Source organism: Brassica napus, chromosome A3 (assembly GCF_020379485.1).
Source record: "Brassica napus cultivar Da-Ae chromosome A3, Da-Ae, whole genome shotgun sequence".
NCBI classification, from domain to species: Eukaryota; Viridiplantae; Streptophyta; class Magnoliopsida; order Brassicales; family Brassicaceae; genus Brassica; species Brassica napus.
In genome coordinates, this window is record NC_063436.1 from 28,426,322 (window position 1) to 28,567,062 (window position 140,741).

Consider the following 140,741-nt stretch of genomic DNA (forward strand, 5'->3'; position numbering starts at 1 on the left):
TTTAAACATAATAACTTAATTAATATTAAACATTAAGGAAAATACCATATTATTTCATAAAGTGATTTTTGTAATGCATATATGATCTACTAGTGCATTACGAAGTAAAAATTGCTCTCTTCATTTTTAATTTGTAGATTAGAGATAAAAATTGTTGAAATCGGATGATATTAATACTTGTAAATACATTAGATCAGAACAAGAAAATAAAAAAAACATAAAATATTGCTAAAAGACTAATTTTTATCGATGATATTAATATTCGTGAATATATTCAATAATTACAAGAAATAATTGCACGAAAAGACATTATCATCAACAACAACAACAACCATCTTCAGTTACACAAAAGAAAACTAAACAATATTTGAAAATTTTGAAAGTTCCGGATCAAACTTACCTGACTATTAGAGTTGTTTTAATATTTAAATTTGTGTAGTAGTCATGTCTTTATGTAATTTTTTAAAAGTTTTTTGGGTTAAGTTTATTTTGTATATTTTTGTTATCTAAATCCAGTTTTAAATATTTTAAATCTTAATTTAATGTTTTATTTAATTTTATGTATAAACTTAAATTTTGTAAACAAAACTTAAAATATTTATGAGATATAATTTTTATAAGGATTAAAAAAATAAACAAGAAAATACTTATGAAATTATAAATGTGATGTGTAATTGTAGGGACCAAAATGCAAATAAAAAATGAAATTTCAAATTTGAAGTTTTGAATAGTGAAACTTCAAATATGAGTTTCACTCCTCAAAACTTCAAATTTGAAGTTTTGAAGTTCTTTTTTGGAGAGCAAAAAACTTCATATTTGAAGTTATAGAGTGTCTTTTGGAGATGGTCTCAGAGCTGTGTGAACTGAACGATCTGTTGGACGAGATTGGTCCAAGGTTTCTTGACTGGACAGGGTGTGCTCCTTTGCCTGTTGATGCAGACTTGCTTCCTCCGTTGGTTATGAGATACAAGTGTCCGTTTAGGATCCTTCTGCAAGGAGTGAAGCCTTATTTGTCTAATAAAGAAATGACGGATATGCGTCGGCTCGCCAGGACTACCCCTCCGCATTTCGCTCTAGGTATGTGCATACAGTTCATATCTTATATGTGTTCCTGAGTGAAGGGGGTGGGTGTTTCGATTTAAATTCGGGTTCAGTTTGGTTTGTTTGGGTATAAAATTTTTGTAACCAAAGTCAGTAAATAATAAAAAGCATTCGGAAAAATTAACAGACCGATCGTCGGATGGGATGGGACCCACGGACCGAGAGAGCGAACGTGGGTAGCCCATTAACCGTGGACGATCGGGACACTACAAAACCGTTTCTGTTTTACCTCCAACTTTGATGTTAAAAAAATTTCACAGATAGATTCATCAGCCTTTGTCGTCAATCAACAATATCTTCTTTCTTGCTTCAGGCTTCAGTTTAATTACTTAGTTCCTCCTGACACAATCATAAAAATTACATGAGAATAAAATAAGTTATATAGATATACTATAATAAAAATCATCGGGGAAAATTTTTTCTATCCATTTAAAAATATTTTAACTACATGAAATCAAAGCGCATCTATCTTATATATTAAAACAGAAGTCAGAACCTTGATTCATGTGTGATTTTTTAAAAAATGAACCTAATGGACCTATTCATAGAAATTCATACTATATTTTAATTCAGACTAATAATAAATATAATTTTTAAAATATTTTAATCATAGTATCTTTTGATATCTTTTCATTTTAAATATAAATATATTTATTTTAAAATTCTAACAAATCTGTTTAAAAAGATTTTTACAAGATCTTCATTTTCGAAATTATATTTAAATATTTTCACTAATTTCAAAATTAGTTTAAAATATTATTATAGATTAATATATTCAGTTATATAAAATGAAAAATAAAAAAATCTATAATATTTTAGTTATTATATAATCATAATCAATCATATTAAAATAAAATTATTATATTGAGTTAATATAATAAAATTGTATTAAATTTATATATTTATATATTTTATTTTCGTAATTATAAAATATTTATGTTCAAAAATAAAATCTAATATGTTGGTAAGATGGGTTAACATTATCAAACTATATAATACATGTATAAAAATTAACATGTATTTCTTTAAAGTTAATAATATAAAATCTTTGTAACTACTTTAATCATAATATATTTTCATTATAAATATAATATATATTTATATATTATATTTTAAAAATTCTAATAAATCTGTGTAATATTTAAAAAATAACTAAATGTATTTTAAGTTATCGTTTAGAAATAAAAATAAATAAATTATATCCTATTTTATCTACTTTTATAGTCATGATCATGTTAAAATATAATTATTATACTAAAATAAATATGATAAAATTATATTCAACTGATAAATTTATAAATTTTATTTTCATAAATATAAACTATTTATTTAAAATATAATATGATGACAGAACATCTTAAAATTAACAAACTATATAATACATGTCTAAAAATTAACATATCTTACACTTTTATATATACAATAATAAATTATCTAAAATGAATAAGCATAAAAATATTGGTGAAAAGAAATCCAGTTTTGAAATACGGGTCAGAATTTAGCATAAATTAAATACAAAATATTTTTTAAATATATTTTCTCATGAATATATTAATTTGCTTAATAACTAAATGCAAATATAATAAGATAAATATATAATAAGAAGTTGCAAATACATAATAAGGTTTAAACAATTAATTAATTATAACATGTAAATTATAAAATTATTGTATTTGAAATAGTCATATAAATATTTAAGTATATGATTAATATTAAAATATATACCACTTATGTTCTAAAACAATAATTTATGTATAGAAAAATGAAAACAAACACCCGTGCGGTTGCACGGATCAAAATCTAGTATACAATTAATATAAAAAATGATATTAAGTCTTTTAGGTTGAACCACTCTACTCGTTTTATATATAGTATGTCTTATCTGGCTGATTATTCCTTTTGCCAACTAGGAAGAAATATGCAATTACTAAGTTGTAATTAACGTGTAACAGGTGTACAATTCAAAATTAACCCGACGGGCAACGGGTGTCTGCACACAGTGTTAGGAAATTTGGTAATTGCATAAGTCTTTGTCTAGTTGTTTCTTAGTCAAATAAGTCCGAGTCTTTCGGAAGTCTCGTTGAGATAAGTTAGTCGAGTTAGTTCCTGCAATCATAAAAATTACATGAGAATAAAATAAGTTATATAGAGAGATATACTATAATAAAAAAATTTCTATCCATTTAAAAATATTTTAACTACATGAAATCAAAGCATTTATATACAATTAATATAAGAAATGATATTATGCCTTTTAGGTTGAACCACTCTACTTGTTTTATATATAGTATGTCTTATCTGGCTGATTATTCCTTTTGCCAACTAGGAAGAAATATGCAATTACTAAGTTGTAATTAACGTGTAACTGGTGTACAATTAAGCCATGAATTAAAACTAACCCGACGGGCAACGGGTGTCTGCACACAGTGTTAGGCAATTTGATAATTGAATGAGTCTTTGTCTAGTGTTTTCTTAGTCAAATAAGTCCGAGTCTTGGAAGTCTCGTTGAGATAAGTTAGTCGAGTTAGTTCCTACAATCATAAAAATTACATGAGAATAAAATAAGTTATATAGAGAGATATACTATAATAAAAAATTTCTATCCATTTAGAAATATTTTAACTACATGAAATCAAAGCATCTATATACAATTAATATAAGAAATGATATTATGCCTTTCAGGTTGAACCACTCTACTTGTTTTATATATAGTATGTCTTATCTGGCTGATTATTCCTTTTGCCAACTAAGAAGAAATATGCAATTACTAAGTCGTAATTAACGTGTAACAGGTTTATAATTAATCCATGATTTAAAACTAACCCAACCAGGTGTACAATTAACAGGTGGACAATTCTTTTAAATTAAATTGAACATTTGATTTTTTTTTTAAACAAATTCTTGCTAGTTAGAAAAAAAAAACTCTTGCTGGTTAGGTGATAAAATACAAGATTTAGCATCATATATTAATCATCTAATCTTATGCTTAGCCTACAATTCATAACTAACTAGACTAGTTGCATGAAGGCAAAGTAGAATAAGATAATATTAAATACAACAAATTTTTAAAACTTGATAAATAAAAGATAATGCAAGACACGATTAAATAAAATTAATGTAAGATTATTTAAAAGTCACTAAATAAAATAGACTGCAAAACGTGGTTAAATAAAATGAAAGTAAGATTATTTCAAATTCACTAAATAAAATATACTGCAAGACATGATTAAAGAAAATTAAAGTAAGATTATTTTAAAGTTCACTAGATAAACACTAAGCAACTCAAGATCCAGAAACAACTTAAAAATTGTGCTTGAGGTAAAAGAGGCAAAACAGTATTAAAACTTACGTTTAGAAGACATGTTGTAAACTATTTATAGTGAATTGGGTTAAGTCCAAACAAACTGGGGCGGACACTGACTTCGATCTTCTTGTCTTCTTTTTCTTCATGCTCCTCGTCATCAAGCCTCTCTATCTTCTCTGACCTCCAAGACCTACATGACTTAGTCATAATGTATATACAAAATGCATGATTTACATCCTAAGAGTCTGAACATGTATGAAAATTAATTAAAATTCAAATGTAATGTTTATGGCCCCAATGAGGCAGAATTTAAAGAAAAAAAGAGAAATTACATGCTAAAACTACACATCAGGTCAAAAAGTTACTGATCAATCATAAAACTTTGAAGTTAAATTAATTTTGATTGGGCTAGAGCATGCCTGTTGAAGCATTGATATCATATTAAGTTTCATCAACTATCAATTAAACATATTGTCGCAACTGGTATAGTAGTTTATGGCTCTTATAATCGTATCATCACTCACTTAATCTCCAATCTCATCTATGAGGCGCGACACTCCTAAACAAAACAAAACAAAAACGATCACGCAAATGTTACCGAGAAACAAATATACCATATTGTCATTACGTACTCACGGATAAAATTAATTACATACATAATCTGTGACCAGAAAAAATTCCTAGAAAAGCGGGTTGTGTTAGAGAATGTTAGTCTCTCTTTTAAATAAAACATGTTGTAATTATATTCTTTTTTTGTCGATACCCATCTTCTAAGATCAAATGGTAGTCGGGCTTGAGTCGTTCCGAAGAGACGCTCTGTCCGGCTGGGTCTGATCTATATGGGAAAAGATTGTTCCGAAGCGGAGTTCTCTTTTCCCATGTAATTATATTCAAAAATGAGATTTAAAACCAGAAACCAAACAAAGGTATCAGTGTCAATGTTGGTGGTAACTACCGCCGCTGCACCAGCAACGTGAAAACGAAGAGGACGTCCATTTAATATTATACATTCTGAGCGCGGTGAGTTTAAAATTCGCTATATAAACATGGTAGCTACCGCCGCTGCACCAGCAACGTGAAAACGAAGAGGACGTTCATTTAATATTATACATTCTGAACGTGGTGAGTTTAAAATTCGCTATATAAAAATGGTAACTACCGCCGCTGCACCAGCAACGTGGAAAGCACGTTCATTTAATATTATACATTCTGAACGGTGAGTTTAAAATTCGCTATATAAACATCGGATGTTTTGTAGTATACATTCTAAACTGGTAAGAGATGGCAAACCAAACAAAACCGATCTTACCTCTATTAGTCAATAAGAAACCACTTGAGCTTATTAAACCCTCAAAACACACCCCTTCTGAAACTCTCTCCCTTTCTACTTTGGATAACGATCTTTTCAATGAAGTTATGTACGCAACGATTTACGTTTTCAAAGCCAACGAAAAGAACCAAAATGATCCTGTCCCTTTGCTTAGGAAGGCTTTGTCCGAACTTCTTGTGTACTACTATCCCCTTTCAGGCAAGCTCATGAGACGAGAGAGTGATCGAAAACTTCAGCTAGTTTTTGGGGGTGAGGGAGTTCCATTTGAGGTCGCTACTGCAGCCCTCAACCTCTCCTCTCTAAACTATATATCACTAGTAGAAATCTTGCTCATAACCACGAAACAGCTACGAAATTTTCGTGGCAAATTTGAAAATGCTACGAAAATACTATGAAAATAAAACGTAGCAAACAAAAGCCACGAAAATACAATTCGTATATAAATCGTAGCAAAAAAGTCACGATACTGCCACAAGATAAAACGTAGCAAACTATAGCCACGAAAAAAGGTAGAATAAAGTAAACATAGTTAATAATTACTCCTAAATTTCTATTGGTTAAGATAAGAGGGTGAGGATCGCAATTTTTGCCCATTGATTAAATCAAATCAATGGTTCAGATTCATTTATCTGTGCTTCTTTCTCTCTCTCCAAACTCTCTTCTCTCGATATCTTTTCCTAATCTTATTCTCTCCAGAACTCTATCTCTTCAACAACACAACTCTGTCTTAATCTCTCACAATCACTCACAGCCCTCTTCTTCTCCATCTACAACAACGAAGTTTAACAACAACCGTCACGCTCTTCACCACCACCACCGTCACGCTCTTCACCACCATCACCGGTAGCGTCTCTCTCTCTCTCTCTCTCTCTCTCTCTCTCTCTCTCTCTCTCTCTCTCTCTCCTTCTCTCTTCTGTGCGTTGAATCTGAGTTTATTTATTTTGGTAAAGGAAGCTGGAGGAGGCAGAGCAGATTGATGGAGGAGGAGGTAGCAGAGGCGGTGACTCATGAGCTGAGCCGGCTTAAAGATTGAAGATAAGAAGAAGCGTGACGGCGGAGGAGGCGTGAATCGCTTCATCCATAACACCACCGGTGGCTCCAGAAACAAATCGAGTCGCCGCTTCAGGCGTAGTATCCGGAGGTGTCGGTGGTGAAGCTGGTGGCGGTACCGGTGGTTGAGCCGGCGTACATATTTGTGTATATATATATGATATATATTTATAATTTGTTTTCTATATATTTTGTAATTTCATTAATAAAAATTAATTTTTTCTAATTTAGTAATTTTTTTTTATAATTTTTTTTTTAATTTTTTTCTTTAAAAAGACACGTTTTAGCCACGATTTGTTTCGTAGCTAGAACAGACACGCAAATTTTCGTAGCAAACTGTAACAATATTGGCCACGAAAATGTCGCAGCAAATCGTGGCAATTTGCTACGTTTTTTGACACGGTCAATTTTTGCTACGATCGTATACGTACGATTTAATTTCCGTAGCATTTCGTGGCTTCCTCTCTCTATACCCACGAAATTTGGGTTATAGCCACGAAAAATAGTGTGGCTGTGGGGGTTTTTTTTACTAGTGATAGAAAACCTTGATGACCAAGTTGCTTTGCGCCTTGTGCCTGATATCGAAATAGACTACGATAGCAACATCTCTTATCATCCACTAGCTTTGCAGGTAGCTTTTCATTTTCTTGATTATATTAGAAGATTATATATATTATTATAAAAAATAAAATAGGTATATCATTTCTTGAAGATTATATAATCTCAATAAACTCTCAATATTTATTTAAGGAATTTTGTTTTCATCGTAGTGTACACATGATTAAGATAATCCATTGTTCCCTTTGATTTTACTTTTAAGGTGACCAAGTTCGCATGTGGAGGATTCACCATAGGCACAGCGTTGACGCACGCCGTATGTGACGGATTCGGTGTGGCTCAGATCATCCATGCTTTAACCGAGTTAGCTGCAGGAAAGAGTGAGCCAACGGTGAAGCCGGTGTGGCAGAGAGAGCGGTTGGTCGGACAATTTGATGATGAAGCGGCTAAAATGCCTGGCGGGCACATTACTAGCCTTTTAGCGACCTCACCATATATTCCAGCCAGTGAAATGGTATGTTGTTAATGGATTTTCATTTTTTATTTATTTTATGAGTAAGAAAATCAGTTCTAGAGCCAAATTTTATCAGTATTCAAACAACCTAAATATACTGCTTATAATTATTTATAGTAATTAAATATGTGATTTACATAAAATATTTATAATGCTTTATAAAACCATTTTTAACAATCAAATATTTTCAACTATATAAAATGTTTCAAAAACAATTTCTAGAATTGATATAGTAGTTTTATATTCATATGCAATTGGATATGAATATGTAGAGAATGTGTAACAATTATATTGTCTTAACATTTTTAAAACTTATTAAATATATAAAACTTTAGCCACAAATTACTTAAAAATCAAAAGTTTCAATATTATATACCTTCAAAACTTAATAATTTTATTAAAAACTGAATAATAAATGTTATATATAACTAATTTTAGTACAATTTTCAATACAAAATATCAAAAATATTTAAAATAGTCATATTTATCATTTTCAAAAACAATTATTCTTAGAAAAATATTTTATAAAAAAAACATATTCGATTTTTGATGATAAAAACATATTGTAATTTGACAATAAATATATTGTTACAAAACATTCAAAACCGTGAATTCGCGGACATCCACCTAATTTGTAATTGTACATAGAGTAAAAAAAATAAAAAAAAAATAAATATATATATATATATATATAGTTGATGTTCTCAAGGTTTACACGTTCTTGCAAATAGATTTGGTCATGGACACAGCATTGAACTCCCGAAAAATTAGAATAATATATAGACAAACATAAATCCCTAAATTGATTAATTTTTTTTAAATAAAATCCTTACTACATTATTTAAGGTATTCTCAAAGCATGCTTGTAATAAGAATAATAAATTTCTAGAGATTTTTAGACCAAAAAAAAATTCAAGAGATTGCATGTAAATCTGTAATTATATAGAAGGAAAATATAATTTTAGCTAAAGTGAGCTCTTATCATTCACTGTCCAACAGGTAACAGAGACAATAAACATTCGGGCTGGGAATATAAAGAGGCTTAAAGACTCTTTGATGAGAGAGTGTGAGTACCCTAAAGAGGGTTTCACTACTTATGAACTAATTAGTTCTTGCATATGGAAAGCAAGATCTCGAGCCCTAAAGCTAAACCTTGATGGGATCACTGTCCTTGGGGTAGCTGTTGGAATCCGTCACGTTTTAGATCCGCCACTTCCTCAAGGATTCTACGGTAATGCCTATATAGATGTCTATATCGAGTTAACCGTGCGAGAACTCCAAGAAGCATCAATCTCTGACATTGCTAAACACGTGAAGAAAGCCAAGAAAACAGCTTATGATAAGGGCTATCTCGAGGAAGAGCTAAGGAACACGGAGAGATTGATGAGGGATGATGCAAAGTTCGAAGGGGTGAGCGATGGACTATTGTTTCTTACGGATTGGAGGAACATTGGTTGGTTCGGATCAATGGATTTTGGTTGGAGTGAGCCGGTGAATCTGCGGCCGTTGACCGAGCAGAAGAGTGCAGTGCATATAGGGATGATATTGAAACCTTCACAACTTGATCCATCAATGGAAGGTGGAGTTAAAGTGATTATGACGTTGCCTAGAGTTGCAATGGTTGACTTCAAGCGAGAGATGGATGCTATGAACAAACTTTACTCTTAATATTATTAGTATCTGGATTAGTTTTCTATGTGTGTGAGTGAATGTGTGTTCGAAAAACAAAAACAAAAGATGCGTGTGAGTGAATGTTTCAAACATGAATAATGGGCGAATAAGATCAGTATGCTTATATGAATGATTGAATGCTTAAGTATATGTTCATCTTGTGTGTAGAAACCAAGAGATCCATATTGATTACATTGTAATAATTATCATCATTACTTCACTTCTTTGAATAATTGGAGGAAGAGGAGGAAAGAGTGTGGAGATTTACTGGGAAGTGATGCAGCGCCATGGACGATGATGGAGTTTTGGGTAAAGGAGAGAACTTTGTGCTACTATCCAGTTATCTCTCAAACGACATCGTTTAGATAAGTTCGGATGGTTTTGAAAAACACTCTGTTTTCTATGTGCGAACACAGCATGCATGTCATTCTCGTTCAATTATTATTTCTTGACAAAAAGAGAGTTATCAATTTTAGTGTTACAAAAAAAGATTTTTTTTTTGCTTAGAGTTACAAAAAAAGTTGTCAAAATTTTCTTAATAAATAGGTTTCTATTTTTTTTTAAATCTGATTTATTTGACATTACAATTAAAAAAAATTTTACTAGATAATTGTTAATTTTATAACAGATAAATGTAATTGAGTTATTAAAATTCACATCTGATTATATCACTTTCCGTCTTTTTATGAAATCCACACGATTTTATTTGCATCATGTTGGAAATTTTAGTTAAGCATTTTTTATTTAATATGTACATAATTTCTTTTTTTTGTTTTTGACGAAATTCTTCTATTTAAAGCATGAGAATACAAAAAATACAAGCTATAGGCCTTAGTGTTTTTGATAGTTAGCCCAATAGTTAGAACCCACATAAAAAAGAACCCAATAAGAGATCGATTCAGCTAGTGATCGGCGGAGTAGTCAAAGAGGCACAAGGAGAAGTGAGTTTATAGCCAAGCTTGGATCATCTGAGAGGAGAGTTGAGGATTTGATTCACGCAGGGCTTGAATACGGTTACGAACCGTTCTGTCAATCATGGAGAGGACGGAATCGGTTGAGCGAAAGGTGAGACGGTGAATGCGGGCGTTTCGCTCGTACCAAATAGAGTAGATAACGAGCTGCCAGACAAGGAGGAGGAGGCGAGTCTTCCAGGAGGGTAGATGTATAGCTTGAAGTGTCGATAGGGTAGAAGTCCAGTCTGAAGCTGTTGGGTGGAAGTCACAACGAGCAGCGGAAGCAGACCAGAGGTTCCAGCTATAAGTACATTCAAAAAGAAGGTGATTGCGAGATTCAGTACCTCCGGAGCATAGAACACAAGAGGGATCAACTGCAAGGCCCCAAGAGAGAAGGCGATCGCGAGTTGGTAGACGATTCAAAACCGCTAGCCAAGTTAAGAAGCTGTGCTTTGGAATGCCGCTACGATTCCAGACGATCCTTCCCCAAGGAACTTCAGGCTCGTGCCTTTGGAAGAGGTTGTAGATCCTTCCAGTTTTGAATTTTAGAAGCTCCTTGTCCTCTATCTGCCAGTAAAATTCATCATCTGTGTCAGTAAGATGGAAAGTAGTCATAAAGGTTTGCACCAGCATTTGTTTATCCGAGCGTGGTGATCTGATTCTCCATTCTCCATTGTTGCAGATGTCAGCCAAAGTTGCGTTCAAAGGGACTCCCATAGTATTCAGATTGCGAGGAGACAAGAAGTCAGAGAGCTTCCCGTAAGGCGACCAGTTATCTGTCCAAAAACGAACTGAGGTACCTCTTCCTATTCTAACTTTGATCCAGTTGTAGGCAGAGGAAGCCGTTTTTAGTAGCTTGTTAGCGAACCATGAGAATCTAGGAGATGGGTTTTGCGTCCATAATTTCTTTTTTGGAATCCAATTTTCAATAGAGAAATATTAATGAACTATTAATAAAACTATATAACTAAAGTAGTTTCCACAATATGTTTCTATTTATTTCCAGAATTTCAAATATTTTCTACATTTTATGTACTTATGTTTACCCATATAATTTGTTACATTTTAAGAAAATGATTTATTGCACACAAAAGTGAGCTGCATGCGAAGGCTTAGGAATGTAGCTACAAATTACTAATCATGTACAAATTTCACTTCTTTCCTTGTGTGATGCATTCAGTGCCGGTCCGGAGTCAGTTGGCGCCTAAAGCGCACCCTATAAATGTTGTCTCTTAGTTATAATTTTTTTTACATTTAACATTATTAAAATTTTAAATAAAGTATAAAAATATTAATAATTTTTAATGAACTTTTTTAAAAGTAATTCAAAAATTTTAAATAATCAAGTGTTTTGACTTGTTTATGTCCTATTAATATTATCGTCAGTATTAAGAGGAATGACCAGCATTTGATAGCTACTTGGAAGATATTAAGCTTTTGCAATGCAGTTTCGTCAACTCAGATATTGTTCATGTTTCTAGGACGGAGAACATAAAGGCGGATAGCTTAGCACGTAGTGCTAGAAAACAACCGTCTTTCGTCGTGCACATGGACGCAGAGTTACCACATTGGTTTACGGAATCTATATGAGTCTGTAAATATTTGTTTTCAAAAAAAAATATATATATATATATATATATCGTCATTACGCTTAATAACTTATGAGAAATATTTTAACGTAAATAATTTATTTTGAATTTTAGTTTAGAGCTGAAAATTAAAACAAAATTTTTTTACTGATGTATGATTATAACCATTCATTTTTTTTTCTATAAAAGAAAAAAACATCTCAACTGCTTTCACAGTTTTCTTTGCAACTTTTATCAAATAGTAAAGTTCTACTATATACATGTTTTGTCGATATTGAAGAACTTCTGAAGTAAGAGAAACAGAAGCAAAATTAGAGGTAAACTTCGATCTAGTGGGACTCATAAACAATTTAGAACCAAAAAGTGATAGAGGAAGGATATACGTACTTGTAGAATCATCTTAACAGCTGTAACATACTGATTCCCAGGACCAATTCAATCAATCTTTCACGAATACATGCATTTCATTTAACAAAAGTCTCATCATTTTGTCCATATAGTTTGAAACTTTCCTCTTCCAAATCAAAAACCCATTAACGTTTACAACATTAAAACAAATAGAGACACGATAAAGGAGAGGACTTTCAATCCTATTCAAAACTACAAGAACACCACAACCATAACTCTTTCAGAGATTCCTTTGAAACTCATTTTGATTTACACAAAGACAATCAAACGGAAGCTAGAAAGTAAGTAAGTAAACTATACCTCCTTCTGGTTGCCGCCAGAGAAAAGACAATAGAATTTGCCTTTACTTTTGGTAACAGAGGTTCGCAGAGAGAAGACAGAGTTTGAGGTCCGGCACCAGAGGAGGAGCAAGGAGGTGGAAGAAGGAGGAGGATTTATCAGTAGTCAGGATCGAAAGGAGGAGAATCAAAAGAGGAAGAAGGAAACAAACATGTGTCCTTTAAGATACGCCTCTTATTGTTCCAATTTAAGAGACGTGTTTTCACTTATTACATATTTTTGATTTATTTTGATTCACTTTTACATTAAGAGACCGTGTGAAACAACATCGATAAATATGCTCTAATAGTTCCAAGTTATTTCTCTTTATAAATGAAAAAGAACAACAAATATTAGACGGTCATGCCTTGTATTATCTTTTATTTATCAAGTTTTTAAGAGTTTTTGTTATATTTAATATCATCTGATTCTACTTTGCCTTCATGCAACTAGTCTAGTTAATTATGAATTGTAGGCTAAGCATATAAATAAGATTAGATGATTACTATATGATGCTAAATCTTGTGTGTGTGTTTTTAATCAAATCCACTAGATTAGAACAAGTGCATGTGTTTTAAGTAATGTGATTATGGTAATCAGCTTGATGATCACCTAACTAGCAAGAACTTGAAATCACAATGACAATATAATCCAGTTCTTCGATAACTAAGATTAAATAATACGTGATGCATTACACAAGAAAGGAACTAAGGGTCTGACTGGTTCAAACGCAGCGGTTGCGGTTGCGGTTGCGGGCGTTTGCGGATGCGGGTGGTTGCGGTTTCTAGCGGTTTTAAGAGATTTGTACGACTGGTTCCGCGGTTAGAAATTGGTGCGTTTGCGGGATACTTATGACTGGTAAACTACCAAATACAGCAGCGGTCAAATAATAAATTAACAATATTTACATTTTATATAATTATAAAAATATCAAAAATCATAATATTATAATAAATATGTAAATTATATTTTCAAAGTTATAGTGTTAAAATTTTAAAATTATAGAAAATATTTTTATTTTAAAATTTTATAATATTAATTAAAATATAATAGATATATTTTAGTATTTTTATAATTTCATTTTTAAAAATTTATTGAATATTTTTATTTTGTATTTATATGGTTTTAAAAAAAAATAAAAAAAAATTATCCTCCCGCAACCGCCCGCAACCGCAAACGCTAGCTGGAACCAGCTTTTGAATTTAATAGGTTCGGAACGGTTTGAAGCGATTTGTAGCGGTTTGTATGATTGTTTTGAAACGCTGTCAACCGCTACCAACCGCAAAAGCTGCGTTTGCGGGTGGTAGCGGGGAAACCAATCAAGCTCTAAACTTTGTACTTAGTATGTAAACCATATATGCATAGTCTTCTCAGCTCATGTGTTTTTTGGTGTGTACAATAATAGATCATTCTCTTAGAATTTTAAATGTAATAAATTATATGGTTAAAAATAAGTAAACAAAATGTGGAGTATATAAATAAAAACCTATTATGTGAATGGGTAAAAACGGCATGCATGTTTTGTTAGCACATAGAAAACGGAGTGTATTCGAAAACCATCCCTGCACTCAATAACTGGATAATAGTACAAACAAAGTTGTCTCCTTTACCCCCAAAACTCATCATCCATGGCGCTGTGTCACTTCCCAGTAAATCTCCACACTGTTTCGTCCTCCTCTTCTTCTTCCTTTCACCCTCTAGTAAGCTCTCAACTTTGGATCAGTAGACTTAGATTTCACCCCTTCAGCCACGCAATTCAATTGAATACCATCAGAGCCGCCGCCATTGATGTCGACACTCACCCGAGGAGGAAGAAGAAGAAGAGGAAACCCAAACCGGGTTTCTTCGAAGAGATCAGCGACAAATGGTCTTCCCGAATCAGCCCCAAAGACAGCAACTTTCCTTGGCAGAAGAAGCACGAAGAGCAAACTCAACCCCATCAGCAAGAAGAAGAATCAGAATCAGAAGTAAACCGGTCTTCAGAGTTAACCGGTAAGATAACCGATTCCAATCTCCGGTCTAGCTTCCCAAGGCCTAGCGGTTACATGTCTGCTCCATGGGTTAATGTCAAAGATGAAAGCTTTAACCAAAATAGATATAGAAAGGATAATGCTTTAGATTTAGATGATGATGATGGTGGAAGAGGGATGGTGGTAGAATCAGGGAGAGACAAAGGAGTATGGAGAAGTAAGAAGAGTAACACTGTAGAAGCCGAGAGAGCTGTACCGGAACATGAGCTGAGTAGGCTTAGGAGTGTAGCTTTGAGGATGGTTGAGAGAGTCAAAGTAGGTTCTGCCGGAATCACACAGGCTTTGGTTGAAGCCATTCACGAGAAATGGGAGGATGATGAAGTTGTGAAGCTGAAGTTCGGTGAGCCTTGTGCTCTCAACATGAAGAGAACTCACGAGACTTTGGAGAAGAAGACCGGTGGGTTAGTGATCTGGAGGTCAGGAAGCTCGGTGGTACTGTACAGAGGGATAAGTTACAATCTCAAGTGTGTTCAATCTTTCATCAAACAGAACAATCTTGATACAAGCCCTGAGGCAAAGGAGTACACAGCAGAGGAGGCGAATTACCCTAAGAATGTACCAAAAGAGCAGTTATCAGAGCTATGTGAGCTGAACGATCTGTTGGACGAGATTGGTCCAAGGTTTCATGATTGGACAGGGTGTGCTCCGTTCCCCGTTGATGCAGACTTGCTTCCTCCAATGGTTCTAGGATACAGATGTCCGTTTAGGGTTCTTCCTCAAGGAGTTAAACCTTGTTTGTCTAACAAGGAGATGACAGAGATGCGTCGGCTTGCTAGGACTAGCCCTCCTCATTTTGCTCTTGGTATGTATGCATACAATAGTCATTATCTTTATTGTGCTCTAAAAGATCGGTCTGAACAAATCGGATATGAACGAAATGATTTTTTTCAAACTGATTTATGAAAAAATCAGTCTAGTCTAAACAATAATCCTCTATAAAACGCCTAACCACCGTCTAGTGAATTTTTAGAACATTTTAATGTGTTGGCGAGTGACTGTTGTTTCTTTGTGTATAGTCAGCAAATCAGATATGAACGAAATGATATTTTCAAGCCTATTTATTAAAAAATCGGTTTAGGTGTCCGCCTAAACAAGAATCCGCCTAACACGTCTAGAGATTCTTAGAACATTTTAATGTGTTGGCGAGTGACTGTTGTTTCTTTGTGTATAGTTCAGCAAATAGGATATGAACGAAATGATTTTTTCAAACTGATTTATTAAAAAATAGGTATAGGTGTCCGCCTAAACAAGAATCCGCCTAACCACGTCTAGAGATTTTTAGAACGTTTTGATGTGTTGGTGACTGACTGTTGTTTCTTTGTGTATAGTCAGCAAATCGGATATGAACGACCTTTTCAAACTGATTTATTAAAAAATGGGTCTAAGTGCCCGCCTAAACAATAATCGCCTAACCACCTTTTTGGAACATTTATATGTGTTGGCGAGTGACTGTTGTTTCTTTGTGTATAGGGAGGAGCAGAGAGTTACAAGGTCTTGCTGTGGCAATGATAAAGCTATGGGAGAAGAGCGCGATCGCGAAGATAGCAATCAAACGCGGCGTGGAGAACACACGGAACGAGAGAATGGCTGAAGAGCTCAAGAGGCTTACGCGCGGCGTACTCGTTTCGAGAAACAAAGAGTACATTGTCTTCTACAGAGGCAACGACTTCATGCCTCCCGCGGTTTCAGAGGCGTTGAGGGAGAGGCAAAAGGAGATAACGGAGGTTCTTCAGAACAAAGAGGATCAACTCCGGGAAACGGCTTCAGCAAGAGTCACACCTGTATCGCAAGGCAAGCGGATTAAAACGCCGTTGCTCGCTGGAACTCTCGCTGAGACTATAGCTGCAAGTTCAAGATGGGCGCCAGAGGCAAGCAGTGTTGATGTAGAGGAGTTGAAGAGAGAATCAGCTTCTATTAAGAGAGCTGCGTTGATCAGAGATCTTGACTTGAGACTTCTTTATGTGAGTGTTATTATTATTACCCTCTTATCTGATTACAAGCATTTGGTGATCTTTCTCTTTTGTTGTATAGGCAAAGCAAAAGCTGAGAAAAGCTGAGAAGGCTTTAGCTAAAGTGCAGAAGGATCTTGACCCATCTGATCTCCCAACTGACTCAGAGATCATCACAGAAGAAGAGAGACTTCTTTTCCGTAGAATCGGTTTGAGTATGGATCCATTTCTCCTCGTAGGTAAGGGCAAAGACTGTTCTCATCTCACTTGTCACCTTTAAAAGCCATTACTATCTGTGTTATAATGTTCGTTTTCCTTAACAGGAAGAAGAGAAGTGTTTGATGGTACCATAGAGAATATGCATCTACACTGGAAACACAGGGAGCTCGTAAAGATCATTGTTAGAGGCAAATCTCTTCCGCAAGTGAAGCATATAGCTATCTCTTTGGAGGCTGAGAGTGGAGGAGTGTTGGTGTCCGTTGATAATACCTTGAAAGGCTATGCGATCATACTCTACCGTGGGAAGAACTATCAGATGCCTTTCCGGCTTAGGCCTTCAAATTTATTGACAAGAAAAAAGGCTTTTACTCGGTCCATTGAGCTTCAGAGAAGAGAAGTAATGAATGATAAAAAAATAGTTACAATATAACTTGTGTGGAAAGTTTCTGTTATGATCAAATATTGGTCTCTCTCTTTTGGTTGGACAGGCACTAAAGCATCATGTTGCTGACCTAGAGGAACGGATTGAGCTGTTGAAGTCAGGACAGGTTTGATGAAATCTGATTGCAATATGCTTTAAAACGTCTGACTAGGCGGCAAATTAGGCCTAAGCGAAACGATTTTTGTGAAAAAAAATCGGTGTAGGCATTCAAAAAATCGGTCTAAACAATAATCTCCTATAAATTGTTTAATTACCGTCTAGCAATTTCTTTTAACATTGTTACTAAATTAACAAACGATTATATGATATCCAGGAAGAGGATAGGGAACCCCACAAGAAAAGTGATGGAGAGGAAGATGATAACTTGTATTTGAGGGTTGATGAATCTGATTATTCTTCTGACGAGGTAAAGTAATATCCTCCTCAAGGTTCTTGATGAAGATTTGCAACATTACTTAGAAACCATGACAGTCTCTGAAATTGCTTCTTGTGAATCAGGATGAATCTTTCTTATCATCAGAGGAAGAGGAAGAAGAAACTTGAACCACTAAACAAATATAATCTCATATTTTGTATAACACTGTCAGAACTTGTAATGATAAATTTTCAGGTTCCGCAATGAAAATTATAGATGTAGTTACATTATTACATATTTTAATTTGCATATAAGCACACTCACATATTCACTTTTATTCTTTTCACGTAAAGAAAGTTCATATGCATGGAACTAAAGTTTGTTCATAGCATCCATATTTAATTTGAACATAACCATTGCATCTCTTGGTAACGTCATGACCACTTTAACGCCACCTTCCATTGATGGGTCTAACTTAGAAGGTCTCAAGATCATCCCTATATGCATTGCACTCTCCCTCTGAGTCAACGGCCTCAGATTCATCGGCTCATTCCAACCAAAATCCATGGATCCAAACCAACCAATATTTCTCCAATCCGTCAAGAAAAACACACCATCACTCACACCTTTGAACTTGGCATCATCCCTCATCAGTCTCTCGCCGTTGCTCAGCTCCTCCTCTATGTACCCTTTGTCGTAGGCTGTTTTCTTGGCTTTCTTGACGCGTTTAGCGATGTCAGAGATCGATGATTCTTCGAGTTGTCTGACTGTTAACTCGACATACACATCTATGTATGCGTTACCGTAGTATCCTTTAGGAAGTGGTGGATCTAAAACATGTCGGATTCCAACAGCTACGGCAAGGACAGTGATCCCGTCGGGGTTTAGTTTAAGGGCTCTAGATCTTGCCTTCCATATGCAAGAACTAAGTACTTCATAAGTGGTGAAACACTCTTCAGGGAACTCGCATTCTCTCATCAAAGAATCTTTGAGCCTCTTTATATTCACAGCCTGAATGTTTATTATCTCCGTGACCTGTTATATATATATGAAGAGACAAATCTCATAATTAGCAATTTTTTTAGTTTTATCACAAAATAATATCAAAAAAATGCCGACAAAAAAAAAATAATAATAATATCAAAAAAATATTCAAAATAGCATTCATTAATTAATAAAAAACACCAATTACCCTATCACCAAAATTTATTCTAAACTTATAAATTCTAATTCAGTAAATTAAATTCAGGTATTAAAAATGTATTTTTAATTTTTAATTAAGGTTATCTTGATGATTTTACATTTTCTGTACAATTTTTGAACAAAAATTCGATTTAGCGTTATCTAATGATATGTCTAAGTTAAATGACATCAACTAGGTAAAATAACAATTCAAATTAATAATACTATTAGATTTAATGAGGTGAACAACATACAAGATCAGTAGTTGGCATGAACGGTGAGGTGGCCAAAAGACTAGCAATATGGCCACCGGGTACTTTGGCCGGTTCATTATCAATTTTCCCGACAAGCCGCTCTCTCTGCCACACCGGCACCACCGATGGTTCACTCTTTCCTGCAGCCAACTCGGTTAAAGCATGGATGATCTGAGCCACACCGAATCCATCACACACAACATGCGTCAATGCAGTGCCAATGGTAAATCCTCCACAAGCAAACTTGGTCACCTTCCAAAAAAAATCACAAAACGAAACCAAAAGAAGAACAATGAATTTCTTGATTAGGTTGTCCACAATAGATGAAAACAATTCCTAGGAAAATACAAAGAGAAAGAAAACTTACTTGCAAAGCTAGAGGATGATAACAAAAATCAGTATCATAGTCAATTTCAATCTCAGGCACAAGGCGCAAAGCAACTTCATCATCAAGTTTTTCCAAATAGTCTAGAGAAATGAGGTCTAGTGATGCCGTAGCGACGGCGAATGGGACTCCCTCACCCTGGCAAACTAGCTGAGGCTTTCGGCCACTCTCTCCTCTCACTAGCTTGCCTGAAAGTGGATAGTAATACACAAGAAGCTCGGACAAAGCTTTCCTAAGTAGAGTGACAGGATCATTTTTATTACGTTCATTGCCTTTGTAAACATAAATTGTCGCGTACATGTCTTCATTCAGAACATCGCTGTCTAAAGTAGAAAGGGATAGGACTTCACGAGGAGTGTGCTTTGAGGGTGTAACGAGTTCAGTTTGTTTCATTTCGAGTAATAGAGGAAGGTTCCGTGTTGTTTGGTTTGACATCTTATACAAAGTTTAAAAATGTATAACAAATATCAAATCAACGTTAACGTCCACTTCTTGTTGATGTTTATATAGAGTTTCTCCCACGGTTACAAACACCAACAAGATTTGTCGCCGAAACTTATTGATGTTGGCCAAACACACAATCTACGAAACTGATATGTTTGTGTTGTTTGATGATCTCTGGTCGCTGATTGCTAAATGTGTGCAAAACAAACATGGTCAATACATTTAGGTTTGTGGGAGAGTTTGTTTGTATAACCGAGATATAGGACAAGACATAATGTCGTGATTTTATTTCTATTGCGTTTGGAACTCTATTTAATGTGTTCACATATCTAAACCATGAGAACAAACAGTAACATGCATGGAGTTCACACATTTCAATTTGCATGCCTTATGGTGCAGGTATATCCAACACCTCATCTTATATGATAAGATCAGTAACATGCATGGAGTTGACACAGAGGCCCGGCCCTGCGCTAAAGCATATAAAACAACGGTTTTAGGCGTCAAGATATATATAATTATTTGGGGCAACAAGTGCAAATGTTTCCTTCAGTGCAGTGGTTTTTCAATTGTTTTTTTTAACCTGTAAAGGCAGGTTCGAACCTGAATTCAACCATATTCCCCTTCATTTTTCCCTTTCGCTAATGGCAATAACTAAAAATAAGACTTAATCAGTAAAGATTTTGATTACTCTTTCTAATAACTTTAATTTCCTTATAAATAATAGGAACTATAGTAAACGACATTAACTTTCTTCCCACAGAATAAAATTATACATGTTATAAAAATAAATAAGGAAACTAAATAAAAGTAATTATTTTCTTTACCTTAGCAATTGACACTTATCTCCTCACTTCTCCGCATTGTTTTTTTCATTATTTTCTGTCAATTTTTACTACAAAGGTTGTATTTTTTTTATTCTCCTTTTCTAATCGCATATGAGTTTCATTTTCATTCTCCTCTATTTTTTTCTTTTTATAATTTTTCTGAATCTCAGAATATGAATTTAGCATTGCTGAGAGACTATAAAAACTTAATAAAATTTTACCAACGAGAATTGATGCTGCTATAGTTGTTGTCTAATTGTTTTTTTTTTGTTAAGATACGTATATATTATTCTATTCTCCAATTTATATTCTTCTTTTAATATTTATTGTTGTAGGATTATGAATGTAATTTAATTTATAGTGATAAACATGTAGATTTTTTTGCTTTTTAAAATACTTAAGAGTAAACAAAAAAAAATTATAATTATGAGGCAATATTTTTCTTGTTCCGCTTTGGACACCACATCAATCTGGACCGGCACTGTTGACACATTTCAATTTGCATGCCTTATGGTGCACGTATATCCAACACCTCATTTTATATTGTAAGATTTGTGTACTTTAACTAGACGGCATCTAGAATGAAAGACACGATTTTTTTTTTCGTCATTCATTTTTTTTTGTCATTAATAAAATTAATAGTACAGTATTACTCACGAGTTTATATTTTGTGATTAGAGTCTTCTATTTAATTAATTGTGTTACATTTATGTTAAAATAATCCAATTTTAGAAAGTGTTTATCTTTGTCAGAACTTGATTATTTGCAACTATCCATTTAAACCCAAAAAAAACATTTTGCTCTGATTCAATAGACATTTGGGGTATAGTATAAGAAAAGAAAATTTCATCTATGTGCATATATAATGATCCACAGGTTACAGAAATAATAAGCATTAAAGCTTGAAATAAAAAAAATGCTTAAAGATACTTTAGCTAAGGAAAGCGAAACCCCAAAGGAGAGTTTCACTATTATGAAATTCTAAGTGCTTGCATATGGAAATCAAGATCTCGAGCCCTAAACCTAGACCTTGACAAGATCACTGCCCTTTGCATAGCTGTGGGAATCTGACATGTTCTTGATCCGCCACTACCAGAGGGCTATGGCAACTCAATTATAGACGTGTACATCGAGTTAACCACGAGAGAGCTCTATGAATCATCAATCTTTGACATTGCCAAACTCGTGAACAAAGCCAAGAAAAAAGCTTATGACAAGAGCTATGTCGAGGAGGTGCTAAGAAACATGGAGAGAATGATCAAGGAGGATGTGAAATTCGACAAGGTAATTCATAGACTATTATTCATGACCGATATGAGAAACCTCGCGGTGTTTAGATCGATGGATTTTGGTTGGAAAGAGCCTGTGAATATAAGGGATCTTATGTTTCAAGAAAACGCCAAGAACATGGGGATGATATTAGGAGCATTGAAGCTGGATCCAGCAATGGAAGGTGGGGTTAGAGTGGTAATGACTTTGCCGAGAGATGCAATGGTAAGTTCAAGCAAGAACTAGATGCATTGATGCGTCTTCGTCCTCGCTTTTGATCTTGACCTTGTGTACTCTCAGCTGCTTCAAACTATATATATATATATATGACCCATCTATCTGGTATTTTAAGATTCGACAAACACAAACAAATAAGCTATTTTATGGTATTCTGTCAACTAACTAATTAATTGCTAACTTAATCAGAATCAGAACATAGTGGAGCATTTTGTAAACTGCATTTAACCACTGGATACTTGAAAAAGGTGCCAACCATGAATATAGTCGTAGATTCAGAATATCGTGAAAGCCTGTTTCGAAAATTTAGATAGAAAGGCAAAGATGAAAGACCTACATATTCCAGATGAAAGAAAAATTGTGAAAACAATGAAAATCACAAATAGACCGTAATAAAACCTAAAATCTCTAAGAAAACGTTCAATGAAGTGCACAGCCTAGCTAGTTGTAGGTGGTGTAGAAATAGATCAAAATATTTACAATTTGTATAACGACTTGTATGAAAATTATATTTAAAACATATGGGTAAAAGTTTTTAGAGAAAAAGACTAGGATAGCACCAAACCAAGTTTTTGTTTTCAAACTAGCACTCAAGCTCAAAGTCACAAAAATAGGTTTTATTAAAGAGGTAATATATACTTATATCCCTTGGGTTAATTAATCCAAACCTTAGGATTTAGAGTTAAGGGGTAGGGTTTTGGAATTAGGATTTAAAATTTTATAAAATAAAAAATAAATACTAAAAAATTAAAAATAAAAATTTAAAAAACAGTTTTAAAAAGTATTTTTAAATTATAAAAATAAAATTTTTAAAAAAAATAAAAAAAAATTTCAAAAAAAAATTTCAAAAAAAAATTTCGAATCTGAAAACATATAATCTGAAACTATAAAAAAAATTTATTTTTTCATTATTTTTATTTTTATTTTATTTGTTTTTATTTATTTTTGTTTGTTTATTTAATTTTAAACCAAGGGTATTAGGGATATTTTACCCTTTAATGAATGTCATTTTTATGACTTTCTCCTTATAGTGCCATTTTTGAGACAAAAACTCAAAAGGTGCTATTATTAACAATTGCCCAAGTTTTTATCATCTATAAACAAATTAAAAGTAAGTATAAATGAAGTTTACATTCGTTTGGGTCTTTCACCATGTCTTTTCTTGTTATTACAAATTTTCATTTTAATACAGGAATTTGCATACTTGGTGAGTGAAGAGAAGACAATCCGAAGAACAAGCAAATACAGTTTGGTTTGGATAAAAAAGTTTTAGAACAAAGGGAACCGCACGTCGAGAGCGACAATAATAGCAACGTGGTAAGAACCGAGGACTGGTTTGCATCACTTCAATTCTCAGTTCATCATGGTATGTGATTATGCGTCGTCCAGGCATGAGATGTGATAAATCGCCGAGAACACACTTGGTATGAAAAGCAACACAACAATCGTCACATTTGTAGAACCAATATTTTTCTACACTTTCCTCGCATATATCACACCAATACTCTCCTTTTGTATTGACTCTGTAACATAAAGAGAGTGGATGGTCGTCATACCAATGTTTCGTTGTTTTCGGCAAAACAACACACTTGGGATCTAGCCCAAATTTACAGTCATCGCAGTAAAATGTACAATAACTCCTGTTCCCGCAAGCAATGCATTCCTTGTTGTTCCCGTAAATGTAGTACAAGGTACATCCATGACTCTCATGGAAGATAGATTCAGAAAGTGTACTACACTTTACATCTATATTGAAACTTTTATTATTATACCTGAAACCACTGGAACACTGAGAACATGCCGAACAATCAAACTCCATCATGTCACCAACCATTAAAGCTAATGGCTTATCATGATACATATGCCGTTTCTTCCTAGGAAGATTAGCGCATGTTTCGTGGAGAAGAAAATCGCATTGCACACAGCTGTAGAATGCTTGATAATTTATAGGTGAGACACAAGCTTCACAACGAATGTTTCTACTGCATGTGATGTTTTCCTCGTTGAGTTGTAGATAATGTTCCTCGTGACTAAAATGGTGTATTAGGTTTTCATCTATCACCTTAAATGGTTTGATTTCTTGAAGTTCTTCTGATATCCCTTTGAGTTCTAACTTGTCCCAGACATCATCTCGTATTGCACAGTTAGAATGAATGGCATAATTAGGACAAATCGAGCAAGAATAAGCCCCATATGACCAATCAACTTTCTTGTGACAAAATCCACATATCCAACTCCCAGGACTTAGCTGAAGACGCCTAGAAAGACGATGCTCGTGACGATTAACGTTGATGATCTCTGGTAAGTCAATACAACTTTGATGGATCATGAAATCACATTGTTGACATGAATAAGGACTTCGATCACCAGACAACCCACAAGCATCACAGTTGAAAGAGATAATCCTTGGCATAAGACTGATTTGATGGTCATGAGCCTTAGAAAATAGGATTGTAAGCGGTGGAGGATTCTTTACACAAGCAACATCCACACTAAATTTACAGATTGAACAGTTATAAAATCTTCGTCCTAATTCGTTTCCACATATACGACATTTTCCATCAGAGAAATGATGTTCTTCGCGTGTAAGGAACTTAAGAGGGTGTTTAGGGTGAAAGGGATAAGTTATCTCTAGAGGAAGGTTAGAACATTCAAAGTGGAATTTCAGTTGACATTGGAAACATTTGTAAAGATATCTACTACAATATTTCTTTTCACAAAAGTCACATGTGCCATGATAATAGTGTTTCAGGTGGACAAGAGAGTGTTCATGGGCTTTGGGATGGTCAATTACATCTGGTGGTGGATTTTTTATACATGACGTATCAACAACGAATTTACATAAAGGACAGTGATAAAACATATAAATCAATGTTTCTCCACACAACTTACAGTTTTTACTCTCAGAAAACTTTTCCGGGATGGAGAGGTGGAGAGGGTGTTCAGAATGAGACGGATGGTTGATCTCTAAAGATGACTCTGCACATTTCTTGTGAAAAAAGATTTTACATTCGTAGCAACGATAGCCATCTTTGGTGCAACCATTTTCTCGATAGCAACCATTGCAACTGCGAACCCAAGGTGTTGGGTATAAAGGGTGTTTGTGAGTTGGTAGCTTTATTCTATTCATGGTGATAAACGTTTGTGATGATATTAAGCACATTAATCGATGTATTTATATCATTCAACAAAATAAAAGATTCTTGATCATAATAAAATAACAAGAAAAGAATACATGCTAAACTTATAAATATGTTTCTCCTTTAGCAAATGCTAGCTATCATATGCTTTCTTGGATATGAATTAATATACATTCTTTCTTCATATTTACGCATGAATCTAGGACCATGATTTGTCATTAGATAAACTTTTAACAAACAAAAATTAAGATATATAGAAAGAAAATGTCTAGCTGAAAAAGGCGCAACGAATAACTCTTTTTACTCAAGTTGTATCTTTCTTCTCTTTTTGTTTTTTTGTTTCACTACAACATTGGTCGAGTTGGAGTTAGCGAGTTAATACCCCAGTTAATACCATATGATCAAACTATTTTGTCATTTTAGAGAAAACTCGAAGTAAAAGGAAGATTATGACATCATATATGATATCAAGTATCAACAAGAAGGTAGAAGACCAAGAAAAGAAAAAAAAACAATTGTTAACCATTTACGAAGTGGTTACAATGGAATAAGGACATTGTTCTACTTCTACCTTCTCAACATTCGACATTTAACATTTTCTAAACCAACCAAAAATAACGGATCTTGATGCAGAGAATATTTGGATATATTCCAAATATTATTATTATTTATTAATAGGATAATTACTTTTATTATTTTAAGGTTGTAATGGTTTTCCTATATTATCTTAGGCATATCTCCAAATTCTAACAAATTATCAATTCAATAAGGTCCCCTTAGATTAGGATTTTCTAAGATTAGTGATTTATTATAAATAGCAATCAAACATAAAGATTGTATTAAGTTTTATGATGATATAATAAGAAAGAGATTTTATACGAGTTTATAGCACGGAGAAGAGTATTTTTCAAACTCTAAAGAGGTTTTTATAAACCACTGAGAAGAGTATTCTCAACCTTAAAAACTTTTGATTAAGCACTGTAAAAAGTATTTACAAAACTTAGAAGCTTCCACTACATCAGGTGGGTAAATCAACGGTTAACGTGTCATTTTTTACAGACAAAGGGTACGACTCGCCCTAACCCAAGTCACCGCGTCAATATTTGTGCGTTGTTCTAAACTCAAACTACCAATGTCAATGCCATCCAGAAATACTTAAAATAGTACTGTTTCATTAAGCTAATCATAACAAGAGTAACAAAGTTTAACAATATACCTGAATTTCTATGGCTTCGTAGGATTAGTCTTTGGGCCTATAAAACATTGAGGATCCCCACGGTTACCAAAAAAAAGTTAAACAAAATACGCTTATATGATAACGATGCGAAAGATTACCTCCGTAAAGTTATACTTAATCATGGGCATTCGGGTATTCGATTCGGTTTCGGGTAGGAACCATTAGGTTTTGGGTATATTGGATAATTCATTCTTATACCCAATGCGTACTTATGAGATTTCGGTTTAGTTTTGGTTCGGTCTCGGTTTAGTTTTGGTTCGGTTTTGGGTACCCGTTTAATATATGAATTAAATATATATCATACAAAACATATTCGTAATTCCCAGCAAAATTCCATTCCGCAAAAAAAGATTTTATATACTTTCTGGACTTGTGAATCTTCACACGAGTCTCGATATCACTACCAAAAAGAGGCTTATTAGACTTTAGCCATTTCCTGATGCTTCTACGCTTTATTCTACTATTAAATCCGCGGATGTTCCAACAAAAAGTGTCAACTACCATTAGCGACGAGGAGTTGGTTTGGGGTGCTTCCCCTGTAACTGTTTTTGTGCCCTTCTGCCTTTTCTAGACAGAACCGCTGTGTATTCAAGATCATCTCCTGGGTCAGAGTCCTCCGCAGACTCTGCTTCTGAAGCGGAGGAAGTGTCCGGAATGTGCTATGCACCTGAAGACTCCGACGAAGAGCTCAGACCGGAATCAGAAAAGGAGATCGTCTTCTTCTTCTTTTCCTTTCCCTGTCCCGCCTTCTCCTTTCCCCGTTTCTTGGAGAAAGCCTCGACTGGAGAAGCCAAGTAATCCTTAGCGTCTTTTGCAGAGGGAGGGACACTAAGCTCATGTGAAGAGATATTTTTCTTCTTTTTCTTATTCTTCAGAGAGTTCCAAGAGGGCGGGGGAGTGGCTTCCTCAAATGGGGGGATCAACTTATCTTCTTTCACATCTTTAGCTGCTGAGCGCTTGTTCCGGGGATAGACCTCAGTCAAGTGGGTAGTAGACTTGCAGCTGGTACAAGTGATAGGGGCAGTGGGGCATCGCCTGATAGTGTGACCGCCCTTTTGGGAGAATGTACACGTCGGAAAGAACCACAAACATGAGACTTCAACTCTAACAATCTCACTGTTGTCAAACTGAGTGTTCACCGTTTCAGGGAGAGGTATTTGGAAGTCGATGATGGTGAAAACCTTTGTAACCTCCAGATCAGTCATGTTTGCTGTTGAGGGGTGAAAATATAATGGGTCTCCCACGAGGCCGCCTACATGTTCTAGAGATTCCTCATTGAAGAAGTGTGGAGGGACTCCCCACAGCTCCAACCAGACATGAGCTTCCACAAGCTCAGGCATCTGCGGAGTGAAGCCAGGGGAATAATCCACAACAAACATAGTTTGGCCTTCTATGTGCCACATTCCTTGGCCCAGAACCCGAGCTCTAGTTGCAGGGCATGGAACTTTGATGAGGACAGTTTTGGGACTTAGCTTAGAGATGGTAATATCTCTGCGCTTTGAGCTCCATATCTCATTGAGGATAGAATGAAGGGCACCATGAAACGGGAGGTTTCCGTGGAACTGGCCCACAATAAATGCCTCCTATTTTTTTCTGGTTGCGCGCAATGACGTCGTTTGGTATCTTCATGCACCATTCACCAGAATCGAGCAAGAAAGGAGTATCCTTTTTGGACATCCTATGCAGTGTACCTTTCGCCTTGTCCCTTCACGAAGGGCGAGAGGTGGAGGTTAGATCTACATCCACTGGGGCAGCTGGAGAAGAGGCTGAGGCAGCAGGAGCAACCCTAGCACCTGAATTGAAGGTCACTGGATCTGGGCCAACGGCACTTGAAACAGCAAGAGAGGCATCCGAAGAGGCCACATGAGCAGGCGGAGGTTCAGATCTGGTGGTTTTCTGAGAATCGACCGGAGGGGCGAACGCTCAGTCCCAACAGTAGCAGAATCCAAAGCAGAAGAGGATTAGAGAACATGGATTTTCGCAGCTAGGGCAGGAGGGAGCTTTTTGGAGGCCTTCAGCTTGCCCATCGGAGCTAGAGGGGGTGGCCGCCGCCACTGACGACGACAGAGGTCGAGGAAAGAAATGGTTTACTTTTTCGTTTTTTTAGAGGAGAGAAAAAAAAAGACTCCAATTTCTTGTGTTTGTTTTCTTTTATTTTAATATTCGCAACATACGGAAACAAATAAACTAGTTTATGGTATAATAATTTTGAAGCTATCCTTGAACATTCGGTCAACTACTAAGTTAGCGAACATAGTGGAGCATTTTGTAAGCTGTATTTAACCAAGTGGCATACTTAAAGAAGATGTCAACCATGATTAAAGATTCAGAATATAGTGATTTTTTTTTTTGAAAATTTAGATAGAAAGGAAAAGATGAAAGACCTACGTACTCCACACGAAAGAAAAATTGTGAAAAGGATGAAAATCACAAATAGACCGTAATAAACCTAAATCTCTTGAAAAACGTTCAATGAGGCGCACATCATAGATAGTTGTAGGTGGTGTAGAGATATATCAATGTATAGGACTTTTATTATGAAAATTATATTTAAAAAACATGCGGATAAAAGTCTTTATCATCAATGCACAAATTAAAAGTAAGTAAATGAAAAAAAAAAAAATGAAGTTTACATCCGCTTGGGTCTTTCTTGACCACGTTTTTTCTTCTTATTACAGGTCTTTGCATAAATCTAAGTGGACATAAAAACACTTTAAAGAACAGATGAATATATTTTCTTTTGGATAAAAAACTTTTAGAACAAAAGGAACTGCACGTCGAGAGCGACAATAATAGCAGCGTGGTGAGAAACGAGGACTGGTTTGCATCACTTCAATTATCAGTTCATCATAGTAAGTGGTTATGCGTCGTCCAGGCATGAGAAGTGAGAATTCGCCGAGAACACACTTGGTATGAAAAGCAACACAACAATCGTCACATTTGTAGAACCAATATTTTTCTACACTTTCCTCGCATATATCACACCAATACTCTCCTTTTATATTGACTCTGTAACATAAAGAGAGTGGATGTTCGTCATACCAATGTTTTGTTGTTTTCGGCAAAACAACACACTTGGGATCTAGCCCAAATTTACAGTCATCACAGTAAAATATTGTTGAATAACTCCTAATTCCGCAAGCAGCACATGTCTTTCCATTCCCGTAAATGTAGTACAAGGGACACCCATGACTTTCGTGGACGATAGGTTCAGAAAGTGCAGCACATTTTACATCTATCTTGACATATTTAGTAATATACCTAAAGCCACTGGAAAGGTTAGAACACATCGAACACTTAAACTGCGTCATGTCATCTACTAAAGTTAATGGCTTATCACGATAGATATGCCGTTTCTTCCTAGGAAGATTAGCACATGTGTTGTGGAGAATGAAATCGCATTGCACACAACTGTAGAATGCTTGATAAGTTATAGGTGAGACACAAGCTTCACAACGAATGTTTCCACCGCATGTGATGTTTTCCTTGTTGAGCTGCAGATAGTGTTCCTCGTGACTAAAATGATGTATTAGGTTTTCATCTATCACCTTAAATGGTTTGATTTCTTGAAATTCTTCAGGTATCCCTTTGAGTTCTAACTTGTCCCAGACATCATCTCGTATTGCACAGTTAGAATGAATGGCATAATTAGGACAAATCGAGCAAGAATAAGCCCCATATGACCAATCAACCTTTTTGTGGCATATTCCGCATACCCAACTCCCGGGATTAAGATGTGGACGCCTAGAAAGACGATGATCGTGACGATTAATGTTTATGATCTCTGGTAAGTCAATACAACTTTGATGGATCATGAAATCACATTGTTGACATGAATAAGGACTTCGATCACCAGCCAACCCACAAGCATCACAGTTGAAAGAGACAATCCTTGGCATAAGACTGATTTGATGGTCATGAGCCTTAGAAAATAGGATTGTAAGCGGTGGAGGATTCTTTACACAAGCAACATCCACACTAAATTTACAGATTGAACAATGATAAAATCTTCGCCATAATACGTCTCCACATATACGACATTTCCCATCAGAGAAATGATGTTCTTCACTTGTAAGGCAGTACTTAAGAGGGTGTTTAGGGTGAAAAGTATGAGTTATATCTAGAGGAAGGTTAGAACATTCAAAGTGGAATTTCAGTTGACACTGAGAACATTTGTAAAGATATCTAGTACAAAATAATTTGCAAAAGTCACATGTGCCATAGTTAACGTTGTTCAGGTGGACAAGAGAGTGTTCATGGGCTTTGGGATGTTCAATAACATCTGGTGGTGGATTTTTGATACATGCCGTATCAACAACAAATTCACATATAGGACAATGATAAAACATATTATACAATTTCTGTCCACACAACTTACAGGTTTTACTCTCATATTGCTTCTCCATGATAACGAGGTGGAGAGGGTGTTCAGGATGAGATGGGTAGTTGATCTTTAAAGATGACTCTGCACATTCTTTGTGAAAAAAGATTGTACATTCGTAGCAACGGTAGCCATATTTGACGTAACCACTTTCTCTATAGCAACCATTGCAACTGCGAACCCAAGGCGTAGGGTATAAAGGGTGTTTGTGAGTTGGTAGTTTTATTCTAATCATGGTGATAACGTTTGTGATAATGTTGAGCACGCTGATCGATGTATTTATACTAACTTATATTGATCTTAATATTTCTACATTAACTCCGCAACAGGCAAAATATTCTTGATCATAAGCAAATAACAAGAAAGGAATGCATGCTAAACTGATGAATATGTTTCTCCTCTAACAAACGTTATCCGCTACTTTCTTGAATATGAATTAATATACATTCTTTCTTGATATTTACGCATGAATATTTAATATGCTTTGTCATCAGATAAACTTTAATAAAAAAAAGACAAACAAAAAGAATTCTAGCAAAAAAGTCCCAACAAATAACTCATTTTATTCAAGTTGTAGATTTCCTCATTTTGCTTAACTCCAATATTGAACGAGTTGTAGTCGGTGGAATAGCACTATATTCATTCGAGTTGATACCATATGATCAAACTTTTTTTGTCATTTTAGAGAAAACTCGAAGTAAAAGGAAGATTATGACATCATATATGATATCAAGTATCAACAAGAAAGGAGAAGCTAGGTAGACAAAGAAAAGAAAAAAACAATTGGCGACTACAATGGAAAAATGACATTGTTTCTACCTTTTCAACATTTGACATTTAACATTTTTTAAACGGGAAAATCGCATTTTAAATTCTGAAAGTGTCACATTTTCGCACTTTAAACACTTAACGTTTTTTACAAGTACTTTAAACCTTGAAAGTGATATTTTTATCATAACAAACCTACAATGAGGTTTACTTGTTTACCAAATCAACGAAGTGACATGTACTGTTCATTTTATGATGACATGTCGGTTTTTTTCTTTTTTCTCTTAAAAAAAAATATATCGAAAAAATCGAAAAAATCAAATTTTTAAAAAATTCAAAAAATATAAAAATAACATTTAAAAATTAAAAATAAAATAAAATATTTTAAAAAATTTAATCCAATTATAAACTAATAAATATATATAATATAATAACTTGAATGGTGATACTAGATTCTGTTTTTTTTTTGTTTTTGATTTTTTTTTTAATTTTTGATTTATTAATACTTAACTTGTTAAATTTTTGTGAAACATGAAAATATCTCATAGACCACTTAAAATGTTTTTGACCTTAAATAAAATATTGTAAGTTAGTTTGAAATATAATTAAGAGATAGAGAGGTATGTCTTTAGATTTGTATATGTTGGGTTTTGGTATGAGTGGAGCTTCTTAGATAAGTAACATATATTTTAGTTTCTCTAAATTTTGATTAGTTATTTATTTAATTTCAAAGTTATTTACTATTTTTAAGAACTTCACTTATAAGTTAATTTCTTTTTAAGCAAACTTAAAATTACTAAATAAATATCATTTTATTAAATAATACCAATAATACGATTAATTTTGAAAATTTAACAAGTTAAGAATTAATAAATCAAAAAAATTAAAAAAAAATCAAAAACCTAAATCTAGAATCAGCTTTCAAGTTATTATATTATATATACTTATTGGTTTATAATTGGATTAATTTTTAAAAATATTTTTTTATTTTAAATTTTGAAATGTTATTTTTTATATTTTTTTGAAATTTTAGATTATTTTCGATTTTTTCAATTTTTTCAAATTTTCTATGTATTTTATTTTTTATTTAAAATAAAAAACCAACACGTCATCACAAAATGAACAGTACAAATCATCTAATTGACTTGGAGGTTTGTTATGATAAAAATGTCACTTTTAAAGTTTAAAGTTCTAGTCAAAAACATTTGGTGTTTAAAGTGCAAAAATATGATATTCTCAGAGTTTAAAATGCGATTTTTCCTTTTTTAAACCAACAAATACAAATACAGATCTGGTGGATAAGTCAACGGCTTGCGGTCAACGTGTCATTTGTTATAGACAAAAAGGGGGACTCGCTCTAACCCAAAGTCACCGAATCAATATTTATACGTTGCTCTAAACTCAAACTACTGATAATGTCAGTGCCGTCCAAAATAAAAATAATACCGTTTCATAAAGCTAGTTATAATAAGAGTAATAAAGTTAAACAAAATACGCATATATGGGTAAACGATGCCTGATTAACCTAAATTATACCTAATTTCGTTTTGTTGTTAATAGAAAGTAAATAAATAATCATACTGTGGGTATATCTCAGCTTAGGAGAGCACGTGTTGGTCCATAAATCCATCTTTCTCTCGAGACCCTACCATCGTCATCGCGTTCTATCTTAAATTTACCAGTTTGCCACTTCCAAGAAACTTCTTGTCCTTTTTAGAAACGTGTTATTTCCTAAAGCAGTCTACTTCAAATATTTTTATATGACTAACGCAATATTACGAATATTCCCAAAAAATTGTCAAATGCATAGAAGAGTACAAGATTACACCAACCATTGTTTCCTTACCGCGTAAATCTTTGAATAATGCAAAATAAAGCTTAATACTTTGAAATCAAATTAATCCTTCGACTCGGACATTACTTTCATAACACTGTACATTATATTCGACTTGGGAGCAGAGGTCTTAATCAAACAAGGACGCAATATTCAACCAATATCTTTATGTAATAAAAACTAAAAGTTACAAACTTAATATTAAAATCAACAAATTACCAATTTTCTTTCAAATTGAAAAAGTACTTTTGACTTTAATTACGCTAATGTCAAATAGTCTCACTACATTTACTTAGGTTCATCATTCTAGATGTGTAAATCTATTTTTGTATATTTTTTATAATTTGATACCTTTGGTCTTAGAGAAAAATATGAAAAACTAAATTGATAAAAGAAATGAACCGATAACATTTAAAAATTCACACATGGATACAAATATTTTAAAATAATTAGACTTTTACTTGTAATTTTTATTAAATAAAATTATTATATAATTTTGATGATGAAATGCACAAAATATTATCTAACCAAAATATAAAAATAATTGATTTGTTTGGATATTCATATTTTCCATGTATATGGTTGAAGAAATTTAATATAGTCATTTAGTAAATATTTAATATTTATGTATAAATTTTATTTTTGTAAATTTTTCTTTTTAATGAAAACAGACATATGTTGAAAATATTTATGTTTATAATTATAAATAAAAAGGAAGCTTAAATTATAAATTGAATTTAAATTTTAAGGAAAACAAAAGGAAACTAGTTTTTTTAATAATGGTAATTACATATAATATATTTATTTTATTAAAAATATTTTTGATTTATCAAATAATATACAGAGATATTAATACTATAAATATTATTGTCAAAAGGACCAGTAGACCTTTCATAATATCTTACAGCATTCCAAATTTATTATTGTTATATTTCATTGTTGTGCATTAACTATGCATAAAGAATCTGATAGTTAACGCTTTATTTTTTTTTATCTAAATCCAACATGTTAAACCCAACAATTTTACGTACACAAAGGCCGAAACAACAAACGAGCCAACACGAAGAAAAAACTATGGACCAAAACATTTGGGCCAACTTAAGGAAAATAACTATAGGCCGTCAGTCCATAGAGATAAACCGTCGAGGAGAAAGGGACGCGTCACCCACTGCTCGTCCGGCGATTCATGTACATGTGTCAAAATGATGGTCCACTTTCGTCCACCAAAAGCAAGGAGGCTCCACCGTTAGCAGAGATCGATGAAACAGTTGCTCATCCAGAACAAGCTTCAAAGAAATCCAATTGTCCACCGGATTTACGCTTCAGAGAAAAAAGATAATCATCTACAATCGATTTATTCATCGCCGGTTTTCCTTCGTCCAAACTGTTATTTTTTATGATAGATGTAAACTCGAAGATGAAAAACTTGGAAAGAGAGAGAAACAATTCGACAAAGAGAAAAAAGAGAGACGATTGAACAGAAAAGGTCAGAAGAAGCGTAGATTGATGACAGCGGGAAAACACGATTGCTGAATATATAAGCAATGCGGAGACAAAAATCAGTCATCCTTTGCCTGGAGAAGGCGAGAACGCTGGAGTCGGATGAACCGAAACCGTAAGTAAAACGTCCATCTCTCTCCATCTCAGACAAGCTCTCACCTCTTTGAAAGATATTTTATTGTTAAGAGAGGAAGAAGAATGGAGAAAAAATTCTCTCACTACTAGGAAAGAGGAGAGAGATCCCTCGATAGTTAGCGCTTTATCAAAACATGTTCTTCTTTTTGTCAGTTTATGATATTAATCAAACAAGTTTTACTCGGTGCAATCTCTCGATGAACCAGTGACGAGTAAACGCTTTGTCTAAAACAAAATAGAACACAAAATAATAATAAAATAATTAAAAAGGATAGTCAAAGTCACCATCAAACCAGTCTCCCTCACCGCGTTCACACCTTAACGCGCTTCCTTCGTCTCTGCATCTTCTTCTCTTCTCGCAGCCAAAGAAACCATTTTTATAAATGTCTGAAACCAGAACCATCGAAACCCAAAATCATTGTCCGAATTCAAACACTTTGGAAACTTTTAAAGTTTGGTTTCACATCTAAACACAGTCAAGTCACTTTTCAAACTAAAAGTCAAACTCTGGAGAATAAACTATTTCCCTCTTTAATGGAAGTCTCTGCTTTCCCATTCCCATACCTACAAGACGACGAGTGTTCCCATCTCCTTGGTCTATTTCAGGACATGGACTCTGCTCCTTCTGGTTTCGAATTCGAAAATGTTGGTAACGACAACACTAGGAAACGCCCAAGAAAGGAAGAAGAAGCTGTGAATGGTAGTGATAAGGCTGCATCTGGAGATATACTGGCATTGGACGAGGAAGCTAAACAGCAAGTGAAGACAATGGATGGTTACTACAACCAGTTGCAAGAACCCGATGTTGCTCGTCCTAAACGACAACGTAAAGCATCGGTTGAGGAAACCGCCTCCGCTGCTTCGGACATCGCCAGCGGTTCCGGGTCTGGACCGAGTCACCACAGGAGGCTGTGGGTGAAGGAACGTACGACGGACTGGTGGGACCGAGTAAGCCGGCCGGACTTCCCGGAGGAGGAGTTCCGGCGAGAGTTTCGGATGAGCAGACCGACGTTCGATCTGATATGCGAGGAGCTGGACGCGACTGTGACGAAGAAAAACACGATGCTCCGCGACGCGATCCCAGCTCCCAAACGCGTCGCCGTCTGCGTCTGGCGTTTGGCAACAGGAGCTCCGCTTCGCCACGTGTCAGAACGCTTCGGGCTGGGGATCTCCACGTGTCACAAGCTCGTCATAGAGGTCTGCCGCGCGATCTACGACGTCATGATGCCCAAGTATCTCCACTGGCCATCGTCGGATCCCGAGATACAATCGACGAAAAGAAAATTCGAATCGAATCACAAAATCCCAAACGTCGTCGGATCGATCTACACCACTCATATCCCCATCATCGCTCCGAAAGTCCACGTGGCGGCTTATTTCAACAAGAGGCACACGGAGAGAAACCAGAAGACGTCGTACTCGATCACGGTCCAGGGAGTGGTCAACGCCGAGGGGATCTTCACCGACGTCTGCATCGGGAACCCGGGGTCCCTCACCGACGATCAGATCCTCGATAAATCCTCGCTTTCCAACCAACGCGCGGCGCGTGGGATGCTACGCGACGGGTGGATCGTCGGGAACGGTGGGTTCCCGTTGACGGACTGGCTTCTGGTGCCGTACGCGAGGCAGAATCTGACGTGGACGCAGCACGGGTTCAACGAGAGCGTGGGCGGGATTCAGAAGGTGGCGACGGAGGCGTTCGGGAGGTTGAAAGGGCGGTGGGCTTGTCTGCAGAAGAGGACGGAGGTTAAGCTGCAGGATCTTCCGTACGTGCTGGGTGCTTGCTGCGTGTTGCATAACATTTGTGAGATGAGGAAGGAGGAGATGGCGGAGGGGGTGAAGTTCGAGGTGTTTGATGATGTGACGGTGCCTGAGGATAATATTCGATCCGTGGCTGCGTCTAGCGCGAGGGATCAAATCTCTCATAATCTCTTGCATCGTGGCCTCGCCGGGACAAGGACTCTGTAACTAAAATGTGGACTCTGTTTTGTCTTGATACTGATTTTTATTTTTTTTGCAAAATTCTTTTTCCAGATTAGTTAATACTTAGAAGAGATTGGATACAAAAAAAAAAAGCATAGTTGATTTGAGTGTAGTCATTGGCTGGATTTGTTTGTACTATTATATTGGCAATGTGTAATCTTTAGTTCTCTATAGAAATTGAATTTAAAACCTTCGAAAGCATTTTTTTCTTTCTTTTTGATTTTTCATTCATGGTGGAAAGTTCGGAAGAATGTTAATTTGGAGGTACTAATCATGTTTAACTTGCTAGATAAGCATGTTCCTTAATCATTCTTTAAGTACACAACCATGTTACATGCATTTATCTTCTTTCACATGGCAAACTAAATCACAACAACAACTATACTTGTGAACAACAACATTTAACACTACCTCAACATAATTTCATTTTTTCAACTCAAACTATTCTCTCAAGAATCCACCTTTGTTTATTGCGTTTAGTTGATTGAAAAAGTATTATTTTAGTGAATTCTTCTATATATGTATTTATATACAGAATCCATATGTTGAACATACTTTTAAATTAATTGTTCATTTTAAATGAAATATCTTTTTTTTTTTAACACTGAATACTTCAATTTAATAAAGTCCTGGAGGACAAATAGAGAGAACCCCTGAGGTACATAATAATCCAAATCCAAAACTAAAAAGAAGAGAAAACAAAAAGCAAAATAAAAGAGTACCAGTAGGTACTTAAAGTTTGTAATCCACGATATCAGAAAAGAGGTTAATAGTGGCTAACGAGAGAGCCAATACCCCTTCCAGCAGCAGTATTAGGTGCTATTTGCATCCTCTTCCAGCATCTCATGAAGCCAACAAGGACCTCCTGCAGCAACGTATGACTGTAAACGTGTCCCAAGGATTACGCTCTCTGCTATGTTCTTAGCTATTCTGTTCATGTGAGCTGAGACATGAAAGATTGCCCATTTCTCAAAGCGATTAAGGAGCTCCAATATCTTCAGTATCAAGGGTGAAAGTTCAGGAAATCGGAGAGGGTTTAACAAAGCTTCGCGCACTTCTAAAGAGGAAGCTTCAAAAAGGACTTTCTTGTGGCGCAAGTCACCCATGGCTTGAACAGCCCAAAGTAGGGATCTGATATCTGATTCCCTTTTCGAGGAGGAACCCGTAATAGCCTGTCGGCTATGCTGTATAGCCTGTCCTTGATAGTCCCTTACTATCCAGCTTGAACCACTCATGAGACACGTATCGCTCCAAGCCATTCCTACATTGCATTTGACCATATCACTTGGAGGTTTTTCCCATGTACCTATTAGCGAATTGGTAGAAACTTCAACCGTGGTAGGTTCTGGGACCTGCTGTTGAGCTAGGAACCAAATCACAGACTCTTCCAAAGCTTTCGTGGTAATCGAGTTCGGAGTGAGACGGGTTTTCTCAAAGACTAAAGCATTTCTTGCTTTCCACAAGTGCCAGAGGACCCATGGGAAGGCTTCGAAACGATTTTGATCTCCTTGTTGTTTCTTTGATCCTGCTACCAGATAATGTAGGTTGAGAAACACAGAGGAGTGAGAGAATCCAGCTGAGGGGGGTTGTATTCCTGCCAATCTCCATACTTCTACCGCAGTAGGGCAATTAAAAAGGACATGGCTAATTGTCTCTGACGCTTGACCACACGCAAGGCAGGTTGTATTATTGCACAAACCTCTTGATTGAAGTCTTTCTGCTACTGCCAGTGCTCCGGACAGGGCTCTCCATAGGAAGTGTCTGATCTTAGGAGAAGTTTTTAGTTTCCAGAGACTTTTCCATAACTGTTTTTCCACAGGGGGAAGAGAACGATTAGCTGGAGCATTGGCCTCATGGAGACCAGAGAGCATTATGTAAGCACTTTGTGTAGTATATGAACCATTTTTTGTGAATCCCCAAACGTCAGAGTCTTGACCAATCGGAGAAGGCCTGATCTTTAAGATAAGTAATGTATCTTCCTCAGTAAACGTCTCAAATAGCTTTTGTGCATTCCATACTTGTGAGTTTGGAAGCCAAAGATCTCTGACCGTAAGTGTAAGGTCCACTACACTATCTTGTTTGTACATCGGAGGTCGAGCTTCCTTATCTAACAGCCAGTTAGATGTTCATACATTAGTCTGATCACCACTCCCGATAGTACGCAGCAGTCCAGATTTTAAGGCTTCTCTACCATGAAGTATACTACGCCAGATGTATGAGGGTCGAGATCCAATACTCGCTTCCAAGAAGGAAGAGTTTTTGAAGTAGCGACTTTTTAGGACCCGAGCCATTAGTGAGTTGGGTTGCGCAAACACTCTCCATGCTTGTTTGCCAAGAAGAGCTTGATTAAAACGCCCAATGTCATGAAAGCCTAGACCCCCATCTTCTTTGCTCTTACAGAGTGTATCCCAAGCAACCCACACCATTTTTCTGCGAGAGCCTCCATTGCTCCACCAGAATTCTCTCATCGCAGAAGTGAGTTTAGCACACAGATCCTTAGGTAGTTGGAACACAGACATTGCATAAACCGGTAAGGCTAGTCCAATGGATTTCAAAAGAACTTCCTTCCCGCCCTGAGACAGAGTACGAGCAAACCACCCGTGAAGTCTGTGCTGAAGTTTCTCTCGAATATAGTTCAGGATAAGTTTCTTCGAGCCTTTAAAAACTTCAGGTAAGCCGAGATAAGTCCCTTCTCCTCCCTCCTTGTCGATTCTAAGGATTTGTTTTATGTCTGCTTTCATTCCCTCATCCACTCTGTCCCCAAAGATGATTGAGGACTTAGCAGGATTAATCTGTTGACCAGAAGCATCACCATAGAGTTTCAAACAACGCAGAATTTCCATACTCTCCAACATATCCGCTTTACACATCAATAGGCTATCATCAGCGAACAATAAATGGTGAACTGCCGGTCCATGTTTGTCAAGTTTGATGCCATGAAGACTTCCCTTCTCTTCTGCTTTATTTAACACATTGACCAGTGCTTCTGCAGCCATAATGAAGATGAAAGGAGACATGGGGTCGCCCTGTCTTATCCCCCTCTCTGGTCTGAAGAAACCATGAGTTCTTCCGTTTAAGAGGACTGTATAAGACACTGTACTTACACATGCCATCACCCAACAGACCCATTTACGGTTGAAACCCATTTTCTCCATCAATGTTTCTAAAAAGTTCCATTCCACACGATCATACGCCTTAGACATGTATGTTTTAATAGCCATGAATTGCTCACTGATCGACTTCTTGGTACGCAAGCCATGGACCATCTCATGCGCCACCACTATATTGTCTGAGATCAGACGACCAGCCACAAAAGCGCCTTGTGTATCTGAAATAATGTCATCCATGATCGGCTTCAAACGTGAGGAGAGAAGTTTGGAGACGATTTTGTATTGGACAGAGCAGAGACTTATTGGTCTCATATCTTTCATGGATTCCGGTTTAGTAATCTTAGGGAGGAGACAAAGTTGCGTGTGGTTCCAACCAGCTGGGAGAACAGATGTCTGAAAGAAAGTGCGGACCTCTTCAATGATTTGAGGTCCCACTATATGCCAGTAGTTTTTATAGAAGACCCCAGTTATGCCATCTTCTCCAGGAGCGCTACTACCTTTGATGGAGAAGGCTGCTGCTTTAATCTCATCATCTGTTATATCTTTGACCAAGGTCTCATTCATCTCCGGAGTAACACGTCTTTGAAAGCCTTCGAATAACGATTCTAAGTCTACTGGGTTAGAGCTCATGAACAACTCTCTGAAGTATGCAACTGCGAGATGACCTTTTGCACCTTCTGAGAAGTGTTCTATTCCCATCTCATCTTTAAGCATAAGAATGTTATTCATGATTTTCTTGCCTTTAACAACATTGTGAAAGTAAGATGTATTCTGATCACCTTCTCTAAGCCATTGTTCTCTACTCCTTTGTCTCCAAAATCTTTCTTCCTCTTTATGTGCCTCCGCCAATTCCAGTTTTAATCGTCTCATGGATCTGACACTAGGCCTCAACTTTGCAATCTCCTTCTCCAGATCTTTGTGAAGCTTCTGGATCTTCGACTGTGAGTTGAAGTGAACTCGCTTCTTCCAGCGTGAGAGCTCTCGTCGACATCTTGAAAGCCTATCCATGACTGATGAGTGTGCTTGAGCTGGGTCTCCTTCCCAGCCCCTAGCAATAGCCTCATCAATCCCAGCTTTGCCAACCATCCTTTTATCAAAATAGAACCTTCCTTGTCCTCTACCTTCAGGCTCCAACGAGAACGATAAGACAATTGGTCTGTGATCAGACGGCCACATCTCTAGATACTCCAAGTTGGAGCGTGGGAACAATCTGAACCAGCTATCATTTCCAAAGCTCCTATCAAGACGATATTGAACCCAAACATTATTCCTCCATCCTGCCCAAGACAGAGCATTACCAACTGACCTCACTTCCCTGATCTTACAGTTTTCGACCAGGTTCCTGAAGTCCCAAAACATTGATTCTTCTCTAACAGATCCCCCAAGCTTCTCAGAGTTATCTAGGAGCTCATTGAAATCACCGAGCAGAATCCATGCATCATCCCTACCAGCACCAATACTTTCAAGCTTTTTCCAAACGTGATGTCTATATTCTCGAACCGGATCACCATAGACACACGTTAAGAAAAAAATAACTGAACCAAAATCAACTTTTAGGTCAATGATCCTTTTATCTGAAAACAGGACCTCAACCTTGTAACAATCCTTCCAAAACACTGCCAAACCACCACTCAAACCAACTGGAGCAACTGTAAACATTTTATTGTAACCCAAATCTTTTTGTAGACCAAGCATGTAAGGATCTTTTTGCTTAGTCTCAGAGAGAAACAAGAAATCCGGAAAGTACTTTTTACGCATTTCCGACAAACGACGAACTGTCTCGGTGTTTCCCGCCCCGCGACAGTTCCAACTCAGTATACTCATTGGGGAGACAGCAGCCTCAAGTCGGAGGCCACCGTATCTTGTTTAGTTTTTGTGGATTTGTTACCGGTAGAATTCTCTGTTTCCTCTGCTTTCCTCTTCCATGGACCAACATCACTGTTTGAGTTATGTGAGTTGTTCACACCCCCGTAAACTGTGTTCCTAGCTGGTCTGACATGTCGAACCCATGCAGGAGGTCGTTGTCTAGGCTTCTTCTTCTTGTTCCATAAGGACCCGGTAGAAGTGGCCTTAAAGACCTTAGCCTCAAACACCGTCGATCCTTTCGGAGAGGAAGGAATGTTATTGCTTTCACCTGATGACGTACCTACTAGTAGCACACGGTTGCTATCGCCTGCGGGGGATGATCTCGTGGGGAAGGATGATTTCCTCATCAGAGGATGATCATTAGAGGGAGGATCCTCATAGTTGAACACATGTTCTTTCTCTTTGTCAACTTCATGAGAAATCTTGGTCAACACGGCAGGTGGATTATCTCTCTCCTCTTCAATAGATTGTTGAACTCGGAGGATTCGTGCACGACGTTCAGTTTCATCCGCATGTGCGACATATTGGAGAGCCATGTTTCTCTCTTCTCCATGTAATTCAGGAAACAACATTAGTCAATACTGATTTTCTTTTGGTCGAAATTATTAGTCAATCAATACTGAATAGTCATGACTCATGATTCATCAATATTAATCTTAAAGATTTTAATTATGGGTCTTAGCTATCTAATTGGTATGTACAAATCTGAATGCAATTAAGAAGATATCAAAGGATGAAATGTTTTCTATTTAAGATCTTAGACTTAAATGAATGTGGATAACTACCAGAAACATCTACTAATAATAGCAATCCCAATTAATTTCAAAGGTTGTGAGTGAATCCACTTATGTTGAAAGGTTGTGTCTTTTGTAAAATATGTGTAAAACGTTGTGTATTTTCTAAAAATTATATGTTGAAAGGTTGTATATTTTCTAAAAATTGTCTAAAAGTTGTGACTATTCATATAAATATCTTTTAAAACGTGAAAAGTTGTGACTGTTCTTATAAGTATCTTTTCAAAATAACTACTTTTAATTGAAAGAATGTGACTATTCAAATTGAAAGGTTGTGACTATTCAAATAAATTTTTAAAATCTATAAATAGTTTCTACCTTTAAATCTTTTCAATTTTGATGTTATCTGTCCAGCGTTAAAGCTTGTAAAAAGCGTCGAATATAAAACAGTTAAAATCGTCATTCGTCGGACTATATTATATATAAACAGTTAAAATCGTCATTCGTCAAAAGCGTCGCAGCTTTCTTCCTTAAAAAAGCCATTTGGCTACTTTCAAGCCGGCTTGAGTCCTACATATTTACCAGACTACCCCTACTATCACCATCGGGGACCGTTCATCGTCTAAGTTTATTCAATGGGTAATATCGTAATTTCGAGATAACCAATCTCCCGATCAAAAACAGCAAACCAACGAAGGCGCGGTTCGTCTCGATCCCGTCCTCTCATGGCTGCTGCTACAGGGACGTCGTTTGATTTTGATTTCAATTTCAATTTTCGAGCTCTTCACGTACTCATTTGATCGATTCAATCTCTCATAGGTCCCTGTTTTTGGGGGAGAGTATTTGGAACTCTGTAATTTTGGATTCCGAAGGTAACGAGGTTTTGGTTATCTCATCTTCTATCTCCTGAAGTGTGATCCGGGTTCTAGTGTTAAGTTTCTGTTGGTTTCTATACTTATTGAAGATGATTGACTTCGTCTTATCAAGTTCATATGATTTTTTTTATTCAGTTGTTGTGATTGAGTTTGCTTTGATTACTTTGGTTATTTCTAGTTTGTTGTGGCAATGAAGTTTGAAAATTAGTTGAAACCATATGTTTGAAGTTGAGGCATTTTAGTTTCATGATTAGTCGGCAATGCAGATAAGCTGTGATGATTAAATGTGGTTGATGATTCAGGTGCACCGTCTAAATAATTCTGACAGCTGAGAATTTTAGCATATATGTGCTGCAACTCCCCACGCTTGTCATGTGCCACTGCGTGTACAGTGTTTATAAATAAAACAGTGGACTTGAAGGGAATGTCAGCACCTGGGAAGTTTGATTATTCTTCTGGTGGGCCAGACTACTTTATACAGGTCCAACTTAGCTGCTGCACAGATGGAAAGATCTAGTACCTTTCGCGAGACGATTGAACATCCTGTTTCATCTTCGAGGAGCACTTCACCATTAGCACAAACCGACGTTACGAATTTCTTTCAGTGTTTGCGTTTTAATCCTAAGGTGGTTGCCGCGGATCACAAGTCTATTCGTCACGGTGACTTTAAGCGCCATGTGAATATTGCGCTTGGGATTCAAGGAGATGAATCTCCTCCAAGCACTACATCTCCTATACCAGAAGAGATTAAAAGACTGAAGGCTGGTCTACGCGAAAACAATGTGAAGGCCAGGTAGTTTATCATGATAAGCTGATAAATCCTGTTCGGAGTTCTGTTTACCTAACTGGGGGTTTCTGCTGTTGCAGGGAACGTGTTAAAATTTTCAACGAAGCGTCCTCTGTATTTAACAAGTTTTTTCCTACCGTACCTACAAAGAAAAGGTCTCGACCAGAAGGGTTTTCCAGTGACCGCTTGGCTTTAGGGCCTGGTTTAGGTAAAATGGGAGTTCAAGGTCAGACTCTGCCTGGCTGTTTTGAGTTTGACGAGCAAAATGTGGACCAACGACCTAAAAGTGGTGCAATAAATAAGCGGACACGTACTTCCATGGTAATTCCTGATTTTTGTTTGACAAGATATGCTTTGGTGTATTATCCTTGTGGAGCTGTTTCACCAAATATAGTGGCTCACATGTGTATTGAACAGACCTTTTGTGTCATGATGTAGTCTTCATTTGGGAATATAGAATTCGGACTGTTATGATAGAATTAAGCTAGAATTATTGTAAGTAGCAAATAATTGTATAGAAACTTCATCGTTTAAGGTAATTGTGCTTCCAGTATTCAATGTATATGAAATGACATATTCAAGCCAGAAATATACAGAGATTAGTCCTGTTAGAGTTTCTCAGTTGCTTTTTCTTTTCTTCTTTGCTTATTGTGTTCTGACCGTATAAAGTATTTTCATACCGCAGGATGTTGATTTTAGTTTTGGATTCTGAATAAGAAAACCCTCTGGCAGTTATTATTAGTTCATATTTACTTTAACTAATTGGTAAGTACAAATTCAAAATTATTTTAATTTTGCTATTATGTGATTCAGATGGATGTTCGAAGTAATGCTATTGTTCGAGCTGCTGTAGATAAAGACACAGTGAGGCTGGCAAATCATAATGCAGTTCAGGGTGATGATCGATCTTCAATTGGTATTGATGGTTGGGAAAAGTCGAAAATGAAGAAAAAACGATCTGGCATAAAAACAGATGCTTCTTCTAGTTTGGCTTCAAATAAAGCTGTTGATGGTTACCGGGACTTGAAGCAGGGCATACCAAAATCAGCTGGTGATTCCAGGTTGAGATTAAATGGTGACTCGAACATGTCAAGGTATGGCTTCCTATTAGATCATAACTTTTGGCTCAATATTAATTTTGATTCTTTCCCAAATTTCCTCTGTAAGCTTCTTTTGTTTTCTTAAGAATTCATTGAATGACACAAGTGGAAAAGAACAAAGTTAAGATGAGAACAACAGTGCCTTTATAAACCTACGCAATAACCTTGGTTCGACAATTGCTTTAATCCATTTGATTGGTTATGGAATTTAGGTTGGTGGCGAAAATTATACGGAATATCTTTTGTTTAGCGCCTGTCTGATTGAGCACAATCTCTTCTTTAGCTCATCAGTCGTTTGTCAGTGAAGGTTATTGTGACTCTTTTATTGGTCATTCAGTTGATTAATGTTTCTGTGTGAATTACTCGTGTAGGCATGGGGCAGTAAACGGGGCAGTTCCATATGGAAGATCTGATAGCCTCTCTCGGCAGACAGGCTTGGCAGGGGGTTCCTTGCCCTCCAGGGATTCAGATCACAATTCGTTGTACAATGAGAAGAGAGAACGAGCTATTGCTTCAGATAAGGAAAGGGTGAATCTCAGGGCTATCAACAAGTATGTTTTAACAAGCTTACAATCTAACTACACCTGCCAATGTTTCGCTAGATCACATTCATCAATTTTTCTTTCCTGTATTATTTCTGATGTTCTTGTTACTCTCTGCCGGGTTCTTTTCAGGTCAAATATTCACGATGAATCCAATTCTCCAAGCCCAAAAATAAATGTTACAGTTCGTGGTCCGAGATCAGGATCAGGGCTCCCACCGAAACTTTCTCCGGTTGTCCATAACACTCCTTCTCCCAGTGATTGGGATATTTCTGGCTGTACAAACAAACCTCCATTGTTGTCTGGGGTTCCTAATCGCAAGCGTATGACATCAAATCGCTCTTCATCACCACCTGTCACTCAATGGGCCAGTCAAAGACCACAAAAGATATCCCGTGTTGCAAGGAGAACGAGCTTGGTCCCATTTGTTTCAAGCAATGACGACATTCCTTCATCAGACAACATGTCAGATGTTGGTTGTAGTGAAACAAGTTTTGGATTTCCTAGACGCTCGCCATCAGCTTCTCCTCGGATAAAATTAAAATGTGAGAATAGCTTGTCTACAACAGCTTTATCAGGAAGTGAAGAATTTAGCCCCCCTGAGATCAAATCTAATGACAAGGGAAAGCAATCTGATGAGGGGAAAGCTGCTCTGAATGTCCGTAAGCTCTCCATCACTGGTTTACAATCGAGAAAAAACAAGCTTGTCTCTGGAGAAGAGCTTGGGGATGGAGTGAGGAGACAAGGAAGGACAGGCCGTGGCTTTGGTTCAACAAGGTCTGTAAACCCAATGGGAGTTATGAGACATGGAACAACAAAACAACTTCGCAGTGCAAGAAATAGTTCTGACAAGAATGAAAGGTAGACCCTGTTTCTAGTACCTGTAGTTAGGTTTCATGAGTCTTATCTCCTAGTTTTTTAACATACGCTCTCTGCAGCAGGGCAGGTCGTCCACCCACTAGGAAACTCTCTGACCGCAAGGCTTACAAACGTCAGAGAAATACATCGGCAAACGCTACAACACTAGATTTTCTTGGTCAGTTCAATTAATCAGATTTGTTCTTTAGCAGGATTAGTGTTTCTTCTTTCTATTATTTATAAAATACTTTTATTTTCTTTATTGCTCAGATGATGGGCATGAAGAGCTACTAGCTGCTGTTAACTCGGCTATAAGCTTTGGTAAGTAATTCTTTGGTTTCTCATTTATGTATTTTTTTTCTAATAGATTTTTTTATCTAGATTAATCCGTCTGGTTCTTTGATGCAGCTCAGAATTTTCCTAGCTCTTTCTGGAAGCAAATGGAGCGCTATTTTTGCTTTATATCTGATGCACGTATTAATTTCGTGAAACAGCTGGTAATTCGTTTTCCTGCATTTCATACAATGGAGGTTTTACACTTGAGACGTCATAGTTTTGTAGGATGTGACAGATCATTTATATATGTTTCTATGCACATACGTAGCACTTGAATCGGCGTATTACCTGATCTAATGATGTATTGCATATTTGGCCTTTGAAATGTCATAACCGTTTTCTCTTTCAGGGTGACTTTTCCTCCATGAGTACTACACCAGTTGGGACATCTTCAGACTTCGATGGTCGTGAAAAAATTTCCGAGGGACTTACAACCAGTAGAGTGGATTCTAAAGCTTCGTCCCTTTATCAGAGATTGATATCAGCTCTGATTTCAGAGGACTCAGCCTGTGTAAATGAAGATTTACAATTTGATGGATTTGGAGCCGATGCTGAGTCAGAATTCAGTGCTTTGAATCATGTGGAGTTCAATGGTTATAGAAGTGATAAACTGGAACTTGATGATCTAGAAGATGATGTATCTGTTATCCCGCTCAAGGGTGTTGATAGCTCACCCCACAATGTTAATGGTAGATTTACAGATCACTCATCCATCGACTTCGCAGACATTCAGTATGAAACTTTGGGGATAGATGAGAAGATATATTTGGAAGCTCAATCTATTGGCATTTGCTTGGAACCTATGGTATACTTCCCTGGATCTGGACTCAATTTTCTATAGTTCCTTAGTTGATTGATGTGTTGTACATGTGTTTTCTTGCAGCCTAATATTTCAAACGTGGAGGATGAAGGAGTAGTTGACGAGATCAAAACGTTAGAGGAGGCTATCTACGAGGTGGTATGTTTTATCACGCGTTCTTATCTTCCTTTTTTAACAAAATGTGTTGGCAAATTATGATTATTTTTCGATTTTGATTTACCTTTACTACTACTGTGTTCTCAAGATAGCTAACTTTGCGACGTTGTCTATCTTAAAACTTAAGGGTTCCAAGAAGAAAGAGATGTTGAATCGGTTACTAACGCCTGCTCTAGAGATGAAAGAACTTCAGGAGAAGTATGAATTTGTCTCTCTCTTTTTTTCATGCACGCCTTTAATGATCTGACTGTTTCTTTTTCTACTATTTTTCCCTAATATAGGGAGTTTGATCGGCTCGGTTATGAAAAACTTATGGAAATGGCATATGAAAAGAGCAAGGTAGGTTATTTTTTGGCCAAATGGTTTATTCCAAGTTCATGTTGTGTGATAATTTTATATGGATTTTGTTTACAGGCAAGTCGGCGGCATCACTCAGCTAGTGGAAAGAGTTCAGCTAACAAGATATCAAAGCAGGCCGCGTTTGCTTTCGTGAAACGGACGCTTGGAAGATGTCGACAGTTCGAAGAAACAGGCAAAAGCTGCTTTAGTGAGTCTACATTCAAGAACATCCTCGTTGCCGGGCTTACTCAAATTGAAGATAATCCCACGGACAAGGAAGATACTTTATCAGCTTCAAGTATGTTTTTCTTTTTTCTTTTTTTGCCTTACCGAACTGTGTACTATGATTTTGAGCCCACAAACTCTTTGTTTTTGTCTCTGGCAGCACCGATGGGATCACAACCAAGCTCATCATTGGCACAGAACAGAGAGAATTATACCGATTCTTCTGAGAATACTTTACGGGAAGGGAAAGATGAAACGATGTGGTTACATAGAACGAAGGAGAGAGAGTTGCGACTTGATGATGTGTGTGGGACACCACTTTCAAGCAGTACAAAAGGGAAGAGAAGTGATAGGGACAAGGATGGAGCTTCATCAGCGAGAAGTGGAGGAACTAACAAGATTGGTCGGCCTGCACTGTCAAATAACGCCAAGGGTGAACGGAAATCGAAAACAAAACCTAAGCAGAAAGCAACTCCCATGTTTTCTTCTCCTTCTGTCAGTATCCTGGAGCAGAACAGAACATCATCGTCCAAACCAACTAATAGCAACAACAGCGAGTATAGTAACTTGGAGACACTGGACGAGACAGAGCCACTTGACCTATCTGGCCTGCAGATACCAGACGGTTTAGGTGGTCCAGATGATTTCGATGCACAAGCAGGAGATCTAAGCTCATGGTTGAACATCGATGATGATGCCTTACAAGATAATGATATAGATCTCCTTGGACTTCAAATACCCATGGATGATCTTTCAGACTTAAAGATGATGGTATAAGCTCCCACCCTCACTGTCTTTATTACTGTACAGCTTCCTCTCCTCTGTTATACCATTAGCGACAAAGAAAGAAGTAAAAGGAAAAACAAGTTTTGGTCCCTAGAAAGAATAACCACTCACCAGTCACCATCATCATGTAGGAGCTCTTTCTTTCTGTTTCTTATAGGTTGATTACTAGGGATGGTGGTGAGACTTTTTTTGTTTATTAGTGATGGGTGGTGTATTTGGCTCCGGCGATTAAGATAGGTCGGTAGTTAAACGCAACAAGAGTCTTATTTTTTATATGTTAACGGGCGGAGATTAAGAGGTAGGCAAGTTGGTAGGCTCCGGAGAATAGAATGCAATGGAGGGCCTAACGAAAGAGTGATAGTAATGTTGTGTAGTGATATATAGAGATAAGTCTCAGGTTTTCTTTTTTCGCTTTTGTAAACCTCAGAATCATTTATTGTTGCCTCTGTACATACATTTTATGTTCCTTAATAAAATGAGATGTACTTTCTTATGTACAAGGTAAGACAGGAGAAAATTTTATTACTATCGTTTTCTGCATTCTCCAAGAGGCAATCTAGTTAAAAAGGATTCTAGAACTTTTATTACAGAACTGAGAAAGAGTACACAAGCAAACGGTCTAAAAAGTTCCAAAAAGAAAAGAAAAGGGTCTGCTTCTTCTTATGACCTAAGTGTCTGACTTCCTAAGCAACTCTCGAGAACATCCATGGCATCATTACAAATTATAATCAGACTAGGACTTAAGCAAAAAAAAAGGTACAACCATAGATTGATAGCTTTGAGTCATCGCACACAATCTTAAGGGTGGACACAAGCCGAGTACTTGGTATTTTCGGTAATTTAGTACTCGGCTTGGCTTGTACAAGTATTAAAATTTTAGATTTGTGCTTGGTTTGTTAAAAACGAGTACTTAAAGTTTCAAGTACTTGCGAAAAATTGATGGACTTAGTAGTTATTTGCCTTGTTTTATTACTTGTTACTTGTAAATTATTTACAAATTATTTGATAATTATTGGTAAATTATTTGATAATTAGTTGAAATTTAAAAGTAAATAAATTTATTATATATAAATAATATGTCTTTGTTTTTATTTTATCATTTTTTCCTGTTTTTTAGTCATTCGTAAATAGATTAAATTAAAAAAAAAAATTCCAAAATTCTTATATAAATAAATCATTTATGTTTGATTCACTTATAAAAATTGAAATATAAACGAGTTGTTTTACTATAATTTAGGAAAATGTATATGTGTTCAACTAAAAAATGATAATAAACCAAATAATTAATTTTATTTTATGATTTTGTATTTGTATGTATCTGCAAGTAGTTTAAATAGACTACTTGATACACATCTTGGTCAAAACAAGTATTCGACTTTAAAGATCAAGTACCAACCAACCAAGTAGTGAACATAGGCAAGTAACAAGTAATTGTAGCCACTCATAAAATACATAAATTTTAATTAACTAATGAAATACATACTAAAGTATTTAATAAACCAAATAATATATAACAAATAATTGAATAAGTAAAGGATAACAAGTAATAAACCAAGTAACAAACCAAGTAGCTAAAAATTAAAATGAACTTGATACTTGACTTGTACTTGCGAGTAATAAAATCCGTTTAGTTGTTACTCGACTTGATTGGAGCAAGTACTTGTTTTTTCATACCAATCCGAGTCAAGTAGCGAGTACAAACCTAGTATCAAGCATTTGTGCTTAGCCCTAGCACACATAGCGAAAGTTGCGGGCGCAACTCCGGATCCATCCCTCATTACCATCTCTCCTGTTAATCCGGTAAGGGAGCTGAGTCCCAGAAGACTGATACACTAATGTGCGAGAGCGTGACATTGACTAATGAAACACTACGATCTACTCCAATCTGCATAATCTCAATTCACTACAGTCGTAGTTATCTGAATAAGAAATTACCATACACTAACGTGTAAACAAAAATGAAAACAAAAACAACCAATAATAATCAATACATATATAACTTAGCTTATGATTTCACTTGTAAGTAAAAACAAAAGGATGAAGATTGTCTCAAAGAACAAAACAGCATGTTCAAAGCAAAAGAAAAAAAAACTCATACCATCTGTAACAGACATCATCAAACTGACGCAGCAACACAGTCAAACCATTCATATGATTCGACAGGAAAGGTAAGCACATCAACACACTCAACTTTTCCCCACATCTCACGTCCATTGCGTCTTGATTCTAAAGAAATCTCGGCATACCGAATTTTACTATTTCGTTTGATACTAGAACTGCTAACACTGGGCGGATACCGATCCCACATAACTAAAAGTTGGCCAAACTTACTCCCAGTTTCTAAACCTCTTGTAGGGTGCTCGCGCAGTTCCTCCAAACCCTTGATCCCGCTCCACTCTATACCCTCATTCTCAAAGCCAGACCACATTAAGTGCCCTGAACCAGTGCAACCGCATATTATATCCCCGCCAATCTTACCCCAAATCTGTACGGGGCCCGATACGAAACTTGAGTTCTCTTTTAGAAGTTTTCATGTACCATTTTTTGGCTCGTAAGAGTATTCCTTCTCATCTGCCGCTAAGTAAAATTTCCCTTTGAACACATTAACTATATAATATTTACTATTATTTTTGCGTAAGTGATTACGTAACTCGTCCTCATCATCAGCGCCAGGACCAGGCAAAGCTGTCCAAGCCTGAGTTCTTACGTCAAATATCTCAATCCAGTTGGCATAGTACTTGTCGATATCGCAACCTCCCATCACATATATTTTCTCGTCGACTAAAACTGTCTGCGCATTTTCTCTAGCCACGGTCATGTTAGGGGCATCACGCCAAGTGTGATTCCGACAATCGAAGATTCGAACTGAGGAAGACGGTTCCTTATTGTAGGATCCACCGATTATGTAGATTTCCGGACCAACCGTTTTGATGTAACTTAGTTCGGGAAAATTAGAATCAGTAGAAGAGTAGGAAGGTATAGGAACAACCGACATTACACTTGAGTCCCGTTTAAAACTAATCTTTCCTTTCCTACGTTTGGTTCGGTTTTGATTATTAGGTCTCGTCCGAAGACTAAACCAGCTCGCACATGGGTGACCGGGCAACTTTAACCAGATATAGAGGCATGTTTCATTGGATCCTATTTGAGATCGCGCCTTGTAAATATCCATAGATGATAAGAGAGAGTGGAATCTCTTTGAGACAAGAGAGAGCGATGGGTACTTCCATCTCGAGACACGAGCAAGAATGTTTTCTATGATTTCGTCCGGTAGTGATGAAAACATCGACGGTAGCTCATCAGGAACCGTCTTCTTCTTCTTTTTGGTTGGTTCAACCTCGTCGGAGATCATGATCGGCTAGAGGCTGTGGAGAGGGAATACGATATATATATATATATATATATTATAGGGTTTTTTTTTTGTCAATGAAAAATTCAGAAGTGTTGCGTCCAAAAGGATGTGATAACAATCTTATTATATAAAGCTTGGTTCTTCAAAGTTGCTAATTAACATGATCGCGACATGTGTCAATTAATTTATTAAGATTGTGACATGTGTCAAAAATATGTTACTATTCTTTTTTATTACGAGTTAAAAAGATTTAGAAAACGAAATTTATTATAATATTTTTTGGAGACTAGAAAAGGAAAATTATTACAAAAAATAGTTTATTGTTATTTTTAGGAGTTTAGAAAAGGAAAGTAACTATTACATAGTCTTTTACAATTATATTTTATGGTTCTTTTATAGTCTTTTAAAAATATTTGATAGTAAATCTAAATTTCGAAAATTCTAGAAACAAAGAATAATTGTAAAAAGATTTTTGAAAGTATTTGCTTTCTTTTAAAAATATTTTTATATTTTTAATCTTTAAAGATACTAAAGAAAGATATTATAAGAGAAATTTATTATATAAAGTTTGGTTCTTCAAAGTTGCTAATTAACATGATCGCGACATGTGTCAATTAATTTATTAAGATTGTGACATGTGTCAAAAATATGTTACAATTCTATTTTATTAGGAGTTAAAAAGATTTAGAAAAAGAAATTTATTATAACATTTTTTGGAGACTAGAAAAGGAAAATTATTACAAAAAATAGTTTATTGTTATTTTTAGGAGTTTAGAAAAGAAAAATAACTATTACATAGTCTTTTACAATTATATTTTATGGTTCTTTTATAGTCTTTTAAAAATATTTGATAGTAAATCTAATTTTCAAAAATTCTAGAAACAAAGAATAATTGTAAAAAGCTTTTTGAATGTATATGCTTTCTTTTAAAAATATTTTTATATTTTTCATCTTTAAAGATACGAAAGAAAGATATTATAAGAGAAAATATTAATTTTTTTTAAAACAAATCTTAAAAAAAATACGAATTATAAAATCCTACATGTACAAGAAATTATTTAATAAAAATCAAATAGAAAAACGAAAAATAAAATAAATGATATTCCTTTTTTTAAACCTAAGAAAATAAAAATGTTAAAGGACTCTTATTATTTTTCATATAAATAACTAAGTTTCCTTTTTAACAGATAAATGTATGCTACAAAAATATAAACCAAAATAAATATTATTTTCACATCTGTATTTAGGTTTAAGCTTCTTCATATTATTTTTACAAAAAATAGTATTTACAAGAAAAATAATATCTGAGTATTTTCTTTTAATTTCTGTAAACAACTCATCATCCTTATTACTTCTTATGATTCTAACACAATTTTTTTAATTATGATCTTTTTGTCGTACATAAGTAGTATGTGTGAATATGAGGAATATATATATGTTTGTATGTATAAGACACAATATATAATTGACTAAACATAATTTTTTATTGAAAATATATTAGTTGTATAAAAATCTTAAACAAAATGACTTATAGTTGGAATTTTTCTTTTTTAAAAAAAAATTAAAAGTAACTTATTTCTTTAAAATAATTAAATTTTCTATTTAATAGATAATTTTGTGTTAAAAAGTTATAAATCAAAAATAACTTAAAATATTTTACCCGATATGATTGTGACATTTGTAAAACAAATTGTGTATGTATTAATAAAAATTTATCATTATATAAAAATAACTTTTTTCCCTAAAATCCTAAATAAAAAAATTTTGCAAAAAATTTTTTTCCTCTTTTAATCTTAACCAAATAAGATTGTTTCCTTTTAAATTCTGACCAAATAGAATTGTAAAAGTAATTTTTACTTTTAAAATTTAATGATAAATATGATACTGAAAATGTTTAATTAAAAATATTAGTAATATTGAGAAAAAGAATTTTGAAAATAGCAACTTTTTAAAATAGTTAATATTTGCTGGAAATAATTATTTGATCGTATTTTTATTTTCTAACTCCTAGAAAAAAATAATTATAAAATATTATGTAATGTTAATTTTCTTTTCTAACACCCTAAAACTGTAAAAAAAATATTTGTTCGTTCTTTAACTTCGAAAAGAAAATCCTAAACAAAAGAGATTTGTATCATATTTTTTAATTCCTAACCAAAAAAAAATTGTAAGAAGTTATTTGATAGTATATTTTAAGAGAAAATTTGATGAAGAACATGATACTAAAAATTATTTAATCAAAAATGAAGTGCAAAAATAGTATTGATATGAGCTGTAAAAATCATACTCTTAAAATTATTTAATAGTAACTAGAAATAATTATTTGATAGCAATAAGATTTTTCTGAAATTCTAAACAGAAGATAATTGTAAAAGTTTATTTGATAATACTTTTCCTTTTCTAAAATCGTAAACAAAAATATAAAAAATTTTGATAGTTTTTCTTTTATTAATTGTAAATAAAAACAAGATTTGTAAAATATAAATTTTTCCTTTTTAAAAAAAATCCAAACAAAAGTAAACATACATATTTAATAGTATTTAAGAAAAAAATTTGATGACAAGTATGATGTTAAAGCTATTAAATTAACAAAAACCAAAACTTAGAATGTTGTCGTGATTGGTATTTAATTATTTATGTGTTTGGTTATACGACAATCAAACACATGTTTGATATATATATTCTCATGTTTGCTCATAAAAATTGATTATTATTACTGTCACCATACATATGTTTAGTCAAAAAAAAATCAAGCTTCATCGTTATCTTATTACATTTTTTATTTTTACTATGTAGTAGTTTATAATTTATTTTAATTAAAATATTATTATGAAAATATATCTTTAATAAATAATGAATCCAGAAAATTATTTAACATCAGATAAGTTTAATAAAACATTAAATTAGTACATAAGAAAGTGTATAATGTTGGTATTTCTTCTTGGCCTTATTTAACTTCCAAATTCCTTTTTATTTCATTATAATTATTATTTCGGGTTGGATCCGGTTTAAATTTTTACGTTTGAATGTTTTTTCTAGCTCTAACAAATATTAACTGAAACTTATGTGTAAAAAAGAGTTCTTAATTATAAAATAAATTTCACATAATATATGCAAAATAATTTTAAAACAATAATAAAATGATTTTTTAATATTTTTTATTAAATTAAAATATCAAATAAAGCCCGTTGCAACGTACGGGTCCAAATCTAGTTGTAAATAAAACCAAAAACAAAGTGGAAACCAGAAGGCCCCAAAAGAAAACCCAAACCGTTGGGAGAGAATAGAAACATAGAGCCTTATCCTGCTAATATTAATCAGCAACATAGTAGCTTTAAGTTGCCTCCTGCAACAGAACAGCAGACAGCCAATGAGGCCCACCAAAAGCAACATATGATTGCAGACGTTGGTCTTTTGTAACACTGTCCGCTATTGCAGAGGCTGCAACGTTACAGTTTTCAGAAACTAGAAACAAACCGCTCTTAGCCAGTGAGTAAACGTTATTGACTACTTCATGACATAGGTGATAAGAAGAGGGATGCTCCAGCGGGCGTATCTGCAGCTTTAATGGAAGAGAATTCAAACATTATATTCTTTAGTTTAAGGTCAATTACCGGAGCAGAAGCCCAAGATAGTGCCAGAAGGTCTGCCTGTGTACTCTAGACCACTCCACTAAAAGCTCTTCTGCTATGAGATAGCACTTTACCTACAGAATCTCTAATGATCCAACCTGCCCCACTGACCGGTGATGTTGCAGACCACGTAGCACCAATGTTACACTTCAGGGAGAGGGCTGGAGGTTTTTACCAAGCAGGCACTGCCACTGGAGAAGTGGTAGAAACGATGGGACTATCAGAGAGACAACCATGCAGGTTCAGCCAAACGACAGCTTCCTCCTTAGCATTAGTCAAAATATCACTTGCTATGGGACGTACTTGTTCAAAGCATAACTTATTTCTCGCTTTCTAAATTTGCCAAAGCAGCCAAGGGAATGACAAACGAACTGAGGCACCAACATTCTGCTTTTGACAGTGAAAAATCAGATGATACATGTTCAGGAAAACAGAGTCGGTCCTAGAGAGTTTAGGAGACTAGCTAGAGAAGTCTTGAACCGGGGTTCTCTATGACAAGTCTATATACTTAATGTTACACCACTAGACTAAGACAATATTTTAGAATAATGTGGCAGAAATTTATATATAAGTATGTTGGCCGGAAACTCATGCTTCTTTGACTTGACTTGGCTCAAGGGCTGGATCTGGTTATTACCAACCGCTATCCCCTGCCGCCTTTTCGCATGGGAAAAATAATTGCAATGGAATTAGTTTATGCATTGGATAATGCCTGACAATGTGACATGAATTGTGCAAGAAGGCATAAAGGTACGCGTGGAATATGTAATATCATTGATATTAGTTCTCATTTTGTCAATGTTAGTACTAAGTACCCTTGCTAGAGCTGGTTACCATTGTGGATTGGTTGTTTATTTATTTATTATTTAGAACTGATGTTTGAAGATAAAGAACATGTGCCTAAAGGTGAAAAAATGTTGTAATTGATTTTACAGTGTATTTTTTTAGGACTTATTCTTGGATTCACCCCCTAGGGTAAACCTCTAGGTTCACCAACCAATAAGATTATGTTATTTTAAATTTGATATCTTTTATAAAAGGAAACAAAATATTGTCAAATTATATTATGTTTTTAAAATAAAAAGATAAAAAAATAAAAATAGTAGTAATTACAAAAAAAAATATTTTTAACGTCGTCGGGAAAAACCAAACCCTAAATCCTAATCCCTAAACCCTAAATCCGAAACCTTAAACCCTTAGGTAAACCGTAAATCCTTGAATAAATCAAAAACTCTAAATCAAAAACACTAAACACTAAAACACTCAAGGGTTTAGGATTTTGTTGCTTTTGATTTAGAATTTATTATTTATCCAAGGGTTTATGGTTTACCCAAGGGTTTAGAGTTTCAAATTTAGAGTTTAGGGATTATGATTTAGGGTTTAGTATTTTGCTGACGACGTTAATAATATTTTTTTAAAAAAATCTTTTTTTGACGACAGAGAATAATATTTATACGGAAATACATTTATTACCATACCGTTTTAGCAATAAATCAGTGTATTTGTCAAGATCATCATAGTATTGACCCAACAAAAGACCATCATAATAACTTTATTATATAACGGACGGAAAAAAATGTCCTTACTTGAAAAAAAAAATCTTTAGGTTGGAGTCTACATATTGCCTTTAAATAGACTAGATCCTTTCTCCGCGTTACGCGCAGATAATATATTTTTAAATTTGTTACATTTATCATTTTTATTTGTATGTGAATTTTTGTATATTAAATTATATATAACTAATTTCTAAATTTGATTTTTTATTTTTAGTTTGAATTAAGTATTTCTATTATATGTAACACAATTAACTAATAAATATGAAGAATCAAGTTCGAGATTTATGTAAAAAATATATAATTATGTATAGAACATAAATGGGGAAATTTTACTTTTACACTTTGTTGGATACCACTTTTCAACTTTACCATAAGGCTAAGGACATTTTCAAAAATACCACTTTCATTAGTGAGCAAAAGACAATAATATCCTTACCTTATCTTCTTCTCCACCATCAGTTTCTCTCCCTCTCTCCGAGTCCCCGTCGTCTCTCTCTCACCGTCGAGTCACCGTCGTCTCTCTCTCCTTCTGGCGTCTCTCTCTCTCACCGTCTAGTTCCGGTGTGTCTCTCTCACCGTCGATCTCTCTCACCGTAGACTTCCGGCGACGAAATCGATTCAAAATCTCCAAGATGTTGACTCCTATACGTGATTCACAACTTGTATGTCTCTAATTTCTGTATTTGTTTGTTCTCTAATTTCTGTATTTTTTGTTTGATTCGATTTTGTGATTTCTCTTATCGAAAAATCAAACAAGGTTTTCTTAGATATCTCATTTAAAGAGGTCGATCTAAGAGAAACTGATTTGATAGTGAAACGTTGAGAGTGAAAACATTGAGTATTTGAAAACTTAAATCTGGTTTTGGAGTCATATTAAGATTGATCTGAATGGTTTCGGCTAAGAAAGAGATTTTCCGATAGTGAAAACTGCATATTAAAGAAGAGATAATTTACGATAGTGAAAACTGAATATTAAAGAATTATAACCCCTTATAAATCTGGGTTTCATGAGATTGTTGATAAATACAACTCAATGATTTATAAGTAAAGAAAAAAGATGCATGAAACAAAAGTCATAGGTACAAAAGTCACAAATCAAGAAGCCATGGCAAACATGAAGACTAAGTTTATGGCTTTATGGGATGGGTTTTCTACTGATCGTAAGTTGAATCCTTCACCTTTCAGATCACTCTAGTGCAGTCTAGAGCATGCTCTACTTGGATACAGTAGTTTTTAAATGAGTATAATGGTTGCTTTGTAGCGAATGCGAGGGTGATGGTACTTGCTGCAACAAACAGACCATCAGAGTTTGATGAACCAATAATGAGGAGTCTTCCTCAAGCCTTTGAGATTGGAATGTCTGAACGTAAGGAGAGAGCTGAGATATTGAAAGTGACGCTGAAGGGAGAGAGGGTGGAGCCTGATATTGACTACGATCACTTAGCTTGTCTATGCGGAGGCTACACCGGATCAGACATCTTTGAGCTCTGCAAGAAAGCAGCTTACTTCCCTATCAGAGAAATCCTAGAGGAAGAGAGAAAATGGAGACCATGTCCTCTAAGTTTCATATGAAAATGTCCAATGCTGTTGCATTCACCAAATTTGCAAGTGTTGATGTTGTGAGTTGCTATCATTTTGTTTGTCAGGTACCTAGGACATTGTCACAGTTGGATTTGGAGAAAGTTCTTGCTACGTCGAAGAAGACGTTAGTTGCAGCAGGCGAGTATTGTGGATTGAGATGGTCAAGGGAACCAGATGAGTTGGAAGCAGCTACTTTGTGTATTTTTTTTGTTTGAAGAAATTCAACGAAGGTAGGTTTAGAACATGTCGATTTAAGGGAAAGAGTTTCAATAGTAAACATTGAATTTTCGAAAAATTATAAACCTTTATAAATCTGGGTTCAAGTAATTTTAGGATTTTCGTTCCTCTGTTATCCAAAAACAAATAAGGTTGATTTAGACTTATCATTTGAATAGTTCTAGTTAGGAAAAATATTTTCGGATAGTGAACATTGCATTTTAAAGAATTATAACCTCTTATAAATCTGGGGATTAGGATATTGTCGATAGTACAACTCAATGCAATACAAGGTTTTATAAATAAAGGTTGTAAACAGGAGTTGATCATATATGTCTATAAAAAACATATAAATGTGTGAATTTGAAAACTCTCGTATTTTATTATTATATATTCTTTGTAAGGCTGTTATCGAAATACATGAACATTATGATTGGATAAGGTATTTTTAGACCGTGATTAAAAGTTAACATCATCTTTTTATTTTGTCTTACAGTTAGATAGCAATGAATTGCACATCTTTGAGATTGCCTCTGAGGATTTATGAAGCTGGAACAGAACCAGTAGACAATTTAAAAGTGATTATCCAATCGGTGTCTTTGTCAATAATGTGAAGTGTTTATAAAAGATTATAAATGTAGTTTTATAGGAGTTTATAAAATTATAAGTAGAGACTTATAAAACGTTGTTTATTCTTTGTTACATCTTGTGGTTAATACAGTGTTTGGATTCCCTGAGGAATACAAACATTTCATGAACCCAACACCTCCTGATCTTGATAACATGGATCTTAACAGTTCAACAAGGATATAAAATGAAGAAAAGCTAATGGGAACAAGGATTTGTGAATTTACATTTTGTAACGTATGATATAAGGCAATAACACATGAAAGAAGATAAAAATGAAGAGCAAAGGAATGATAAAGAGCAAATAAGAGTTTATAAATCATTTATAAAAGTTTATAAAACAATTTGTAAAGTTTATAATCTTTTTATAAAGGTTTATAAAACTATTAATAAAATCTATAAACCATTTATAATTGTTTATAAAAATGTTATGAAAGTTTATAAACAATTTATAAGGGATATGCATACAATTTATAAGGTTTATTGGTTTTTGAATCACTTAGAAAGTCTCTGAAATTATTTATAAAAGGCTATAACAATTTATAAAGACTTGTAAAATAATCTTTATAAGGATATATAAATAATTAATAAGAGTTTATAAATCATTTATAAAATTTTATTAAAAACAATTTATAAATATTATAAACCTTTTATAAAGGTTTACAAATTATTTGTAAGAGTCTATAAACCATCTATAAAGGCTTATAAAACAATTTATAAAGTATATAAACTATTTATAAATGTTTATTACAAAAATTATAAAAGTTTATAAATCATTTATAAGGGGTATGTATATAATTTATAAGGTTTATAGAGGTATATACAGGTTTTGAAATCAATTAGAGATCTTAAATCAATTATAAGAGTCTATAACCATTTGAAAAAGCTTATTAAACAAGTTATAAGAGTTAATAAAATAATTTTCTAGGATTTATAAAGGTATGTAAATAATTTATAAGAGTTTATAAAATATTTATAAAAACAATTTATATGAATATGTTCTAAACAACCGACTTCGTCAACTCTTTAATGTTGTTCAATTCAGTCTTAGAATGTGTTTGAGTTTCTCTCTACAACACTAATCATGCAGTTATTTACTAAAACTTAAATTTGTTCCAATTTTTTAGACGTTTATAAAATATAAATCTGGATTTCAGGAAATTATCAAAAGTACTACTCGACGATTTATAAGTCTTTATAAAAAAATTTTAAATAAGATTTCAAGTAATTTTAGGATTTGCTTCCTTCTGTTATCCAAAAAGCAAATAAGGCTTAGTTGGACTTGTTATTTGAATAATTATGGTTAAGATTAATATTTTCGGTTAGTGAACACTGCATTTTTACAGAATTATAATTCTTTATAAATCTGGATTTCAAGATATTGTTAAAAGTACAACTTGACGATTTATAAGTCTTTATAAAGAAGTTTTTAAACAAGAGTTGATCGGATATGTCTATAAAAACATATAAATGTGTGAACTTGAGAAGTCTTGTGAGGAATGCTAGGCAGAATAAGTATAAAGAACTCAAAAATGATTTATAAACGTTTATAAACTGATTTATAATGGCTTACAGGTTAATTTTTCTAAAGTCCCTCAAAAAGATAATCAACACAAAAAGACATATCTGGTGAAAGAGCCACGTCCTTCAGCAAGGGATATACTGCTTCAACCCTCTCTGTAGACTGTACAGCGACCATGCTTGTGATCATAATCAAACAAGCTCATTTCATGGTTTAGTTTTATAAATACTACTACTTACCTTAACTCCTGTGGATGGAGAACAGAATGTGAGAAGCACCAAGATCTCAAGTGAAGGAAGTGGAATCAGCAGTTCGCCCTCCCTAAGAGCTCCATCTACAAGTACTGTCTGAGCCCTTGGACGCGACAGCATCCTAATTAAGAGATGTCTGAAGAAGATGAGAGAGAAGAATGTATTAACAAGCCAACTCTGCAACTTTTATAAAGCGTTATAAATATGTAATTCTTTGATCGCACAAACCACGTTCTTGTTCAGAGTCCCTCTTGCTTCTTCAAACAGCTCACCAACCTCGTCGATCTTCAAAATCTGAACGCAAGCCAATCACATATTATTTCTACGAATCAGCACTAGCTCACTTCCAAAAGCAAGATTCAAAAATAATATGCTTTCGTAACTCAACAAACTCATCTCCATCTACACTGTTTCTTTAGATATTATACACAAAACAAGACATAAAAAATGAATCTCATACAGTACCAAACATAACGTTACATTACCAAAATACCAACCTTCTACCTCATATATTGCACATACTAAACTTTGCTAGTCAAACTACAAATAGTAGCATTGTATTACCTCAAGAAAGTGAGGTACTTGATATGCATATCACCATACATATTCTCCACAGCATCCTATAAATCCAAAAGCTCACAGCACACCTTTGTAATTCCCTGCAACATTACCAGATCAACCAAGAGAAGAAGTAATCATAGAATAATATTACTCTGAGGTTAGAAATTAAATATATGTTAAGCTCTATGTCTTTTGATTGCTAACAAATCAACAGTAAGATTCTAAAGGACTCAATTTATAAGGTCTTATAAATTTGAGATTTGAAAACTTCATGAGAAATTTTTTGTCTTCCTTTCGAGAAACAGATCGATTTTGATAAACCAACCTACAATTACAGAAAGAGACGAAAATCACCATCGATTATCCTCTTACCTTTGTTAGCGTTTCTTAGACGTAGGGAAAGAGATCGTCTCGTTCGTCTAAGCTTGTAGAGTCTGTCAGCTTTTCGGAGAACTCGTTATCGTTAGATCTCGCCGGAAAACTCGTCGTCAGATCTCGTCGGAAACTCTTCAGTGTTCGTAAATCTCGCCGAGAACTCGTCTTGTTCGTTTGAGCTCATCAGCATCGTCGGATCTCGCTGTACAACTAGTCAGAAATTTTGCCGGAGAACTCCTCAGCGCCGGAGAACTCGTCAACATCGTCTGATTCGTCGGATTTGATTACTGGTATCGTTCATTTTGGATCTGAGATTTGAAGAAATCTTGGGGAAGAAAAGAATAGTTTTAGGTTTAATTAGTTAGGGGTATAATGGTATTTTGCCTATTAAAATTTTAATGGTAAAATTGGTTAGTGTAAAGTTGAAAAGTGGTATTAGAAAAGTGGTATTAGTGGCAATTCCCCAACATAAATTATCTTAGTTTAAATGATCGGAAACTCATCTCGAATAAATTCACGAAAAGAAAAAGTACTCCAATAACCTACTTAAAATATAAAACTCCCTTTTCAAAAAAAAAACGTACTTAATAGTATTTTTTAACGTGTAATAATTGAAAACTTACAATTGAATATCAATCTATAATATTATTTTAATATATCCAATGCTAAAATATTAATTGTAATAAAATTTGTTTGAATTTTGTAATATTAAATGAATTAGAAGTCTTTAAAATCTAAAATCTATTTTATTAACATAATATATTTTTTATTCATTTATTATTTTTGATGTTACAAAATATCACTTTAGTTTTATTTGTATATTAAGTTTTTTTAATAATTTAGTTTATTTTTAAGTAATTTTAAAATTTCAAGAATATAATATGTTTAAAACTATTTATTTAAATATATCCAGATATGATGTCTCATTTTTATGTGTGTTTACGTTGAGCATATTTAATTTGTAGTTTATATATTTAATAACACTTTGTTGCGTGCCGTTCTATGGTTTTAATAAATGTGTTGTCATTTCATTTTTATTTCTACTAACATGATTTTTTAGTGATTAGTGATAATGTATTTTTAATGTTATGTATTGTATTTTATCATATATTTTCTAATCCTTCATGGTGACACTTTTTTAGAATTATTTTAATTAGATAATAGGTTTAAAGATGTAAATAAATTGTGTATGTTGTAAATTTAGACTTTTTAGTGTAACTAAGCACTATCAATTATGAAAATTATATTATATTTTATTTTACTAAATCTTTCTTTCTGTGTATATTTTTTGTTTTATTTTGTATTTTTACAATTTTATTGCCTTATTCTTTAATTGCAAAGAATTGTTATTTCCAATTTTTGTTTCATATACCTTAAAAGTCTTAGGTTGATTTTTGTTTGTTTTTTTTCTCCAATTACAATGTGCAGTTCGACCATTTTTTTTGGGATCAAAATACTAATATCATCAGATAGAAAAGCTTTAAACTCCAAGAATCGAGTGAGTATTTGTGCTAGAGAAAACTGATTTAGCCACTAATGTGGTGAGATATTATAATATTAGAAGGTATGAAAACTCTTCTCTGTTGTTCTACGCTGGACATAATTAAGTTGTTGTCAATTGATTATATATTTGTGATAACTGGAAATACATCTTTATGTCTTCCTTACATCATCTTAAATTGGTTTACAGTTCGACAATTTCTAATATACTGAGAGTAACATAATATTAGATGTTGATTATATCCTTCCAATTAAGAATGCACAAAATGAAAGAAATTCAAGGTGGGACCACTTTACAATTTTGCCGTCATATCTATATAGAGTTAGTTTATAGATTACTCTATCTGTTTCAAAATGTAATTAGTTTAAATTAAAATTTTTTATATTTAAAAGTTATTACTTTAAAAAACTGTCATTTAATATATAAATTTAATCAATTAAACAGTAATTTACATAATTTTATTGGCCACACAATATCCAATAAATATAAAGTTACATTAAAATATAAAAATAATTTATATAGTGAAAAAAATACTTTTAAACCATTATATTATAAAATAAAGGAAATATTCAAATTATATTGAAACATTAGAATATTAAAAATCAGAAAAGCTGAAATCTCAACGTCGATCATTTACGTCGGCCATGCCTTAGACCATCTCTAATGTATTCCTCTATTTTTTTCTCTAAAATAGAAGACTTTCATAATAGATATGGATTTGTCTCCAATGTATTTTTCTATTTTCTTTCCTAAAAAAGAATATTCTTGATATATTCTTTTCTAAGTTTACAAATAATATTTTTTTATTTAAATTGTTACATTTATCATTTTTATTTGTATGTGAATTTTTGTATATTAAATTATATATAACTAATTTTTAAATTTGATTTTTTTAATATTTTTAGTTTGAAATAAATATTTCTATTATATGTAACACAATTAACTAATAAAATATGAAGAATCAAGTCTGAGTTTTTAGAGTTTTGTAAAAAAAAAAAATATATATGTATATAACATAAATTATTTTAGAGTTATTCTTTTCTAAGTTTACAAATAAAAGTAGTTAGGATTTTCCCTATTACATAATGATTAGAAATATTAAAAAAGTAAATAACATAAGAAAGAGCTCTGTTTTAAAAAAAAAGAAGCAAAATTGCTATATTTTCACCCATTTTGGCCTTCCACCCAATTCGTCACTTTCACTACATCTAAGCATTCTTTGTGCAGGTCTCCAACGTTTCCATGCCGCAACATGTTGATTTCTTCGATTCAAAATAAAACTGTAGGCAAAAAGATAAAGAGTTTGGCTTACTTTTCCGAGAAGAAACTGGTTCACCACGTATAAGAGTAATCATATATCATCATCATGAGAAGAAGACATACATTGTTTTAGGGGAAGAGAAAACTCATTGATTTCATGGTTAGTGATGATGGGTCATAGTCATAATTGTCACCAGCTTTCACGAATCTTCCTCTCACTATTTTTCTCGGGTAAGCTCTCGCTCTGCGAGATGCATATCGAACCTTTTTCCCAATACTACAACTCAAACAATTAAATCTTGAATCATTTTTTTTTGTAAAAACTATGTTTTAACGCTTTTTAATAAGAAAAGAAAAAAAAACTCACATGTGCTTGAGTTTCTTCTTTTTGTATCTCAACTTAGCTTCATTCCTTGCTCGTGGAGAACCAACTTCAATATTAGATTCCCATGGCGAATCAAATAAACAGAATTAATTATGAACAATTAAATAATATGGATGCCTTCAATAATACCCCAAAACCGAGCATGATTAATTAAAAGAGGCACCCAGGGCTTATTGCCTATAAAGTGTATCTCAAAACCATGCCCAACCAATTATCTGAATAGCAAATAAAACCTCAAATTTAAACACACCTGTAGACACCAAACCAAATGGAGAGCTTGGCTTGATTGGGTATAGACCGTGCTGCGACTTCGCATTTCCCGGTTGATTTATGATAGTTACGTTAGGACCTGATGTATCCGCTTTCTCCCCAATATGACCCCCATGAGTTACAAATAATAATCCAGTAGTCTTCACCTCCGTCTGTTGTTCCATGCCACACGGCTAGCACATCATGGTTTCCAAAGCCATCCTCACATGGACCTGTACACAAACCCTGAGGAAGCACAAACACAAAAATTCATGACAATGTTCTTAAAGAAAATGAATATTTTTGGTGACAGTGTCGAATGGATATACAGATTTGTAGAATGTCAAGACCGTCTGATTTATACAATTTCATGACAATGGTTTCAAAGACAAAGTGATTCATCTCGTTAACTAAAAAAGCAAACTGAAACTATGACTCCTCACATCTTAGTCTACAATCCAAACTTTGAAAAATGTACAAAGTGATTCATCTCGTTAACTTAAGATAAATGAACTTAAAAAGTGTTGGCTGATGTACCTCCATCACAGCCACCATTGCCGTCTTCTCTGTAGTAGTCTATGAACTCTTGTTCCCACAAATATATCAATTCTCGGGTCTTGATCTTGTTTATACCATCCACCGCTCCAACCACCGAGAGCACCCAACAACTTCCTATTTTATCAAAAATAACTGCAATCTCAACCGCAATGGCGATGCACAAATCCAATCGTGCAAAGAAATAATGAATCATACCACATATGTGTCCCTGATTTTTGACTGGAATGACAGCTCCTTCCTCTCTCCAATTAACTTCACGACTGAACCTCCTCGCAAAGACGGACGGTAGTAAGAGGCGCGACCAGCAGGATGAATCCATGTATCACCGAATTCTGCAATCAAAGATTGAATATTTAGATCATCGGCTATGGGAAAAATAGAAGATTTGAGAAAAAAGAACGTTTGTAGTTATAATACCTTATCATCAAGAGAAGTAGAGTGATTTCCATGAATTAACCATGTTTTTTGATGTTTTTCAAGTCCCAAAAACAGATTAATTTGGCAACAATGAACTGGCCGGATCTTCAGAGGCGGAGAGCCTCAAACGCAGAGTGCAAAAAAACAGCATCGGAGGAAGACATTTTTGAAAAATTTTCTAGCTTAATAAAATGGTAAACTGACAATCGTGCTGAGCATCCATCATACTCTCAACCTGCTTATATTTATAGATTTGAGATGAATGAAAGGGAGAAGACGACATGGAATCTGGATTCAATGGGATTAACAATTATGGTAGAATTAAAACAAATACATTGAACCATAGGGAATGTGAAGAGATAACGAAAGGGGAGGCGAAGAGATGAGACTCTGAAAAGCCGAGACGGCCACGTTGAGTTCTGGAAGAGATGATAACATGGAAGCCGTATCTACCACATTTGGGCTAAACGGGCTCGACGAAACCAATCAGAACCGGGCCGGCTAAACTTTAAGCCCAGATAAATTTACGGGCTGCTGACGTGGCAAATTTCAGACACCTAATTGGCTGATTTTAATTGATGACGTGGATAGTTTCACAAGGCTTCATATTCACTTTTTAGTATAGGTTTAGATAACAAATGTCCTGACAATATACAAACAAATACCTCAGAGAAAGATAAGCTTAGAAGAAAACTAGTAAACGTAAAAATATGGAGAGAATAACTCAACTTATATTACTTGTTAGCCTACTTATCATTTCTGCCTCAGGTATTATTATATCTCTCTATTTTTATGTTTATTTTATTTTTAGCCGCATTTTTCATACAGTTTCAAAAGTTCTTTAATATAATTTTGTGATCACATTTTTCTCACATTTATTTTATGGTAAGTTTAATAATGTATATACAATGTATACAATGTTACAGTTGTGAATCAGACTAGAGCAGATATGTGCGTCGATGGACTATACACTTGCGACTACTGCGAGCAGAGATGCAAGTCCAAACACGGGCCATCAGGCCAAGGGGAATGTGAAACCCATACTGGGATGCCTATGTGCATGTGCCACTACCAATGTGAACCACCCTCGCTGACTCCACTCAATACTTGCAATGGTGGGGCCGGTTTATGTAGTGTAAGGTGTCCCCAAAAATGTTGCGATATTAACTGTGCACTTAAGTTTACAGGTGGAAGTGGGATGTGTTTCACCCTCGGTAATACTAGTGTTTGCCAGTGCAAGTATCCTTGTTAAAGCTGGCTGACAAAATTGTAAACCGACTATTTTTTATGTGGGACGATGATAAAATAATAACAATTTCCATTATATTGGTTTGTGGATGGTGTTGATTTTATGAATTGAATTGATCAACGTAGCTAAGTTTTTTAATTACATCTTTTTCAAACAATTTTTTTTAGTACATATTGTTTAGTTTCTCGTGCAAACGAATCGTTGTAATCATCGTAAATTACGACAAGATATCTTGAGACATCGCGAATGAACTAAATAAATCAAAGCATAACCCTTTATTTCAAAATACAAAAACGTGACCACCCAATAATGTTGTACGTAGATTTTTATGTTACAAAAAATAATAATAATGTTGTACGTACACATGGATATCTCCTCTAAAATCTATATATTATGAAGCAACCAGAAATGCTCTATATTCATTAAACTTTGAAAATTTTGAGATTTCATTATTATTGGTTCTTGGATTTCAAAAATCTTAATAGAATCCATTGTTGTAGGTATAAGAATTTTCAAAATTTATTCAAATTATTTATTATTCAAAAAGTTTAGTTATTATTGATTTTCTAATTTTAATTAAATCTAATGTTATTGGGAGGTGAATTCTATTCATTTTTATTCATTAGACTCAATTTTCAAAATATCATATGTATCTATGTGATTTTCAAAATCTATGTGATAAAAAAAACTAGAAAACAAAATAATTATACTTACCAAATATATATTGCACTTTAAATCCAAGTTATATGTCCAAAACTATAATCCATTACATTTTATATACTCTTACATTTTTGGATATATAATTCTTTTTATATTGTTTTATCAATTTTGAATATATAATTATATTTATAAATATTAGAAAAAATTAAAATATTAAAACAGTTTCAAAAAACATTTTATAATTTTTTTAAAAAAAAAGAAGTTTTGACAAAAAAAATGAAAAAAATCAAAAGAATATTAGCCAATCTAAAAAAATTTTGATCAAATTTCATAAGTCAATGTATATAAATTTTCACAATCTACATAACTTTTATAAATTTACAATTGTTAAAATTCACAAAATCTATACAAATTTATCTCCCCATAACCTCCTTAAATAAAACTACAAATTTCGTGGTTCAAATTTACATACATGATCTAAACCAAAATTCTCCAAAACAATATATAACGTATCCGGATAATATATATAATAGAATTTAGTTTCGCTTTCAATCGAATGCTTAATGCTTCATATGTTTTACAGTTTTAAGTATTATATAAACTAAGGTCAGCAAAACATGTACCAAAAAGATTATGTTTGAACACAGTAATGTAAAATATTTTTTTTGGTAAATGGTTGAGTCCATACTTTACGAAGAGCAAGAAGTAGAGACCATTTTATAGTTAGAACCAGGTGATGCAGAATATATAGAGTAATATTTAACATTTTAATGTCCGAAAAGCCTATCTAATTACCACCATCCAAATAAAAATACGAAAGTAAACTGATTCCGTTTTATTGATTTGTTTCATTTATAAAAAAAATTTTATTAGCAAGGATACTGGCATTTGCACAGTCTAGTGTTGCCAATGCTCTCACAAAATCCAGATCCACCAAGATACTTTTGTGCACAGTTTTGATTACATGCACTGCTGCACAAGCCAGTCCCACCGTAGCATTGTTTTTGATGTGGAGGAGTTGGTGATGGCGGTCCGCACGTGTAATAGCACGTGCAAAGTTGGTTTCTGTTGTCGCAACTTGCTTGGCCCGTTGGCCCATGTTTAGCCTTGCATCTCTCATCACATTGTAGACAACTACCTAGAGGGTCTTGGCATGAGTTTGCCTTCACCTTATTAACAACTGTAAAAAGTGTTCTTTAGTACATGGAAAATAAATCACTGATAGAAACATTTGCATCTATGACAATTACAAGAAAATAAAACGTATTTAAAGAGCAGAATGCACTGTAACAAAAAGTTATTTTTGAGATAATAATGTGGAAACGATACATTCAATATTAAAAAAAAACATAAAAATTATAGACCAAATAGCATAAAAGAGCAAAAGGATGCAGCCAAATTAGTGATAGTGTACTAAATTGGTAGAAGAATTTGGCTAAATGTAACTCAGTTTATCAAGCATGTGATCAAAACAATACTCTCTCCATCTCAGTTTAAAGTAAATCAATGTATGAAATAAAAACAAAATAGTATTTTAAAAAACCTTTTGGACTATTTAGTTATCTTAAGTGCATTGGAGCAGGTTACCGGAAAAGTTAGAAAGTCTCAAATATACACCGCCTAATTATTTATTAATAATAATAACTAATAATTAAAAAAATTACCAGATGAAAGCATGACAAAGAAGATGATTACAACCACAAGTGAAAATATATTCTTCATATTTTCTAGTTTTTTTTCTTTGATAATTGGTTGAGACAATTATTGGTATACCATTGGAACATCTAGGTGGTATATATATAGTGTAGTGCGCCAATAGCAAAGTATATGTAATGATTTGTTTCCAAAAGAAATGGTCATTTATGCTGAATGCTGAATATTGATGATAACATCAAATTAATTTCTTAGTCAAAACAAAAAGCATCGAACTAATTTCTCAAAGTTCAAACATATATTTGAAGTCAAATGCCAAAATGAGCCATAAACATTTGTAGTCAAACTTCTAAAGAGACATAAATGGATACTAGACGGAATATAATGATATTTTGTATGATATTTTTTCCGTAAAAACTAAAAATATTTGTAATAGTATCTTTCAACACAGTGGTAATCTTGTGGGACTTGGTATGTATCCACATCAGTATTGGTTTGATTTTTCCTTATAACTAAATTATCATTACATGGCCAGTATTAGATTGAGTTTCGGTCCAAGTGGTTTATATGGTGGGACGTAATAAATGATCGGTTCATTCCCTGACATTAGTCAGAAAATATTCCAAACTCGGATCAGACAGCATGTTACGTTTTTGGCTAGTCCACTTTGTAAACGTTAGCCGACTGGAAGCCAATGCTTCCTTGGCTTGGTCCAAGACCGGGTTTTCTTTGTATAAACCTAATCTATTAATTATCTATACATTTTTAAAAAATATTTTTGTTGGACACGAAGATTTATCAATACAAATATATATATCAATAGGGATTTTTAATTATTTAAAAGGTAACTTATAAATTCTCAGTAGATATAAATATAATACAACCTATATAAATTAATATTATTGAGATTTAATAGTTAAAACTAGAGCTTGACCCGCGCATCCGCGCAGGTGTTAGTTTTTTGATAAATGAATATTTATTTGTATAAGTGATAATATATATTTTAAAATTTACCCGTTTATTTTTTTTTAATATGACATTTATAAACACAATAATTTTATAGTTTATATTGAGTATATATAATGAAATTATTGTATAAACTGTTTTTATGGATCAAAATTTTATGATTATGTATAATGAAATTGTTGTATACTATTTATTATGTATATGTGGAATTAGTAAAATAATTACTGTATAATGTATGTAATTACGAAATGTATATATGGAATTAATAATTTTCAAATACACATATGTATAATAAAAAGGAAAAGACAAAAAATATTAAAAGTTAGGTTTATTAATTATTGTTGCCATGATTTTTTAGTTAGAATTTGATTTTGGAAATACATTAATTGAAGAGAAAAGACAAAAATCCTAAAAGATAGGTTAATTAATAACTTCAGTGGCATGCCATTGTAAATATAGTGGAAAACTAAGGGATAATCTAATTTTGTACTCCTATTTTAATAGATTAGATGTCTTATGTACAAGGTAAGACAGGAAAAAAAATCTTATTAGTTATTACTATCATTTTCTGCATTCTCCAAAACGCCACCTAGCTAGTTGATAAGGATTCAATGTAAACAATAGGAGATAAGGGTTCAACTTTGCGTTAGTTCTTTTACTACATAACTGAGAAGCAGTTTAAGAGTACACAAGCAAACGGTTTCAGAAAGAAAAGAAAACGGTCTCTGTCTCTTCTTCTTATGACCTTAGTGTCTGACTTCCTAAGTAACTTTTGAGAACATCCATGACAGCTCCAAAATCTGCTTTCACTTCAACAGGAGGAATCGAGAATATGCAAGCCATGTCAGGTATAGCATTCGAGTGATAATCAATCTTCGACTGAGTAAACTTCAACCCATGAGCAGTCCTCATAACCACGTTTCGGTCTGTCGGCGCAATCACTCCTTGATTCCTCAGCTTAAACAGAGCGGTCAGCGCCAGACCTAGCTTCTTCCACAGTCCCATCCCACTTCTTAACCGCATACACTCTGGTTATCTTTTTGGAACATTTTTTTTATCTTTTCGAAACACTTTTTTTCGCAAATGTGGATCTTTTCCAAACCGAAAGAGTATTATAGAAAAAAAGCCTCGGCTTCTCGCAAGATCACTATATGACTTCAAAGTTCTTGTGTCTCTCTTGATTCTGAACCAAACAGATTTGACATAACGTTACAAATGTTTCCGTAACTCGAAGTACATATTCAGTTACATTCTTAGCACAGTCAGGTACATCTGTGTAATCTCCATTCACTATAATCGTAGTTTCATCTGAAAAATAAATTACCATACACTATTGTGCAGACAAAACTACCAATACTAATTAATGCGTATATAATTTAGCTTATGGTTTCACTTAAGTGAAAACAAATGGATGAAGACAGACTCAAAGAACAAAACAGCATGTTCAAAAGCAAAAGAAAAAAACTCATACTATCTCTAAGAGACATCAAACTGACGCAACAACACAACCAAATCTTTCATATGATTTGACGGGAAAGGTAAGGACATCAACACACTCAACTTTTCCCCACACCTCACGTCCATTGAATCGTTTGTGTTTGTGGCTAAAACTGGGATGTGTAAGTAAAAGTTGGCCACCAGTCCAAAGTCACTCCCATTTTCTAAACATCTTGTAGGATGCTCACGTAGTTTCTCCAAACCCTTGATCTCTCTCCACTCTCTACCCTCAATCTCAGAGGCAGACCACATTAAATAACCGGAGCGAGTGCAACAACATATTACCTTCCCAATCTCACTCCAAGCCTCAACGGAATCATCGGATAGGAAACTCGATATCTCTTTTACAAGTTTCTATGTGCCATCTTTCGGCTCGTAAGTGTATTCCTTATCACCTGCCAGTAAGTAAATTATCCCTTCGAACACGTTAACATTATAGCAACGTCTTTTGCGAAAGTGGTTGCATAACTCATCAACGCCAGGACCAGGAAAAGCTGTCCATGACTGAGTTTTAATTTACGTCAAATACCTCAATCCAGTTGGCATTGTACTTGTCAATATCGCAACCTCCCATCACATATATCTTCTCATCGAGTAAAACTGTCTGCGCATCCTCCCGTGCCACGGTCATGTTAGGGGCATCACGCCAAGTGTGACTCCGACAATCAAAGATCCGAACAGAGGAAAACGGTTCCTCATGATTAATATATAGGAGATAATATAGATGTTTTATTACTATCATTTTATGCATTCTCCAAAACGCCACCTAGTTAATAAGGATTCAATATAAACAGTACGGTTCAACTTTGCGTTAGTTCTTTTACTACAGAACTGAGAACCAGCTCGCACATGGGTGACCGGGCAACTTTAACCAGATATAGAGGCATGTTTCATTGGATCCTATTTGAGATCGCGCCCTGTAGATATCCATAGATGATAAGAGAGAGTGGAATCTCTTTGAGACGAGAGAGAGCGATGGGTAATTCCATCTCGAGATACGGGCAAGAATGTTTTCTATGATTTCGTCCGGTAGTGAAGAAAACATCGACGGTGGCTCAGGAACCGTCTTCTTTTTTTTGGTTGGTTCAACTTCGTCGGAGATCATGATCGGCCGAAGTTGCAGTATAGAGGCTGTGAAGAGGGAATATGATAAAAAAAAATTATAGGGTTAATAAACACGTTTCTTTACATAAGTTAACGCATATATAAAAAGACTTTTTGGTATTGTTATTGCCTTATTGGATTTGATGGTTCGGGAGAATTTGTGTGTTTCTTCATAAGTTGTATCCAAACCTAGTTTATCGTGGAAGCAAAGTAGCCATTGGTTAAGCTTTAAAAGCTTCTACACACCCAAGTCGATTATACAATTTCTTGCAGATTACAGGAAATCCAAGTTTCAAGTCTTGGAGAAAAGCAATGATTTATAAGGAAACTTCAACATGGTACAAGTAAATCTAGTCAGGAATGAATCTTCATAGGACGGCTCAGATGATGCAGTTAGACGTAAATCTTCATAAGGCATGTAGTATTGTCGGTTGTCGATTTGTCTATGTAATCTTTCTCATAAACGTATTGTCATAATGAATCAACGTTAAAAAAAACCTAGTTTATTAATTATTCATACATTTTCTTAAAATAGTTTAATTGGAAAACGAAGATTTTATCAATAAAAATATATATTTTATTTTTTAATTATTTAAAAGGTAACTTATAAAATCTCAGTAGAATAATATAACTTGAGATTGATCCGCACATCCGTGCGGATATTGGTTCTTATATTTTATACATTGATATTTATTTTCATAATATTGTTATATATTTTAGATCGGTCGTAATATAATTAATTGTATTCAAAAGACTTGGACCGAATCGGGTAAATATGATTATTTTGGTACAAATATCCGAAATCGTTTCACATACATTTGTTATTTAGATATTTTTAGGTTTTTATACATCAGAACCGAACTAATCCAGACCCAGAAGGACCAAACTCAAAACCATACAAAAATTTATAATATTCAAGCGGAACTTAATTTAAAAAAGAAAAACTATACCTGAAAAGAACAAATTTTATAAACTAATAAAAATGACTAATTCTATGTGTTTTGCTAAATTAAGTGATACAATAGATCTTGATCCGCGCAATCGCGCAAGTACTTATGTTTTTGTTTTAATTGTTTTTGTACTGAATGATTAGGTCTGGGCATTTGGAGTTCCAATCAAGTTTCAATTTTTCAGGTTTATCAAAATCAGCCACATTCGGGTTATATGAAAGTTTGGTTTGGGACTGGTTCGAGTTCTATTCGGTTCGGGTCGAGGTTAGTAAATCCTTAAAGAACAGGTACAACCCAATATATTTTTGGGTTCAGGTCCCATCGGGTTTTTGGTTTTAAAGTACTTGATTTGTACCTATTTTGTAAACAAAACATAAGTAAAACCGATTCAAAAATAAAAATGAACATCAAACGTGATCATTCTAAATCAAACAAGTTATTGATAGAAAGAAAATAATTGAAAGCATAAAAGAAAACCAAGTTCTCATGAAATGAGAAACATTATTCAATGAAAATAAAACCAAAATCTAAAACCTTCAAGTTTCAACCGCCAGTCCGCCACCTTTAACCATAAACCTTCATGTAATAGATAATTATTTTATAGGTTCAATAATATTTTAGTGTATTTTAGATACTTGTTAGGGATTGAGATAATGTTTGGTACAAATTCTTTTTTGAGATTTTGAAATTTTGGGTTCTATCGGATATCCATTTAGGTTCAGGTTCGGTTTGGATAATATACATAACCCAAAATACAATAAAACAAAATACATTTGGTATTTATGTCAGGTTCGGTTCAGTTCATATTTATTTTTATCGGATCAGGTTCGGTTAATTTGTCCAGCCCTAAGAATGATGCACTTGTTGAAATTAGCCGTACTATGTTGAATTATTTTATTGTGGATATTAAAAAATTATTGGTGTTAAAAAATCAGACATGTATATATAATTCGAAGTATGTATAGTATATATAGAAAACATAAATCTGAATTTGAAACTATGAAAAATTAATAACTATTAGTTAACATGATATACATATTTTTATAAATTAGTTATAACATTTATAAGAAACAAATTGTTAATAGATATTCATAAATTTTGAACAATAGAAAACATTTTGATTAAAAATTATAAAAATATAAACAATTAAAGTATCAATTAATAAAATAGATGATTACATATTTCTAATGAGCTTAAATTTGGGTATAGAAAATAATATTTTGGGTTAGAAAAAAACAAAAAAAAAAAGAAAATAATATTTTGGGTTAGTGTAAGATGTTGAAGGCCCAATTGTATTTCTAAGCTCAATTTACCTTATACAAAAAAAAAATTCGGGAAACCCAACAACCATTAAGTATTTTTTTTTCTTTATTAAAACTGAGTTGATGATTGTTTCCATTAGTTTTTGATTTTTAGATTTTGGTTTTTGGTTTTTAATTTTTAGATTTTGGTTTTTGATGTTCAACATTTGTTTTTGGTTCTTAGTTTTTAGATTTTTTTTTTTTTGCATTTCACAAAAACTTTGTCTTGTTTTACATTAATATATATTTTGATTTGATTTCAATTGAAATAAAACATGATTAGTTTGTTAAGATGTTATTGAATTTTTCATTTGACAGGCACGCTATTTTTTTATTGTCAAATCTGTTGGAACTAAACACAACCTAAACATGATAGGATGTCATGGTAATAAGAAAAGCGAGTCATTCGTTCAAGAAGTTTTTTCAATATAGTTAATGTTGCTTTACGTTGATAAAAATTTGACATATTCATCAATGTTGCAATAAGACTTTAGTTGGGTTTTGTTTTCAGGAGTAATAATGTTATGATTCCGCAATGAAGTAATATTGGAAGTACATCTAACCAACGATTAAGTGTTAACTAAGATATTTTGTTTATCATCAACTAATTATAGGTTTGGATAGACTCGAAAAAGATACTCTGTTTTGATTTTGAATTTATTGATTTGGTTGGTTTAGAAAGATTAGATCATGGATTGGTATAGCTGATTTGATTTTTATAAGTCACGTAAAGTATAAATGTAATAACTTGCTGTTATAGGTATTATTATTAATTCGGATATCGGATAAGTAGACGACCACATAATTAGAGTATGAAATATTTTTGATTATTGATGTTAGCACAATATAGATAATAATATAAAGTTGATTATTTTTTACGAATCAATGAGGAGACGGATAACGACTCGAGTTGTTTCTTTGAGGTCAGAGCCTTGGACATAACAGATTTTCCCAATCACATCGGCGAATTTAAATATCAGTTATGATAACGAAACATATTATAAACCTAGATGCAATATGATAATATACATGGGAGTTCTATGTTTGTGTTCGCAATCACTTTGAAATTGTCAAACAGTCTAATAATGATTGGAGATTGATCTCAGGAACACCCGTGATGACTTCATCAATAATAGTTGGTGAGATGAAACAAATGAGGAATGGATGATCAATTTTCTTGTACATGCTTGAGCACCCAGCAACCTCAAAACGATCGACTTTCACAAAAGAACCGGCTTTTAAAGATGCATGTAATGATTAGCACGTTAGACGAGAATAAACTCATGAATCATGCAATCGGCAAATAATATTATTTAACAAAAAATCATAAAATCAATTAAAAATATTATACTAAATAAATGTGATAAATAGAAGATTAATGTGATTAACCTCATTTAAAAATGAAACTCATAATATACTTGTAGGTCTGGTCCACAGAAAAAACTGAAGCAAATATTTACAACCTTCATAAATATATATTAGTTTCAACCATCAATGTACAAAGTATCTTTTAGTTTACTGATATAAATGTTGGTGTTTATAACTCAATAACCCAAATTCGAGTAACAGGCTTAACACTTTTTTTACACTTTTTTAAAAAGTAGGACCCAATGATTATATTATAGATTCTATTTTTCTGAGAATTTTCATTATGTAATTTAGTTAATAACAAATTAACAACACGTTACGTTGAAGTTATTGTTTCCGTTATTTTTGGCAAAACTATAGTTAGAAATTATGCATTAATTAATCCGAAAAGACAAGATTGTTAAAAGGAAAGATTATTAATAGTTTTAGTGGCATAGTAGTCGTAAATAACATTGAAAACTAAGGGGATAATTCTATAGGTAATTCTATTTTAATAAGATATTAGATTTTGATCCGTGCTTGAAAGCGCGGGTTTGGTTTTGTTTTGCTTTTCATAATTATGAAATTTAGTGTTTGAATCATATAATCTTGAAGATTATTTCACTAATGAAATTTAGTGTTTGAATCATATAATCTTACACTCAAATCTTGTATAAAGCTTCTATGTAGTGTAGTGTCTTACATGTAACGTGTTTTGTAGTCGATGGTAGTATGTGAGGGAAATGAATATTTCGTTAACGTAACAGTTATAATAGGTTGTGCTTTGGTTTTGGTTCATGTAATGTATTTTGTTTGGGTAGGATGGTTTAGCAATCTGTTTTAGTGGTTATGTATAAATATTAATGTATACAGTTTGCATGGTTAGAGTAATAATCGGGGGTCTATAGGGTAAAAAAGGTTGTCAATTATTGTTATAATATACAGGGTAAGTCCAAAAAAATTTAAAAGTAATAGGTCCAAACAATTTTCATAGGTAGATTTTTTCAAAATCCTTCTATTTTAATAGTATTGATATATATATGTCAAACAATCAAACATGGACTCACTTAGACTCTCCTCTAAAAACTACACTAGAGAGCAAAACAAGTCAGCCCATTTCGTTAAAAACATCTCTCTATAGTAGCCGTAGGAGGAGAGATACAAAAGGCGGACTAGTACTAAACTGGGGGTATGTTAGAGAAGGAGAAGCCTTGGTATCCTTTGTAAGCATAGTACGCGATCCGTGTGTAGTAAAACCCTGGGATGAACAGAAGACACCCGAGGACGATGAAGAAAATTCCTGGTTTCACACCATCAAACAAAGAGAGAATCAATAATTCATTTACCTGAGAGCTCATCTCCCAAATCAAAATATAGGAAACTAAGAATGATAGTTTTTTAATGCAATAAATGACAAACAAGGAAAAATCATTTCACGCTTAGTATGATGAGCAGAGATACTTTGCCTTTACATATTTTGAGTATTCATGACCTTGCAGAGAGTTTTATTAAACACTTCAATTTAGAAAGTTTCTTGCTTCCCATCATGCACATAAGAGAAGCTTTTAGAATGAAATCATCTACAAGTTCTTCTGAAACTATAGATATCCTCAGAATGAAATCATATCAAATGGCTATAGATTATCTTCATCACCTAGATTCTGATATAGATTTATCAACCTAAAACAAATCTTAGCTGAACAAACGCTTCAGTAATCATCCAAATCCACTGTAGATCTGCAGCTAACAAGGAGCAGTTACAATCTATCTATCATCTTCATCACCTAGATTCTTCTGATCATATAGATTCCTCGAATCCAAATACTTCCTAAACCAGTCTTAGCTGAAAATCGATTAACTCTCCCAAACAAGCATTGAACAGCTAGCTATACAGAGGGGTAACGAAATCGCTAACCGTGGCCTCGATCACCGCCGACTCGATTGTACGCCATGAAGAAGCCGGAGACGATTCCTAAGGCTCCGAACACGAGGAGAGCCACCGCGAGCGCGATCTCCTTAACCGGCGGTCGGTTATTCACGGTGTATGACGTCTCGATCATCATGTCCTCGTCCGATATCGAGAACGCATGGTCCACGTACGCCATTCTCACAGCTCCGTGGATCGGAAGATTGCAAAGCTCGAGATGTTTATGAGTCTCTCTTCTCTTGTGACGGAGACGGGTAGTAGTTCAGTTCGGTGCAATTTCATTTCTCGTGAAATTCGTGTCGGATCTGATATCTAAATGCAAACTACGCGTCGTTTTGATTCTTTTTTTTCCGAAAGAAAACGACACAACGTGCGATAGTGAGATAATGAACAGCAGAACATTCGCGTTTATTTTAACGAAACCGGATCACGGATAACATTATCCGAGCATCCAAACAGAGCGCACTCTCCGTTCTTCTTCTTCTTCATCTTCACGAGATAGCTTTAGAGTAAGATCCAACGGTAAATGGCTCCGAGAACCGACTCCACATCCACCGGATCCGCCATGTCAGAAACCTCCGTCGAATCCTCAATCGACCCTCTCTTCCACCTCCTCCGCACCATCCCATTCTCCTTCCTCCGGCCGCCGCGTCTCCGCCTCAAGCTCCCTTCCTTCACACTCCCATCCCCGATGACCGTCTTCGCCCTAATCCTCCTCACCTACTTCCTCGTCATCTCCGGGTTCATCTACGACGTGATCGTCGAGCCTCCGGGCATCGGATCGACCCAGGACCCAGTCACGGGAACGATCCGCCCCGTGGTGTTCATGTCGGGTCGGGTCAACGGGCAGTACATAATCGAGGGGCTCTCGTCGGGGTTCATGTTCGTGATGGGCGGGGTCGGGATCATAATGCTGGATCTGGCCTTGGATAAGAATCGAGCTAAGAGTGTTAAAGCTTCGTACGCTACGGCGGGAGTGTCGTCGATTGTGATTGGTTATGTGATGAGTATGCTCTTTATCAGGATTAAGATCCCTGGTTATCTCCATTAGATCACTCTCTGTAGTTTAAAGATCGTTACTTTGGATTAAAAATGTAAACTTTATGTGTGTTTCTAAGGTTAAGTGAGATTCTACTCATCTGTATCAATCTCATCGTTTAAATTTGTGTTGGTAACAAATAAAGTAGAGATTTTGAATGTTTGGTTTGGTGGACCAGTGCATAGCTTCAGTTTTCTTGAACTCTGTCTCTTGTCTCACTTCTCATTTGCTAACACTTCAGAGGCCTGATTCTTTGAATCTATTGTGATATATTATGTGAATGCTCAGTTCTTTTGGTCGCCTTACAGATCTTTTTATGATCGATCGTTGGAAAATGATGTGTTTTTTTACGTTGGAAAACGATCGTTCTGAGTTTCTTGTTTGGTTATGGGAATTTTAGCTTTGAATTTTAGCATCTCGTCAGTGATGCTTAGAGATCTAAGTTTCTTGTTTGAAACCAGATTCTACTTGTGTTGAGTGTTAGCATCTCGGCAATTATGTTCATCTGCGTTTGATATATCAATCTCGTCGTTTAAACTTGTGTTGGTAACAAGTAAAGTAGAGATTGTGAATGTTGGGTTTTCTAGAACTCTGTTTCTTGTGTATTATCTCATTTGCTGCGTGATTCTTTGAATCGAGTGTACCGTATTATGTGGTTGATTGGTTCTTTTGGTAGCCTTACAGATCTTTTGATTTGGGAATGAGTTATCCTGAAACGGGCCGTCTTTTGCTTCTCTTACAAGGCACAAACCTTGGAACTTTCACTATTTTAAAGTATCAGGAAGGGATGTGAATACGTGAGGAGAGACTGTTATAGTTGTATAATTTTGATTACATCATTTACAATGAAAAGTTTGTAATGTGAATGCCGTTTATATACATTTACTGATGACTTTAAGTAAATGGTTGATAGATAGAATAAATTTTCTTTACTGCATGCTTTATACTTATCTGCTGAAGTAGGTTCTTGGAGAGAAGATACGCCGAGGTGAGATACCAGGGAACCTATTCGAAGCCAAGATATCAATGGGACGGTACTCAGGCATTATCAGCCCTTCTCGCTCTTCCCTAGTCCAAGCCCTTGATCTTCCATTGAACGTTCCATACTTCACCAGTTTTCGGAACCCCCACGACTTCTTCTTCGGCGATGCGTTCACCAGCCTACCATTCATCTTCTGGCTCAGATACTCCCTCACCGCCTGCAAGCTCTGCTCCACGACCTCTATCGGTGGGGACACGATCGGGTTCCCTTCCGCGCTCAGCTTCTTTAGCCGCCTCATGCATCCGATGGACTCAGGCAAGACCGTGATCTTGTTGTAGCTGATGTCTAGCTCGAGGAGGTTCATGAGAAGGCCGATGGAAGATGGGAGTGTTGTAAGGTACTGGAAGTTTTGGCTGACGTTGAGGATCTCGAGGTTGATGAGGTTCTCGAGGTCCTCGGGGAGGATCATGAGGCAGTTGAGACGAGCGTCGAGGACACGGAGGGAGGTGAGGTAGGTGATGGAGGTTGGGAGGGTGATGAGCTTGTTGGAGTTGACGCAGAGCTTCCTTAGGTTGGTTAGCTCTAACCCGATGGAGTCTGGTAATCTAATGAGCTCGTTGAAGTTGGCGTTTAGTTCTTCTAGTGACCTGGAATGATCCAAAACAAAAGAAGACCGATGATTGAATCATATGATTGGTTTGGTTCAGAAATGAGAGTTTGATGTGAATCTTGTGAGGGGTGTACCTGCAATTTTGAATAGTTTTGGGGAGGTAAACGAGAAAGTTGCCGGATACATTCAGGATCTTGAGCTTAGAGAGACAGCCAATGGAGTTTGGAAGAGCTTTGATCTGGTTTGAGTGTATATCTAATGCTACCAAGTTAAGAAGTCTTGCCGTTAGAGATTCTGGTATTTTCTGTTATCATTCACAAACAAACCCAAAAACATTAGAAGCCAATATGATTGTTAATGTGTGTTTATGTATGTATGGATAGTGTTAACCTTGATATGATTGTTGGAGAGATCAAGCTTACAAATAATTCCCAAATTGAGGGAAGGATTTGGGAGAGATTGTAATGCCATGCAACTCAAATTCACATCCTCTAGCCTCTCTTCCTCATTGTTGTCAGTATTGTTTGATAATATGGGTGATGAGAGTGGTGATTGGCTCAAGTCCATCATCATCATTGTCATCATGTGATCATTTTGTGCATGGAGTTGTTGATACTGATATGCCTCTTCGCATATCATCTTTAATGGATGTGTAATGTATGTATGTGTTTATAACTTTGTATTGCTCTAAGAGGAAGAAGATGGCAATGGTGATTTTGATGTAGAATGAGAGTGATTCTTCTGCTTTATAATGGCAATACAAATGATTGTATGGACGAGAAACTTTGTTGGACTTTTGAGGAAATGAATGGTTTTCGGAAGTTTAATTACTTGAGATCAATGATATAAAAGGTGTTTAAGGATGGTGATTAGCTAATGAAGGAGAGAGTTATGCGTTACCAAGTTTTTTCTTTCCACATTATTCAGAAGTAACAAAAAATCATTTTAATTACCACTATTCGAGTCAGTAATATTTATTCTTTTTATAACCAGCTTTATTTCTATTACGATGAGTTCGGTCGGTTACTTTAGTAACTTTTTACCATATAGTCTAATAGTAAATTTAAAAAAAAATGACAAAGCAAATACTTACAAGATTTTTTGCTCTTTCAGTCTTTCTACATTTAAAACAATATCGCAAATAAATAATTAGATTGTACAGTACAATTTTGATAAATTAATAATACTAAAGATATAATATTTATTGATTTATGAAGTTATTAATTTAAAGAATTTATCATATGCTAGATTATCAAGTCAAACTCTAAACCAATTAATATATTCTCAGTTCTTAATGGTAAACCAATTTTTTTGGGTCGAAATGGTAAACCAATTAAAATTTTAATTTTAACTTTTCAAATCGCGGTAGAATCAATCTGAACGGACCGGTCGAGTTGTCAACGTTGTAAATAATAAGACTTTATTAACCAGCTTTGTAGACTTCATTATCTTTCATGTTTATAAAGTTAGTAATTTAAAGAATTTACCATATTGGATTTATCAAGTCAAACCGTAAACTAATATAAATCGAGAATTTTTTATAAGTGATTAACCATAAACCAGTATAACCAAAATCAGACCGAACCGGTCGAGTTATTTAAAAAGAGCTTATTAACTTGCTTCGTGTCCGAAAATTTAACGACCATTATTACGTATATCACATGACACAATACTTGTATAGAGTATAAATACATGTATACTTGTTTAGTGTAGAGCAGTCTAATGCATGTCCTTGTCTCCAAAAGATATTTTTCATATTACTTTCTGTTAGCTAATAACCATCGGAATTAATGAAAAAGAGCAGGCGATGATGACGATGCTGGCCACGATAACGTCACCGTCATCAACTCTGAAATCCACCACCACTGGATACCTCAAACTCCATCATAAATTCAGCGTCTCAGTCTCTCAATTTCGCCATAGGAGAAGACGTATCCACCAGACTCTGTTATGCACCCGTGATCCAATCTCTTCGAGCAGCAGAGTCTTCGCTGCTGCTTCCAATACAAGTAACCTCGTGGAGGAGTTTGATCCGGAGATTCCAGTAGAGAGAGCGTTGACTCCGCCGAGCTCGTGGTACACTGATTATCAGTTCCACCGTTGTGAGCTTGATCGAGTCTTCTATGGAGGATGGCAAGTTGTAGGTTCGTTAAAAATTAAAAAAATAACAGTCAACTGTTTCGTTGAGTGTTTAAGTGTTTTTTTTTAGTTTAGTTTCTCTAAAGGGTTGTTGCTTTTGTGTTGATTATGAACAGGATACTCTGATCAGATTAAGGCTAATCGCGACTTTTTCACCGGGAGGTAACTTAACCAAGCTACCATACACACACTAAGATAGTTCGTTACAATTTTCTGAAAAAATGGATGAAAATGAAAAAGTGTATACTCTGTTTTTTTTATTCTAACGACTTTCTTGTTACTCATCTGCTGAGCTGGCATCGTAACAGAATCCTCTAACTAACTTTGCTGACGTGGCTCCCTCCTCTATTGCTATTGATTCTTGTTTGGTATGTCCACTGGGTGCAGGCTTGGGGAGGTGGAGTTTGTGGTGTGTAGAGATGATGAGGGGAAGATTCGTGCTTTCCACAATGTGTGCTCTCACCATGCCTCTATCTTGGCTTCTGGAAGTGGGAGAAAGTCTTGCTTTTTTTGCCCTTATCACGTAAAGCTTTAGTCACAAATTAAAGTTAAAAGTAGTTACTCAGTTGATTAGTCATATATTATTATCTTGTTCTATGTGGGCAGGGATGGACTTATAGCTTGAACGGATCGCTTGTCAAAGCTACTAGAATGACTGGGATAGAGAACTTTGCTTTGAATGTATGTTTTTTTGAATTATTATTTTTTTTATTTTTTTTTTGGCTAAAGGACAGTTTTAAGTAAATAGGAAATGGGACTCAAGCCTCTAAGAGTAGCTGTATGGGGACCTTTTGTTCTCCTCAAGGTGACACAAGACAAATCAAAGAAGGAAGAAGATATTGAGAGTGATGGATCAGTGGTGGCATCTGAATGGCTAGGTTCTTCTGTAGGGAGGTTGAGCGAAGGCGGAGTTGATTCCACTTTTAGTTTCATATGTAGACGTGAGTACACTATTGACTGTAATTGGAAGGTGAAAATCTTGTTCTGAGTACACATTCTCTTTTTTTTTTTTTTTTAAATTAAGAACTCAAAAGATTGATGTGGCAACTCAGGTGTTTTGTGATAATTACTTAGATGGTGGCTATCATGTACCTTATGCACATAAAGGTTTTGTGGAGTTAGTTTGAATCCAAGACATGTTATTAATCAGATGGAGCTTCAGTATGAGTTGAAGAGAGTTTCATTTGAAAAGAGGAGCAAGACCCTTGGATGGACAAAGAGGGTTTCAAGGATAAGCTTAAACCCTTAACTCACGTGATCTCTCTCTCTCCGTTACGTATGAGTTCGTACGTTTGCAGGCTTGTCTCAGATAAGACAAAGAAAGCATGCTGGCTAGTTACTGCTTTGCGTGAAGGGTTAAAGGAGCAGGAGACAAAAGGAACCAAAGCTTAACTCAAGTTATGGTAGCAAGGGTTAGCTCTAACTATGGTTAGTTGTTGCTTTAGGTTAAGGCTCCAGCAGTATAAAAGTAAAGAGAACAGGTCAGAGTTGAGTGTGCCGCTGAAGAAGAGCACCAAAGGGTGCGAAAGCACCAGGAGCTTTAGAGTGTATAAACACCTAGGCTGAGAGTACTACAAGCACATAATTGCTTGGTAGTAGAGAAACTAGAGAGAGGGGAAACAGGGGTTTGAGAGATAGCTTTGTATTCACATGAGAGGGTGAGAGACAAAGCTTGTAACCTCTTTATCTAGTGGATTGGTAGCTTGCCTACCCCCTGAGATGTAGGTACCTCGAATGAGGCCGAACTCAGGGTAAACAACTAAAGTGTGCTCCCTTTTACATACCTGTCTTGCATCATATCTCTTATCATCATCAACTTCATGCTACTGAGTTTTGCATTCCAAACTATCTAAGTGCATAAGTGCTTGAACAAATGGTAACTTGATGTCTGTGTAGAGGCATAGATCTCAACAGATTGGTATCAGAGCCAGGTTGGCAAAGAAAGAAGTCAAGTTTGGTCGTAAAGGTTCAAGCTTTATGTAAAGGTGGAAGCTTTCGGAAGATGCAGCAGAGATTTGTGAGAAAGTTGTAAGCTTTGTAAGAAGGTGAAAGCTTTACCTCAAGATATCTCTGGAAGAGTATGGCTTTGAGAAGCTTTTGAGACCAGAAGGCGGAAGCGAAGTGGTTCTCGTCGGAGATGGTGAAATCATTTGAAAGGATAAACTCTCTGTGGATTTCACAAGTGGGAAAGATGAGTCAGAGGTGGAGATGTTGCAGCATCAGTGGCTATCTCAGGTTGACTCAGATGACACAGACTCGACGACAAAGTACTTGCCGGAAGTTGCAGAGAATCTCACCAGAAGTACGTCTACGTATTGTCTTCACTGTTGGGTGAAAGACGAAGGAGGTTGACGTCTTGCTGAGGTTTCTCAAGTGGCAAGATTCAAGTGCTGAGACAGTTGTCAGGTTCACCGGAATGTATAACGGTAATGGTGGTCGAGGAAGGTGAAGCCGTGGTCATCATCGACAAAGGCAGCAGAGAAGGTTTTGGGTTTCAGTTCCAGATGGGTTGTATTGTTTATTTGGGCCTGAAGTTTCAGAAGCAACAAGTTGGGCCAAGATATGTCCTAGCCCAAGTCAAAGTAAAGTTCTTTCTTTTCTGGTTTTCCTCGGTGAAGAAGAAGATACAGAAAATTCAGAACGGTTCGGTGGGAGCTTCGTAGCTCAGATTTCAGATGTTACGGGAAGAAAGTGACGAAGGTTCTAAGTGTGGAGATGAGTTGTTTTCTAGCAACAGTCAACAGAAGAAGAGAAATCTGAGATCGGAGGTGACTTACTCGATTTGTTGGTTTTTTTTTCTAAATTTGAGTCGGGGTCAGACACAAGTTGGGGTTCTCAGTGGATAAAACAGCTTCGAAGATGGTTGAAAGTTTCTGCAACATGGAAAAGATGGAGTTTGTGAGAAGATTGAAGAAACAAAATCATTCTTATTCAGTGATTACGTGAATTGCAGTGGAAGTTACATATCTGGTGTGGATGTTTCTCAGTATTATCAGCAAAGGGATGTGCCATATCAGTGTGTCGAAAGTCTTTCTGATATTGAGTGTTAGACGGCGTGTCTTGTTTGTTCAAACTGATGGTTTTGTCCAAACGACGGTACACATTTGGTATATGTCGGTATTGCTGAAGAAGAGGTCAGAAGTTCTTTTGATTTCAGGTCTGAGGTGGAGATTGATGAAGAAAAAAAAAAAATCAGTCTTAAGGTTTTCTGCAATCAGAGTGCAAGACTCCAAGTCAAATAAAAAGAAGATCACTGAAGGATAGGATGGTTTGTGGTGTTTCTTCAAGTACATCAAACCAGTTGTTGTGGATACGAGATTTGGAGATTTGTATCTAAGTGAGTGAAGCTAAGGTTTATTAACTGCAAGCAAAGAAGTGTTGTTTATCTTCTAGTACAAGAGATAAACTGGAGTGGCTACAAGATGAAGAATGGTATGTTGGGACTGATATCCAGTACAACATGGAAGCTATTCAGTCAGCCTATTACATGAGGGTTTTATGCTGATCACAGTAATGGTGAATGGATGTTCAGCTCAGTGAAGTTCGCAGAGACATGGTGGAGTGTTTCAGTCTTGTTTAGAAGATGTCTGGGTTGCTTCAGAGATGTCAGTTGGTTAAGTTCTGCAATCTGGTTTCTTCAAGAGTATGAGCAGAAAGGAAGTTGTTTACTGTGAAGTTGAGGCTCGTGGGTATTAATTGTCTTGAGAAGACGGATGGAACTCAAGCTCAGATTAGAGTGAAACGTCCGGCTTGTTCAAGAGAGCTCAAGTTGAAAGTTTCTGAATGTTCAGAGAGACCAGCTTGGTGTGGGGGAGTATCAGAATGGTTATATGGATTTTTCCTGAAGAGGTTGCAGTCTCAAGAACAAGTGATGGCTGTATATTCAAAGCTAAATCAGTTTTCAGTTTGAGAAAGTCATAAGACGGGTTCTCAGGTTCTGTAGAGGAAGCTTTGTGAATATTCAATCCTTAAAAGAAGAGTTGCAGGTTCTGATATTTTTTCAGAAAGACACAAAAGTGTGAGCTTAGTAAAGAGTATTGAAGTGGTTCAGGGTATCCCATAGTGGAGAGTCTGGAGGAAACAAATGCAGAGAATGCAAGGAGGTTTCCAAGGTTATTCACTTCAAGACAGTTGAGTTGTGGTGCATCGATATGCTACACAAGCTAAGATTGCAAGCAACTGAGGAAGAAGAAGTCCCATAAAGGACAAGAAATGCAGAAAAGGCAAGCTGCATTTGGAGAAGATTAATCAGCGTAAACTGATTGTGTCTAGTACATCATAAGAAGGCTTTATGAATCATCTCAGAGATCACTTACAGAACAGTCAAGTGATGAACTCAGAAGCATCAGAGGCACAATTACAAGTGAAGCTGATTGTTTATAGAGAGATTCAAGTCAAGTCTGCATTTGGTAAAAGGTGCAGAAGGCAAGTTTTATGGTGGAGTCTGCATAGTGGAAAATATACTGCAGGGTACTGTTACAGCTCAAGTGTCATCATGGGTTCTAGATGTGATGAGAAGTGGCTGTAAGGAGATGTCTCAGGATATCACAGTAGCTGATATGAGACAGAGTATAAGAGTGCTAGTAGGGGTTTCAAAGCTGCTAGTGGTTTCTGTTTTTTTTTAAACAGGATGATTGAACAAGTAGAATGTTCAAGAGGTGAATCAAGAGCTCCAGAAGAGGCTAATATGATTCTGCATATTTTTTTCTGCATTGATTCAAGAGGTTTTGATTCAAGCTTCAGTGCACATGAGGAGAATCAAAGGTCGACAAGGGAATCAAGTTTGCAGGAGGACAAAGAAAATAAGCAATCATTGTAACAGGCTTATGGTTTCTTGATCAAAGCCGTAGAAGAAGTCTGTGTGATTGGAGATTCCATAAGTGGTGGAGCTTATGAAGAAGTCTGTGACTGGAGAGGTCATGAGTGGTGGAGCTTGTGAAGAACTCTGTTGTGTTAAAGCTGGTTTTGTGGCTTTAACAGAAGTGAAACAGGGAAGACTTTGTGGTTGGACGTTAGTGACGACTGGTTAAGAGAAACAGTTCGGTTTTCTCAAGCAAAGACATGAGAGAATGGTTCTTGAAAGGTTCAGGTGGGTTATTCCAAGAGTATACAGCTCAGGTGGAGTTACTTCTAAGGCTGGAAGAACAAGAGAATTTCTTTATCATGGGGTTTACAAGGAAATGGTTCAAGTTCAGTGTTGTGGGAAGCATTTCAAATCCATGAAAGAAACCAGTTTGGCTTGGGAGTGTTCTGTGGTTGTTATAGGATGTCTTGTGGGTACTCAACTAAGAGAACGGAAGTTTGAAGTGAGTTACACGAAGACTGAAGAGAAGCAACTTGGAATTTTGTTTATCAACAACAAGAAAGGGTGACAGCACAGATACAAGGTTTGTGTTTCAGATTGAGATGATCAAGTCAGAAGACTTAGCTAATCTTCTTGTATGAGATCATTGCAAGTAAGAACACATAGCAGCAGAAAACAGAGACACAAGAGACAGTTAGTCTCTCATGTGTAAAAGAAGCTGAAGTATCAAGAAGGCTGAGAATGGTTGTTGCAGAGACAGACGCAGGACAGTTCCAGAAGCAAGTAATGAAGTATACTGTGAGTCTAGGTGAAGACCAGATGGTTAAAGATCACAGTTGATTCTAAGGGGGACACGAGTCAGTGTCAGCAGGATACAACTTCATAAGAAGTGTAACCGGAGAAGATACATCCAAGGATGCAAGGTTGAGAACCAAGTTCTGGTTGGCATTCAAACCAAGGTGGAGATTTGTGGAGTTAGTTTGAATCCAAGACATGTTATTAATCAGATGGAGCTTCAGTATGAGTTGAAGAGAGTTTCATTTGAAAAGAGGAGCAAGACCCTTGGATGGACAAAGAGGGTTTCAAGGATAAGCTTAAACCCTTAACTCACGTGATCTCTCTCTCTCCGTTACGTATGAGTTCGTACGTTTGCAGGCTTGTCTCAGATAAGACAAAGAAAGCATGCTGGCTAGTTACTGCTTTGCGTGAAGGGTTAAAGGAGCAGGAGACAAAAGGAACCAAAGCTTAACTCAAGTTATGGTAGCAAGGGTTAGCTCTAACTATGGTTAGTTGTTGCTTTAGGTTAAGGCTCCAGCAGTATAAAAGTAAAGAGAACAGGTCAGAGTTGAGTGTGCCGCTGAAGAAGAGCACCAAAGGGTGCGAAAGCACCAGGAGCTTTAGAGTGTATAAACACCTAGGCTGAGAGTACTACAAGCACATAATTGCTTGGTAGTAGAGAAACTAGAGAGAGGGGAAACAGGGGTTTGAGAGATAGCTTTGTATTCACATGAGAGGGTGAGAGACAAAGCTTGTAACCTCTTTATCTAGTGGATTGGTAGCTTGCCTACCCCCTGAGATGTAGGTACCTCGAATGAGGCCGAACTCAGGGTAAACAACTAAAGTGTGCTCCCTTTTACATACCTGTCTTGCATCATATCTCTTATCATCATCAACTTCATGCTACTGAGTTTTGCATTCCAAACTATCTAAGTGCATAAGTGCTTGAACAAATGGTAACTTGATGTCTGTGTAGAGGCATAGATCTCAACAGGTTTGATGTCAGGCCTCGACCTCGAAACCTATTCTACAACGGTATATTCACACCAAAACTCTAATCTCTAGTTAGCTGCAGTTGTTAAGATGCGCTTTGTGTTTCAATATATCAGTTATTCGAAAGGGTTAGTATCCAAGAATGTGGAGGTGGTGGATCCAAGGCTGGTGAAGAAGAAGACGGTTTCGATAGGCTTGGATCTCAAGCTCTATACGCTTTCGTATACCCAAATTTCATGATAAATAGGTAAACAGAAGTCAAAGTTTTGATTTCACATCTTCTAGTGACTTGACTCACTCTTGCAATGGATTATGTTTTTTTTTAAGGTATGGACCTTGGATGGACACAAATCTAGTGATACCTTTAGGACCAAGGAAGTGCAAAGTTGTCTTCGACTATTTTCTTGATCCTTCTTTAAAGGTAAACAAAACCAATATACACAGCCTGGTCCTGTATAGGAATCTTTGTAATTTTAAAATTTTGGATTTAGGATGATGAAGCTTTCATCAGGAGAAGTCTGGAAGAGAGCAAGAGAGTTCAGGTACTAGGATAGAATGATCTTGTTATACTGAAACATAATGTCTTTTTGGAGATTTTGAGTTTATGGTTTGGTGAATCAGATGGAAGATGTTGTCTTGTGTGAGAATGTTCAAAGGGGTCTCGAATCTCCAGCTTATGACAAAGGAAGATATGCTCTTGTGGAGAAACCAATGCACCATTTCCACTGTCTGTTACATCAGAATCTCAAAATCTGAAACTCTAGTATATATATTTATGTTTTATGTATATATGATACCAATGAATGCAAATCTACACTTGTGCCATATATGTTTATATGTAGCTTACGACAAGTCACTGCAACAGCTTCAGGGCTTTCTTTCTGGGTTAGTCGCTGAAGAGAAACTAGAGAAACTAGAGTTTAGAGATGGATAGTAAAGTGATTCTCTATAACCTCTTTTGCAATTGGGTTAATATTTGCTTTCTCTTATGACTAGGTATAAAGTCAACATATGCTTATTAGGATACCATCAATTATGTTCATAGTACTCTTTTTGTTTTATTTTAATTATCGTTTTAGAATTTAAAAAGTAGTTAGTGGGAGATGAATTTAAGTAGACTTGGTTGATTTTAATAATCAGTAAATTTGTTAAATTTATAAAGAATTCTAATGAGTTTGTCATATTTAAAAAATCTACGAAATTATTCTACTACAATAATTTTAAGAATCTTGAGAATATATGCAATATTTTAAAAGTCTTATTTCATGAATTAAAATGTTAAGAATTCAAATCTCAATAACACTAGATTTTGATAGAGCAGAATCATTAAATCCCAAAGACTACAATTGAAGTCTTGGTAAGCTGGAATATATGTTTGCACCATTTGACATCCTCAAGTTGCCACATGGTTAGAAGATCAGACTTACCATTATAGTCCACTGCAACGACTGTCAATGTGTTGTGAAAAATCACAAAGTCTAACAGAGCCGAAATAAAAAATCACAATACTAATTTTTAACGAATATTGTTATTATTATTAAATAAACACAAATTATGCTTACATAAAAACTTTAATAACATTATATAAAAATATGAGTAAAAGTTAATAAGAATATTAGTAAAAATTATATAAAATATAAATAAATATTATTTTTAAATATAAAATTTTGTATTAGCAATTGTTTTTATTAAATTATGATTGACTATAGTCAAAATGGTGATGATAATATTAACAAACATTGTTATACAATTAATGCAATAGGTTAAACTGTTTCTTGCGTTGTATAAACAAACAAATTGTGATGTCAAAAGATCAAGCAGTTCAGTATCAAACTCTACAATAGGAGAGATGTATTAAACAAGATTCGGATTTCTAGATCCGTACTCAACCCCGTTGAGAAATTTGGTGGGATCTTCTTTTCCTTACCTATGCATGTACTGTATAAGTTTATTCCATCCAACAGAGGAAATATGTTTAATTACACTTCTACTATTACACACCCCTCTTACTAAGTCAATTTAATAATGCCCAAAACATGCATTTACAATTAGTTACCATCCATTACCAAGACATTTAATATCGTCCAAATAGAGCATGTCATCAACAAAGAGATCTTCAACAATCTCCAATAAATAAATAAAAGACATAAACTTGCATTCATTTCGGTAAGAAAAAAAAACATGCTCATTTGAATTCTTATAACTAACCAAACAAAATGGTACAGTGGAATAAATCAGAATGTCAAAAGCTATTGAGCACTTCTCTTTTTATTTTTAGCTTTCTGTTTGAGATTTCTTCACTAACTCAACATTATGAAGTTCATGAAACTTAGATCCAAACCTTATTCATTTCAGTCTGTAGGAGAAATTATTAGGTTTGTGTTCCAAATCCTCATCCTCGCCTTTTTTTTCTTTTTGTCCTTTGGTTATAATCAAAATTAGAATATCAGCTTATAGATCTGATAATGTTAAGAAAATGGATTTGCTTTAAGATAAATGAATTAACAACTTCAGGCATTATTGTAATCATTGACGATGTCAAGTTTCTATCTATCTTTACAAGGTAAAACATCACAAGGTAAAATACTTTTTAAAAAAAAGACTTATCTTCTTGCCTTGTAAATAAAGTTTCAATATAAATGATTCTTGTTTCAGTTTCCATTGCTGTCCAAGAGTGTACGCTTGAAGAAACTAATTGCAACAACATCATCATCCAATGAAGACAATGAGATTCATCAAAGAAGTAGATGAGAAGAAGAGAATCTGTAGGCTAGTGGACGGTAAGAAAACTATCTGTACAAGTTCAAAACGAGAGGTTAACAATTAATGCGTGTGGTGGTGCAAATGCTCGTCTTTGAACAGGTGAGAAGTGGAGAGATGATGAGTAGCTCAGGGACTTTGAGTCCTGGTTCTGTTAATGATGGACTCTAAGTCTCTAAGTCTTCTTCTTCTTCTTCCACAAGCATGAATCATTAGAAGAAGAAAGAAAAGAGTTCATATTTTATAGTTGGCTCTTTGTGGCTTTGTTCTTCCTTAGTTGGTACGATGTTTTAGTTTGGAAGTGTTAAAAACAGAAAAATGGTTCTTGAAATAATATGATGATAGTAATTCTTGTTCTTTTTTAGAATTTTCAATTTATGATTGTTCATTAATATTCTTGTTTTTTTAATAAACTAAAAAGACCAAAACAACTTATATTGGCAAGTCTGCCTACTAATAAATGGTTCCGGAGATTGTTCAACTTTGGACTAGCATCAGGACAGTCTCTCGAGACTTCAGATAAAGAAGTGATAGTCTGTTAATTTACTCAACCATATTGAAATTCATATTGGGTACTAGAGATGATTCACTTTGGACACATTATCAGCTACTTTAGTTTCATCTCAATTTTGAACATTTAAGGTAACAACAGTAATAGCAACTAAACAAAAATAGGTAATATTTTGCATTCTGTTTTATGCACTTAAACGATACTAAAGCATTTTGCGAAAGTAATTCGAGAGAGAGAGGTAAAATAGTATAAAACGTATTCACAGGTAGGGATACTACTAAAATCCACTTCTGGTATTTTTTTAACTGTTCTCGTTCCAAACTAATCGTTAACCTGAAAAAGTTAACAAAACATATAAAAGGTTTTAGTAACGAGATTATAGCTTTTCTACACGTATCTCATGGTTTGGCAACGGTAACTTTACGTACCTGATGAATTCCTTCTCCATCGGTTTATTCTGAAGTATTGGCTAACCGGAGTTTCTGGAACCGGTATGCATTTTCCGATCACCGCCAAAGGCCAACTGGTTAAATATAAAAACACAAAACAGAAAGTATCTGGTGAGTTTATGAACATGATTAACAACCTTAGACAAAGTTAACAAAACAAACCTGATGGAACCTATCCCAATACAGATGAGCCACATCTCCCAGTCAAGCTTAATCGTTGAGGCAAATGTTCCAAGGAACTCGACGATGACTACCTATTAAAAACATTTAACAACGAGCAATAAACCGTTTATGTATGTTCCCTGATGTAATTTACTTTGCAGGAAAAGGAGAGAGAGATGATCAGTACCTGGAGCACAATGGTGATACAGATGATGCCCACAAAGAGGTGATTACGGAGAACTCCTTGGAAAATGTTAAATTCATCTGGCTTTCGTGCGTTGAACTCGTTGAAGATCTAACAAAATTAGAATCAAGTTTGTTTTCTGATGTGTCCAAGCTTTTTTTCTTAGTACAGAGGAGTCAGTGTCTATCTTTTTACCTGGCAGATGACAAAAGCATTGAAGATGACTGTATTCTTCACTCTCTCGGCGTTGGGTTTATGATCCAGATTAAGGATACTTATTCCACGGAAATTGAGGACTAACAAGACTGTCACTTGGTACATCGCCTAATCATATGCAAAAACAATTGGAGCAGCAGATAAAAGGGTTAGATAATGTGATCTTTAGACAGGTGAGGGAAAGAAGAAGAAGATAACTTACTTGTACAAACAAGTTTCTCCACATGATATTGGTGATGAGAGGTTCTCTGAAAACAAGAGATAGATATGTAAATGGGAAGAGAAATTGAGATTATTCAGACTTTAGACATGCTCAAGCTCAAGTCGTACCTTCTGCCAACAGGATCTCGATCCATCAAGTGATCGGTTGGTGGTTCGGTGGCCAAAGCAAGAGCCCCAAGAGTATCCATTATAAGATTGACCCAGAGGAGCTACAAAGTTAGGGGAGACCAGTCTTTACTAACAGTGAATGCTTTTGTGCAGATGAGAAAGAATAAATGTAATATATCGAACCTGTACTGCAGTTAGAGGGACATCGCCCGAGGATATGGCAGCCACGACATTGATGACAAGAGCTGCGACATTAACCGTGAGCTGAAACTGGATGAACTTTTGTATATTGGCATACACAGATCGACCCCAGCGGACAACCTAGAGGAATCACATCATTACTAAAAATGAATATCCAATTCAAGATAACTATAAAGATCATAAAACCCCCAAAGCATACTAACCTTCACAACGGATTCGAAGTTGTCATCCAAGATAATGATGTCCGACTTTTCCTTTGCAACTTCCGTGCCTTGGATACCCATAGAGAGACCTATATCTGCCTGAAATTCAGAGGAAAAAAGAATTTTTTTTCTAATATTAATAGTGTTCATTCAAGGTTACACATACGAGGTTGAGTAAATATATTGATTGAACCTCATGCAGTGCAGGAGCATCATTGGTTCCATCACCAGTCACAGCCACGACGTGTCCCTTTCTCTTCAGCGATTGCACAAGAAGAAGTTTGTCATTGGGTGATGATCTACCCATTACCTTCAAGTTTACAAACAATGTCATCAGCTACCATTAAACAACTGCCTTTGATCACAACTTAAATCGTGAGACTCTTACAGATATCTCTTCACAAATCCTATCTCTTTCTGCTTCTGAATAGGCACGGAATACTTTTCCTTCAATCAGATTAGGCTCACTAGCATCTGAGTCTGAAGCTAATATACCGCATTCCAGTGCAATGGCTTTGGCAGTTTGAATGTTATCACCAGTCACCATTCGAACCTGAAGCCAATAGTGGATATTTGAAGATTATGCACGCCCATGAGAAATAGAGCAGTCTAGAAAATAAACAAAATATGAATGGAAACTCTCCGGGAAGGAAGCATATGGGATGTCAACGGACCTTGACTCCTGCTTTTTGACAAAGTAGAACTGAATTTTTGACACCTGGGCGACATGGATCCTACAATGTAGAAGAATTTGCAATAAGTAATGCTTACCTAAATACCAACCAATATGGTTTACAGAATCACATCAGGGAGCAAGGTACTGCTTACCTTGATACCAACAATAGCCAACAGCACAAGTTCATCCTCAGGTAATACCCATCTAGAAAGTTGATCTTCATCAGTTGGAATCTTATCCGCTTCAAAATTTCTGAAGGCAATTGCAACACAACGGAGACTCCTTGCAGCCATATCATTGATAGCATTTTTTAACTCGGCCATCTAAAACAAGAAGACTTGATTCAGAGAAAAAAAACAAGTATTTTATATCAAAGCTCGCATTGCCATATCTGGCACTAATCTGAGAACAAAAGCTTAATAGCGTAAAAGAAAAACAAATAAAGAGTGGTTTTAACTTGGACTTGCAGTAAGCGAACGGTCTTCAATCAAGACACCAAATCTTTACAACAAATTATATCATGATAAAGGGACTCAGTGATCAACCTTATCTCCACTCATATCAACAGGACTCTCATTCTCATCCATATAGTGTGTGCAGGAACCCAAGACAATTTCGGCAGCGCCTTTCCAGTGAACATGGACAGTCGAATCTGGCTGAAATTGAATTAAAAACCTTATTAAGATGCTGATTAACAAGGGGAAACATCCACAAACGATAAATTTAAGTTAAAAAAAAAAACAAAGAGCAAAGGATGCTAAGAATAAGGAAACACAGTACTGATTTCACTGCTACGCCTCCACGTTTCTGCTCTGAGTTGAATGGGAAAAAATGTACAGCAGAAGACTCAGACCTAAGAGCGTCGAAATCCATGCCTAACTGCAGTGCTCAAAAAATATTCGAAGGATTAGTTCTCCACTCAGCTATATAAACTGTAACCAGGGAAATGTAGCTGGAAAATAAACCTTTATCGCCCAATTGAGAATAGCTCTTTCTGTTGGCGATCCAGAAACCTGAACCTCACCACTCTGTTACATATACATTATTACATTAAATCAACTGAGGTAGAAACCAAATGGAAAATCAGATAAGTTCCCAGGGAATTTATCCTACTTCAGATCGGAACACACTGCCCGTTGTGTTATGAGCAATTCCCTCAACAAGTATAGATGTAAAAGGAGGTGGCAATTTCGAGCTGCTGTCAGGAGGATCCATCTTTTGGAACCCAGTATAACACTCAACAACGGTCATCTGAAAAAATAGAAAGTATTAGAGGTTTCGCTTGTTGGGCACACATTTCAAATACCCACATCTAGGAAAACGCGTACTAAAACTGTAACTTGAACGGCTGAGGCTTTATATTGCTAATTGTTAGTGTGTTAGCAAATAAAAAAAAAGAAGAAGGAAAAGCACTAAGATTCACCTCATTTAAGGTCAAAGTTCCCGTCTTATCACTGCAAATTGTTGTTGCAGAGCCCATGGTCTCACAGGCGGAAAGCCTACGCACCTGAAATTAAAATTCGTATAAGCTTCCAATATCATTCACTATATGAATTTGTATTAATTTTAGTACAAACTTATCGAGTCCCAAAATAGAAGATACATACCAAAGCTTTATCTGCCATCATTTTTCTCATGGAATAGGCAAGACTGCCAGTAAGAAGTACAAAAGATATCAGTCACGAAAGACAAACTCGTTCCAGTGAATTTTACAGCAGATTCATCAATTTCTATTCATTTGAACATGTAATAAAGAGGCCAAAGCAATTGCTATCATTAAAATATTTATATAGAAGATAGTAGACTTACGTCAAGGTAACAGCCAAAGGAAGCCCTTCAGGAACTGCTACTACAACGATTGTTACCTACAATACTCAAAAGGTTGAGCTGACTGGTCAGACATATGAATAAGAAGCTGACGATGGTATTAGCCATGCTGATTTCTTCTGAGAAACACTTACTGCAACGGTGATGATTTTAACAAGATCATCTAGCACGTGATCAAATTTGGTATGTCCTCCAACGAACTGTGGGGCTCCATTTGCACCCTTCGTGTGACCAGTAAAATAGCTGCAGAGAACAAAGATTAGTTGAATGACAAGTGAGATTTACTCCATGTGGTACTTAGTTGTCAGAAGAAAATGTAACCGCACCGGACGACAAGGACAAATAATACAACGCCAGCAACTGTAAGCCCCACAATTCCGATAAATGTTGCAACACCATTCAAGCGTACCTGAAGGAAGCAAAGTAGGTACGAATTCTGAGCAACAAATTTTTCTTAAAAAAATGAGCAGATAAAGGGTTGATACTCACCTGCAATGGTGTTTCTCCACCATTGTCTTCTGAGACACTAGCCATTAGTAAACCCCATTCAGTGTTGACCCCTACCCCAGTAACCTGAGTTACAAAGATAAATTTTAGACTAAAATAAGCAATTCAGGAAGAAACTACCCTTTTCAGAAGTTTTGAACGCACTCGAGTCAAATTTTCTCTCATAAAAACATGTTTTGCTGCAGAGAATCTCCAACCAAGGATACTTAGTTAAAAAACTCTCCAATTTTTCTTTACAAAGACTACAGTTACTCTGTCACAGAAAGTAAAGTTGATGTTCGTCAAGTCTTACCAACATTGTGCCATGGCCATCTGCAACTTTGCAACCAGACATTAGGAATGGATTCTTAGTAGAGTTTTTGTGAACCTGCGAAAAAACAGTTTGCTCAGACACATGAAATGCAAAGATGGCACCGTTGCAAAATGCAAAGGCAGAGTGTAACACGTACAATTTTGCTTTCCCCAGTCATGCTGGACTCATCAACCGCAAGGGAATGACCAGCAACTAAAACTCCATCAGCAGGTACCTAAGGAAATTGTTTTCAGATTAAACATAAATTATGTCTATACTGAACTTCGAAAAAGAACTACTGCATTGAAAAATTTGTGCAACTTGCCTGATCACCAATATTGAGAGGTATGATATCGCCTACCACAATGTCATAAATTGAAATTTCAACTCTTCTCCCATCGCGGGTAACCTAAGCATGCCACGATGCACTTTCAAAAATTAAACCAACAAAAATGATATTATCCTTTAGCTGCATGATTATCCAAGCTCTAACCTCTAGACGTATATTTCTCTTCTCCTCATTTAAGTTCTGGAATTGAAGAGATTGGCGATAATCACTGGTAGCTGCCAAGGGAAAAGGTATTGAAATTAGTGTAATACATGCAGCAATCACATATATGAGTGAAATCAGGTTTAGTAAAGAATATCAATACCTGTCACCACAATGACAAGAAGAACGGCAAAAGCAATGCTGATGCCATCGTACCATCCCTTTTCAATACCCTAAGAAGGCCGCAAAAGAGATACCGAAAGCTCAGGAAAAATTTAAGAAACTATACAACTTTGGATAATGGAGATAAAACAACTTTCTACTCTCATAGAGCAAAGGATGAGTATAAAAGCATAGGAACGGATAGTCAATAGCTTCAGCGTACGGAAGACAGAAAAAAATGTTTTTTAATTCCTGGAAAGTCTTGTTTTATAATATTTTGTCAACTATTATAAAACAATGTCACTTAGAAAATGACCCAATGTTTCAAGGCATGCGCTGAGAAATATACAATGTACCAGTTCCTAAACTGAATACCTCGGTCTTTATTCCCAATGCCAAAGAAGCAGCTGCTGCGACAATCAGTATGATCAAAGTAAGATCTTGAGAAGCTTCCCATACAAACCTCTGTTGTACATGATTAAACAAAAAAAACGAAGGAATTAGATATTAATTAACTGGAATAGCCCCACAGATTGAAGCGGATAAATATTAGCCTAGTAGAAGCTGCTAGAAAAAAAAAGTAAATGTTTAAAGTATTAATACCCAGAAACTCCTCCCTTTCTTCTGGGGGTATGTGTTTGATCCAAAAGCAGATTTCCTTTTCGATATGTCATCATCATCCCCATGTATACCTTTCTCCAAGTTTGTTTTCAACAGGCCAGATAACCCTTTGACCTAATGAAATAAAACAGAGAATAAACATAAATGAATAAGTTTTATGGCTGAGAAATAAAGTAAAAAATGAGCTAAAGCAAAGACAAACCCCTCCAAGTTCTTGCAGAGCTCCTATATTTTGATCTCTTGATATCGATACAATTTGCTCCTGTCCAATACCAAAATCACCACCGCCAGGAGAGGGAGGTGAACTTGTAATAATTCCTTAAAAAGAGAAATAAACATCAGTCAACTACATACAACAAAATATATTATAATGGCAATCACTCAATCCCTATGACACTGCAGGGGAACAAATAATAATAAGGAAAAGAATAAGAAACTGAAAAAGTTACCATTAACGCGGCTAGCAGCTGCTTTAAAAAGGTGTGCAGCCTAAGGAAGCAAACAGCATTGATTAGACACCGCGTAAGAGTTTACATACAAGTAAAATTAACTAGCAAAGCTTATGTGTATACTCTAATAGCTTGGGCATGCGCTCTCATCTTCCTCAGCATCCGTTTCTTATCTTCTTCCCTTTTCAAGTCCAGAGTATAACGAAACCGACGAGACGCGTTAAGCACAAGCGCCGCTTGCTACAAATTGTTTCCCAGAATGTTAGGATACAAAAGAAATGCAACTTTTAACAGATCAAACAAATGCATTTACCCTCCAACGGCGCAAACGCTCAACGGGAGCATTCTTAGTACTGGTAATGTCGAAGGGACTCTCTTCATACTCAGTGAAGCTGCTCGTTCCAGCCTCCACGTCCTTATCTTCCCCTCGCGGAGAGTTATTGAACTGTCCTTGTCCACCACTCATGGCTACGTCGCAGGAGAGATAACACCTGTTGATTAACCAATACGCTCAAAATTAGAAACAGTTCTTCTTCGTCTTCAAACAGTGAGATCTATAAATCCAAAAACCTCAATCTAGTTCAGAAATGCGATTCGAAGATTTACAGATTAAGAAATCTCGTTCTACTCACCAGCAGCACCGATACGATAACAAACTTTCCGAAACGGAGAAGAACAGTCCGCAAATCACAGAAACGAGAGTTTTCCCGGAAATTCGAAATTCAAATCGAGGAGGAGAATCTGATTCAGTCCAACAAACGTGCAGGATAACATCGTGAATCGCGCCAGAGCGAATCGAATAAACAAACGCACGAAAAGGCTAAGAGGAAAGAGAAAAACATAAAATCTCGGGAAAAGTAAAATATATAAGTTTTCTACGCTGCTTACCTGGATTTATCGACGGAGGAAGAGAAAGTGGAGAGGAGAGGAGTTTCTCAGCAACTTCCCTCTTGCTCTTTTTGATTCTCTGCTAAACTGATTTTTCCAGTCACTTTCTCGAGAAAACAAAAGAAAAAAACGAGGGAGAAACTTCGCGGAAGTAGCGTTGGACTGGTCACTTACTCGGGTCCTCGTGATACTATTTAAAATTGGAAATTTTATAAACAATTAAAGTTATATTCCTTTATTTCCATTTATTAGGTAGTTTATGGTCCATGCTTCCTTTCTATTCAGATTTAAATTTTTAACTAACTTCGATTGCAAAGAACTGTTTCGTTCACAACTCTAATCAATTAAACTAATGTTTAAATTTTAAGTTACCAAAAAAAGAGGATTTTTCTATGATAGCCATAATTAATTTTTTTTCACAAAACTAGTTTTCTATAAGTAAAATGACTAAAAAATTTTATTAAAGAATAAAAATATATGTATACCTTAAAGTTAATTAATCTAGGATTTAGGGCGAAAAAATGAGATTGTGAAGATAGAGTTTCAAATGTTAAAAAATAAAAAATAAATATTCAAAAATTTAAAATAAATAAAAAACTATTTTTATATTTATTTTTATTGAAAACTATTTTTATGTTAAAAACTTAAAAATGACTATTTTGAGAGACTTGTCATATTAAAATTGAGTATTAACATTAGTATTATACAAAAAAAGTGATTACAAATTCAAAATAAGTATTAACAAATCTGTTCACATGTAATTAATTTTCTTAGAAAGTATTGCTAAGCTACCAAATCGCATTAAACACGCCGCATCTGTATAGTGGATTGTGTTTGAAAAGGCTTGTTGTATACTACTGGTTTTGGTGTACTGCTTTTAACAAACAAAAGTTGTTCTACTTTGTGAATAGAAAAAATGTTGGGAAATCTGTTTTTTTAGAGCAAAAAAAAGGTAACTATGTCCCTTTAGACTAATCTGTACTACTTTATGTCCTATTAGACTAATTTTTTCGAAAATGGCAGTAATGCCCTTAAAATTGTAATTTTTAAAAAAAGATAAATAATGAGTTCGACAAGCGGGATCGATCGATCCAGCTTTACAAGTTACAGTGGATCGATCGATCCCGATAATTATTCAGAACAAAAAAACGCGAAATATATACTGATCGACCTGGTCCATTTCACTCGATCGGCGAAGGTCGATTCTTTACAGATCGACCGATCCACTAAGGATAGATCGATCGATCCCGTGCCCAGGAAAGAATCCCAAATCGATTTTTTTGGTTTTGTATGATTATATCCGGGTTGATTCCCACTTGATTTGAACCGACCAAGCATGATTTCAACTCTTTAAGCTCGATTTCTCTGGGACGAAACCCTTAATTTCCCATTCACGAACAAAGGGGGAGAAAATCAAATTCTCACCCAAAGTTCATTAACCCTAACTCACTCAATTCTCTGATTTGGACGATTATTTGGCCTAACTCATACGATTTCGTGAGCTTTTTACGAATCTATCACTCTTTAGTTTGTTCTGCAAAGGTATGAAACTCTATCTCCACTTCTTTTTAGAGTTTGAAAATAGAAAGGTAAAAGGTAAATTTTTGAGTTAGTTAAGATATTTAGGCTTCAATCATGTGTTAAGGTGATGATTAGAAAAGATTTTGTACACAATCATGGTTTAAATCATATTTTTGGGATAGATTTAGGAATTTTAGGTTTTTGTTATTAATAGATATATGCTGTATTGTTTTCAAATTTCAGATATGGAGTTGGAGTTGCCTAATCGTTTATACGGTGAGGGATTGGAACCTCAGGTTAAGAAGATTAATAACAGCTGCCGACTAAAACTTCTCGAGTTGCTAAAAGAAAAAATGGAACCAGAATTCGATGAAGTTATGAAAGATCCCATTTTTTCACAGATTATGGTTATCCAGAAGAATGATCTGAAGTTTTCGGCGAGGTTGGTACACTCTTTCTTGTGTAAGGAGTTGATGACAAGCAAGAGACATGAGAAGTGGTTCACTTTCGCTAGGAGACCTATGCGTTTTGGATTGCAAGAGTATCATGCTGTCACTGGTCTGAAAGTGAAGCGAGAGAATAACAATGGGCTAGTGACATGGAAAGACGATAATGGTTTTTGGAGCAAGCAGATAAAGACAAATGAAAAAATAAATTTGCAGATCATAAAAAAGAAGCATTTGGAAGAGAGCAATACCTGGACTTGGGTTGATAGGGTGAGACTGATATATCTTTGCGTTATTATGGGTGTGGTGATGGGAAAGGATGAGAAGGTGAATATCCCGCATCTGTACATGAAGTTGGCGATGGATTTGGAGAAGCTTCGGAATTACCCATGGGGTATGTATTCGTTTGATTTCCTTCTGAAGCAAATTAATAAAACAAGGCATAAATTAGAGCAGAAAGAGGGGTATCTGATAGAAGGATTTTTGTTTGGTTTCCAAATTTGGATAATGGAAGTTGTTCTTGCTTTAGGAGAGATTTGTGGCACAAAAGTCAGTAAAAATTTTACAGGTCCACTGTGTGGTAATTGGAGAGGATGTGCAAAATGTTCTTATGAAGATATCATTGGCGTTGAGAACTTATTCCCAGAAAACGTATGCAAATTTTTTTTTCAAATTAAAATATTTATTGTCTTGTTCACTTTACTAATGATTTGATTGTTTGTAGGAGATTTTGCATTCATTCATGGAATCCCACATAGATGGAGTGGTCCTTTTGGCAACTGATTTTGTACAGAAGGATGAGAAGAAAGATGAAAGAGTAGATCGTATTTTAGATATGATCAATAGTAAACATGATTGGAACAATCATGTTTGGGGAGTAAAAGAAGCTACAAACTCTGAATTTGAGGAATCTGGCGAAGAGAAAGGAGATGATCAAAGAGCTGATACTGAGAGAGGTGAAAATAGTCATGTTGCAGGGAATGTTGATGGCACAGCTGATGTTTCGGGAAGAAACAAGAGAAAGCATGCAGACCGAGGAGCAGAGTCAAGGAAGAAGAATGTTTTGTGCCACCTAGCTGCTTCATCAAAAGGAAATATTGACACAGATATGAAAAATTTCTTGGAGGATCTGGTACAAGCTTCTTTTACTACTTTTGGGGAAAAATTCTGTCAGCAGTTCTCGGACAGGTTGGGTAAGATTGAGACTGAGGTTACACAACTCAGGACAGCTTCAGAGAGAACTGAGCAATTTGAGACCGTTGTAACCGACAGATTGGGGAAAATTGAGGCTGAGGTTACACAGCTCAGGACAAGTTTAGTGGTGACTGAATTGATGGGAAAGAGTGATCAAGCAAGCGGTCCTAGCTTGACCAAAATCAACAGTGGTCCTAGCACCAGCAAAAAAGGCACTGCTCCATCAAAGAAAAAGGTAACTATTAAGAGAAAGAGTTAAAAGTTGTTGAAAGCTTGGAACTAGGCGATGGAATGTAGGTCTTTGAAGCTAGGTTGTTAGAACTTGGAATGAGGCGGTAATATGTATTTGAAACTTGTCGTTTATGTAATCACTATATTTAATGTAATATGTATTTGGAAGTTTGTGTGTTTATTATGGATTTCGAACTTGGCGTTTATGTCTATTCTCTGTTTTGAACATGCAATTTGTATGTGTAATTTGTAATTGTACGTGTTTGTCAACAGGCTGTAAAAAACCAAGAGTTAAAGACTGCTGATTCGTGTGTCAATTTACCTCGTGCAAAAGTTACTCAATCATCAGCTAGTGATCTTAGTATGGGTACACAAGAGTTTTTGGAAAGTTGCATGAAGAACCTTCCATTAGACACATTTGTGAAAGGTTTGAATCCTTCTCAAGCTAAAGTCGAAGATTCATTGGATTGGTTGGAACTTCCAAAATCATTGAAGAAGCCAACAGATTCATTGGAACTTCAAAAATCATTGAAGAAGCCAGCGATCCGATTAGATTACCGAGATATAGAGCTAGACGGCGAAAATTTCCCTGATCGCTGCTTGGTGTTTGTGCATCCTACAGATTTTAAGAAGATGCAGGACTGGCAAGATACACGAACGTATGTTATTCCTTTGTATATATCATTCGGTTGATTGTCTTAATAATTGACATCTCTACCATTGTATTTTGTTTACAGAGCTACACAGATTGGTCCTTCTATGTTAGACGGTGATTTAGCCGGACGTATTATGTCTGTCAGCAGTTGGCTTAAAAATTACGTAAGCATTCGACTGGTTATTTCTATAAAATGTTACCTATTATATTACTGTATACATTATAGATTTGTCTTTGTTTTTGTAGGAAATTGATGCTATAATGTATGTTTTCCGGGAAAGAACAACATTGAAACGATGGAACGTAGACCGTGTTGCTTTCATGACATGCGTCTTCAGCGACCTCATTGCTAAGGATTACCAGAATTTCTGTAAGGGTATTAAGAAATACACTATGGATCCATTACTACTGCAATACGGTAAAGGTGAACTGCCTTCCCATGGAAAAACACAGATGTTGTGGATTGTCGATGTGGATCGGATGTACGTTCATGTCTGGGTCAATTGCAACCATTGGATTGCTTTATGCATCAGTTTTGTGACTAGGAATATCCAGGTGTTTGACTGCGGGGGTAAAAAAAAAATCAAGGAAGTGGAAGCTTTCGCGCAGCTTATTCCTCGGATTGTCAAGGCCGTGCAGTCATTGACAATACAAAAGCATTTCCACATCACTCCGTACAATGTTTCCTATGTACCTATGAGTGGTCTTAACCGACTTCAATGTCATTGTGGTGTGTACACTATAAAACGTCTTCTTGAAATCAACCACTCTATAAGCCTTTGAAGCCTTAGAAATCAACCGAGCTAATCCCTTCCCCCTGAAATATGATATCACATTATTCAACAAATGATGAATACAAATACCATGTCTCGCTAGCGGATACACTTTCTCTAGTGCCTTCCCTATTGACACTTGTCTATCCGAAATAAAAGCCAAACCATTATCATCAGCAACAACAACTTTTAATTCTCTCATAAACCATTCCCAAGACTGCTCATTCTCAGAGTCTACTATCCCAAATGCAATAGGATATAAATTTGAATTTCCATCTATAGCAGTTGCAACCAGTAGCACCCCTTTGAATTTACTCTTCAAGAATGTTCCATCGACAACAATGACACGCCTCATGACTGTGTTAAAGCCTCTGATCGATTGACCAAACGCTATAAACAGATATCGAAATCTACCATCGACGTCAGTCTTGTAAGAGGAATGTGTACCCGGATTGGCCTCTCGCAGCATGTGCAAATATTTTGGTACTTTCCCATAACTTTCCTCTGGAATACCTCTAACAGCGTTGACTGCATATTCACGGGAATCCCATGCTAAAGAATCAAAGATCTCACATCCATAATCATTACGCATAATCTGAACAATATCTTTCGCTTTAGGCCCTTCCTTGATACCTTCATATTTATGCATTATCAGATTGCCTATCGTTTTCGCTGAAGCTGTCCTTCCGGCACTGGTTTTGTTTGAAGGTGCGCAGGAATGTACACCGACATACTTCTTAATAATAAAATATGTGGAGCCCTTCAAACACTCAGCTCGAGCACCCCAAAAGCACACCTTATCAGCGCATCTAATACACCAAACTGATTTATTGGAGTTGGTAACTGTGTAGTGAAAGTTATGCTTCATTGCACATAACTCAAACCTCGCTTTCAAAACTGTTTTGTTGAGGAAAAGATCTCCCGTCTTAACCAATTCGACCACCTGACTCTTTGCCAATTTTTCTCTGTTTTCTTTTTCAGAATTGATCTTCTCAGCATCATCATCATCTCCTTCAACCTCGTCTTGCTTCATTTTTCCTTTCTTCTTCTCGTTATGCTTGTCAGCATCATAATCATCTCCATCAACTTCACTTTGCTTCATCTTCCCTTTCTTCTTCTCGTTATGCTTAGCCCCCTTAACAATATTTGAAGCAGTCCCAATGTCACAAGGATTTCGCTTGTTCTCTTCACTAGTACTTGCATCAGTTGGCATCTTATTAAGATCAATATCGATCTTATTTGGATTTCCTTGCTTTGCTTTATAGCTGACACACAATTGAGTTGACTGATGCTTCTTACAAAACCCTAGAAAATTTTGAACTTGCCTTGAGTTTCCAATGATCACTGGTGGACAATTTGATGAATTGATCAATCCAATAGGAAGGTAACTCAACTCCAAATCAGCATCTGTTTCTTCAAAACCAAAATCCTCTATAACAATTTTCTGTAACTCTTCGAGAGAAGACTTCAATTCCAAAGCAAGTAACCTTCCCCCTTTCTTTTTATCAACATTAAAACTCCAACCTGAAGATACAACCAATTCCCAAACACCACATGAAGCATAAACATGAATCATGGTAGAAATAATGTGAAAATTTTGTGAAAATTTTGTGAACAATCAATGGAATATAGAAGACGGCGAAGAAGGTTGCCAAGGTTTTTTTGTCGTTTTTTTTTTGTTCTTTTTCGTTTTTTTTTTTTTTTAAAAATCGATTTTTAAAAAAAATATAAAAGTGAATATTATCAAATATTTTGTTTCCATATTTTTAGGAACTGATTTCTTATCCGTAGAATACAACTAATATGTAGAAATCAATTTCTACAGTTTTTTTAGAATTATAGTAATTTTTAGAATTTGATTTCTACATGTTTTAGATTTATAGTAAATCTATAGAAGTCGGTTTCTACATGTTTTAGAATTAGATTAATGTGTAGATTTTGATTTCTAAGAATTTTAGAATGGTAGGTTAAGCGCGGAATGTGTATTCTACATATTTGTAGAATACTCATATTTACGTAGATCACTTATTCTAAACATTGTAGATTCAATGAAAAAAATAGATTTCGTTTTCTACTTCGTAGAATGTCATTTCTACTTTTTTTAGAACATAATCTGAAATTTATAATTTTAACTTTTTTATAACTGGAAAATATACCATTAAGTTCATATAGGTATTTTAACAAATGTTACTATTTTTCCAAATTTTTTTTGTTTGTAAAACTATTTATTAAAATTATTTTCATAAATATTAAAGGGTATTATAGGAAAATATGACACAAAATATAGATTAGTCTAAAGGGACATAGTTACTATTTTTTTGCTCTAAAAAAAACAGTTTTCCCAAAAATCTTCTACTTTGTGAAAAGAAAATAACATTTTTAGTGCCGGTTTAGATGATGGACAAACAGTATGACCCTTCCGGGTCTAATTTCGAGTTCTTTTCTTTTTTTTAATAATTAAATGCCTGATTCAAAATACATATTTGTATGCAAAGAAAAATAATACGAGGGTCCAAAAATTTTTATATAAAAAATTTAGCATAAATTTTATTAAAAAGTTACTTATAATATTTTGAAAAACTATTTATCATAAACTTTTAATAAAAAAAAAAATTTAGGGGTTTAAAAAAAGATTTAGGACTCGCTATAATTATTGAATCGGCCCTGAGGACTCGCTATAATTATTGAATCGGCCCCGTAGGGTGTGACTGGTAACCATCAAGGAACATTAGGAATGATTAGGAAAAAAATGAATAGGAATAAAATTTGGGAACGATGAGGAACAAGAGTTCCTTATAAAAATTAACAAGGAACAAATTTGCATTATAATTCTCTACAAAAAAAGGAATGAGAAGGAATGAAGAGGAAAAAATATTCCTCCCGAATGGTAACATTTTTGAGAAACATTAAGGAATGCAGTGTTCCTCTTCGTTCTCTTGGTTACCATTTAAACCCGTAGGGTTTAATAAGGAATACATGTTAGACTTGTGGTGTGAGCCGTTTAATAATATATATAAACTTACCGAAAGAAAAATACTCCCACTTGTGGAAATATATTTTCAGAAACTAATAAAGATGGAATGTTATGTGGAATAACCGTAACTACATAAGCTCTTTACCAAATATTTTCCGAGTTTTTTTTATGCTAAATATTTTCCGAGTTTTTAAGCTAAAGTATGAATTATGCAGATTCGTTTTCCATCTTCACTGGAGAACATTTATCATGTCACAGATTTTCTATCTTTATTATTAATTAACATTACTCATGGAGAATTGGAGATAACTACACAGAGTTTACTTTTTAGAAGAATCAAATATTTCGATTTTCAGTGTGAAAATATTCTGTAAGGTGTGATCGACACCAAATTCATATTTATTATTTATACGTAACTGAAAATCTATGGATTAGAATTTGATGTTTAACTAAATTGTCAAGAGAAATAAACAAAATGAATATTCACGCTGAAAATACGTTTGCGGAAAGCCATGAACAAGTTAAGACCGTCATTACCTCCTCGTGACGTACTAATGTTCTAAATTCTGCCTACATCATGTTGACTCACGAGATACATTTATTATATTAATGGAGACAGTATTATGTTATGGTTTGAGAACGAAATCTCCTTTTTAAAAGTTACTGCCAATGGTTTATCTTCTTAAAGTATTTGATTTTGAGTGTGGGGGGGGGGGGGGGGGGGGGGGGGGGGGTGGTATTCGATAAAAAAAATCAGTCCAAAATTTCACACTCGTAGTGTATAATTTCATGTGGAGCAGCATTGAAAGACATTGTCCATGTGAGTTTTCTAAAAACTGATTATTCATTGTACGATGATCATTACATTCGTTCATATAGATCAATTATTAATTGAAGTTATAGATTCACCTTTCTTCTTACACCAACAGGGAATGTTTATGATTTTTATGAGAGAACATATTCTTAACAGAAATAAAATAGTGTTGAAACTTTGGAGGTCAAAAGAAATCTGCAAATTAATTAATTACTAGTAAGATTAATAAAGATTAATACTAAGAAGGGAGAATGAGTCAAAGTCAGATTCCGTCGGCACCGTCAGGGCAATCAGACGCCATGCATGCTTAGGTTCAATGAAGCGGCGAGGACTGTGATTCGAGAAGCCGTCATTTTTCTCTTACAATTTTATTGTTATATTTTACCTTTCGGCGAAATAAGATTACGATGATAAATGTCTCAAAATTTTCCTTTAATAAAAACATACTATATATGTATAAATCTGGACTTCAGAATATTGTAAATTTGTAATATAAATAATCAACGATCATACTAAAAACGATAAACGTGGAACTTATATTTCAGTTATGTAGAAAGTAAAAATGACGAAGATCTAGTTAGCAATATGTAGAAAGATATACTGTAATATTTTGCTAAGTTTTCAGATCTCATGTAATCGTAAGTTCGATAATCATAAAAACTGAATATCGTGACACCGAGGCACTGAATGCATGCATGTAACGAACGCTGGACAACTCATCAAATCATAAGAATCCATCGTTCCATGTTCACTATATATGTAATGAAATTTTCGAAAATCGTTTTTTTGCTTATAATTCTTACAATTACCCATAAAAGAATTGGTATATATATCGTACTTTAATACTTACTAGGATAAGACCCGCGCCTTGCGCGGGATTAAGTTATTATTTTTATTATATTTTGGAGAATGAAACAATAGTTTGGCTTCATTTGGATTACGGGTGTTCAATCCGGATATCGGATTGGTTTCGGTTCGGTTCGGTTTTTTCGGTATTTGGTTAGTAAAATATAACTACTATTCTAAATCCATATGTACTTTGATTTTAGTCTTTCACATACTTTTGAAATATTTCAACTCGACGACTAAATTGATCAGCCAATCTTGTTGCTTTAAATCATTAGTGTTTATATATATATATATATATATATATATATTTAGTTTGAATATTTATTAAATAAAAATTCATATGCGTTATATTTTATGATCATTTGTAACTTATTATAACAAAAAAATAATCTATTGATCACAAAATTTTCAGAGTGGGAATATTCAAATTTCTAATAATATATAGACGTTTTGAAAAATTCAAATATAACATATAAGAAAAAATATAAATGTTTTTATTATATATTTAATGTGATTTTTTAATATCTTTCAATAATATAAAATTAAAAAAAAAAGAACTAAGATACCAAAATTGTTATCAAATATTTATTATTCATAATAATTAATTTTCATATATACGTTAATCATATTAGGTAATTTCGTAGCTTCTAATTAAGGAAAGTGCAAAAAAAATTTTGGTAGATTATTTATCAATTCGATAGTTAGTTTAATAAAAAATATAATGTAAGTCAAGATGGACCAACCTATTTTTCTAAGAATAGTATATTTTATATAGTCATTTATTAAATGAGAATTTATAATCATACAGTTCTATGATCATTCATATCATTTTATAACTGAATATTTAAATCATCGATAACAAAATTTTCAATGTGAAATCTTTAATAAGTTTATAATTTATAAATTTTTTGAAAATTCATTGAAAGTTTTAATATTAAAATATTTATGTAATCTTATGGTATATAGTATAATCTATATATATATATAAATATATATGTTTTATTATTAAATGATATTTTTTACTCATATGGTTTTAAAATAATGTGTATCTTCTTATAATATTAAATAAAAGTTCATATTAATACAATTTTATGATCATTTGTAACTTATTATGACAAAAAAAAATCTATTGATCACAAAATTTTCAGAGTGGGGATCTTCAAATTTCTAATAATTTATAGACGTTTTGAAAAATTCAAAATATAACATATAAGAAAAATTATAAATGTTTTTATTATATATTTAATGTGATTTTTAAATATATTTTAATAATATAAAATTAAAAAAAGAACTAAGATACAAAAATTGTTATCAAATATTTATTATTCATTATAATTAATTTTCACATATACGTTAATCATATTAGGTAATTTCGTAGCTTTTATTTAAGGAAAGTGCAAAACATTTTTTGGTACGTTATTTATCAATTCGATAGTTAGTTTAATAAAAAGTGTAATATAAGTTAAGATAGACCAACCTATTTTTCTAGGAATAGTATATTTTGTATAGTTATTTATTAAATAAGAATTTATAATCATACGGTTCTATGATCGTTCATATCGTTTTATAACAAAATATTTAAATCATCGATAAAAAAATTTTCAATCTGAAATCTTTAATAAGTTTATAATTTATAAATGTTCTTGAAAATTCATTGAAAATTTTAATATTAAAATATTTATGTAATCTTATGGTATATAGTGTTTAATATATATATATATATATTTATTTTATTATTAAATGATATTTTTACTCATATGGTTTTAAAATCATGTGTATCTTCTTATAATAAAAATGTTAAACCATTGATCATTAATTTTTAACATAATAATTTTAATAGTTTTAGTCATTTATTATCGTTTTTAAAAATTCAAAATATAACATATACGAAAAAATCTAAATTTTCTTTTTATAGCTAATTTGATTGTTTAATTTATTTTAATAATATAAAATTAAACAAAAAATGATGAAGGAGATATACATTGTTATCAAATCTTTATTATTAAACTTATTAATTGTCATATATATATTAGTCATTTATGGTAATTCCGTAGGTTTTATTTAAGGAAAAAAAATATCATATCATATCATTATATCATATAGTTTGACCAACTTATATATCTAACAACATATAAAAATCGAATGTGGACCTACTTATTTTTCAATTGAATGTAATTGACTACCTAATTGAGTGACACCTATGCATTGGGGTCTCTTTTAATTAATACAAAATTGAGGTTACATCTTTTCAAATGTTCCTCAATTAATATATAAGGGATATGAATTTACAAATAATTTGACATTCGAATTCAATAATTTCCAGTATTTTCAAATTCAATCGATGTGCATATATGTACCTGAATACAGTATAGAACTTGGGTTTTAGTGACAGTTAGTTAACTACTCACTAGTTACAGTCAAACTCAAAAGACAGAACTTAGGTTCACCTTAAGTTGAACCTTTAAATTCACCTCATCTTTTATGATCAATCAAATTTCCACATAGATTATTAATTAAAAAACATTAAATTAAATAAAAAATAGCTACAAAAAATAAAAACGTTAATTTTAACGACGCTAACGCTTCCACCTAAACTCTAAACCCTAAATCTTAAATTCTAAACCCTATACCCTAAATTCTAAACCTAAATCCAAACTCCTAAACCCAAACCCTATACCTTAAACCCTAATCATAGACCCTAAACCTAAAAACTAGACTATAAACCTAAACTCTATACCCTAAATCCAAGTTCTAGACCCTGAACCCAAACCGTAAACCTTAAACCCAAATTATATACCCTAAACCCAAAACTTTAACCGTAAGTCCAAACGGTAAATCCTAAACCCAAACCGTAAATCCTAAACCCAAAACCTATACCCTAAACCCAAATCCTAGACCTAAAACCCAAAGGGTAAACCCTAAACCCAAACCCCAAACTTAGATTTTATGGGGTTTGGGTTAAGTTTACGGTTTAGGTTTAGGATCTAAGACTTGGATTTAAGGTATAGGGTTTAGGTTTATAGTCTATTTTTTGGGTTTAAGGTATATAATTTGGGTTTAGGGTCTAGGATTAGGGTTTAGAGTTTGGGTTTAGGGTATAGGATTAGGGTTTAGAGTTTGAGTTTAGGGTTTAGGATTAGGGTTTAGGATATAGGGTTTGGGTTTAGGGGTTTGGATTCGGGTTTAGAATTTAGGGTATAAGGTTTAGAATTTAAAATTTAGGTTTTAGGGTTTCGCTGGAAGCGTTAGCATCGTTAAAATTAGTGTTTTTATTTTTTGTAGCTATTTATTGTTTAATTTAATATTTTTTAATTAATAATATATGTGAAAATTTAATTGATTCGTGGGGTGAATTTAAAGCACCCCTAAATTCTGTCCAACTCAAAAATAGTAAAACTTCTGGAAAACCTAACATACAGTGTTAGAGCAGGTGACTCAGTAGACTTGCATATTCGAGTTATTTTGCTCCAAAAGTATAATTTAAATGATATTTTCTTGGCTTCTTGCGTTTTATAAGTATTCAAGATTCTCGGTTATGTTTTGATTACCTTCTTAACTGGTGTTATATGGTCGAAATATTATTTAATTAAATTATAAAAGAGAGGAAAACTAGCTAGTCAAATAATGTCTCGCGATCATATTCAGATCAATAATGATGGAATTGGAATTAACTGGCATGTAGTACCATCTAGGCATGTGGAGGAAATTTCTCGGAAAGAACACTACATTTGCTCTTGAATGTGACTCCTTGCTCATATATGCTTATTATATATTTTACTTATAAGACTTACGTAACTGTTCTTTTACGTCCTCTCATAAGTACTAATCATTGTAAGGACATCTCCATCCCTACTCTATTTTTTCCTCTAAAATGGAGTAAAAATGAATATAGAGTAAAGAATGTTCCAACCCAATTTCATATCTCACTCCATAATGAAATTTACTCCATAAATGGAGTAATCTATTTTTTGTTTGTTCATTACTCCATTATGGAATAGAAAATGAAGTAGAGTTGGAGCAATTTTACTCCATTTTCACTTTTACTCTGTTTTAAAGGAAAAAATGGAGTTTTACATTGGAGATGCTCTAAGACTATCGATTCGAAGAGTCTGAGTCAACCGTTTGAGTGATCCGTAAGTGAGGCTAGCTAATAGTCATTTTCATAAGTTGGTACACCAGTTTATGGCATATTATACCACTTGAGGGAATATATTCACCTTTCTGCTCTCATATATGTATCAATGATATCAATTGCTAATTAAATTTAAACAATATTGCAAACAGAAAGATGTTGCGACTTATTTTAGATTTCAATAAGAGATTATGAGAGCGGTGAGCTTTTTCTTATAATGGGCCGGAGATATTTCATGGGAGCTGAGGTCCTAGTGTCCTACCCCCAACAGAAATGTGTAATAGCATTTGGAAAAACCGAAAAAGAAATATCAGGAGTCAGAAGATGGATACTTATTGAGCAAGAATGATCCATAAGCCTAGAGGCCCAATAGTCTTGGTACGAGTCTATTCCTTCGAATCCTCTGAAAAATCGGTGCATGGAAGAAGATTCCGACAGATGCACACACAAAAGTTGTACAAAAGGAAAGAAACATTCTGACAACTTCATAGTCACGAGATTATTAACAATGAGAAAAATAAGAAACTCTGAGACTGGAAACGGAGCAGCATCGCCGAATCAGTGTGGTGAATCGCCGTTGTTAAATATTGCAATGCAAATTCCAAACTACTTCGTTTTGGTTTTGTTTAATCTATGGACGTTTATCTATTTTCTCTAGTTTAGTCTAGCTGAATTTGCTTTTGGAATGAGAAAAACAAAAACAAAAACTCACTAAACAATAAAACCTAGTTTCATTTTATTTGATTATCAATTTAGCATCCAACCGTGGTAAATCATTTGGAACATACTAGTCGTAACACTATGAGTTCTCCGTCTGAGTTGATCGAAAGACATAAAGTGGTCGTGTGATCGGTGATTGTGATTTTGTCATTTGGCGAAAGTACAACACTTGATAATTTGGAAACATGTTTTCTTTACTCAAACTAATATCGAAACATTTATCAACGGGCCACATCAAGTAAGAAAAATAATAGAGCAAGAGGGAGAGACTGTTTAAGCTTGGCTTTTCGGGCACAGAAAAGACATGAGAGTATCAAGTGACAATGACTTTAGGTTTGAATATCAAAACCTTATCTACTCCCCAACACATCTATATATCAAAATTTCATAACTTCCATCAATGTGAGACAATAGAACAATGAAGAAAAACACTAGTCAAATAGTATAAAACTGAATTCATACATACATATAGAAAATATGAAATAGAATAATGAAAACTGAAAACCTCAGTGTGAGAAATTCTATTATTCTTATTATAACTATGTCACATAATATATTTTATGCGTGTAAATTCGATATGTGATAAGATATGGCACTGTACGCACGTCCCGAATCTGAAGAAAGAGATAGGAGAAGACTGAAGGAGAGTTTTTGGGCTTATCCACCAGCAAGAAGATGATAAGTGACATCCCAACACTTGTCCACCTGTTCTTGCTCTGTCCCTTTTATCATGTACATGCGATTCCATAAAATTATAATTATTTTTGTAGAAATCAATCAATTTGTACGACCTGTTCCAATATGATTCTCTTAATAAAATATAATACTCTCTCTGTTCCTAAATAATCTATGTTTTAGAATTTTCACACTTATTAAAAAAACTCTTAAAATTTTGATAATAAATGTATAATTTTCTGTGTTTAGCTATTTTCTATGATTTTTAACCAATCAAAATTCAGTAAACACAATTAATGTTTTTGAAGTTTACAATTTGTTATTATTACATATATTGAAAATGTAAAATATTGATCTTTTAGAAACAAAATATTTTTCTAAAACATAGATCATTTAGGAACTGAGGGAGTATCTATTTAGAGATCTTACCTAAAATCATTGATGTAAAAATAAAAATCTTACCTAAATTATACAAATACGGAAAGTTTCTGTCTTTGCATTTAATGTAGACGTTGAACTGTGTGGGCAATTCTGGATATCTACCAAGTGTATTAAAACAATGTATAAACTATACATTTATAGAGAGGTAGGTATTGACTATCTTAGTAATCCACTACATTTTAAATGAATGAAAGAGTTGAAACTATCATCTGAGTTACAAGAAAAAAAAAGAGAGTTGAAACTATCAAATTGAAGATGAATAAAAAATACTTGACATTGTATCAACTAGAGCAAACATTGTAAGAAGATTGACTTGGATGGTTTCATTTTGTAAAGCTAATATGTAATCTGGTTTTCTATCTTTGATGTTATTTTGGTATATATGATTGTATAGAGCATCATCGGATATCTAACATTTTTACATCAACAAGTTTTTAACGCAGGTTAAATGTATGCTAAACACTTATTATCTTATCTAAATCAGCATATACGTATATTGTCGTGCGGTCTAGAATGAACTAACCTAGTTTTAGTAGAGCCAAGCCTGTGAAAAGTAATACAGAAGAAGTTGTGTTCCTTTGAAACTGAAATTCGGTTTTCATATACAATCACATGTTTAAGTTATATTCGGTTTTGTTACAAAAAAAAAAAAAAAATTATATTCGGTTTTAAAATTCGGTTATGATATAGAAACACATGTTTAATGTCCAATACTACAAACAAAAAGATACATATATTTTCAATATGTTTAAAGTTAATTCGACTTGAATTGAATTACTTTTGCTTCTGCATAGGCTATGTCATCACTGGCTATGTACTTAGATACGAACTTTATACTTTTCTTGGTTTATGATGGTACCGAATAAAATGGAATCAAAGTAAAAGATACTCGAATATGCAATGGAGCCTACTAATTAATAAAAAGATCCATTTATACACCTTTTAGTGGACACACAAACTTATATTCTCTAAAATCTAAATAAGTGAACGTTAGAGATACATGGTTTGTATCGTAACTCTTAGGACCATAACAATTTATTTTCTTGTTTTGTCTATATCATGTCAGGCCAGCTAAGACGTTACAGCAAAACTTTGGCCTCATTGATATACAGAAACCCTCTTATCAATCAACCACTCAAATATATGGTGATCTTCAATTATTTATCTAATATATTTTCTGTTGAATTTTGCGGTGAAGGTGAAAACAATGCTCGACTTTCATATTTTCACAGTAATTTTTCATCTTATTTTGAAGACATGGTATTCAATTATATATGTGGTTCCATGTGTTACTTCTGTTTGTTCATGTCCCTAGAACACATAAAAAGATAAGATCTAGAAATGGCTAGGAGTTATTTTATCATTCAAAATGAACAAAAAGAATAGTAATATCATTCAAGAATGACAGAACTTTATTTAAACAAAACTGAATTCCACTCGCATAACAAAACAAATAGGACCAACGAAATTATTTACATTGAACAAAAACTCAATGAATTCAACCAACGTCACCACCATGAGGGGTGTTAATAGCAACTCAGAAAGTACAGGGGAAAATATGCAAAAACATCCACATTGGGAGGAGTAAATTAGATAACAGTTCAATTCTTCTCTGCTTCTTTCTTCATCTGCTGCTCTGTTTCTTTCAATAATACAAGACGAGACGACGATCACAGGAGGAACAAGAGTACTTGCGTTTGACCTTGAAACATAGTGGTAAGAAACAGAACAACCACTTGGTCTCGACATCTACCGCCGACACTTTTCCGCCGCAGTATGGACACACACCCGGTGCTTGTTGCCGACCAAGCTCTGTCTTCTCCTCGTGATACACAAGCTCCAAACACATTTTTGCTTCTTTTCTTTTTAACTCGGAGATCCCTTTTTGTGTCTATATATTGCTTCTGGACTTGGTCCCTGCTTCTGGAAGTGTGAAGAACACGAAATGAAAAATTATTACCACAAAGGGGAGAATATTATAAAGTGTGAAGATGTTTTCTTTTGTTCACAAGGACTTTGCTGTAGGGTTTAGTAGTGTACAATGACAATCAATTTATAGAGGATGGAAGGAGGATTACGTGGTATAGTCACCAACTGTATATATGTATTAATAATTTTTATATATATATTTATAATGAATGTATAAAATAAATCATATTCTACAAAAAAATCTTGAGTCTTGGAAATCAATTTTTAATTGACAGCTGCTTTCACGAAATATAAGCCATGTATTTTCCTAACAAAAATACAGATTTTTAAGAGATGGGAACAAAAACTTAAGTCGACGAAAGAAACAAGTTTAATTTCATCTCAGGTTTCAAAAATAAGTAAACCAGATTCAACATGAATCCGGAGAACTCACCTCTATGTGTTGCCGTGTTGGAACAACTTATGCAATTCGTTAGCATATTAATCATGCATTGCAAACAGAAAGTTTTTAGTCCAGAGAGTTGTAAACAAGCACAAGCCAAACACAACATAGTGCATATATGTAACATGATAAAGTTAGTAATTAGCGTTGATTGTAGCTGAAAGACCAGATCCGTGTGTCCTGCCTAGCTATTCTTCTTCAGTTCTATCTGCTGCAACTTTAAGACCCATGTGTCCTGGTTTCCCCTTCCATGGTATGGTTTTCCTTATTATCGCTTCTTCGTGATCAGTGATCCACACGCTCATCTTGAGGATTCACCATATTATACTTGTAGGAGATAGCATTTTTGGCCTTCAGTCTTTTCATGGGCGTCTGCCGTGACTTCTTTTATTGGGAGATCGATGATAACCTATTAAAACTATGGAAACACACAAAAAATAAGAAAATATTTAGAAGTTCAGAGACGAAACTGTAAAAGTAGAAAATAATAGAAAATTAACATTTAGCTATAATATATTACCTCAAATTAGTTTAGTAAATTATGTTCGATCATTTACACAACAATAACCACGATCTAACTTTTTAAATTAATTTAAAATAATATTATTAAAAGATAAGTGTTAATTTAATATTTTTATTGTTTCTAGATTCGTTTTGATCCACTTTAATCTTTGTGTGTTTACATAACCTTGATAAAACGATTTTCCAATATCTTTAGTTACTGCAACCACCTTCTAGATGATCTCCAAGCAGGGTGGGGGAGCAGTCAACACCTGCAAAAGAAAAGGTTCGTTTTCTTCTTTTTGGCAGAGAATAGTTGCAATCTCAGAGACCTATTATCAATATTGCTTTTGATTAGAAAGCAATTTAGGCGAAGAGAAAACAATGTAACCAAAGTTCTAATAGAAGAAGATCATCTCAAAAAAGAAAAGAATAAGGGTAATCAGTTGCACTAATGCAAATACATCACACAATCAATCGATGTGTACGATTTTATTAGAAGAACATTACTTATAATATGGAAATTCTGATCAAATCGATACTAAAAGACAATGGAATGAAAAAGGTAACGCTATTAAAAAGAAGAAACAAAGAATTAAAAAACACATACTATCATGGAGCGAGGCAACTTATGTTTCCACTTTACTTCTTATTAAAAACAATATAAATAATTAAATAACATCATTTTTTGTTAGCAAAATAAATAAATAAATAACATCAGAATAAAATAATATAGAGAAATTTCTTATGATAGTTTTTTTTAAGTTTTTGTTACAAAAGTAGTATTTAATGAAGAAAATGACTAAAATAGGTTTTATTAAAGGAATGTATTTTTAACATAGAGTTAACTAATTTAAACTTAAGGTTTAAAATTTTAAAAAATAAAAATAAAAAATTCAAAATAAAAGCTATTTTGTGACAAAAACTTAAAAGAATGTTATTTGAGAGAATTGCCCTAAGATATATATATATTCTTTCGCAAGGCTCCTGGATCTTCGCCACGAAGTATATATTCTTTTGACAAAACGTTGAAATCAAACCGGGTCTTGACTGAATCTAGAAAACATTCTACACATCTGCTTGAGGTTTCACTGTCCGGTTTAGCTGCTTCTTCTTCTTTTTCTTCGGCATCAACTCTTAAGTTTAGGTCAATAGCACTCAGCTGTCTTGAGAACTAATGTTGCTTATGTTGGAAGACACATTGTTCTTTTCCTCCTCTTCTTGGATTCTCGGTTTCTTAATCTTAATCATCGTCGGTGCAGCGTCAGATTCCGGTTTACTCTTGAGGCTAACCAGACTAGAACTCGGTTTGTAATAACACTTCAACAGAATTGGTATGACAAAATGTTCTTTCTCTACACATTCATCATCTTCTATCGTCAGGAGGAAGATCATTTGGCTCTTCAACATGTTATCGACCAGACTCTATAAGATAGAGAGCTGCGCGGCATACCAGATATGAGACCCATAGCTCAGCTGTTGACCTACTAGACTGGCTGATAGAGGGAAAATGCAAATGTCAAGCAAACCAGAAAATTATCATTTTTACACTATTTCGTTAACACATTAGACATGCAAACTTGTAAATTGGGAATATTCAAACGGGCTAAACTCATAGTGCATTTCAATCTGGGCCAAACTCTAAATGCTTACATACAGTGCCTCCTATGGCCCAATATATTTCTTGTGGATTTGGAGATAAAAAGTCTTAATTTTTATTTAATTTACTTCTCACTTTTTCTGCATATTTTTTATTTGGTTTAATGGCTGAATTTAGGTCGTCAAAGTTTGTTTAACCGAAATCTCTACGCACAGAGAAGATATCATAATATTAGCTTGAACCGAAGATCTTGACCAAAAAATAGATTGAACGGAAAAAGTTTGGATTTCTCGGTTTTTGATACCATATATTAGGTCTGGGCGTTCAGGTACCCGTTGGCGTTCGGGATGGATTTTTCAGATTTCGTTTTTTTTATAATACCTCCTAGGTCCTATTCTAGTAAATTTGCAAGTACGGACCGGGTTCGGATATAACACATCGGGTTCGGGTTGGTTTTGTATCATATCATAGAACCCATAAAGTAACCATATATCATTCGGATTCGGGTTATATCGGATCGGTTTGGATATACCCGAAATAAAATCTAAAATTTAAAAGCAAAACATAAAAAATATATATTTATTTATATATAATTAAGTATTTAAAGTAGTTATTTAAATTTTAAATACTTATTGTTAGATACCATATCAAAATAAATATGAAACTGAATATTTGAAATATATATTCATGTTTCATATAATTACATTGTATATTAGTTTAGACATTCGGACCGGTTTCTTCAGATATCTTTTCGATTTTTTTGGTTTTTCGGGTTATCCCTTCGGGTTTGGTTAATAACACTTTGGGTTCGGATATGTTTTGTACCACCTTAGAAAATCCATACGTGTATGTTATACATTTTGGACCGAATACAGATCAGGTTTTTTGGTTCGGATTTTGGATTATAGATTTTATGCCCATGCCTACCATATATATTAATTTAAAAATATTTTTAGACATAAGTTGCAATTATTTATTTGTCAACATTAGCTGCAATTGTAATAAACATTACATAATTTTATGGCTAATTTTAGCTCCACGTCGATGCTTTATATTCTAGAAGTCTCGTCATCTCATTTATGAGAATCGAAATAAGTTAGAAGTGGAAGTGTCCACTTTACAAAATAAAATATTATTAGAATCCGACAATGCTGGAAGTGATTAGTTGTCACTTACACCTAATATCATTGATTTATGAAAGTTCATAAATAATAACTAAGATACTAGATTTTGACCCGCGTTTTGAAAGCGCGGGTATTTTTTTGTTGATCCTTTTAACAAAATATTCTTGAATTTAATTTTTATTAAATAAATAATTTTTAAGTTGTTTTATCATAATGTTTGAGTTTGAAGCAACATTTTTATATCAAATCCCGACTCATGGTCGCAACTCGACGATCCAGAATATAATCCACTTCACATTTATAAAAAATATGATAAATCTAATAACAATCCAAAAATCTGCTATTAACCTGTAATACGATACCGATTGATCTTATATAAACTCAAAAAATATGATAAAATTTTTTGATTAAATTTTTCATATATTTAGAAAACTAAAATTGAATAAAATTTTATTATATCATTCGAAAAAATGTTAACAGAAAAAAAAATTATTGATATAACAATATTAGTTTATTTTTGTTATAAATAACTTAGTATAAGTTTATATTTTCATTTTTAGGTTTAAAAGTTAATTTTATAATATTTTTTCTTTAATTATTTATTATGTTAATTTTTAGGTAAAATTTTAATTTGGTTTTACGGAATATTCAAAAAAATGTTAATTTTAGGTAAAATTTTTAGGTTTAAAATTTTATAATATTTTTTCTTTAATAATTTATTATGTTAATTTTTATTTGGTTTTATGGAATATTCAAAAAAAAAATATATGATGGATGAAAATTAAAATAAATGATATTCAAATATGTATATGATATATGGTTTACAGTATAGTATTTTAGTTTATATTAGAATTTTTTTTATATTGAATATATGCATGATATTTGAATGATTTATTTTGAATATTGATACGTAGGTTTTTTAAAAATAATTAGATGTTATTTTATTTGTTAATCTATACCTTTTGGTAACCGTTCTTGTATTTGGTAAAATACCATACTGACCTATTATTGTGGGGTAAAGTATAATTAATTTGGTCAATTTTATTGTTAGCTTAAATGTAGTTAAATCCCTAAAACCAAAAGAATATTTTGCTATTAATGAATGTTTTATTCTCTGTTAATATTATTGATACTATATAAATGAAGACATGTTAAATTTCTAACAAATAAGTTTAACAACCTTTTGTAAGTAGATTTTTCAAGATTGCTTCCCTTTTAATAGAATAGATATGATTTGAATAGTAACATGCGGGACAATTGTGGTTGGGTTTTAATAGCAACAAAAATTTATCTATGCATAAGTATATGTAAAACAATTATTACTATTGACAGTGGTAGGGAGCGGTACAGCCCGACACAATTCGGAGCTAAATATTCTTTCACTATCCAATATTTAACCAATTTTTTTTGTTGATGTACATAAAAATTTGAATGTTCAGAAGTTTGAATGAATTCTTAAGCAAAACAATACCCAAGTTATGTCATAATGTAATGCTCCATACATGTGGTATCAATATAAGTATATTGATATAATTTAATTTAGCCATGGAATTTTATTATAATTATCTTTCTATGATAACCAAGATCATGTTGGGCCACCCAAGCCACGACTTAATAATGTAAAGACAAAATCGTAAGGAACTAAAACACTGTTCCGCTTTTCCTTTAAGTTTTCTTAATAACCAAAAAGATATTCGAAACTTTAAGCTGTAATCTATCTAGGTCCCATAATCTCTCAAATTTATCATGATAAGGTTTTTTAATTAACTAAATGGTGGTACAAATATGAAATAAACAAACAAGAACCAATATTACCGGAAGATTAGCAAGAAAAGAGGCCCAGCTTGGTATACAACAGTTCTTGATAGGTTTGGGCGTTCGGTGAACGTTTATTTTCGGTCCAGATGGTTTGGATTTTCATATTTTTGGTGTTATGCTAAGAATTACCATTCGGATTTTACTAATTATCGGATCGGATTCGGTATGGTTCCTTCCGGGTTCGGTTCGGATCGGATGTAACCAATATTTAAAATCGTATAAAATATATTTTTTAAAACTAAAAATTGACAAAAAAAAATTCAAAATATATAAATTGTTTACAAATCTTATTAAAAATTAATTAAACTATCTAAATTAACTAAAAGTATTCAAAATAACAATTAAAATAAACTAAAAAAACATTTTGAATATTCTAAAATATCTAAATCATCTTAAAATATATAAAAACATTAACATATTTAACTAATTTCAGATATCTTCGGATCTTAATTTGTATTTCGGTTCGGTTTGAGTTATGACCAAACACCAAAGTACTAAGCTCATAAGTTCCGTTCGGATATTCACTACAAGAAAACATGCCACATTCTGACGGACATTCCGACGAACAATATTTTCGTCGGTTTTCTTTGATGACATTCCGACGACATACCGACGAAAGTAAAGTCGTCGGAAATATCCGACAAAATTCCGACAGAATATTATAATTTTAGAGTTTCGATAGGGATTTAAAGTTCGTTGGAATTCCATCGAAATATTCCGACAGAAATCCGACGGGTTTTTTGACTTTCGTCGGAATGTCGTCGGAATTTTTCTACGGATTTCCGACGAAACAGATTTTAGATTTGCAAAGTTATTATAAATGTATAATTTGATACTTAAAATATCCAAACAACACATATATAAATTTATAATATGAAATTAGTTCACACCATTAAAGTTTTTTATATAAAAAATTATTTACGTATACATATCAACGTATTCGTAATATCCTCCAATAACACTTATATACTTATACAAATATATTACGGTAATCTAAGACTAGATTTTGATTTTGTATAATATCGAATGAAACAAATAATTATTTTAGTTAAACCTCTTATAAATCATTGACATACTATCAAAGATTTCTATGTGATCATTAGACTGTTGTTTTGAAACCCCAAATTCTTATTTCTCAAAATTCGGTCAGAAATCCGTCAAAAATGCCGATCAAATTCTGACGGAAAATACCGACGAAATTTCGACGGACTTTAACCCCGACCAATCAAAAGACATGCAGAAACTCATAGTTTCTCGAGGCTTCCTTTGGCGATATTCTCGAAACATTCCGACGGAATTCCGACGAAATATATGTGACGAACAGTTTTCGTCGGTATGTCGTCGGAATTTTTCACTTTACCCGGGAAGAAAATTCGCGAAATTTATTTGATTAACCGCTTAAAATAGAACCGACCGAATTCTGACGGAAACTGTCTGTCAGTTTATTTTTAATATATAAGCCGCCCCTTCTTCTTCCTCCTCATTTTTTCTCTTCTCCTCTGCAATTTTTGCGGTCTTACTCCTCTCTTTGTCTCAGAAATCTGTGACTCCGACCCCAAATCCTCCAAATCCTTTCCCCAATCATGTAAGTCATCAAAACCCCTCTTTAGATTACATTTTTTTAGGTCGGAATTGTAGATTTGTGGATTTTAGGTTTTGAATCTGAAGATTTAGGATAGAATTGATAGTTTTAGGAGTTATATGTTGTTAGATTTTGTTTTAGGTTGTTGTTTTGTAGGTAGATTAAAACTTTTAGATGTTAAGATTTTAGAAATATATGTTAAACATTTTTATAAGAACCTTTTTTGTGTATTTATAATTATTGAAAAGTTTTATTTAAATATATATATATACGTTTTCAAGTTTTTATTATCTTTTATTGTTTCAAAACGTTTTTATAATTTTATATAACGTTTAAGATTTTTATAAAACATTTTAAGTTTTTATAAAAAAAATTTAAGTTTGTTATAATTTATAAAACGTTTTTTGGTTTCTAAAATTTATCAAAACCTTTTTCACCTTTTTAAAATCCTTTTCAATCTATAAAATGTTTTTGTGTTTTTTTAGATTTAATTAAAATATTTTTCAGTTATTAGAAAAAGGTTTCAATTACAAAAAGTTTTTAAAAATTTTAAAAACGTTTGCTCTTTTTAAAAAAAAATATTTTCAATTTATAAACCGTTTTATGTTTTTAAAAATTTATAAAAACATTTATTATAAAGGATTTAAAAAACAATTATACTACAAAAACGTTTTTCTAATTTTAATTATATATATAAAGAATTAGAAATATTTATTATAAAGATTTTTAAAAAATAAATATCTTAAAAAACGTTTTTCTAATTTTTAAATTTTATATATATTTCACGAATTAAAAAATATTTATTATAAATATTTAAATAAAATCCGTTTTATTTTTTTAAAAAAAATATTTATAAAGTCCGTCGGAATTTCGTCGGAAATATGTCCGTCGGAATTTCGTCGGAAACATGTCCGTCGGAATTTCGTCGGAAACATGTCCGTCGGAATTTCGTCGAAAATCTGTCCGTCGGAATTTCGTCGGAATTCTGTCCGTTGGAGTTTTGTCGGAATTGTATCCGTTGGACTTTTGTCAAAAATATGTCCGTCGGATTTCGTCGGAAATTTATCCGAAATTTCGACGAAATTCCGACGAAATTTTTAATTCCGACGAGTTATAACCTACGACTATTTTCGTCGGAAATTTGTCGGAAATGGCTTATTCCGACGGATTTCCGACGAAATCGTCCGTAGAAAACTATATGTTTTCTTGTAGTGATTTTTATATAACAGTTCGAATTCGGTTTTTGTTTTTCCGGTTTGGTTTTAGATAGGTACTTCAGGTTGAGGTAAAAACGTCGAGGCCTAGTTCTCGAGAAAAGAAAGAGCAACCCAGTTTCAACTAGTGAAAGGCAAACAATTACGACAAGGAGAGAACCTTCTTTTGTATCCAAGTTGTTGTAGAGCTAACCTTTTAAGTGCCTTCTAGCCAATGTATCGCTTCGGAATCATGAATTTGTCTAATGTGCGTGTTAACATTAACAATACAAGAACTTAAAATATTATATAACTCAAATAACGGCTACACTTGACCGAGCAAGTCAACACAAATAATATCCAAGGAGTTAAACATTTTCCTCGTGGGAAATAAACGGGTTTGAGTGTGGACATGTACGTGTCTGTGCTCGTCAGCTTCAGATTTCATTTGACAAAAAGAAAACTACCTCCCAATTCTCCACGGTCATGTGATTTTAATTATTTAAACAAACTATGAAATATATCATTACAATCCACTACAAATAAAATTGCATATGCAATACGAAAATATGTATATTGCAATTGGTTATCATTTGACATATTTATATATTATTTATTTGCGTTTTAAAAAGATATTTATTTATTTTAATGATTAAGTTGTTTTGGGTTTGAAGATCTGTATAGTTTTTAAGGTGAGGCAAAAAAATTAAAGTAACTTTTTTTATGAGACGGTTTCAACCGTTCTCAAAATTCATTGGTTGAATTTTTCAACATCAATTTCGATTTTGTGTCTCTTTTCGAACGTGGGCTTTAGGACAACAATTGAAGATTTTTTACGGGTTTTTTCTCTCGTTAGCCACATTTATCTTTCTTTATGTTTTAGTTATGTTTGATTATCATTTTACTGTTGAATATCTCTCTGATTGTAATCGACTTAGTCCATTGGACGCTTAATTTTAATATAAGTATTGGTTGTTCTGAAAAAAAAAAGACTCTTTTTTTTTGAAAAAAAAAAAGACTCTTTCTAACGGAAATCGAACATATGCTCTTTTAGATTTTTACTAAATGATTAAAGAGTTTTAGCCATAAGCCATGTAATTAAACTCCACGTTGGCGACATATACTTTCGATGATATTTGACTCTTTTATACCTTAAATTTATAGTTGTACTATTTTGTAAGGAAACCCCATAAGACTCGAGCATATTGTAAGTGAAAGAGAGATGCCACAGTTTCTGGTTTTTCTTCTTTTTGGGACAAAATAAATCATTTTTCTTAGATCTCTGAATTGAACGGTCAAGATTGTGTATTATTTCAGGAGATTAAGATCCTACATGTCCCACGTGCATAAAAACTGCATCATCTCTCTCTCTCTCTTTCAGAGTCTTTTGTCTATAAAAAGCCTCTCGGCCCACACTTGTTTGAAGACAGTACACTAACTCAAAAGACAGAGAGATAGAGCAAAAGAAACCTTCCATTTCAAGAAAGCATCATTCTTGTTTGTTGGTGTGTCCGAAAATGGAAGATCTTGAAGATGAGTACAAGAATTATTGGGAAACCACAATGTTCTTCCAGAATCAAGAACTCGAATTCGACAGGTATTTTTAGAACATAGCATATCTTTTTTTCTTTTGGTTGTTTGTTTGTTTGTTAGTTAGTCATTATACATTAAATGAGATTGTTTAAATGATTTAGCTGGCCGTTGGAAGAAGCGTTTTCGGGTTCCGGTGACTCGAGTTCGCCGGACGGAGCAGCAACCTCTCCGGCTTCTTCAAAGAACGTTGTCTCCGAGAGGAACCGACGGCAAAAGCTTAACCAGAGACTCTTCGCTCTCCGATCAGTCGTTCCCAACATAACCAAGGTGTGATTCATTCCATTAATGGCTCTCATATTAATTTTATTCAACTGTCTCTTTTAATTTATTTATTTATCCAAATAATTTAATGATAAGTTTCGTCACCAGCAAATATTTTCTTGGGTCAATACATATTAAATAATCTAGTGAACTTTTCTCTTCTTTCTTTTAGAGGAAACAAAACCATTGTTATAGTTAAACCAAATTCTGATCCTCTACAACCATATCAACCGAAACTAAAATATGATTTCGTAAGGGCATAGGCATCTATGGATATCTTAAAGAGTATATTAAGAATAAACAATAATACTAGAATATTAAAAAAAAAATAAGAGAGAAAACGAAAAAGTCTCTCATATAAAAAAATATTTTGAAAAGTGTCAAATTTTGAAAGGGTATCTCATCCAATGTGAATGGGCTAAGTACCTTGATAACATAGTTTGTATACGTGTAATATGATTGATCAGATTTGGATTTACTTCAATTATGTTCTTATACATGTATACACAGTTGGACAAGGCATCTATCGTCAAAGATTCAATCGACTATATGCAAAAACTTATTGATCAAGAGAGAAGACTAGAAGCAGAGATCCGAGAGCTGGAATCACGATCAGTATTGCTAGAAAATCCTATAAAAGATTATGATTGCATCAATAATTTCCTTGAAAATCAGCAGCAAGATCTCTTAGACAATAATGTCACGAGATCAAAGAAGTCCAGGCAGATGGATTACAATACTTCTGGATCATCAGTTGCTGGACTACATAATCAATCCCTCATTGAAGTTCTCGAAGTAAGTCGTATGCATCTTTTGTTATGTCTTTGTTTTGTATATTTACCAATAGTAAAACTTGATTCCAAATTTTTATAAAATGAAAAAGATGAAGGTGACGTGGATGGGAGAGAGGACAGTGGTGGTATGCATAACATGTAGCAAGAGGAGAGAAACAATGTTGCAGCTTTGTAAAGTATTGGAGTCTTTGAATCTCAACATTGTCACTACTAACTTCTCTTCCTTCTCCTCTCGTCTCTCCACCACTCTCTTCCTCCAGGTAACTTTCTCTATCGATCTTTTTTATTTTTACATTTTCAAATGTGTGGTAAATTTGCTACATTTTGTGTTAATTAGCACAAATGTAGTGAAACATATATCACTGTTTGAGGTTAAAGTTTGAACTCTATATAACGGAATTACATTTTTTTTAAATGTCTTGTTTTGGTTCATACTTTTATTTTTCAGTGATCGAATTAAGTTATACTATCTCCGTTTCAAAAATATAATTTTTTTAGTATTTTTCACACATATTAAGAAAACACATTAAACTACCATAATAAATATTTTATTTTCTGTAATTTTCAATAACTTTTAATAAATATTAATTCAATAAAGTCAATTAATTTTTTTGAAGTTTACAACTTTTTTCATAGAAAACACAAAAATACATCTTTGTGAAACAATTTTTTTAATATAAAATTTATCTTAATGGAACGGAGGGAGTATGTTTTTTCGAACAATCAGTTAAGAACATTCTATCAAAAATTGTTTAGATTGATATTCTGATGTTAATTAGCTTTAAAACTAGCTGATGGCACTTGCCGGCTTTAAATACACCGACCAAACATATTTGTCCATTTATTCGGTCACAACTATTAAGATTTTTAGATATTAGTAAATTATATATATATATATATATATATATATATAATTTATACCAAATTTAGACCTTAATATATATTTTTCATTTTGGTAATTTGGGAGAAAAAAATTGTCGCCTGACGGCACGTAGACAACCTTTCAATCAATCAATTATGCGAATAAAAACATAAGACTAAATAGTCAAAACATGCTTTAGTAAAAGTGGATTCATTATTGGTTACAGAAATTGCTTGTTCTTACAAAAATGATTAAAACAATCCAAACTAGCTATTTTTTGGGAAATCACTATCAAATTCAAAAGATAAAACTTTAGACGGGCCCATTTAATTACCACTTTGTTCACACATGCCTCCATTAAGTGGCCCTTAATTCACACTATTACACTTTAAGTATAAGTATTTAACAATCTTGGTTATATATTTCATATCATCTATCTATATATATAAAAATATGTTCGCCTCCCTCCTGTGATGTCACGTCATCAAGTCGTGCGTTATGTGAGTGACACGTGTCCCATTTTATATTTGGGGTCAAAATAAAACAAAAAACTGTCAGGAGTAATTGAACCCAACACATCCAGCACTGATAATTTCTCTTAGAACCACTAGGCTAAAATCACTTTTTATAAATATGAAGCCGCGAAAATACTTATTATCGTGTTGGCTGGAAGCCCATGCTTCTTCTGCTTGTGGCCAGGGCCGGCACTGGACTAATGTCAAGATGAAGATCGTGAAATTAAAAACTTTGCTCCAAACAGTTTTGCAATGTTTCCAACCTTTATAACTTGATGCATATAATATATATCAAAATACATTTGTTGTACACGATTTTATTAGTTTTACTTTTAAAAAAAGGTATTTGCAGTTATAAATGTTTTGTGCCAATGAAGTAATGGTTGAAAAACCTCTATACATATCCCTTTCTTATTATTTGAGGAGCATTAAAAATAAATAACCTTTAGTTCATGTGTTTATTACAAGTGTGCCATTTCTTATGTGGCAACTCCACAAGCTCTCTCACATATTCTATTTAAAACCCCTTTGTTAACTAGAGTAATTACACAACATGCCATTGATCAAAACATTATAATTACCTTAGTTTTGTCTACATTTGTCACATATATACGTTGATACGTATTACATCAAATCTTATCATTTATTTCTTGCGTTAGTTACCTTAACCGAAGTTCTACGTATTATATCAAAAATTTTAAAGTTATGTTAATTACCTTGACTGAAGTTTTTTCATTAATTTGTTTCAATACAAAAACATTACTGACATACGTAGTGGTCTAATTTTTTAATTCAAAAATGAATATAAATGCGAAAAATTAATGTTCGATTATCAACCAAAGTTTGTTTTTCTGTAAAATCCTAAAAATTATTTGATGATCAATACGTGCTCAAGTGATTGATTTTCTTAAAAATGCGAAAAAATATTTGTTCTCTTAAAAATATATCAAGAAAAAAAACTTTTTTTCTTAAAATAGTGAAACAGAAGAACCATGCATACGACATATACTTGCCCCAATTCATTAAATTGCTAGATGATCTCCGCTTTGCGATTGTAGAAACTAAGGTACAATACGATTTTCTGGCATACACATATAAAAACTTACCTTAGGTGATCTATCGTAATTAAGATTTTAACGCCAACTTGCATAATGCAAATAATGGCGGAGCAAATTGCCCATGATTCAAATGTTATTTGCAAGGAAGAAATTGATTGATGATTGGGAAAAATGAAACTTCTAATAACTTTGACATATTTTTAAATTACAAATTTGGTAAACTGATGGTAATAATACGTGATTTGCAAGGACTTGATTTTTGTATATAAGGAACGTATATTAAGGTTCAAATGATTGTAATCAATTAATAATCGTGAACTTTTTTGAATTTGTTCAATTGCGATTGATAAAAGGAAATTTGCATTAACTATTTACAATATTAAAGTAATTCTCAACTAAGATTGGAACGCAAGTTATGTGTAATATTCAATTTAGTTACGACCATTATTTTGAATCTATATGACCACACGGCGATTTTTTTTTAGTATAAATATACGGCTTCTATAATTCAGAAAACTCACCACACATTTTTTCTCGACTTTGCTCATATCAAAACATTCTCTCAAGCAATCAAATGGTTGGCTTTAACTTTGTTTCCGATTTGAAACCATTCAAGACATTGTTTCTTTTATATTTTATTAGTCTATTATTTATGTTTTGTTTTATTTTATATTTATAATTTATTTTATGCAAATAAATATACAATTTTTAAACAAAATTTTCGCAGGTTAATTTAGATTGACATATTAAATTTCGTCTAACCCTTACTTTATAACATATAGTATTTTTTGCTATGACTTTAATTTTTATTATGTCTACATATTAAAAGTGATAATATTTTGAAATCTATTTATTCCGCGCATGGCGCGGGTTATCACCTAGTATCATTTTAAAATAACACCCAACTTCTATATATAGTCAATACATATATCCATGTTATATTCTAGACTAAATATTTTCTCTTTTAAAAATATAGAAAACAGTTTTTTTAGTCTACAAGCAAATGTTGTAGAGCAAGTATGCATTATACAAAATAATATATATTTAAAATTCATACGCAAAAACATAAAAGTTGATATAGACCTCTTTCTGACACATGCACACTCCACTATGAATAAGAATTAAAAAAAAAACAGTATTGTCTTCAAACTTTATCACAAATCCACATTTGTACATCTATAATTATGAGTTGGACAATTAGTTAATTTGATATAATATCAAAGCAAAAATAATCGAAAAACAACTATATCACCGCATACTAATAAGTAACACATAACAGATAACCAAATTCTTGAATCTTAAAACAAATTTCAACTCGAACATTTAGTGAATATCAAATTAACTAATATTCCGCCTGTAGGGCGGGCCGACCCTAGTAATCAATAAACTAAAGCTTCAATTATATTTTGATAAAAAAAAGCTTCAATTATTGAGGTGGCCTCGAGCCCATCACTTCTTTTTGGGCATTGACTTTTCCTAGGGGTTAGATTCTCTCAAAAGCTTTACCTCAATCAAATAAATTTCTGTGGAAGTCGCATCGTGTCGCATAACGCGTCGTCGAAAACGTATAGCAGAACCTGATAAACGTGGCTATTTATAACCTCACACGCTTTTACATTTTGTCTCTTTCCTCGTACAGTTTTGCACGTGATTTTCAGCTTTCTCACAAAAAACATACTAATACTCTTCTTTCACAAAAAGTGTCATTTTAATGATTTTTTCAGAAAATAAAAAATGTTATTTAGAATTCTAAAACAATTAATATTTACTTTGACATTACTATTAGTTATAAAATATGTTGGTTTTATAGATAATTTTATTTATCTCAATACTATTAGTTAAATATGTGTAATTAATTAAAGCATAAATATATATCAATTTTTTAATTTATGTTAAAAATGTTAACAGTTTTTTGCGAAATGGAAAAAATAATAGACAGTTGACAATATTTAACTGTGTTATTCTCGAATTATGTCAAATTTTCATGTGTTTTAACTTCAAATGAAATGATTACAAATATGTTTAATGCAACGTATAATACTTTTTATTTATTTTATGAAAAGCTATAGTAGTCCTAGTGTAGCCCCTTTGTTATTATTCTTTCTGACAAAATTTATATTAAAACAGAACTAAAATATGAGGTATTTCAATCCGTAAACCCTAGCTTTTTCTTTTGTTCTGGGTTTTTGGTAGCTCTTATGTTTGCTATATTTAGTTTGAATAGTTTCTCAGTCTATTTTTCTTATTATAGTATTATGACTTAACATTCTATTTCTTACAGAATTGATTATAATAGTCTGTTGTTGGTTGGAAAAACCAATTACTACAAATATGAATATTTCGTGAATAAAACGAATATAATAATATTGTGTTGTGTTCTCCCACATTTATAACATTTTAGCTCTAATAATATAATCAGGCGCTAAAAGTACAGTAAAGTAGACTATTGAGAAATGGAGTCATGGAAATTGGGGAGTTGGTGAAATCTTACTCCAATAATTTTTTCCTAAAAAGTGGATCATTTCATTTTCCAACCTGTCTTTATCTGTCGTTTTCGAATCATATAAAGCAATTAATTATCCACCTTTTTGCTTCCACGAAAAATAATTATATTAATGCCATTTCTCAAAAATAAATAAATAATTATATTACTTATGCTTGTAGTACATTACTCCATCTATTCATATTATTAATGTTTTATTATAATGCACAGATATTAATTTTTTTTATCAAAAGTATCACTAAATTACAATTTAAAAATAGTTTATTTAATAATAAATAAAAATAATAAAAATTCAACTGATAACATAGTTTTTTAAAATTACATAGATTTGTGCAAACATCATATATTATTAAAAAACAAAACTTTTCTAAAACATCAAGTATATTGAGACGGGCGGAGTATGTTTTATAGTTTTCTTTATTGAATTATCTTTTAAGATTAAATTCTAATAGTCAACTTATATTGAGATTTTTTGTGATCGTTAGTACTTTTAATTTTGGTTAAGATTAAAAGGAAACAGAAACTTTTTGAAACCAAGCTACGTGTTTTCCTATATATAATGAAGTATGTCAGTCAATCAGTCTAGGGTTGGAATGCATTTTACAATGAAATATTGGTCGTAAAAAAAAATTGGTCGTTAAGTAAAAATATAAACATCCTAAATTTTATAACCTAAACTGAGTTTGGACTTCAAAATTTATATTAGAGGAAATATATTGTATGATGTTTTTTTTATTTGTGTCAAGATATATGAACGGGATTTTAAACTATAATGCTGAATTTTGCAGGCGGATGAAGAAGAAAGGAGGACATTAGAGACAAAGATACAAACGGCAATCGCAGCTCATAATGATCCAAGTTGTTTTATCAACTTGTAATTTATTTCTTTGTACTAAAACCTGTTCTTCCATGCAATAATATTTGTGAAGAGGTATTGTTTTGTATGATGGTACTATTGTGTAATGGTGTTTATTCGAGGTTTAATTGGCAATTCAAACCAATCACAATTAGATCAAAACACATTAATAAAAAAGATTGGTGAGAGGACGATAATAGAGAAAGCCAAGCCGTTACAAGCATTTGGCTTTGGATGAAGATGTGAGATCATCAGCTTTAACAATAAACAATGTCTTTTTTGTTGAAGACGATGAGAGTATAGAGTAAAAAAGAGAGTCTAATCTATGTTGTGGAAGCCGGGGAGAAGTGAAGTTATGAAACCGAAAACAATCATCTGAATCTCTTTTACTATCCCCCACCATTGATTCCCTTGTTGCCCTGCATCCGCATTTTCGTTTGCGTTTGCTCTGTTCCCGTTGTCACCTTCATTCTCTTGTCCCTCTGACAAACAAGTTGCTTCTGCATAAGTTGTTGCTGTGATGACTACAGAGGGAAAGATAGATTGCAAAAGTAATATATTACCGAGAGCTGCATCTTCGTTTAGTGGCACTGCAGCTGCAGGATCATTATCAGCAGGTCGATTAGGTCGAGGTGGTGGTGGTACTGCAGCTCTCTGCATACCTTGTGAGAGCCATCGCACAAACGGAGCAAGAGCTCCAGTCTGGTATCTGTCTCATTACTTGGTCTAGCTCTAAACCAAAAAATATATAAAAAAAACCATCAACCCCAAAAGAAAAGACACAATACCAAAGCCTATAAACTAAGTCAAACCACCAGTGATTTGACTTAAATGAGGCAAAAGGATCAAACTTTGCAATTACAAGATCAAGCCTATAGTTTTCTACACTTAAAGTCATCTAAAGTATCAGACTTTTAAGTTAATTCGTATGGCTAACCAATGAATATGATTACGTGGGGATATTGTAAGTGAGAGGGATGAGATAGTTTGAGGAAAGAGGAGCTCCAAATTGGTGATGATGCACAGGAACCGCGTAGATCCCAGCTCCACGGTTCGTTTGTTCATCGTACGGTCCAGGTTTCAACCCGGGAGCAAGAGGTTGCTGTAACAACGCTGAAAAAGAAGACAAATTCTCGCCGAGGAGATGATGAATTGCTCTGCTCATTCGCCAGCTCCTCCAATAATGTTCTGACACGTCATCACTTATTTTTTATTTCTGGTAAATTGCACACAAACTCCTTGTCTTTACAAAATAATTAATTTTTACCTAGTTATTTTGTTTTGTACTAGTTTCCAGTTTATCGATCCAAATCGGTTTGGCTTTTGTTTTGTAACCAAACAAAGAATCCGACTACAATTCAAATTGAAGATTGGTTTGGTTTTACCAAAAGGAGTGGGGGCCGTAAACATGAAGCAACAAATTTATGAATTAGTGTCTACACTTGAGTACTGAGCACACCTATATTACCAAATTTGATGTTGATAACCTGAGATTTTGGGAGCTACAGATAGTTTAAGAAAGATTTTTATAGTTTAGGGGTTTAATTTATTTTTATTTTTTTACAAATTTTGAGCTTTATTTATGCATAATTTTTTCAAAAGTTTTGGAGGTTTGGCCCATGACTCTGCATTGACATAACAGATGCTAGTGCCACAAATTTGGATGATAAGTTCATGGTAGTGATGACATGATTAAAGCAATTTTACAATTCATTCTCACATCAAGGTATCCTATGGGCCTGCGAATGGATTGAGTTGTGTGATTTGTGAACTTGAGACAATGGAGGAATATAAAGGCTAACTAGATTTTGATCCGCGCTTCGTAAGCGCGGGTATTTTTTTGTTGATCCTTTTGACAAAATTTTCTTGAATTTAATTTTTACTAAATAAATAATTTTTAAGTTGATTTATCATAGTGTTTGAGTTTGAAGCAGCATTTTTATATCCAATCCCGACTCATGGTCGCAACTCGACGACCCAGAATATAATCCAGTTCACATTTATAAAAAATATGATAAATCTAATAACAATCCAAAAATTTGCTATTAACCTGTAATATGATACCGATTGATCTCATATAAACTCAAAAAAAACATGATAAAACTTTTTTGATTAAATTTTTCATATATTTAGAAAACTAAAATTGATAACATTATATTATATCATTCGAAAAAATGTCAACAGAAAAAAAAATATTGATATAACAGTATTAGTTTATTTTTGTTATAAATAACTTAATATAAGTTTGTGTTTTCATTTTTAGGTTTAAAAGTTAATTTTATAATATTTTTTCTTTAATTATTTACTATGTTAATTTTTAGGTAAAATTTTAATTTGGTTTTACGGAACATTAAAAAAAATGTTAATTTTTAGGTAAAATTTTTAGGTTTAAAAGTTAATTTTATAATATTTTTTCTTTAATAATTTATTATGTTAATTTTTAGGTAAAATTATTATTTGGTTTTACAGAATATTCAAAAAAAAGATTTATGATGGATGAAAATTAAAATCAATGATATTCAAATATGTATATGATATATGGTTTACAGTATAGTATTTTAGTCTATATTAGAATTTTTTTGTTATATTGAATATATGCATAATATTTGAATGATTTATTTCGAATATTGATACATAGGTTTTTTAAAAATAATTCGATGTTATTTTGTTTGTTAATATATACCCTTTTATTTCTTTCAGTTCTGAATGATTTTGAATTACAGAAAAAACATAGATAAGTTGTTAATTAGTATAAAAATCTTAGTGCATTTTTAGTATGTTTACTTAGTCCACGGTTAGAATAAATATTTATTCTTTGTGATTTGATTCAAAATTCGAAATGAATAAATATTAAATAACCGCTCTTGTATTTGGTAAAATACCATACTGACCTATTATTGTGGGGTAAAGTATAATTACTTTGATCGATTTTATTGTTAGCTTAAATGTAGTTAAATCCCAAAAACTAAAAGAATATTCTGCTATTAATGAATGTTTTATTCTCTGTTAATATTATTGATACTATATAAAAGAAGACATGTTAAATTTCTAACAAATAAGTCCAACAACTTTTTGTAAATAGATTTTTTAGGAATGCTTCCTTTTTAATAGTATTGATTTCCACGTGAACCCATATATTTCTCAAAACATATTCCATGTAAAACTTTTTCTTAACCAATTTTAAAATACTAAAAATAGAAAGAAACACAAAGTAGAAAAGCGAATAAAAGGTAACTTTATTAATATAGATCGTCGCCACCGTAACGAGAGAAGTTAAAGGGAGAAGCAATACGATGGATAACAATGGAAGGAGACACAAACAAATCTGGCTCCGAGACGAGAACGCCATCTAGTGTAAAACCCGAAGCTGAGTTGTTGGTTACAAGGATGGAGTTCCCAGAGAGAAGCGTTGGGATGCGAGAGAGAGGCTCCATGAGGGTTATGTTGTAGAAGTGGAGCAGCTGTGGGACGATGTGGTAAGCAGCTACGAGCGGTGACGTTGCGTTGATTCCTTCGACTGGTGTTTTGGGGAGGAAGAGGGTTGAAGTGAGAACTTGGCCGTGTATCTCGTCGTTTGTTGCGAGGAAAGCTGGGCTCCAATCTTCGAAACTTCCTCCGGAGATCATTGCGTCTATGATTTTGATTACGAGTTTGTCTTGATCGGATGCAAGCGAAGTGGACGATGTAGTGGTGATGGTGATGAGGAGGAGGAGAAGGGGAAAGTGTTTGTTGCTTGCCATGTAAGAAATTAGATGAAACCTAAGTTTCTTTAGGTTAAGAAAAGATGGTGATTGGAAAATTGTTGGAGTGTTTGA

General features: G+C 33.8%; 18 protein-coding genes, 3 long non-coding RNA genes and 2 pseudogenes across 29 annotated transcripts in view; 10 read left to right on the forward strand and 13 right to left on the reverse strand.

Annotated features, from left to right (window-relative positions):
* Positions 1-2,832: 2,832 nt before the first annotated feature.
* Positions 2,833-13,580, reverse strand: LOC106441003. Of its 6 annotated transcripts, none has more exons than XR_002663836.2 (5): positions 12,779-13,575; positions 12,458-12,514; positions 4,451-4,964; positions 3,501-3,632; positions 2,833-3,207 (listed from the first exon to the last, which is right to left on the reverse strand). XR_002663836.2 is itself a non-coding variant. In XM_013882786.3 (3 exons), exons 2-3 carry the CDS (start codon positions 12,467-12,469, stop codon positions 10,476-10,478), a joined length of 585 nt encoding a protein of 194 aa, XP_013738240.1. In that variant the 5' UTR covers positions 12,470-12,514; positions 12,779-13,580; the 3' UTR covers positions 10,313-10,475. The 6 variants fall into 6 exon arrangements, 2 of the variants coding, with proteins under 2 accessions (XP_013738240.1, XP_048620488.1); XR_001287795.3 differs by having other exon boundaries at positions 4,451-4,595; positions 12,779-13,561; XR_007327087.1 differs by lacking the exons at positions 2,833-3,207; positions 3,501-3,632; positions 4,451-4,964 and adding an exon at positions 7,459-7,798 and having other exon boundaries at positions 12,779-13,571.
* LOC106441004 (spermidine coumaroyl-CoA acyltransferase-like) lies at positions 5,017-9,658 on the forward strand. Its single transcript, XM_048764543.1, has 4 exons — positions 5,017-6,043; positions 7,321-7,416; positions 7,606-7,857; positions 8,857-9,658. Exons 1-4 carry the CDS (start codon positions 5,687-5,689, stop codon positions 9,523-9,525), a joined length of 1,374 nt encoding a protein of 457 aa, XP_048620500.1. The 5' UTR covers positions 5,017-5,686; the 3' UTR covers positions 9,526-9,658.
* An 800-nt stretch (positions 13,581-14,380) lies between the features above and the next one.
* LOC106441005 (CRM-domain containing factor CFM3, chloroplastic/mitochondrial) lies at positions 14,381-18,128 on the forward strand. The gene is made up of 7 exons (XM_013882788.3): positions 14,381-15,628; positions 16,297-16,787; positions 16,858-17,014; positions 17,099-17,391; positions 17,483-17,542; positions 17,750-17,842; positions 17,935-18,128. Exons 1-7 carry the CDS (start codon positions 14,425-14,427, stop codon positions 17,977-17,979), a joined length of 2,343 nt encoding a protein of 780 aa, XP_013738242.1. The 5' UTR covers positions 14,381-14,424; the 3' UTR covers positions 17,980-18,128.
* LOC106441006 (spermidine coumaroyl-CoA acyltransferase-like) lies at positions 17,985-20,217 on the reverse strand. Its single transcript, XM_048764556.1, has 3 exons — positions 19,595-20,217; positions 19,228-19,479; positions 17,985-18,826 (listed from the first exon to the last, which is right to left on the reverse strand). The coding sequence occupies exons 1-3, from the start codon at positions 20,045-20,047 to the stop codon at positions 18,164-18,166; spliced, it is 1,368 nt and encodes a 455-aa protein (XP_048620513.1). The 5' UTR covers positions 20,048-20,217; the 3' UTR covers positions 17,985-18,163.
* A 209-nt stretch (positions 20,218-20,426) lies between these two features.
* On the forward strand, positions 20,427-23,705 carry LOC125591110 (spermidine coumaroyl-CoA acyltransferase-like). The gene is made up of 2 exons (XM_048764562.1): positions 20,427-22,377; positions 23,582-23,705. The coding sequence occupies exons 1-2, from the start codon at positions 22,129-22,131 to the stop codon at positions 23,660-23,662; spliced, it is 330 nt and encodes a 109-aa protein (XP_048620519.1). The 5' UTR covers positions 20,427-22,128; the 3' UTR covers positions 23,663-23,705.
* A 3,329-nt stretch (positions 23,706-27,034) lies between these two features.
* LOC111214725 lies at positions 27,035-32,159 on the reverse strand. Its single transcript, XM_048764550.1, has one exon. It carries the CDS (start codon positions 31,380-31,382, stop codon positions 29,439-29,441), a length of 1,944 nt encoding a protein of 647 aa, XP_048620507.1. The 5' UTR covers positions 31,383-32,159; the 3' UTR covers positions 27,035-29,438.
* Positions 32,160-35,763: 3,604 nt separating this feature from the next.
* Positions 35,764-37,558, forward strand: LOC106441008 (protein ALP1-like). The gene has a single exon (XM_013882791.3). It carries the CDS (start codon positions 35,919-35,921, stop codon positions 37,350-37,352), a length of 1,434 nt encoding a protein of 477 aa, XP_013738245.1. The 5' UTR covers positions 35,764-35,918; the 3' UTR covers positions 37,353-37,558.
* Positions 37,559-44,254: 6,696 nt separating this feature from the next.
* Positions 44,255-50,394, forward strand: LOC106441010 (annotated as a pseudogene).
* Positions 50,395-50,748: 354 nt separating this feature from the next.
* On the reverse strand, positions 50,749-53,925 carry LOC106444715 (annotated as a pseudogene).
* A 5,028-nt stretch (positions 53,926-58,953) lies between these two features.
* Positions 58,954-60,995, forward strand: LOC111207900 (outer mitochondrial transmembrane helix translocase-like). Its single transcript, XM_022706442.2, has 2 exons — positions 58,954-59,601; positions 59,703-60,995. The coding sequence occupies exons 1-2, from the start codon at positions 59,499-59,501 to the stop codon at positions 60,011-60,013; spliced, it is 414 nt and encodes a 137-aa protein (XP_022562163.2). The 5' UTR covers positions 58,954-59,498; the 3' UTR covers positions 60,014-60,995.
* A 233-nt stretch (positions 60,996-61,228) lies between these two features.
* Positions 61,229-63,971, reverse strand: LOC125591111. The gene is made up of 4 exons (XR_007327097.1): positions 63,572-63,971; positions 63,203-63,297; positions 62,867-62,932; positions 61,229-62,774 (listed from the first exon to the last, which is right to left on the reverse strand). It is a non-coding gene; the product is annotated as an uncharacterized LOC125591111 (long non-coding RNA).
* A 2,115-nt stretch (positions 63,972-66,086) lies between these two features.
* Positions 66,087-68,448, reverse strand: LOC106398999. Its single transcript, XR_001279942.3, has 7 exons — positions 67,945-68,448; positions 67,723-67,859; positions 67,507-67,641; positions 66,971-67,215; positions 66,703-66,766; positions 66,459-66,612; positions 66,087-66,355 (listed from the first exon to the last, which is right to left on the reverse strand). It is a non-coding gene; the product is annotated as an uncharacterized LOC106398999 (long non-coding RNA).
* A 130-nt stretch (positions 68,449-68,578) lies between these two features.
* Positions 68,579-72,532, reverse strand: LOC106444717 (defensin-like protein 183). The gene is made up of 2 exons (XM_013886165.3): positions 71,518-72,532; positions 68,579-71,033 (listed from the first exon to the last, which is right to left on the reverse strand). Exons 1-2 carry the CDS (start codon positions 71,573-71,575, stop codon positions 70,723-70,725), a joined length of 369 nt encoding a protein of 122 aa, XP_013741619.1. The 5' UTR covers positions 71,576-72,532; the 3' UTR covers positions 68,579-70,722.
* A 7,108-nt stretch (positions 72,533-79,640) lies between these two features.
* On the reverse strand, positions 79,641-80,849 carry LOC106444719 (transmembrane protein 230-like). Its single transcript, XM_013886166.3, has 2 exons — positions 80,587-80,849; positions 79,641-79,971 (listed from the first exon to the last, which is right to left on the reverse strand). Exons 1-2 carry the CDS (start codon positions 80,774-80,776, stop codon positions 79,850-79,852), a joined length of 312 nt encoding a protein of 103 aa, XP_013741620.1. The 5' UTR covers positions 80,777-80,849; the 3' UTR covers positions 79,641-79,849.
* Positions 80,850-81,044: 195 nt separating this feature from the next.
* Positions 81,045-81,797, forward strand: LOC106441012 (oligosaccharyltransferase complex subunit ostc-like). Its single transcript, XM_048764594.1, has one exon. The coding sequence runs from the start codon at positions 81,125-81,127 to the stop codon at positions 81,647-81,649; it is 525 nt and encodes a 174-aa protein (XP_048620551.1). The 5' UTR covers positions 81,045-81,124; the 3' UTR covers positions 81,650-81,797.
* Positions 81,798-82,250: 453 nt separating this feature from the next.
* Positions 82,251-84,130, reverse strand: LOC106441011 (plant intracellular Ras-group-related LRR protein 7). Its single transcript, XM_013882793.3, has 3 exons — positions 83,620-84,130; positions 83,364-83,533; positions 82,251-83,266 (listed from the first exon to the last, which is right to left on the reverse strand). The coding sequence occupies exons 1-3, from the start codon at positions 83,866-83,868 to the stop codon at positions 82,585-82,587; spliced, it is 1,101 nt and encodes a 366-aa protein (XP_013738247.1). The 5' UTR covers positions 83,869-84,130; the 3' UTR covers positions 82,251-82,584.
* Positions 84,131-84,975: 845 nt separating this feature from the next.
* On the forward strand, positions 84,976-92,794 carry LOC106441014 (choline monooxygenase, chloroplastic-like). Its single transcript, XM_013882794.3, has 11 exons — positions 84,976-85,373; positions 85,485-85,530; positions 85,756-85,891; positions 85,975-86,049; positions 86,117-86,338; positions 86,421-86,475; positions 91,944-91,984; positions 92,059-92,189; positions 92,270-92,363; positions 92,434-92,484; positions 92,564-92,794. Exons 1-11 carry the CDS (start codon positions 85,037-85,039, stop codon positions 92,696-92,698), a joined length of 1,323 nt encoding a protein of 440 aa, XP_013738248.1. The 5' UTR covers positions 84,976-85,036; the 3' UTR covers positions 92,699-92,794.
* On the reverse strand, positions 87,175-91,937 carry LOC111214322. Its single transcript, XR_007327107.1, has 2 exons — positions 91,814-91,937; positions 87,175-88,241 (listed from the first exon to the last, which is right to left on the reverse strand). It is a non-coding gene; the product is annotated as an uncharacterized LOC111214322 (long non-coding RNA).
* Positions 92,795-95,345: 2,551 nt separating the features above from the next.
* Positions 95,346-103,111, reverse strand: LOC106441015 (calcium-transporting ATPase 10, plasma membrane-type). 2 transcript variants are annotated; one of them, XM_013882795.3, is made up of 36 exons: positions 102,871-103,111; positions 102,615-102,723; positions 102,296-102,473; positions 102,106-102,222; positions 101,983-102,022; positions 101,736-101,851; positions 101,516-101,647; positions 101,288-101,377; positions 100,914-100,983; positions 100,754-100,824; positions 100,586-100,669; positions 100,418-100,495; positions 100,261-100,335; positions 99,951-100,034; positions 99,788-99,870; positions 99,596-99,704; positions 99,444-99,499; positions 99,242-99,284; positions 99,058-99,141; positions 98,748-98,885; positions 98,600-98,662; positions 98,415-98,513; positions 98,180-98,290; positions 97,787-97,957; positions 97,633-97,692; positions 97,347-97,511; positions 97,152-97,268; positions 96,959-97,057; positions 96,738-96,875; positions 96,555-96,655; positions 96,427-96,472; positions 96,204-96,332; positions 96,012-96,119; positions 95,825-95,916; positions 95,642-95,736; positions 95,346-95,546 (listed from the first exon to the last, which is right to left on the reverse strand). In XM_013882795.3, exons 3-36 carry the CDS (start codon positions 102,446-102,448, stop codon positions 95,542-95,544), a joined length of 3,222 nt encoding a protein of 1,073 aa, XP_013738249.2. In that variant the 5' UTR covers positions 102,449-102,473; positions 102,615-102,723; positions 102,871-103,111; the 3' UTR covers positions 95,346-95,541. The 2 variants fall into 2 exon arrangements, with proteins under 2 accessions (XP_013738249.2, XP_013738250.2); XM_013882796.3 differs by having other exon boundaries at positions 102,615-102,802; positions 102,871-103,047.
* Positions 103,112-104,636: 1,525 nt separating this feature from the next.
* Positions 104,637-107,700, forward strand: LOC125607225. The gene is made up of 6 exons (XM_048777091.1): positions 104,637-105,231; positions 105,352-105,488; positions 105,562-106,266; positions 106,536-106,921; positions 107,000-107,081; positions 107,164-107,700. The coding sequence occupies exons 1-6, from the start codon at positions 104,637-104,639 to the stop codon at positions 107,698-107,700; spliced, it is 2,442 nt and encodes an 813-aa protein (XP_048633048.1).
* Positions 107,701-119,676: 11,976 nt separating this feature from the next.
* Positions 119,677-120,344, reverse strand: BNAA03G49870D. The gene has a single exon (XM_013886167.3). The coding sequence runs from the start codon at positions 120,142-120,144 to the stop codon at positions 119,941-119,943; it is 204 nt and encodes a 67-aa protein (XP_013741621.1). The 5' UTR covers positions 120,145-120,344; the 3' UTR covers positions 119,677-119,940.
* A 9,536-nt stretch (positions 120,345-129,880) lies between these two features.
* Positions 129,881-137,054, forward strand: LOC106441017 (transcription factor bHLH27). 2 transcript variants are annotated; one of them, XM_013882802.3, is made up of 5 exons: positions 129,881-130,081; positions 130,179-130,344; positions 130,849-131,133; positions 131,222-131,392; positions 136,859-137,054. In XM_013882802.3, exons 1-5 carry the CDS (start codon positions 130,002-130,004, stop codon positions 136,946-136,948), a joined length of 792 nt encoding a protein of 263 aa, XP_013738256.1. In that variant the 5' UTR covers positions 129,881-130,001; the 3' UTR covers positions 136,949-137,054. The 2 variants fall into 2 exon arrangements, with proteins under 2 accessions (XP_013738256.1, XP_048620561.1); XM_048764604.1 differs by lacking the exon at positions 136,859-137,054 and having other exon boundaries at positions 131,222-134,530.
* Positions 137,055-137,077: 23 nt separating this feature from the next.
* Positions 137,078-140,741, reverse strand: part of LOC111214323 — a 3,735-nt gene continuing 71 nt past the window's right edge. The window contains exons 1-3 of one of the 2 annotated variants that reach the window (XM_048764611.1): positions 137,864-140,741; positions 137,490-137,658; positions 137,078-137,408 (exon numbers count right to left, since the gene is read on the reverse strand). The exon at positions 137,864-140,741 is cut by the window's right edge and continues 71 nt beyond it. In XM_048764611.1, the coding sequence (XP_048620568.1) occupies positions 140,166-140,666 (501 nt within the window). In that variant the 5' untranslated portion in view covers positions 140,667-140,741 and the 3' untranslated portion in view covers positions 137,078-137,408; positions 137,490-137,658; positions 137,864-140,165. Of the gene's footprint in view, positions 137,409-137,489 lie in introns of both variants that reach the window. The other variant, XM_048764609.1, reaches the window with a different exon arrangement.

Excerpts from the sequence above, each read along its gene's own strand:
- LOC106441006 (XM_048764556.1), bottom strand. The coding sequence starts at position 20,047 with ATGTCAAACCAAACAACACGGAACCTTCCTCTATTACTCGAAATGAAA. Across the intron at positions 19,480-19,594 it reads ATCATCCTCTAGCTTTGCAA|GTGACCAAGTTTGCTTGTGG; the intron begins GTAAGTTTTCTT and ends TTTTTTTGGAAG. Across the intron at positions 18,827-19,227 it reads TCATGCCAACTACTGATCTT|GTCACGGAGATAATAAACAT; the intron begins GTATGTTGTTCA and ends TATATATAACAG.
- LOC106441017 (XM_048764604.1), top strand. The coding sequence starts at position 130,002 with ATGGAAGATCTTGAAGATGAGTACAAGAATTATTGGGAAACCACAATG. Across the intron at positions 130,345-130,848 it reads TCGTTCCCAACATAACCAAG|TTGGACAAGGCATCTATCGT; the intron begins GTGTGATTCATT and ends ATGTATACACAG. Across the intron at positions 131,134-131,221 it reads CCCTCATTGAAGTTCTCGAA|ATGAAGGTGACGTGGATGGG; the intron begins GTAAGTCGTATG and ends AAAATGAAAAAG.
- LOC125607225 (XM_048777091.1), top strand. The coding sequence starts at position 104,637 with ATGGAGTTGGAGTTGCCTAATCGTTTATACGGTGAGGGATTGGAACCT. Across the intron at positions 105,232-105,351 it reads GCTTCGGAATTACCCATGGG|TTGTTCTTGCTTTAGGAGAG; the intron begins GTATGTATTCGT and ends GGATAATGGAAG. Across the intron at positions 106,267-106,535 it reads CTGCTCCATCAAAGAAAAAG|GCTGTAAAAAACCAAGAGTT; the intron begins GTAACTATTAAG and ends GTTTGTCAACAG.
- LOC125591110 (XM_048764562.1), top strand. The coding sequence starts at position 22,129 with ATGGAGAGAATGATCAAGGAGGATGTGAAATTCGACAAGGTAATTCAT. Across the intron at positions 22,378-23,581 it reads CTTTGCCGAGAGATGCAATG|GAATTTGCATACTTGGTGAG; the intron begins GTAAGTTCAAGC and ends ATTTTAATACAG.
- LOC106444717 (XM_013886165.3), bottom strand. The coding sequence starts at position 71,575 with ATGAAGAATATATTTTCACTTGTGGTTGTAATCATCTTCTTTGTCATG. Across the intron at positions 71,034-71,517 it reads CTTTGTCATGCTTTCATCTG|TTGTTAATAAGGTGAAGGCA; the intron begins GTAATTTTTTTA and ends CACTTTTTACAG.
- LOC106441012 (XM_048764594.1), top strand. The coding sequence starts at position 81,125 with ATGGCTCCGAGAACCGACTCCACATCCACCGGATCCGCCATGTCAGAA.
- LOC106444719 (XM_013886166.3), bottom strand. The coding sequence starts at position 80,776 with ATGGCGTACGTGGACCATGCGTTCTCGATATCGGACGAGGACATGATG. Across the intron at positions 79,972-80,586 it reads CGGCGGTGATCGAGGCCACG|GAATTTTCTTCATCGTCCTC; the intron begins GTTAGCGATTTC and ends GTGTGAAACCAG.
- LOC106441005 (XM_013882788.3), top strand. The coding sequence starts at position 14,425 with ATGGCGCTGTGTCACTTCCCAGTAAATCTCCACACTGTTTCGTCCTCC. Across the intron at positions 16,788-16,857 it reads TTGACTTGAGACTTCTTTAT|GCAAAGCAAAAGCTGAGAAA; the intron begins GTGAGTGTTATT and ends TTTGTTGTATAG. Across the intron at positions 17,015-17,098 it reads GGATCCATTTCTCCTCGTAG|GAAGAAGAGAAGTGTTTGAT; the intron begins GTAAGGGCAAAG and ends TTTCCTTAACAG.
- LOC106441008 (XM_013882791.3), top strand. The coding sequence starts at position 35,919 with ATGGAAGTCTCTGCTTTCCCATTCCCATACCTACAAGACGACGAGTGT.
- LOC111214725 (XM_048764550.1), bottom strand. The coding sequence starts at position 31,382 with ATGATTAGAATAAAACTACCAACTCACAAACACCCTTTATACCCTACG.
- LOC106441011 (XM_013882793.3), bottom strand. The coding sequence starts at position 83,868 with ATGATATGCGAAGAGGCATATCAGTATCAACAACTCCATGCACAAAAT. Across the intron at positions 83,534-83,619 it reads TCTCCAACAATCATATCAAG|AAAATACCAGAATCTCTAAC; the intron begins GTTAACACTATC and ends GAATGATAACAG. Across the intron at positions 83,267-83,363 it reads AAAACTATTCAAAATTGCAG|GTCACTAGAAGAACTAAACG; the intron begins GTACACCCCTCA and ends GGATCATTCCAG.
- BNAA03G49870D (XM_013886167.3), bottom strand. The coding sequence starts at position 120,144 with ATGTGTTTGGAGCTTGTGTATCACGAGGAGAAGACAGAGCTTGGTCGG.
- LOC106441003 (XM_048764531.1), bottom strand. The coding sequence starts at position 11,198 with ATGGGAGTCCCTTTGAACGCAACTTTGGCTGACATCTGCAACAATGGA.
- LOC106441014 (XM_013882794.3), top strand. The coding sequence starts at position 85,037 with ATGATGACGATGCTGGCCACGATAACGTCACCGTCATCAACTCTGAAA. Across the intron at positions 92,190-92,269 it reads CCAAATTTCATGATAAATAG|GTATGGACCTTGGATGGACA; the intron begins GTAAACAGAAGT and ends TTTTTTTTTAAG. Across the intron at positions 92,364-92,433 it reads TTCTTGATCCTTCTTTAAAG|GATGATGAAGCTTTCATCAG; the intron begins GTAAACAAAACC and ends TTTTGGATTTAG.
- LOC111207900 (XM_022706442.2), top strand. The coding sequence starts at position 59,499 with ATGCATGAAACAAAAGTCATAGGTACAAAAGTCACAAATCAAGAAGCC. Across the intron at positions 59,602-59,702 it reads GGATGGGTTTTCTACTGATC|CGAATGCGAGGGTGATGGTA; the intron begins GTAAGTTGAATC and ends GTTGCTTTGTAG.
- LOC106441004 (XM_048764543.1), top strand. The coding sequence starts at position 5,687 with ATGGCAAACCAAACAAAACCGATCTTACCTCTATTAGTCAATAAGAAA. Across the intron at positions 6,044-7,320 it reads ACCTCTCCTCTCTAAACTAT|ATAGAAAACCTTGATGACCA; the intron begins ATATCACTAGTA and ends TTTTTACTAGTG. Across the intron at positions 7,417-7,605 it reads ATCATCCACTAGCTTTGCAG|GTGACCAAGTTCGCATGTGG; the intron begins GTAGCTTTTCAT and ends TTTACTTTTAAG.
- LOC106441015 (XM_013882795.3), bottom strand. The coding sequence starts at position 102,448 with ATGAGTGGTGGACAAGGACAGTTCAATAACTCTCCGCGAGGGGAAGAT. Across the intron at positions 100,336-100,417 it reads TGACTGGGGAAAGCAAAATT|GTTCACAAAAACTCTACTAA; the intron begins GTACGTGTTACA and ends GTTTTTTCGCAG. Across the intron at positions 97,269-97,346 it reads GGATTTGTGAAGAGATATCT|GTAATGGGTAGATCATCACC; the intron begins GTAAGAGTCTCA and ends GTAAACTTGAAG.